The sequence below is a fragment of the Salminus brasiliensis genome, chromosome 9 (genome assembly GCF_030463535.1).
Source record: "Salminus brasiliensis chromosome 9, fSalBra1.hap2, whole genome shotgun sequence".
Taxonomy (NCBI): domain Eukaryota; kingdom Metazoa; phylum Chordata; class Actinopteri; order Characiformes; family Bryconidae; genus Salminus; species Salminus brasiliensis.
The window spans coordinates 29,532,720-29,674,769 of NC_132886.1; the positions used below are offsets into that span (position 1 = coordinate 29,532,720).

The 142,050-nt window shown below is 41.2% G+C and overlaps 4 protein-coding genes across 12 annotated transcripts; 3 read left to right on the plus strand and 1 right to left on the minus strand.

Moving 5' to 3' along the window:
- Positions 1-2,961: 2,961 nt before the first annotated feature.
- On the minus strand, positions 2,962-53,044 carry amph (amphiphysin). 6 transcript variants are annotated; one of them, XM_072688157.1, is made up of 26 exons: positions 52,710-53,044; positions 40,530-40,610; positions 36,347-36,401; positions 36,144-36,238; positions 30,497-30,592; positions 29,236-29,343; positions 28,993-29,078; positions 24,030-24,105; positions 20,376-20,458; positions 19,353-19,491; positions 18,661-18,783; positions 18,460-18,561; positions 18,325-18,348; positions 18,033-18,053; positions 17,528-17,698; positions 15,198-15,230; positions 14,702-14,746; positions 12,723-12,917; positions 12,281-12,334; positions 11,153-11,200; positions 10,856-10,906; positions 9,663-9,704; positions 6,977-7,405; positions 6,508-6,684; positions 4,399-4,500; positions 2,962-4,211 (listed from the first exon to the last, which is right to left on the minus strand). In XM_072688157.1, exons 1-26 carry the CDS (start codon positions 52,776-52,778, stop codon positions 4,107-4,109), a joined length of 2,610 nt encoding a protein of 869 aa, XP_072544258.1. In that variant the 5' UTR covers positions 52,779-53,044; the 3' UTR covers positions 2,962-4,106. The 6 variants fall into 6 exon arrangements, with proteins under 6 accessions (XP_072544258.1, XP_072544260.1, XP_072544259.1 ...); XM_072688159.1 differs by lacking the exon at positions 11,153-11,200; XM_072688158.1 differs by lacking the exon at positions 15,198-15,230 and having other exon boundaries at positions 52,710-53,043.
- A 2,278-nt stretch (positions 53,045-55,322) lies between these two features.
- Positions 55,323-65,650, plus strand: otulinb (OTU deubiquitinase with linear linkage specificity b). 4 transcript variants are annotated; one of them, XM_072688165.1, is made up of 9 exons: positions 55,323-55,405; positions 55,713-55,901; positions 57,795-57,980; positions 58,089-58,159; positions 58,312-58,418; positions 59,113-59,256; positions 59,797-59,919; positions 61,081-61,350; positions 62,276-65,650. In XM_072688165.1, the coding sequence occupies exons 2-9, from the start codon at positions 55,750-55,752 to the stop codon at positions 62,540-62,542; spliced, it is 1,320 nt and encodes a 439-aa protein (XP_072544266.1). In that variant the 5' UTR covers positions 55,323-55,405; positions 55,713-55,749; the 3' UTR covers positions 62,543-65,650. The 4 variants fall into 4 exon arrangements, with proteins under 4 accessions (XP_072544266.1, XP_072544265.1, XP_072544268.1 ...); XM_072688164.1 differs by having other exon boundaries at positions 58,303-58,418; positions 62,276-65,649; XM_072688167.1 differs by lacking the exon at positions 55,713-55,901 and having other exon boundaries at positions 55,341-55,405; positions 57,785-57,980; positions 58,303-58,418; positions 62,276-65,649.
- Positions 65,651-78,544: 12,894 nt separating this feature from the next.
- Positions 78,545-119,401, plus strand: ankhb (ANKH inorganic pyrophosphate transport regulator b). Its single transcript, XM_072688168.1, has 12 exons — positions 78,545-79,071; positions 88,618-88,834; positions 93,504-93,622; positions 94,061-94,144; positions 97,635-97,805; positions 99,057-99,191; positions 101,973-102,065; positions 105,522-105,617; positions 112,373-112,502; positions 114,112-114,235; positions 115,277-115,376; positions 117,735-119,401. The coding sequence occupies exons 1-12, from the start codon at positions 78,976-78,978 to the stop codon at positions 117,870-117,872; spliced, it is 1,503 nt and encodes a 500-aa protein (XP_072544269.1). The 5' UTR covers positions 78,545-78,975; the 3' UTR covers positions 117,873-119,401.
- A 16,070-nt stretch (positions 119,402-135,471) lies between these two features.
- On the plus strand, positions 135,472-138,559 carry mycb (MYC proto-oncogene, bHLH transcription factor b). The gene is made up of 3 exons (XM_072686925.1): positions 135,472-135,838; positions 136,232-136,922; positions 137,584-138,559. The coding sequence occupies exons 2-3, from the start codon at positions 136,241-136,243 to the stop codon at positions 138,084-138,086; spliced, it is 1,185 nt and encodes a 394-aa protein (XP_072543026.1). The 5' UTR covers positions 135,472-135,838; positions 136,232-136,240; the 3' UTR covers positions 138,087-138,559.
- The last annotated feature ends 3,491 nt before the right edge of the window (positions 138,560-142,050 follow it).

Genomic DNA, 142,050 nt, shown 5'->3' on the forward strand with positions numbered 1-142,050 from the left:
GACTGGTTATTTGTGAGGTAATAGATGATGGGACTTCTACTCTGGTATATTTGTGAGGTAATAGATGATGGGACTTCTACTCTGGTATATTTGTGAGGTAATAGATGATGGGACTTCTACTCTGGTATATTTGTGAGGTAATAGATGATGAGACTTCTACTCTGGTACATTTGTGAGGTAATAGATGATGGGACTTCTACTCTGGTATATTTGTGGGGTAATATATGACTGGTTATTTGTGAGGTAATACATGACTGGTTATTTGTGAGGTAACAGATGATGGGACTTCTACTCTGGTATATTTGTGAGGTAATACATGACTGGTTATTTGTGAGGTAATAGATGATGAGACTTCTACTCTGGTATATTTGTGAGGTAATACATGACTGGTTATTTGTGAGGTAATAGATGATGAGACTTCTACTCTGGTATATTTGTGAGGTAATAGATGATGGGACTTCTACTCTGGTATATTTGTGAGGTAATAGATGATGAGACTTCTACTCTGGTACATTTGTGAGGTAATAGATGATGGGACTTCTACTCTGGTATATTTGTGGGGTAATATATGACTGGTTATTTGTGAGGTAATACATGACTGGTTATTTGTGAGGTAACAGATGATGGGACTTCTACTCTGGTATATTTGTGAGGTAATACATGACTGGTTATTTGTGAGGTAATAGATGATGAGACTTCTACTCTGGTATATTTGTGAGGTAATACATGACTGGTTATTTGTGAGGTAATAGATGATGAGACTTCTACTCTGGTATATTTGTGAGGTAATAGATGATGGGACTTCTACTCTGGTATATTTGTGAGGTAATAGATGATGGGACTTCTACTCTGGTATATTTGTGAGGTAATACATGACTGGTTATTTGTGAGGTAATAGATGATGGGACTTCTACTCTGGTATATTTGTGAGGTAATAGATGATGGGACTTCTACTCTGGTATATTTGTGAGGTAATACATGACTGGTTATTTGTGAGGTAATAGATGATGAGACTTCTACTCTGGTATATTTGTGAGGTAATACATGACTGGTTATTTGTGAGGTAATAGATGATGAGACTTCTACTCTGGTATATTTGTGAGGTAATAGATGATGGGACTTCTACTCTGGTATATTTGTGAGGAAATACATGACTGGTTATTTGTGAGGTAATAGATGATGGGACTTCTACTCTGGTATATTTGTGAGGTAATACATGACTGGTTATTTGTGAGGTAACAGATGATGGGACTTCTACTCTGGTATATTTGTGAGGTAATACATGACTGGTTATTTGTGAGGTAACAGATGATGGGACTTCTACTCTGGTATATTTGTGAGGTAATACATGACTGGTTATTTGTGAGGTAATAGATGATGAGACTTCTACTCTGGTATATTTGTGAGGTCTTACATGACTGGTTTATTTGTGAGGTAATAGATGATGGGACGTCTACTCTGGTATATTTGTGAGGTAATACATGACTGGTTTATTTGTGAGGTAATAGATAATGAGACTTCTACTCTGGTATATTTGTGAGGTAATACATGACTGGTTATTTGTGAGGTAATAGATGATGAGACTTCTACTCTGGTATATTTGTGAGGTAATAGATGATGGGACTTCTACTCTGGTATATTTGTGAGGTAATAGATGATGGGACTTCTACTCTGGTATATTTGTGAGGTAATACATGACTGGTTATTTGTGAGGTAATAGATGATGGGACTTCTACTCTGGTATATTTGTGAGGTAATAGATGATGGGACTTCTACTCTGGTATATTTGTGAGGTAATACATGACTGGTTATTTGTGAGGTAATAGATGATGAGACTTCTACTCTGGTATATTTGTGAGGTAATACATGACTGGTTATTTGTGAGGTAATAGATGATGAGACTTCTACTCTGGTATATTTGTGAGGTCTTACATGACTGGTTTATTTGTGAGGTAATAGATGATGGGACGTCTACTCTGGTATATTTGTGAGGTAATACATGACTGGTTTATTTGTGAGGTAATAGATAATGAGACTTCTACTCTGGTATATTTGTGAGGTAATAGATGATGGGACTTCTACTCTGGTATATTTGTGAGGTAATACATGACTGTTTTATTTGTGAGGTAATAGATGATGAGACTTCTACTCTGGTATATTTGTGAGGTAATAGATGATGGGACTTCTCTGGTATATTTGTGAGGTAATAGATGACTGGTTTATTTGTGAGGTAATAGATGATGAGACTTCTACTCTGGTATATTTGTGAATTAATAGATTACTGGTTTATTTGTGAGGTGATAGATGATGAGAATTCTACTCTGGTATATTTGTGAGGTAATAGATTACTGGTTTATTTGTGAGGTAATAGATGATGAGACTTCTACTCTGGTATATTTGTGAGGTAATAGATGATGGGACCTCTACTCTGGTATATTTGTGGGGTAATATATTTCTGGTTTATTTGTGCGGTAATAGATGATGAGACTTCTACTCTGGTATATTTGTGAGGTAATACATGACTGTTGTGAGGTGGAGGATGAGACATCTGTGCTGGTATATTTGATAGGTAATGAATGACTATCAACAGGCCCTCATCTCCATCCTTCCATGTTCCTGAAAAGTGCCAACTCTAAGCTTTATATACAACTGGATTTTGGTCACAGGCTGACTCATGGGACCACTACAGCCAGTAGTAATACCAAGGGCCAGTAGATAACCATAGGCTTAATGATAAACTAAGGGATTTGCTTAAACAGTCTGCTGTAAAATAAAGTGCAACAGCACCCCCGTGGGGCCGCATGCACGCCACTGCACTACCTGTGTCAAGAGTAGAGAACTGCACAGTTTTCCTGATTGTGGCACCCTTCATTTTCACAAGTCAGGGTTTTGAGTTTGTCTACTGTGCCAGCTGATTCATTAGTCTGCTCAAGTGAAGTCTTGTACCTGAAGACCAACATATAACCATATGAAGTATTCTTTATTCACTTTATAGATAAATTAACACGGATATGTACATCACAAAAAATCTCTACAGTGAAGACTAACGATACAAACACAGGAGTGACCTTTACCGCTAAACCAAACAACCAAGACGATGGTTACCTTTGAAACCAAATTACATATATTGCATATTTTGCAGATACCCCCGCCCCAAAACTCTCCCAGTGAGCTTCAGCTTAAAAAATATAAAGTTAAATAAATAGAATTTCTCAACACATAAAATTGCATTCAATATTTTCTTTTTTTCCCGCTGTTGTTATTATTGTTGTTCATACATGTACACAGGATAACTTCTGTCTTTTATCTAACTGGATATACGGAAGTTTCTGTAGTAGGGAACAATGGTTTTTAGTATTGTGCAAAGCTGTATTTGCCAAACGCCACGTCTCTGATTTTTCTTCTTGAAACATTTCACATGCTCAAAACTCAACATACTTAGGACTGAAATCATTTGGCAGGAGCACGGCGAGTCTCGTCGATGTCGTTAATGCCAAATGTTGTCACCACAGCTGTCCACGCCCAGCCATGAAAACTACAGAGAACACTAACAATGATGCAAGGTAACATTTAGGTCTGAAATGTCTCAAAGAAAACATTGAAGTCTCGCGTAACACTTAGAACGGTTAAATAGATCATATCACTACAAATTCTGATAAAATTTGCTGCAGAGCAACAAACTCATTACAATACACTTGGTGCAGAGAAGAAAAGGTAATTCTTTTTTTTTTGTCTTCAAAGGAGAACTCTCATCTTAGTGTTCCTTTAAACAGATAGGGATTACATGTGGAGGTCACCACAGTTCCAACAAAGCACACATCAATTCGCTGCTGCTTACAGGTAAACAAACAAAAACAGAGAGGTCTCGGTTCAAGAGGAAGGTAGACCATACTATCGCATCATGCTCTGTTATTTTCTTTTTAAGCTCTTAGTAAGGGGGTTCGTGTGTCCGCTCGGTTTGTTTGATTTCTGTATTTTCCACTTAGATACGGTTTGCCTTGTTCGCTCCGACTGACAAGGTGTCAGTTGGGGCGGCAGACTCCACATAAGGGGTCTGTCTGTAGCTCTAGGGTGTCGCATGCCCCTCCCCGGCATGCTTGGAGTCTTTAGCCCAGGCGCTGTGTGAAGTTCTCTGGAAACAGTCCTTTCTGAGCAGAGGCGCCACGCTGCAGCCAGTCACTCTCCCGAATGCCAGTGAGCCAGCCAGCATCCTGCAGACACAGGGAGTCAGTATAAGCTAGTTGCTCTAAAGACCCCAAACTAATAGAGTCATGGCACACTTCGCCATGAGTTCACCATAGTAAAATGAAAATTGCTGGTGTTCTTTTAACTGATGCACCTACAGTCTTGCAAATGACAAGCAATGTAGTACAAGACTCAGAAGTGGGATTGGCATACCTGATCTTCCACCAGCTCTGTAGGAATAACAAGAACTATGTCTCCTCTCTTCAACTCAAGCTCATCTGGGTTTGCAGCATCAAAGTCATGCATGGTTTCAACCTGCAAGAAAGGAGCCCAAAGTATGAGTGTATGTATGCATTTTGAAGTTGCCAAATGATCAGTTATATCCCTGTACTGCCTAAAATGTAGAACATCTTTAGTGTCAGGTTTAAGTCAGACAGACTAGTGCTTCTATGATTAGAACGTTTTTAGGTCTGGGTAATCGGGCAATATAACTGCATATCAGAGATGATTGATAAGTAAGCTTTAAAGGTTCTAACTGCCATGTTAGGAAAGAAAAGTAATGTACCAGAAAACTCATGTGTAGCATTCTGAAGTTTCTCCAGCTTCTAGTGGTCTAAAACTACATTCATAAAGGTAAAGGTGCATGTGTTTGTCACTGTACAGTGTGGACTGTACAGTGAAATGTGTCCTCCGCATTTAACCCATCTGGTAGTGAACACACACTCACATGTGTTAGGGGCAGTGAGTACACACACACACCCAGAGCGGTGGGCAGCCAACTCCAGCGCCCGGGGAGCAGAGAGGGTAAAGGGCCTTGCTCAAGGGCCCAACAGTTGCAGCTTGCCAAGCCTGGGAATCGAACCCCCAACCCTGTTATCAATATCCCAGCGCTCTAACCGCTGAGCCACCACTGCCCCCATAGCCACTGAGAGCTCGCTATAATCCAACTGAGAGTCTCCACTTTCCCAACTAAAAGCACTAAAAAGACTTAAAGATTCCAGGGTGGGTCCCATGTTGAAGAAGCCACCAGTGGACAGCAACTATAGGTCATAGGTATCTCCCTTTTCACCCTCAAAAAGTCTTGAAATTTGGCAATTTCTGAATTTTTTTTTTATTTATTAGGAACTAACTCTAGGACAAACTGGTATTCCACAAGGCTCTGTACTTGGTCCTTTTTATCTTTTACCTTTGTACTTGCTCACTAGGTGATACCTTCTCCTGAGTTTTCCTATCACTATGCAGATTACACTTATCAATTATTATTATATTATTATTTTACTTTTGGCCATTAGGCCCTTGCAGATGATTCAGAATGCAGAACTCAAGCTCAAGCAAGTTGGATGGACAATGTTGATGTACAGCCATTTTCAGATCTCTCCAGAGATTCTCTATTGGCTTCAGTTCCGGGCTGTGGCAGGGCCGGGATGTTCACAGAGTTTGAAATAGGGTTATTGTTGTTGTTGTTGTTGTTTTATAACCCCGGCTTGAGATGCTGAGCGCTGTCCTCTATATCCTGACTATTCTTCCAGTCCCAGGCATAAAAAAAATCATCCCCACAACATGATGCTGGCCACCACCGTGTTTGACTGTAGAAATGGTATTAATGAGACTGTGCTCAGTGCCTGGCTTCCTTAAAACACACCATAGGGAACTGTGGTCACATGAGAGTCTGAGAGCCATTTAGTTATTTTTTTAAAAACTTCCAAAACTTCTAAAACTTATTGAGAAATGCTCCCATTTGGACCTTTATTGGTTGAGTTCTGCTGTGGTGGCTGTTCTTCTTCAAGGTTTACCTCTCTGCCAAATAACTCATTCATATATTATTCAAAGTGACCATTAGGTTCTTGATTATCTGTCTGACCAAGGGCATTTGTTCCTGATTGCTAAGTTTGGTCTAGGAAGACAGCTGGAGTCAAAATTCTTTCTTTTGAGAATGATAGAGGTTACTATTCTCTTGGGCACTTTCAGTGCTGCAGGATTTTTGTGTTCCTTCCCAGAACCTGTCGACAGGAAATACTATTATCCTCTTTATCCCTTTGGTCTATTCACATTTTCTGAGTGGATAACAAGGCACTTTTGTCTGTTGATGGGAGTGTCTACTAAATGGCATAAACGTAAAGCATGTGGGGTCATATATAATCGATAACCCTGATTCTTAATGAAGAATTTATTGTGCTAATAGTAGTTCCTTTTGTGAACCACTGATGTCAGAATCCATATCCAGATTTATTTCATGCTGATATGAATGCCAAAACAGGTGTAGCACACTACTAAAGTGTACCTAATAAAAACTCTGTTTGTACATTGTTTCTTTAAACTTACCTTGTACATGAAGCCTGAAGGCATGCCAGAGGAGGGGATGTCTTTGGCTGTTTGGCTGTCCGATGTCACACCATTACCACTAGGCGCTGTTGGAGATGCAATGTCGCAGTCACGGTCATCATCGCCCTCATTGCTGGAGGCAGGCTCAATTACAACAGAAGGAATAGGCATCTTTTCCTGAGGCGGGACAACAGACAAGAGCTCATCACCAGGTAATCTTTCACTAACTGAGAAATACTTACTAAACACATTTCAGTGAAAATCGAAGTCATAAAATCAAGCAAATAAAAACGTAAATATGTTTTTAATAAAAAAAAAAAAAAAACACTGGTTGTATAATTAAAAAATAGACAGTGCCATACACTAACCAGTAGCATATTTTTCATCTTTATGTTAGTCTGGGGTACTAATATAAACAAGGGGGTTCACATTTGATGTCTACCAAGTATGACCTTGGCTGAATATCTACCTCCTTTTCCACACTGTTTGCTGCACCCTCCTTACTGGTTTCATCAACTGGTTTGACCACTACTTTACCAGCCTCATCTTCTGGCTTGGTCTCTACAGTACCAGCCTCATCTTCTGGCTTGGTCTCTACAGTACCAGCCTCATCTTCTGGCTTGGTCTCTACAGTACCAGCCTCATCTTCTGGTTTGGTGTCTACTGTACCAGCCTCATCTTCTGGCTTGGTGTCTACTTTACCAGCCTCATCTTCTGGTTTGGTGTCTACTGTACCAGCCTCATCTTCTGGCTTGGTGTCTACTGTACCAGCCTCATCTTCTGGTTTGGTGTCTACTGTACCAGCCTCATCTTCTGGCTTGGTGTCTACTGTACCAGCCTCATCTTCTGGTTTGGTCTCTACTGTACCGCTCACATCCTCTGGTTTGGTCTCTACGGTCTAAAAGACGCATCCAGGTATGAGAGCCAGCACATGAACAATCACTAACAGCCACTCATTTGGATGGATCGCTGCAGAGCAGCACATGGGAGAGTACTCGGCATGAGTCACAATGAAGGGAGCAGGGATCAGTTTAACTGCTGTGGTTGAAACTGTCCTCTATGAGGAGATGAGTGTCAGTTTAGTGGCAAACTGACTGGAGTTTCACCAACAGGCAAGTCATTTGAGTTGGGAAAGGTTCACTAGGCTTACAATGAAGGGTTCTGGGAGTACAGATGTCATGGTAGTTAGGGTATCTTACTCTTAGGCACAGTGGTCATCTGCTTGGAAGTGTGTTACGCTTTCTGACTGTTGCTGTACTACTGCCAAACATTAACTTCATGATCTACTCTTACTCCTAACCAGATGGTGGCTTGTAGGATCACTCTCTTCTCTTAATTCTTCAGTGAACATCTTACTACACATGCTATCAAGTCATGAATTTATTATTTGTATTTCAGGTGTATTGAAATAAATGTTATTACTTTATTTTTTAATCAGATTGTATCCCAAATAGTTAAGATTCCAAGAAAAGCTGCTCATCTAAGGGTACATGTAAGGCTTGAACAACATCAGCTGAATGACCATGTCCGTCATGAACAACAACAAATGAATAAACTAGCCGCACAAGCTTACATCACAATGATTATCAGATTTGAACAACTCTCAGCTGTTCAAGATTAAGGGAGAAGGTGAAAAAAAGGCCAGATGTAATAATTGCTGGCAGTAACTTCCAATTCCACGAGTATCTAATAGTAAAAGCACAGTATTCCAGTCTGGGTGTTGAATCAGATTATCTGTGTGTTTTGTGCCACTTAATCCTGGAGCACATATGTTTAGTTCATCGGTTCCTCTATTTGGAGTTTTAGATTTTATGTTTCTGTATAGGAAAATATGCTTCAGATTAAGTCCTTTTTCAGCAGACACTTCCTTACACGCCTTATACCTGCACTATGTTACCAAATTCTACTTTGAAACTAATCAACAAAAATGTAACAAAATAATTCTGAAATTCAGAATTCTAAATGTCTAAATCTTAACACTGAATGATAGAGAACAGTTTATTACAATGCCATGAGAATGGGGTCACCATAGACACCAAAAGGGTCATCAGTGTCAGCAAATAATTATCAGATGAATAAGAATCAGAAATTGCCAATTGCTATAGATGGCGTCTCATTAATTGACCTCATTTCTGTCCTAGGTCTTTTTCATTGAACTTGTCCTTGTGGTGTCATGGCTCAAATAATTAGGGTCATATGCACCAAGGATAACTCCCCAAAAAAGAAAATTACATAACCAATATAAAATGAAAAACACAGTGAAAAATATGAAAATATAGAAAGACACGCCACCATACGAATGTGCTTCAGTAAACTCAGAAAACTCATGTGGGTGTTGTGCCCACTGAAAGTTTTAACATAAACTTTAAACAAGGTTTTCTGAGCTATGTTGAACAATGCCACAATCACAGAAAGAATGTTCTATAGTCTCCATCCACAAACATAGCATCCATATACACAAGTTATTCAAATCAAGTATTGCAAAGAAAATAAAAGACACATTTTATATGAAAGAACACCAGTTATAGAAAACATGGGTATTCACATTAGTTGGCTACTATATACTCTGTCTCTAGTCTATTCTGAAGCCGTAAGAAATTAAATTTTTTAGAAAATTCTAGAAACTAGAAACATTTACACCCCGACACACTGTAAAACAGTAACTTATGTAACAAGAAAAGTGTGGGAGAGTGACATTTTATATGGCTCTCTTATATTATGGGTTATAACATAGGGGCTGGAAGGTTGTATCTTGAAATAAAATTAAGAAAAATCCTTTTTTTTTTTTTAATTATTTCAGCAACCATAAATAATTTTTTAAATTCTTTTTCCACTATTTTATGGTTGAATATTTTTTGTATACAAGGTACTTGAACAACTACCACTAGAAAGTCAATCAAAAAAAGTACAGTTGTGAAATGTTTTTTGGTTGCACAAATTAAAATCTATGCAGGGGGTGTGGAATACTTTCCAAAAGTTAATTTATACAAAAAAGGTAGGTTTGACTTCATGCTGAGACAGTGTACAGAGCAGACAACACAGATAAAACATTGACGTTTTCTCAGCATTAATGAAGTGTTCTTTCCTAAACACTGGAATAACACTAGTGATAGTAATAGTAATAATAGTACTGAGATTCAGTGTTAGGTAGTTACCGGAGTCTCTTCAATAGGAGACTCTTTGTCTTCTGCAGAAGCCTACACACAAAAACAATGTGAATTATCATTCCATGCACACAGTCAGCAGGAGCAAAATTAAAGGTGTTGGTATTCTTAAATAACAAATCTCTGTAGTTTAAAAATGTTTCAGATAAAAAATAATTTGTTGAAAATGGCCAAAAACTAAACTACTTCTACATATTGTGTTCATTCTGTACATAACACACTGGCATTCAGCTTTATGGCATGGAATAATTTTATGTTTGTTCTTAATTTTCACCAGTCAAATTCAGGATAGAATAAATATGGTTAATGATTCTCCCTCTCAAAAAAAAACTCTTTATTATGATTATATGAATTATAATAAATTGTTAAAAGGGAAATCTGATTTCAAGTTGAGGATGTTCAAAATATCTACATAAATATTTGAGGTGTAAAACAATTCTGAGTGGTTTGATGTGAAAGGGTGCTGATAAGATGGTGGTGATAAGAACCTCATGATGTCTACAGCGGAAATACAGTGGCATGCAAAGGTTTAGCACCCCTGGTGAAAATTCCTTGCATGCACTGCGCTTTTGAGGTTTATCAACAAAATCCACAGATTTTAGAAGATATCTAGGTCAGGGGACTGTGATGGCCATAGAAAAACCTTCAGCTTAAACTTGATTAAGTCCATTATGTATTTGGGATGTATTTAGGATCATTATCCTGCTGTAGAAGCCATTCTCTTTTTATCTTACAGTGTGAATTTGCTGGTGTTTAAATGAATCCATTCCTCCTTCTACCAGTGAAAACAATGATCGATCCACACCCCTGCTAAACAGTTGGAGAGGTGATCTTTTTATTGCCATAGCAGAATCCATTAGGCCCGAACCACATCATAAAACTATCATAATGTTTTAGGCATTAAGCAAATTATGTGTAACCGTTTTATGTAGCAGCTTCCATGATGTAGGTTTTTGAGGCCATAAGGTTCCTATCACCACCACTGTAAACAGTTCTGACTGTAGGTTTCTTTATAACAGAACATTTCACATCAAACCACTCTTTTGATTTTGCTCAAATATTTATACAGGCATTTTGAAAAATCTTGAAAAAACACTTGAATTGGGTACCAAAAAAAGAGCAAAAGCTTGGAGAATTGCATGTATACAGTAGTGGGGTTGTTGTTAGATTTAGGGAAGTATTACCAAAGCCTCTGTAGGCAGCTCCTCTCCTGCTTCTGCCACTGGAGAAGATTCCTAAATACAGCAAAAAACAGAAACCTCACACTGCTATGTTTCGTATCTACACATTCTCAATAGACAGAATCTGGGCCCTGTTTCGAAAAGGCCTCTAAGTGTTAAGATTTTTAACCAGATTTACAAAAAAACCTCTGTAGGAATGCTCCACAGCACAGAGGATTTGCACAAACCAAGCTCATATGAGGCAGCGCTACATATGACTTGAACTTCTCTTATGCCATTCATGACATAAGCTATATTTACCGGAGCCTCTGGGACTTGCTCTTTCTCTGTGACATCAGTTGGGGTTGTCTACACATAAAAGGAGGTCAAAGACTGATTTGTTTTTCACTGACCCTATATATACACGTTTACACTTATACAGATATGGAGGCACAAGTGTACCTAAGGCAAACTGGGACCAAAATACAACAATGTTAAGCAAATGCACCAGTAAAGTAACTGTCATTACTTAGAAAATGTCGTTTTTCCTAATGGTTTAAGGACGTTTTCACACCAAAGCTTTTTCTGGACTTTTTCTGGTCTGGTTGCTCTGGGAGTTCGGGACGGTTGTTAAAGTGTGAAAGCTTTTTTGAGCCTGGAAGCAGCCCTGGTCCTCCTAAAAGTAGGTGGTTTGGGGTTTACTTCAAAAAGACTCTAGTGTGGTCTGCTGCACGTTTGGAAGCTATCCGCATTTGGGGTTGCGTGACTGGTTTATTTTATCATCAGACTGCTTTGACTTATCGCCTGCATGGCTAAAGAGCCGCTACTACCAGAACATGTCCTTGTTTGCAGGCGTTCCTGCACAGTGAAATGCTCTGACTCCAGAAAGTGCTGTTCGTTGCTGCTTCAGTGTTTGTATCCAAGGAAAATTGATAAACGGATGAACTTAGGTGTTCAAAATTCCGCAAATGATCTGTGGTTTGTATGGACATCTTCTGTGTGACCGCAAACCAGAGATAGCGAGCCCCTTTCCCAAACAAGCCTAGAATCGGCCCTGGGTACAGACTTATGTCTATATATTTAGGAAGTGTGAAAACGCCCTACTAGAACAGAATACCATTTTACAACAGACAATGTGAGATAACACACAAAATAAAGACCAAAAAATGATAAATGAAAAAGCGAGACACATCTCCTTTAAACTGAATTAAATTAAATGAACCAAATTACAAAAAAAAAAAACCAATATATTTCACAGCCATAAAAACATGCAGAAATGAAATGTTGCATATCTGAAATTTTCACTGTCATTCGGGCAGAATGATTCTTAAAAAAAAAAGTGTAACTGGAAGAGTTTTTTTGCTGTAGCTTATCGACTAAAGCAAAGTAATGGGGTTAGAGGGCTCACATAGGCTGTGTGAGGCTGATAAAAGTTAAAAATGCACATACCTCTGTCTGCTCTGCTGTCTCAGTTTCAGCAGCTGCAGGAGACTCCACTGTGCTCTTAATGAGCAGCACACAGAAAAACATCATTAGCTACTGCTCTCAGCACAGCACTGATCAGTATTCCACCAAAGACACACAATAGGGAGCACATTTAAAATGCAAAAAATGTAGTTTATGTCTGACAAAAAGTAAAAAAGCAACAAAACATGAAGATGAACGGGGGATAATACAGCAGCGATGAGGGTAGAACAATGATGCAACCAAAGTAGAAAAAGATGATCACAATGACACAGATGAATTATGATGCTGACGATGAAAGCCAAGATAATGGTGGTGGTGAGAGCATGAAAAAGATAATGATGATGGCGATGATGATGATGATGATAATGATGATGCTGACAAAAATGTAAATCATATCCATGACGATATCACTGCTTTAACTCACAGGAGCTGTCTCTGCAGGTGGGCTGGCAGCAGCAGTAGACTCTGCAGGTTCAGTTGTTGTCTCTGCAGGAGGAGTAGTGACAGGGCCCCCCTCTCCAGCCTCTGCGACTGGGGCAGGGGCCACCTCCCCCTCTGGGGCTGCCTCTGTACTAGCCCCTGCCCCAGCCTCTGCCCCCTCTGGGGCTTCAGCCTCAGGCTTTACATATACACACATGCAGTACAGGAATTAGAAATAGGTATCTGACCACCAATTATTTAGTGATTTGTGCTTTGACTCATTCTGTAGTACATGCTATGTTGCTGGTTTACCCTTGGATAAATATCCTTTTTCTGTAGAATATATAAATACATTGAGACCTCTTGTGCACTTCTGAAGATGTACCTCTCCAAGTTATTGTTATAATGTCTGGTTTTGTTACATGATGTCTGCAATAGTTTCTAATAGATAAATAGATTAAGCCTTAAAGTTAGACTTAAACCAAAATACATCTTTTATAATGTCTTATGATTTCCCATTCATGTTGATTTCCAGAAAGGATCCAATATAATATGCTTTTATTGGCACCGAAACTGATCACGTCAGATATGGGGGTACTTCTCAAAGCAGGATTTCTCAGTTTGGCCAGATAATGGAAAAGGTAAAGGTGAAGAGCTGCAGGACAACTGTATTGGGCAATTGGACAATATTCTCAACTTTTGTAACTGACTCAAGTTTGAGGTACCGTTCATGTACACCCATCTCGTAAATGCGTTATTTCCAACATGACCTAAAGGCAGCATTTGTGTGTGTTTTGCTTTGGTCTGCCATGTGTGCTGTGGCATATGGCTCTGTTCGTCTCCACCCTTGCCCCGCCCAGTCTTTAGTGTTTTTTACCTGTGCTTACTTTGTGGGGCAGTGGTGGCTCAGCGGTTAGAGCGCCAGGATATCGATAACAGGGTTGTGGGTTCGATTCCCGGGCTCGGCAAGCTGCCACTGTTGGGCCCTTGAGCAAGGCCCTTTACCCTCTCTGCTCCCAGGGCGCTGGAGTTGGCTGCCCACCGCTCTGGGTGTGTGTGTGTACTCACTGCCCCTAACACATGTGTGTGTGTGAGTGTGTGTTCACTACCAGATGGGTTAAATGCGGAGGACACATTTCGCTGTACAGTGTACACTGTACAGTGACAAATACGTGCACCTTTTTTAGTCCTGCCCTCTCGTTATCCTCACCAGGTGTCTCAGGTTGTCTGTTCAGTATTTGTACCCCTGTGCTTTGTCTTGCACTTGGAGCCTGTCTCCTTGTCTGCTATGTTACAACTTTGGGCTTTGTTACAAGTTTTCTGGCTAAATTAGGAAGTCCAACTTTGTGAAGTACCCTCCCAGACATGCACTTTCAGAAGCACACACACATTCTCCCACAGAGTTGCAGCATTACATATTTTTCTCAAATAGATGTTTAGGTCAAGACAAACAGGTTTAAATGATGAATTGTATAGTTAAGTATCTACGTTCTTGCCATTATCTCCAGGCATCAAATGGCATGCATATGTGACTGTTAAGGCCATTGAAATAAACAACATGAACAAAAGGAAACTTAAATTAAGAATACCATTGATTAAAAACTTTAATTTAGTTCTGATTATGCTTCTAGAAATGAAGTCTATGTTTAGTAGAAAAAGCAAGGTGCTTTACCAAGGGAACACCTTTAACATGTGGAAATGGGTCCTTATTAACCAGAGTGGATATTAATGGAGCAAAGAACTGGTTGAGTTATTTATACTGTGCCATTTGCCATTTTGTCTAAACAGTGTTGCATATTAAATTTGCATGTATGATGTCACCTGACTATTAGTCCATACATGCTTTTCTGACTTTAAAATAAAAAAAACAATATAATAAGTATAAGAGAATGAATCCTATATATTTTTGTTTTGTGATCACATACTGCTGAGTTTGGGAACACATTTATAGGTTTATTTACATAAAATAACGCAGTAACTCACCGTTTTATTAAAGTCTGCCATAAAAGCTGGTGCTGAAGCATCCGTCTTTGGAAGCGATGGGAGGGAATACGAAAACAAAGCAAGGTTACAACACAAGAAAGTCTTATGACATCTTAAACATGCATCATTGACATTAAGGTTAGTTGTCAAGGTTAGACATGTTCAAAATAGTTTCTAGAGAGAGAAATATTTTGACGGGATCATTCAGGAAAAGGTATTAGTGAGGATCATTTCAGCTTGATAACTTAGACTGTGTTTTATACTGTTCAGTTCAGGTTAACTCTAATAATAATGCCATAATACTTTACAATGTTAATTATTAAGCTTTCATTTTTTTAAAAGCAGAGCAGTTAAACAATAACTGAGTGTTTGTTGGACAATGCAACGATATAATTTAATAGTTAATCTAAATAATTCAGAAACACCTCAACAGCAGTTGGTATGAAGTCCTAGTTGACTCTATATGCTTAATCAACACATCTCATTTCCTAGTTACCTGTGCAAATCCATTAAAAGCTTTGTTGGACACCTAAACCAAATCAAAGAAAGGGTTAGCATGTGGTCCCTCAAAACACTTGCATTGTATGAGTAAAAAAGAGAGTGGAATTGCTATTTGAAATAACAGAACCAGCAAACATTCAATGCAAGCACAGGAGAGAGGGGAGCAGAGGACTAGGGTCTGTAGACTGTGGGGATTCCGGGGTCCAAAAGGATTTGTAGCAGGAAATTGGTGCTTTATCTGCGGGCAGGAAAAGTGGGTGGGGTCTCTCACTGTGGTCTACTCTATGCTACACTACACAGGGGGAGGAATTCAGGTACCTCGTCCTTCTCTGTATCTATTTCTTGGTACAACTTTCCATATCTCCGATTCGCAACCTCATCTTCAGACAGGTCAGAGTTCTCTGGCTCTTTAGGACCGGTTGGGTTTTCTGCAGATGTAGCCTTTGGATTGGGAATGTCGTTTTGAACCGTAAAGGAAGCAAACTGGTCCTGAGCCTGGCCACTTTCACCGGGCCAGCCTGCAATGAAGTCGCCTTGGCCATCAGAGGAGAAGAAGCCACTGCTGCCACTCACCTCCTGCCAGGAACCTTTACTGGAGCTCTCTGGATCAGTATCTTGGGGAGGAAAGGCTGCCCACTGGGCAAACCCATTAGACTGTTCGGCAGAGTCAGTCTCTTCCCTACCTGCTTCCTCAGTGCTTGCAGACTCCCAGCCCCCTGCCCATCCTTGGTTGCTCTCACTGGCAAAAGGATCTTGGGTTGCCTGACTGGAAAAGGGGTCTTGGTTTGTGCTACTGGCAAAAGGGTCTTGGATAGTTTCACTGGCAAAAAGATCCTGGGGAGCCTCACTGACAAAAGGATCTTGGGATGTATCACTGGAAAAGGGGTCTTGGTTTGTGTCACTTGCAAAAAGATCTTGTGTGACCTCACTTGCAAAAGGGTCTTGCGTAGCCTCACTTGCAAACAGGTCTTGTGTAGTCTCATTTGCAAAAGGATCTTGTGTAGTCTCATTTGCAAAAGGGTCTTGTGTGGCCTCACTTGCAAAAGGGTCTTGTGTGGCCTCACTTGCAAAAGGGTCTTGTGTGGCCTCACTTGCAAAAGGGTCTTGTGTGGTTTCACTTGTAAAAGGGTCTTGTGTGGCCTCACTTGCAAAAGGGTCTTGTGTGGTTTCACTTGTAAAAGGGTCTTGAGTGGCCTCAACTGCAAAAGGCTCTTCAATAGCCTCATTTGCAAAAGGGTCTTGGTTACTGTCACTGGCAAAAAGATCTTGGTTAGTCTCACTGGCAAAAAGGTCTGGGGTGACTTCATTAGCAAAAGGATCTCTTGCCCACCCTCCTGCATCTGCTGTTTGGGATACAAATGGATCTGAAGTAAAACCAGCTGTCTGGCCCTCTGTGCTTGAACATGAAGGGCCAAAGAGATCACCCCCCGATGTAACAAATGGGACACTGGCATCTATGTTTGACAGCTCAGAGGCACCTGTCTCTGATTGCCCAAACTGATCTTTTTCTGAGTTGGCAAATGGGTCATTCCCAGTTCCAAATGGATCGCCTCCTGATGAGGCAAAGGGATCATTCCCAAATGGGTCACTCTCTGAAGTGCTGAACGGGTCTGAGCTCAGAGTGGATTCTGAAATAGTTAACAACGAATTGTCTACCTTCTCAAAACCCTGCTTTTCAGGCTCTGTAACTCCAATAGGTTTATCTGGCTCTGTCATATCTGGCTGGTCCCAGTTAACTGAAAATGCATTGCTTCCAGAGTCTACACCAGCTGGGCGTCTCTCTTCTGAGAGGGCTGAAGCTGTATCTGTTACTCCCCAGTCCGCAAAACCATCTTGGACCGCACTGCTACTAGTGACATTCTGATTTGATACTGCATTTGAGCCCTCATTCTCTGCAGCCTCAAGCTCATCATCGGCACTGACCCATCCTCCATTTTGACCTGGTGCATCCCCCCACTCTTCAGCAGTCTCATAATCAGATCCTGACCCATCCACGTCTGCCTGACCTGATAAATACCATTTGGAACCATCTCCCTCATCCTGTTCTGTATACAGTCCCTGTCCACTATCCTCTGTGATCTCTGGTACCTCCTGCCCGAACTCATTTGTGAATATGATTCCTGGCATGGCCGGTTCAGTTCCTCTCTCTTCTAACCCTGCAGTTGTCTCTCCCGTTCCCCACCCTGCCCACTCAGGCTGATCTGTGGCCCAGCCTGCTTCTGTGCCCTTCTGACACTGCTGTTGCTTGGCCTCATCAACCCCCACAGCACAGGGATCACAGTCTGGGTTTGGCTCTGGGTTGTGTTCCGTATCCCAGCTCCTAACCTCGTCTGTGGCTGCTGCTTCTTGGGCCACTGCTCCTGTGGGCCAGCCTTCCGCAGGAGGCCAGCCCTGGCTGTCGGTTGAAGGCTGTACACCTCCTGAATCTTCAGCACTGGCTCCAGCAGCAGAGCCAAAGTCAGCTGTCCAGTTGGCAGTAAAGCCAGCATCAGAAGCCTGGTCAGAGAAGACATTTAGAAAGGGATTACTGTCTAAATAAGCGTTGTCTGTGGCCATTGTACAAACAGATCCTCCAGAGTCTGCCTGGAGACCAATGGAGAGGTTAAGTAGAAGACACATTATTATATACACATAAAAAGGGAATTACAGTTAGTGCAAGAATGTCTACCATTATGTGTATGGCTGTAGAAACTGCTAAGAAAATTGCATTATGACTGCTTTAAGTACCAATAAACAGCAATTAACAGACTGTTACGGCACACAATGATAAGCACTTGCTCATTGCTCTGTGACTCATGCACGTATAGAGCAGCATTCAGTTGTTACTTACAGGTTGGGCCTCAGTATTTGCCTGTAAAACAGGGAAGTCTGTGTCAATCTCTTCCAATAAATTAAGGTACAGAAAAAAAACACACACTGGTTTACATGGACAAATATGTGTCCTTATAGACTCGTATATGTACTGGAATTGCTTGAAATGAGTGTATGAGACTAAGACCAGAGCTTGGTCTTTGTTTCTTTTGGCACCACGAGAGAGGAATTCCAACATGATTTTACTTGTTAAAACACAATTTATTGTAATAAACATGGAATTCAGAATAAAAATGAAAAAGCTCTCTCACCGTCCAAAGATCCCAAGGTAGCGCCTGCGGAAGAGGAAATCAATTAGACATAATTAGAGATCTGCATTATTTGTTAATTATAGACGAAATTCATCAGTTGTTGCCACTGACTGAGTATAAGAGGTAGATAAGTACCTGAGATGCAGGCGATTGGGTTTGACCAATGGGTGTATCACTGTCTGGTTTGAAAGGATCAAAGTCCAAGTCCAGAAGAGATTCTCCAGGCCTCTCATTCGGCTGGAGAAACACAATCAGAGGGAAATGAGCACGGTGCAGCTACAAGAACATTTCACAGGAGCATTCCAAAATATCAAGCCCTTTACAATGTGCAATCACCTGTGGTGAAGTGACACTGATCTCAGGAAAGCCTCCATCAAATAGGTTGATGATTTGCTCCTGTGCCACCTCCCTGGTCGGAGTGACTTTAGGAGGAGGAGGCTTCGGAGGTCCCATCTTCAGCTGAAAATGACATGTCATGGGCATATCCACTTAATAAAAGATCATCCAACTTCTGGCTCATGTATCATTTCTACACTTCTCTATGCATGTTAAGTCTACAATGAAGATCATTAATATCTAAGCGTCCACCTGTTACTGCTACATCTATCAAATGTTGTCTAAGCAACAGATGACTACATTTTAAGGGCTGCAGGCTATAGGGACACTTACATCTTCACTCTGTACCAGGCAGAACAGAAATAAAACAAACATGATTAGGAGAGACTCACTATGCGAATATCAGTGTAAATGGAGAGTTTCGACTAACCTTAAACTAAAATTGTCAATAGAATGATAATGTCATGTAAGATTATTGTAATTTGGCCATGTTCTTATTAAGTATAAAAAAGGCTGCATTTCTTTTAGTTTTACAGAAATAAAAATATCCATTAAAGTTACCATTCTACTTCTAATACATGCAGACTGTTGATGTGTGGTGTTGAGTAAGAATTCTGGGCCCCACATTTGATGTTGTTAGGGTTTTTCTTCAGTGGTTATAAAGGGCACATTAAAGGGGCTCCAAGACCCACCTGTGAAGGTGATTTGGGTCGAGGAGGACCAGGTGAAGTAGGCCTTAGCGTGTGATTGGGACTGGCAGCAGGGCTTTCCTCTGGACTCTCATCTTCAGGAGGCGTCGGAGTCCTGGCCAGGCGCAGGGGGCCCGAGTCACTGCATTAAAAAGTAGTCCACTGTTAACCACAGCTTTTATTATGTGTGAAAGTGCTGACTAAATTGAATTGGAATGTAATTGATTATAATGTACTTGTATGATAAATAATGAATGTAGTTAGTTAGAACATAATTATAAACAATTATAATTAATAATAAACTATGTGCTTTTTGGCCCAAATATAAGCTTGGTGTACTGTTTATATCGTCTATATTCCACCAGATGTCCCTCTGTCAAATATTTTGTTCAATGGATTTTCAAAACCAATTAAATTTATATCAAAATAATCTAACTGGATATAACTGTGGAAAAAGCTGGATTTCATGACACATTTAGACGCTATCTGAAGAACTGTCTCCAGATCAAATCGTTGTGTGGGCAGAGATTTACACCCTTAGATATTGCATAGAATTACATTTTTAATGTTCTCTTTTTTCAGTAGATGACATGTATTTCATTCATCATAGCAGAGAAACAGGCAAAGTATTCTGTATAAAAACATGTTTCACTTAGTGTTCATACATACTATTCAGCCACAGCACAATATACAACTAACCACTTCAACACTATCTGAATTTGCTGCTTGCTTCTGCCACAGTAACACACTGTAAACAAGCAATCTACACTACAGGTCCAGGCTAAAGACCCAAAATTTTCTATGATACACCACCTACCTTCTCTGACCTCTATAGCAGAAAGACAAATAAAGCCATAATATATGAACATTGGGTTTCCATGGAGAAATAGAAAATGTTAAATATTTTGTTTAAAAAAAAGACCCTTCACAACATTTCTTGATCTGTCCAGAAAAATGTAGGTTTAGACAGTTTTATTAAGGAGAGTACACAATCTGTTCAGCTAGATATAGAGCATAAGGACTAACCTGGGTGCTCCTTGGATGGTGAACATTTTGTCTGAGTGCTGCTCGGCGAGTTTGTTCATCACCTCATACAGTTTGTGACAGAGCTAGTGAAACAAATGAGCAACAAAAGGGAAAAGACAATTATGAGGGAATTTCTGGTGTAAACAGGGTCTAAGAGATTCAACCATTTGCAGATTTTACCTTTAACTCATAATTGAGCTCAACTGATCCATTTAGCATTTTTGTGTTCAGTTTATACACTGTATGAGTCATTAATAAATGCATGATGACTTCCAAACTTTTGAACAGTACAGCATTTTCATTTTAGGATGCAAAGCATGTGATCATTGTAACACAACAGTTGTCCAGCAGGAGGCAGCACAGAGCATGTTTGACACTCTTGACAACATCAAAATGGAGGAGCATCAAAATGACTCAGTGTACCCCAGCCCAGATTATACAGGCTATTATCCTGACCACACTGCTCCATCTAAACAAGACTTAAGAGAGTGAACTAGAGTATGAACACATGCACTCTCACCACAAGCACACACACACACACACACACACACACATACATTTAGCCTTAAATCCCCTCTGTCTGCACTGCCATTATGTCTACATGCAGAAAAGCCATAATAGGTATGACAGATACAGAGAGAGAGAGAGAGAGAGAGACACAGATAGAGGGATAGAGGGATGGTTAAAGCTGTGTCTATGCTCTGGCGTCCTGGCAGGCTTTGGCCATGCACTGATGCCCACGGCATGGACGCCCACTGTGCTACTGCTAAAATAAGCACAATAGGCCACACACACTCGCCAGAGCTACATCATGACGAGCAGTGCTAATACTGTGGCTGCCTAAGTGACAGGTGAACTGACCAAAGAGTGTGTTCCGCACAAAAGGGCTTAAATATGCAGATCAGTTTAAAACCTAATGACATGTAATTAACAACAAAGCCTTGAGGTCTTGCATTTCTACACAGTGAGGAAAATGCCAGTAAACCACACTGTTTGTATGATAATTAAAGGGCCCCATTTGCCAAAACCCTTTAAAATAAGAGTCATCAAATCATATATGTGAACACTGTTTATGTTCTGTGCATTGACCATACTGTTCACTCGCTACTCTGTACAGTCCATATAGAGAAACCAAGCTGTAAAACCAGCCGGTTTCGAATTTATTGATTTGTAATTTTACACACAATAACCAACACAACCTACAGAAATTCACAACCACAAATTCATTACTTTATTATTAAGTTATAAAAGAGTGTTTTAGCCCAGACTGCTTTTTGAAGAAAGCACAGTACAGGGTCCATACTGAACCTTTGCCCTACTTATTTTGGCTTAATGAGACACTATTTTATTGAATAGCAATGAAAAAACTGCTACATACATGTCATAATGGACTAATGTGAATATTTTATAATGCACAGAAAATCTAGGATATGAGCCCTTTAATGGTAGACTGAGAGTACCTATGATGTACAGTTCATTACCCACTGATAAAAAAAAAAAACATAATGGCAATGATGTCTTGTCAGATGAATGTCATATATATGGATGGGTCTCTGCCTTTTGACTGTATTAATGTGTAACATACAGCGCGCTAATGGATAATAACACATCCTCTAACGCCCTTTAAAATTCTACACGAGAGGAGCTTAGTTCAGGTCGGTTTCTTGGCTGATGGGAACTAGGCAACCTTAAGAGCAAATGTACTGTTCTGAACTGTGTCCGTTTCCTTTTGTTCATGGAGATATCAGCAGATGGGCAGCATTGTTGGAGAGTTAAATAGGCCATAAATATCTCCTCCAGGCTCACTGATGCCTGCACTGCAATTTAGTTTAACTCGCACATGCCAGAATGCTGGCCTTTCATTTCTAATAGTCAGCTGCAGAAACCAGCTGAGAGGAAGATGACACTGAGCCGGCAGATTCAGGCTCTGAACAGTCTCTGTCTCCAAGGAGAACAGACTCTCAAAGCAAGGCATGTTTTTTTTTTTCACCGCATGAAAGCAGTGCTTGTCAAACATCTGCCTATGAACTCAGCTTTCTTATCTGATATGGTAATGAGCAGGTTTGCACGCTTCTGAGTGGATTATTGGACATGATAATATGGAAATGTAAAGGATTCATAAGTGGCATTTTATGGAAACAGTGCAATTTTAGTTTTCATTCTAAATCCATCAATTACATAGTTTAGTTTGGGTATTTTTTTGTAAAAAGTGGACACATTTTTTAAAAGTAGGTTTTATAGAAATACTGACACTTTTACAACTTCCAAATTAATGTTGCACTGTTAACTGTTTCCACATTCTACAGATCAATTTAATACAACAAAATATATAAATAAAACTGTGTAATAATTTACCTAACCTTGAATTTTGTTTACCACCCTGTTACAATTACTTATTTAGCCATAAAAATAATGCTTTGTCACATTAAGTGTCGTGATAAAGAGTAAGTGACATAGTTTGAGTCTTCACATAGGCTGATCATCTGTGCTTTTTAATACAACACTGATTATTTGTGGTTTCCTTCATCCTTGATCACATCTAGCCTAACATGTCTACCCCAATGTATAATGTTAGAGAACCAAAGTTTTGGGAGATAACGGGAGTCCGGGGCCAAGCTGAACCTGAAATCACATTCCCCTCAGTAACAAGGTGAGGCTGTAATTCTTATTATTTTAAAAATGGGGTATTTTGTGTCAAATTGGGTAAGAATAAGTTGAAAGTGAAAGTGAAATTATAGAGGACTGAGTGAAGTGTGAGCTTATGACTCAATTTGGCACTGATTTCATTGAATGAGTTGTTTTTGCAAAATGGACAAATAGCTGTCAGTTGAGAGTAGGGATAGGGATAGTATGAACAAATGATTACAGGGCACAAAAGTTGCCCTGGCATTTAATGTTTGATTGCCGCCATTTGTCTGCTTTGAAAAATGACTGTGGGTCCTTTACATTTACATATTATATGATATCTAATATTCTATGTAGGAGACTTTACATTCACATGAGTGTAATTACATCACCACCGTGTAACAGAACCATCTCTCAGCCGTTATGGTCATAGCAGTGATCACAGTAGGTCTAGGTTTAGCAGTGAGCTCACCACATAACATGATACCTGTCTGAGAGTCAGATCTAAGTGGGAGTCCCAAAGCTGTACTCTTATATTCCCTACACACTGAGCACAGGATGTGGGCGAAGGAAACCGCAGTTCATTAAAAACCTTTATTCGGAACGTCCTGCAAGGTCATCATCAAACACAAAGCAACAGGCGCTCTTGACTGTGACTGCGAAAGAACATTTTCACTCCCTGTGGTTTGGAACAACCCTTAAAATGACTAAACACCCTGCGCAGTCCACTTCACAGGGAACTACTAGGATTGCACCATTAGTTGCGCTTTACATGTACATCTAGAAAAAGTCTTGAGTATAAAATGTTGCAGCCACTTCATAACTCCACTTATTGCCATTTGAAAACTCAAGGAGCTTCTGCCTTTTTACATTTAGTGAACATATCAAGATGAATGGACCAGCAGACCAGAGGTTTTTGTTTTTTCAAGGTACATTAACAGATGCCAAGGATGTTTTGTCCCTCCCCTGATAAAGTGAGTATTATAGAACTACAACCTTGTCCTATGACAGCATGATAGTGTGACTTACAAAGGAGATTTCCCTGTGGAATTTGGCCTCCAGGCTGCTGACGCTCTTGAAAGTGTTCACATAAAACCCCACTCGACTGTAAAGACAAAAGAACAAGTATATTAGAATACACACAACATGTATGTTTCATTTCACAAAATATAAAAATACAAATGTAAATCAGCATTATGTGAGAATTGCTGTTTCTTGCTCATGGGCTCCCCCCAGCAGTTGGAGAGTGTAATTGACAATCTTCCCCTGCAGTTAATACAAATCCCCCTCTTGGATACACTGTTCACATGTACTGTTGACAATCTAAAGAATCACAATGATCTGACACAGCTAAGTAATGTTACAGGGTTTTACACAAATATGACTATATTATAAGGTCTACGGAGCATTAAGCAGTTCTTTTGAGAGGTTCACGCTCCAACATAGCTACATAGTGGCAATGACAGAGATGCTATTCTTCCCATTAAAATCAGTGGAGCATCAAAACGTTTTTGAAGCTGTTATTTTACACTAAATGCTACATAATGTTGCTGTAATAAAAGTTGACAGACATTGACACTTCTTCTTCAATAAGGAAAAAAGAGGGCTGGCTAATGTGCACTATAAAAGATGAAAAACGTAATGCAAGGAGTTGAAATGGTAATGAAGTAATATACTAATTGTAAACATAATAAGTAAGGTCAGTTGTATTTCCCATTTTGAGAAAAGCTAGCCCAAAAACATCATGTTAAAAAAACGATTTGTGATTGGCTATTTGCACATTAGTCAGCTGGCCTTGTCAAAACAGACAGCTCTTTGCCATATTTAACATCAACCTTAAATCAACACTAAAATGTGTTTCTGATACCAGTAATCCGGTACTCTAGCAGGCAGGGGAAACTAACATTAACCAGAACTATCATGCTTCACATCTCCTTCCCACCACCACCAGCTATTAACAACCGAGAACACTCAGAGCTACCCCCGAGACCCTTCCTACTATGTTTCGCTGGTAAATAGGTCACAGTCTGAAAGATGAATGCCTTATTCATGCTGACTCCAAGGGATGAAACACACCAGACTCTCTGATGACTCGAGACTAGAAGCAACATAGCAAGTTCCCTAATACCAATTTCAGTAAATTCACTATTGGCACCTAGACTGTATAAGCAAGTATAACCTGAGCAGATTCCTAACTGGTTCACTATTTCAAATCCTTGCAGCTCCTTGTACGTTCTCGCTTCAATTCCTAATCATGCGTAACTGTTGCGGTCAGGGAAGCGCTTTTGCTCCCTGAAGGCAAACACGGAGAGGATGAGGAAAAGTTTCTTCCCACAAGCAATTCACACTCTGAACCATGACAGCAACTAGGATTGCCCCACACACACACATTACATCAAATACAGGACATCTCACATCATGTGAGCAAGTAGTAGTCAAAGCCTTTCTCTACTAGTTGACTTTAAATGAAATTATTTTGATTTTATAAATGACAGATTAGTTTAATAGTACTTACTAAATCATTCATAGTAGATACTGAATCATTCACAGTAGTTCCTAAATCATTAAAAGCAGTTACTGATTCATTAATAGTAATTACTGAATCATTCTTAGTAGTTAGCAAATCATTAAAAGTAGTTCCTATATCAGTCATCATAATTACCAAAGCTTTAAAAATCATTCATAGTAGATAGACTGTAATATTCATAGTAGATAGACTGTAATATTCATAGTAGATACTGATTCATACATGAATAATTTATAGTAGTTACCAAATCATTAAAATTTACTGAATCATTCATAGTAGATAATGAATCATATACAGTAGGTACCAAAACATTAATAGTAGTGACCAAATAATTAAAAGAAGCAGTTACTGAATCCCTCACAGTAGATACAGCATCATACATTGTAGTTCCCAAATCATTAAAAGGTAGGTACTAAATCATTTATAGTAGTTACCGAATCACAATAGTTATTGAATCTTATTAATGGTTAGAAAATACAGATACTGAATCCGTCATCATATTTACCAATTAATTAAAAGCAGTTACTGAATCATTCATATTGGTTAACAAATTAATTCATAGTAGATACTGAATCATAAAGAGTAGATACTTATACACAGTAGTTACCAAATCCTTAAAAGTAGTTACAGAATGATTCATAGTAGTTTCCTAATCATAATATCCGGAGTTTAGGGGTTAGAAAATGAGACTGTGAAGCTTACAGTGGAGAGTGTTAATACTCCACCCCGCCCCGTTCTCTCCAGGTCTAAGCAGGACTGAGCAGGGCTAGAGGCACTGTAAGGCCACACATGATTGGACAGATTATGTAAGCAGACTGCTGCTCCTTTAGTGAGCACCCAGACGTGATCAGCTCTGCACTGTACTCGACATACATCTAACGAAACCCTGCGCTTACCACAGCTCATTTTACTAAGAAGCATGCAAAACCTGCAGTGCATGATGTGAAAATGTGTCACCATGAAGACAATTAATACTTTTCATTAAAACGGACTAAAAAATGGGATAAACAAAAAAATATATAAATACCATCCACCTTCCATTTCACAAGACCAACTAAGTCTTGAATTTGAAAGATGATGAACAACATGAATAACACCAACCATATATTAAACATTATCACTTAAAATACATGCCTCACTATAAATCGTACACATATATATATATATATATATATATATATATATATATATATATATAGTATATCGTACACACAAACATTCATACATATATATATATATATATATATATATATATATATATATATATATATATATATATATACACACAATTAGACCTATGTAATGTTTAATAAGAGCTCTGCAGAATCAGAATCAATTACAAAACATCAAACTGAATCTTCTTCTATATTATCTCTGCCTTAATCCAAACAGTTTCTGGTCAGTTTTACGCAAGATAACTAATCCAGCAATTTTCAAGTCATAAAATAAGCCATATCTACCATTATGAGAGACGGATGGACCGCTTCAGCACTGCTACACACCATTACCACATGCCTCTCAGCACATACATCACACATACGAATACCAAACCACTACAACAATCACACTCCTACTACAGCAGACTGATGTTAACATCACAGCCCAGTCTACATCAGCATATCTCAGCAGCATACCTGTCCTCCGTTATTGTGATGCTGTCGTGAGTGTGCAGCTGCCATGTCACACAGCTGACTGCGCGACTCTACGACTGTAGGGAGTTATTCTCACTGTACTGCACTCCGGGGAGAACAGCAGGCCAAATGAATTCAATAGTATTGATAGAGGCAGCAGGCTGACAGACTGTTATATTGTCACGTCCGTGTCATACCCAGCATGGGAATGGCCTGGGGTGCAGTGGAGTGTACTGAAAATACACTTATGTAACAGTCAGGCAGCTGATGACTGACTGAGCCTTTTTAATGTAAATATTTCACTGCAGTAAAAAAGAGGTTTAACAATGGGTTAAGATGTGCAAATGCAAATCATTGTCTGCTGATGTGTGCCATACGGATCCTCACACACCACACATTTGAGCTTTGTCTCTGTGGCAGGCAGTGGAGATAACATTCAGTGTGGTTGTGTCTTTCGTTGCGGCTTAATTAAAACTTTTTATCTTTTGTTGTATGGGATGATGGGAGAGATTAAGTATTAATGACAATGCAGCAAAAGCAGAAATAAATCAACCCATTTTCATGCAGTATGCTGAATTATGATGTAGTTGTTCCAACTGAATATTATCACAAACAATATTTAACACAAAAAATCATTTAACACTTTAAAAAGTACGTGGGTGTAGGCACCTGCTCATTTGTTGATTCTTCTGTTAAGGGTATTAAAAAGAGTTTATCCTGCTTTTGTTGGAGTAACTGTCTCTACTGTCCAGGGGACATGGCTTTCTACTAGATTCTGTATTTGACTGAATTTAATAGCAAAAAGTCAGGATGATGGATGATCACCACCGCACCTCACCCCCAACTCCCAAACTCATCAAAAAAGTACTGGATGGAGCACCAACCATCATTCCAGAGAACACTGTTCCACTGCTCCACAGCTCAATGCTGGGGACTTTATAACCCTCTATTCCACTCTTGGCATTAGGCATGGTGCCAATAGGTTTATGTTTATCTGCTCCATCTCCAGCGCTATCTATTTATCTATTCTGTTGCTACTATGTCTCTACAGGGACTTGACAAGCTGTGTGTGTGCATTTGCCCATCTGTGTCAGCAGATAGTAGCTGAATGCATTCATTTGGACATATAGTCTACAAATGTAAACAAAACATGCTATTCTTTTCAACTAACTAATAAACTGCTTGTCAATGAATAATGTAGAAAACCTGCTCTACAAACATTTCTGTTGAGGAAAAAATATCATGACTTATGCCACTTACAACAGTCCCAAACTGCACCCTCTTACACTAAACAGCATACAAACAATAGTGCTCCACCCTCAGCAGTTAATATTCCTAAGGGTAGTAGGTAAAGTATGGAGCATACGGTTTAGGATGCAACAAAACAAACACAAACAGCATGGAGGAGAGATGGACTGGACTGAGGGGGAGATGAGTTTTTTTAATGGGAATGTTGGGATTGGCTGAGATACAAGGGGTTTTATTCCATTTCTAAACCCTGATCAAAAGTTGTAGTGAGCTGACGCTGAAGAGTTAAGTCTAATTAAGACCATCTCTCAAATGTGAAGCTTCAAATTTTACCACCAGGTTCTGTTCAAAGACTCCCAAAGACAACAATTATGTTGCTCAATAATAGGGTTTTTGTAAGATTCATTAAAAGCAGGGGGTTGTTTTATTACTAGTACACAGTCTGCAAAGCAATTATCTCCTTGAGGGACAATAACAACCGAATGAATTTATAACAATTATGATCAGTATACAATCAAAGCCATCCCAACTGAGCAAATATTCGTTTAAAGTCCCATTTTCACTCATGAAAAAAAAGATGACTCACCTGTCCCACAGAGTGGGCAGCTCATCTTGCAGATCTATGTTCAGATCATCAAACACCCTCTGGGCCTTTTTCAAGTCTTCCTCTGCCTGTGTGAAAAAATAAATGGAAAATCAGGTCCTCATTTTGCAGCTCCAGTAGATCTTATACTCTAAATCTTCATTCACTCTCAAGTGAAGCAGACGATACAAGACGAGTAAACGGTACAACAACCCGCAAAACTGTAGAAAGCATGTTCTCCGGTACCTTAGCAATCTTCTTATCGTTTCTCACAGTGGAAGTCTGCAGGGTCTCGAGGTGGTGCCTTGCACTGTCATAGTCAATTAACTTTCTGCTTCTCTTTGCCACACGTATCTAAAAGGAGTGAAAGAACACTATTAGACCTCTGACATGCAATTCAAGTTGGCCTTTTCTAAGCAGTAGATTCCTCATTGGTCACATTCTACTGTACTGTACTGTACTATATTGTCCTATATTAAATTGTACTATACTATACTGTACTATACAGCACTTTACTGTACTGTCCTATATATATTATACTATATTGAATTGTACTACACTACACTATACTGTCCTGTCCTATATTAAATAGTACTAAACTATGCTACACTATTATTATTATTATTACTACTATGTACTTTAGACAGTATGCATGGGACGTCACCAGTGGTGGGAGTCACTGTGGGCACAGACACTAAGTGGCAAAAAGACAAACTGAGTGGTGTCGTTCAGCGTTTCGCATGAATGCAGCTAAAACACAAAACCGGGAAACAGCTGTTGTGCGATTGACTGTACAAACAGATTCATCAGGAATTCGGAGCTATCCTTTTGCAGACTGCTGAAAGCAAATGGATTTGCTGCAATTTGGCAGAAACAACTGTAATCCAGGCACTGAAACGTGTGGGATGTCATTGAGTGGTGAAGACAACCACTAACAACGGGTGAAAAAAAAAACAAGCCCACTGTAGTTGTAAAATTAGCTACATGCTAAGCTCACTTAAATAAAAGCCAACAAACCTGGATGAACCAGTCTACTAAATCAGCCTGAAAACGGTCAAAACACCCCTAAGACCATTCACTCATCACTTTACTCTCAGATATGAGGCTGAACGTTCCTGAATACACATCACTGGACCATTGCTTCTTTAATAATGTGGATGAATTGCTGTCATGTCCAACAGCCTTTAAGCAGATAATTGCTTTATTCCCAGTTAGGCTGATTCCTTTATTAAAGCAGCAGTGCTGCAAGATGTTTTGCCACTCAATCTGAGTAATGGGGGCGTATTCCTGCAGGAAACATTAAGTCAATGCATAGTATCTATACTATATTGTACTATACTGCACTCTACTGTACAGTCCTATACTGTATAATACCCATACTATCTGGTACTGTACTGTCCTATGCTATAGCATGCTATACTACACTGTAATATACTGTACTATAGCATTCTATACATATGTTTTGACTAATGAAAAAACATACATGGAAAACCATAGAAAACATTACCTTGATATCTGGGAACTGAGCCAAATACGTGTCCAGTGCAATGATCGTGGAGTCCACCAGCTTCTGATGGAAGTCTTCCCATAATTGATCACAGTTCTAGAGATGAGAAAGAAGAATGCTGTTTCTGAGTGTGAACCATTTAAATGAGCACAGATGGAATTATACAAAAAAACAGGGGCTGTATCACCTTTAAGTAATGTTTGGAGGGGGATCACACCTCCCACCCTCTCATAAGTAATTCCCTATCTACACATCCAGAGCTTTCTCTTTTCACAGTGTGTTGTGATTGCTGTTAACTACTATGGCCTAAACTGAGAGGATACTTGTTTTAATGCATATTTAAGTCTGTATTTATCATCACGTTTGCGTTCCTAGGTCAAAAGACTAATACAAAATGCAGTTCATGAAGTCGGCATGCTATTCCTTTACTGCAACAGACTGAGGTAGTGTCGATTTCTAATGTTCAGGAATGATCAGGAGGTTTAAAAGTAAGGTGAACTAAGCAGACTGCTTGTGAAAATGTGAAAAAGTTCAGGCCTACTCCAGGCTGTAGCTTCCCTGTGGATTAAAACACTAAAGACTTTAAATGCACCTTCTTAATGCTAAAGCAGTGTTCACACTTTCACTGCAAAGGGTTTTTCCCTTATAATGGAGCTGCTGTTTTCTGCTGAGCTTGAACGTGCAGCAAATGACAGAGCACTCTTAAAAATAAAGGGGCTTCAAATAGTTTTGAGGGATAATACTTTGAGGGATGCCACAGAAACGTCTAAGGGGCTAAAGTACCTTCACATGATGTAAAGGTTTTTTGCCAATTTAACTATTCGTCACACTCCACACTCAAAGAACGCTTCGTAGCACCTGTCCCTGTAGAACGTCCTAACGTGGCGTAGACTGCTGCTTCAGGTTTTTAAGAATTCTACATCAGTTTTCACAAAAGCTAAGTTATCATCATGCTCTGATGACTTTCCCAGACGTATTAAGGTGCTCTCTGGCGAGGCTGAGAAATAAAGTTTACACCCTTAACACCAAGGCATTCTTCCACACTGTATTTAAAAATTAAACACTATATTTCTTTCCATGGTCGGTCCATTTAGGAGCATTAAACCAGCTGTGGCAGAGTATAATAGACTACCCAGGCTTTGTCTGCCCTCATCACGATGGAACAATGCTATGTGTCATATAGCACTGAACTGTATCTCCAAGTACTATGTTGCCGTATTGTGATCTGTGTGGGTAGTGTGTAAGCTTTGGGCATTACATCTTAGCCTGAGGATATAGTGTTGGACTGGAACACTATAGTGTATATATTAGCATGTAGGCTTATATAGAAGCGTTTGTTTGAATTCTTGTTGTTTAATGTAATGTTGGATGCTTTAATAACCTAATAAATATGATGATAATTTATCATTTTTGTTATCAATTACAACACGTCACATGATGCTTTGGATAACTACACCATTCATTAGACCTGGTTAGTCCTTGTTCTAGTTATCTGGGTTACGGGCAGCACAGTATGTAAAATGTTGAACCTTAACAAAAAATGTAATAGTTTATGACTATTTTTTTAAATGTAATACTTACAAAATTTAATATAACAGTATTTTATTTTTGCCAAATTGTCCACCCCATTTAACACTAATATTTTATAATTCTGTAATAATTGACATTATTATAACACTAGTATAAAGCTAATATTTTCCACTAATTTTACAATATAAACATATACTCACTTGAGACACTACTGTATCATATCAAATTATGAATTTTGTGACCTGTGACCCCATGAGTCATTCTTTTGCGCATGTATTCCTTTCCTCCTAGGTGTTTAGTACAACAGAAAAGAACTGGCCTCTTTCACAAAGCTTTTTTCTAAACGTTTTCTAAACTCGTGATGCTGGATGTATGACTCACAAAGCAGCAACATTAACATTTAATTACTCTTCCATTGCATCAGCAAGAGCTGTTGTACGTAAAACTCTGAATGCAGCATCCAATCTGCTCCTCCTCCGAGGCTTGAAAGCAAACACTACAGACCCAAATAACAGAAAGGAGCATCCGTTGGGTAAATGAAAGCAGAATACTCGGAGGTGAGTGCTTTAGTCATATCTGAAACACCAGCTCACAAGAGGACACGTTTCAACAGACGCTATTAATAGCTGTCTGCTTCCATCAACATCATCTGGGAGGGTTAACAGACAGAGGGAGAGATGGCATAGTTAGATTTTTCCAAGGTTTAGCACTGCATTGTCCTTTTTCCTACTGTTTATTTTTATTCCATAATTACAGATTTGTACAGGCATTCAAACGATCGGTCATATAAAGGACATATATGGTACTTTCTCACTGGACACTGCAGTATGATGTGGAGTTTCCTCCTAGCCGGTATATTCCAGCATGCATTAAGGCTGGCCAGTATGTAGGTACACAAAGCGCAGAAAGACATTTAGAGCTACGTAACTTAAAAGCACATCAGCCTGGATGCTTAGCGAGTGTAGGTTAGCATACACACACACTCACTGCGCAAGGTTTTCATGCCTGCCTAATTTTAAAATAAACAAGGAAACCACTAATTGCAATTCTGTTGACATCCACACTGAGTAAGTTATGGGGGAGAGGGCCAGATCTTGGGCTCCTGTGGGTAGCACTGGCTTCTTTTCAACTGTGCAGGAATGGTAACCACGTCACTGGCTTTTCCACATAGACACGGTTCGACACGGAACGCTTACAAACCTAATAAGTACAAGAATAGCTGTTCCATTTTAGCACTCTTCAAGCGCACTGATCATTAGTATGGCAACAAGTACACTTAAGTTACTGTAATAGAATGAAGTTTAGCATGCTTAAGCCATATACGGGTCTCATTCAACATTCAACGGCCTGGTTACTGGACTTATCCAACATCGTTCCTGCAACGTTAGCACGGCCTGGTTACTGGACTTGTCCAACATCGTTCCTGCAACGTTAGCACGGCCTGGTTACTGGACTTGTCCAACATCGTTCCTGCAACGTTAGCACGGCCTGGTTACTGGACTTGTCCAACATCGCTCCCGCAGCGTTAGCACGGCCTGGTTACTGGACTTGGCCAACATCGTTCCTGCAACGTTAGCACGGCCTGGTTACTGGACTTGTCCAACATCTTTCCTGCAACATTAGCATGGCCTGGTTACTGGACTTATCCAACATCAGTACCGAAACGTTAGCACAGCCTGGTTACTGGACTTATCCAACATCAGTACCGAAACGTTAGCACGGCCTGGTTACTGGACTTATCCAACATCGCTCCCGCAATGTTAGCACGGCCTGGTTAATTAACTTGTCCAACATCGCTCCCGCAACGTTAGCACGGCCTGGTTACTGGACTTATCCAACATCAGTACCGAAACGTTAGCACGGCCTGGTTACTGGACATCGTTTCTGCGGCACTAGCACAGATGTTGGAACTAGCATCAGTAAGTTAGCTAGTTTTCTTTTTTTTTTTAGTCCTGATTTAGTGCATTTAATGCTTTACTCTCTTCAGTGTGATGAAAAAATACAACTACTCCATATTGCACTTTTATCCTGTCCTTGGAACCAGCTTACTGAAGCTGCAGGCTATAATACGTTCTATTAACTTCCCACTATGTGGCTGGACTGAACCAAGCAGTGTGATGAAACCCCTCTGCAGCTTTTCTGAGCACATCCCTGTCAATGGTGCTTGCCTTTCTTATACTACAGCATCTTTTATGGCTCAGTGACCAAACCCGCTGTTCTTTGAAAGGCACATCATTAATGCCTTGGCTCAGACAGAGGGTACAAATCGCACTGTCCTCTATTGACCGGAGAAACGCTGCCAAACCTGCCTGGTCTTCCCTGAAATGTTCTGTTTTTGGCTAAAAATCAACACTTAAGATGTTTTCTGCCTTTTTCTAGAAGGTTTTAGAACAACCCTAGTTATTCCAGCGTTTAATTGACATTTAATCACTTCGCAAAATTCACAAAATCGCAAAATTTCCTGAAACGGTACAAAGTCCAGTGACCTTAAATGATAGCAAGGTAAGCAATAAAAAGGTTTACAAACCCTTTGTCTGTATAAATGTTGTGTTGGAACAGACTATGCTATGGCGCTGTCTATCGCAGTATTTAGACTACACTGGACGTGTGGACTGCTGTCATCATGTCTACGAAACGATACTTAACAAAGAAACAAAGACAGACCATTATAACTCAAACTAACTAAAAGTTCAGATCTTCAGAAATAAAGCCTGAGTATGGAGAGTACAGTTTCCTACAATATTAAAAGGCTTTTGGAAACTGCAGAAAACTGAAGAGGAAGAGGTTTGCCAGGGCCATGCAACACTGGCAGTGGACTACTGAAAAAATTAGGGGTCTCCAAAACGTCTGACTCAGTGTAGATCTCGCGTTATGTTAAAAACAAGCAAGCTATTTTGTCTCAGAGGATGACTCTGTGCACACACCGCTTGGACGGGGGGAATTCAATAGCACCTCACCTAGATCTCTCGACAGCTATTTCTGAGGCGTGTTTGAAATGCAAAGCCCAAGGGCCTCCCTCGAGCCGTTCACAGGCAGGTCTATCGTGGCCCAGTAAATTGACACCCATATCTGAGATGCGGCTGACTAGTTAGCAGAGCCCTTTGTCAGGAACACAGTCAGTTCTCTCCAACACTTCCTGTTGTGCAACCACAGATGGCAAATGGTCATGCTCTATATGACACATTGCTTTAAAGGGCAGAACCTGACAGTGTATTTAATATACATCAATCATCATAAAGTGTTCTGTCAGTATCTGGCACCAAGAAGTTAGCCGCAGATCCTTAAAGTCCTGTAAGTTGTGAAGTTGGGCCTCTATGGATCACATCCTCAGTCCTGAGCGCCTATGACAGGGTTGCCGGTTCCCCGGTTGTTCTTTCTTAACCTGACCACTAGGGATCGCCCCACAAGACCAGCTGATTTGAAGATGTCATTACATCTAGATGTCATCACAATTTGACACTTTCCAAAGCAGCTCTGGTCTTTACACTATCAACACATTGACTTAACACACTGATTAAGAGCTTACTGTTCACTTGACGCTCATTCTCATACAGCTCCACATCCATAAAACCTTTGCTACATCTATAGGTTTTATACACAAACTGAATTTTCCTAGCTTATACTGAAATACAGAGGTTTGTAGTATTGTGTAAACAGTGTGAAAAGCCTCAAATATGTGCTATTCACTCCCCAGTTCAGGGAGTCAATATGTCAATACATATTGCAGTCAATATGTAGAAACTAAACAAAAGCAAAAACAACCTGATTTTAATTAAATAATGAAGTAATGTAACCTGTAGCTGAATTGAAAGGGTTTTCTCTTAAACATACAATGTACTTTTTGAGTGTAGATGCCATTATCTTATGATCTACACAATACTCAACATAGGGACTAAGGATTGATTTGAGATTCAGACAGGAGCATCTATCAGAGTAGTATACAGCACAAGAGCAGCTGCTCCAGCCTGCATTATTTTCCTGCATTATTAATGGCTTACCTTTGACAGTAGTCAAACTGGTAAAATGATTTGTGTATGTTACAAATACTAACAAGTGTTAAAAGCCATTTCTATATGCAGGCTTCTGTGCTCTTGCAAACAAATGCAATTGCACTAACCTTCCCAATGGACATAACGTCATCCTTGCCATGCCAGTCGGGTTCATAGACTTCATGCAGTGATTCTGTCAGGTTCATGGAGGCCTGCTGCATTCCTGCAGTATTAACACAGAGACAATTCGGTTAAGCACTTCCACCCATCACTCCAGCATAATCAACTGCTTGTGTATGCTTGCATGTGTGTATGTGACAGGATGAGTCACCTTTCACAGCTGCTATATAAGCCTTCATCTCCCTCTGTAGCCTGGCACCCTCTGTCTGTGGAAACAAAAAGAAAATTACCCTCGAACACAAAGCACCCGCAGATCAATACTTACACATGACCTGTCAACCACTGGGCAGAGACCACGCTACTCATCAAACCTGCAGCTGACAGACCATTCTGTTTTATCGATAAGCATCAGAAGTTACAGTGAATTACATTCGCAGCTATGGATTTAATAACGGTTTCCTGAAGAGAGTAATATTAGGATTTTAGTCTGTTTTTTTATCCATCAAAATAACATTAGCATTCGTGTTTATGATAACATGGCCTCAGGTGAGTCCAAGCTGTGGGCTGAATGGGTCTGATATGGAAGTGCTTGCTTGTCAGCATAATCGCTGCAACTGTGGGCAGTAGTGAATGATCGCTGTCCATGGTGCTGAACTGTTGACTCCACTGACAAGTAGTCTATAATTGTCATTTCAGTCCTTTCAGCATTAGAAGCTGGAAAGCAGGAAAGATCAGCCTTCAGCAGCTGTTTCTGTCCTAGGGAAAACTGTGTTGGTGCTACATGCTAAATGTGGTGCTGTTTATTGGAAATGCACTGAAGACCTGTGTCAGTGGAAGTTTGCCAAGTGAAAACTGCTACATTTACATTTATGGCATATTTTTATACAAGCAATTTAACAAGTTACAAGCAAAACACAATTCCTGAAGCAGATATGACTAAACTATGCAAAGCCTGTGGAGGAGGAAAAATACAAGTGTGAACACAGTGAAAACTTTTAATAGACAGGACAGAGAATAATCTGGATGCGTATCTTCCATGTGTGCTGAGAGGGACCATTTCTGGCTTTGTAGGCCAGTGTCAGGATTTTATATCTGTGTATATGTGTACTGCTACAGGAAGCCAAAGAAGGGTATGCAGCAAGGAGTGACAGCTAAACTTGAAGGCTGGAAAGCTGAAGAGGAGTCGAGCTGCTGCATTCTGGATCAGCTGCAGGGGCCTGGTGGCATGCATAGGAAGACCAGCCAGAAGTGAGTTGCAGTAGTCAGGTCTCGAGATGACAAGAGACTGAACAAACACCTGGGTGGCCTTCCTGGAGAGAAATGCTTGAATTTGCTGAATGCTGTGGAGGAGAAATCTGCATGACAGCGTCAGGCCTGCAGCATCAGCCGTGAAGGTTAACTGGTCATCAACAACTACACCAAGGCTACGTGCTTCAGCAGATGGAGTGATCTTATTGAAGCAAATTGAGAGTTCACTGGGAGGATGACACTTAAATTGTTAGCTCTAACATTACCAGGGGTTAATCTAGACTACTGGACCTATTCTTCTTCTTATTATTATTATTATTAGTGGTTCAGGCTACAAATGTCATATCTTTGTTAAGGATTTCTGTAGCCCTCGTATGGAATTCTAGTAGTATATTAGCAATAAGCTAATGCAAGGCACTAAAACAAAAAATAATAATAATAATTTGGCCATTTGATATTAAAAATAATCCTTCAAAGCTTGTAAAAAACATTGCATGTTGGATCTGATATAAATATATATATATTTATCCTGTATTGTAGCAGTTTAACACTGACTAGTTCAGTTAAGACTGTAACAATTGGCAGAATCTATGTTAAGCTAAGCTAAGTGAAGCTACCAATCCTACTCACAGTCACTGATGTATCTAGGACCTCCAGAGGTCCAATAGTGACACTTCTTGAACGACACTGGTCCCATTCACCAGTATTTAAAATGTGATTGGCTGATTCCTGTGTCTCTATTCCTGTGTTTCTATTTATGTTGGTCATTAATCTGAGCTTTTTTAGCTTCATCTATCAGATACCACTGACACAAAATCTGTTTATCATTTGCCCAACTGAACCTTTTTCAATGAAAAAAGAGACTTACTGTAATACTTTCAGAGTTTAAATACAGTGTCGTTATATACTGAATAAAAAAAATCCTAAAAGGCAAATCACAGAAGGCCTTGCAAGTCCTAAGGGTTCTCCACTAACTATATAAGCATGCATCAGTCTCCGGTTTGTATTTTGCATGTGTTTTTATATAATAATGTAAAAAATAACCTTACTACAGCAGCATTTAACTAAGAAACCGTCACCTAGTTTTTCGTAGTACACTGTAGGTGTAGGTGTTAACATAACAGCTCCTGCCCCTGAAAAGTGTTCACTCTATGCCAAAAACATGTGTAACATATAGCACACAACAGATTTGTGCACTATGTAAGAAGCAAGGGGTCTTTTGAGATGTAGCTGGGATTGATACTACTTCAGGCAGATCAACCCTGGTAATCTGGTAATCACTGAGAAATTCCTTAAATTTGTTGACGAGTTTTAATGAAGGAAGAGTTTATCATGTTAGCTAATATTTCTGCCTAGTTCATCAGCCTGGTCAGCCCTAATATAAACTAAACCATGTTTAAAATTTAATGTCAAGCAATGGGCAGCACAATAGTCCAGGAACAGTACAATGGTTTAGTGATTTGGTGTAATAATATATCATTTATTTGGTGGTAAAAGGTTTGTGAGTAGTCAGTCTTTTCTCTACATCTACTGTACATCAGTGTGTCTCGGCCTAACTCTGCATCTTCTTCAGCTTCTAAAAGTGTGGGTGGCAACTGCTTCACTGGGGAGATTTTACGGGCATTAGTGAGAGCCGGGCGGGTGCACTATCTGGTGCGTGGGACGTGTTTTTGGCTGTGTTAGGGATCCTCCTCCTGCAGCAGCAGCAGTAGCAGTAGCAGTGACAGACACTGACTCAGCAGCTTTAGGCTCGGACTCCTCCATGCTGCCTTTTTACAGAAAGCAGCAGTGGCGGGGACTGCAGAGAGATGAGGAACAATGCACTCTGAAGGACAGTGATTCACAGAGGAGAACGGGAGGAGAGCAGGAGAGGAGAGGAGAGCAGAGGAGACTTTTTCGCACTAAGCCCTGGCGGGCTGGTGCATAAAGCACTCTAATCAGGATTAGTGAGGACAGGTGGAGAAGGCGGGATTAGACTGCTGCTTTTTCTCCACCATTACACACGCCATCATCAAGAAACACACTTTCTCTTCACTTCTTCTGCTGCTTTTCCTCCTTCCATTTCTCAGCTGTATTAACATGCGTACAGTACCTACAATTTACATAACCTTACACAATAAAAAAACACCATGTCAGCCTCTCAATAATCCAATGTAAGAGTTCTAGCTGAATGTGAATAGTATGAGCTGAGGCAATAGTATGATCAAGACTAATGCAATACACACATTTCTTGAGGTGGGAAACTGTAAAGCCAAAGTCACAATATGCTTCTTTCTGGGAATTTTCACAAGCAAAATTACATAATTGTTTTAAGGGGATTTCATGTCTGCGACTTCATGTTTGGTTATGCTGACTTTTGAAGGGGTGGCCTAGCTCTAAAGGTCCAAAAAAGAGGCCATGTCTACTGCACTAGCCATCACCCACTTCTCCAAACATGGCAGTTATACATACAGTTATATACTAAAACTCAATGTGCCACACTGTACTGTAGCAAGTCATTATCCGATGTAATTATGCTCACTTCAGAGTTTTTTCTGTGTTGTAGCTGAGTTAGCTAACATGCTAATTGCTAAGTTAGTTTATCGGCTAAGCAGAGCTAAACACTGAGTAAACCTAAACCACCCCGTCACCCCAACCATGACTGTTATACATAGTTTCATTCTAAAGCTCAGCATGTGGTCTGCTAATAGCTAAGTTGGCTTCAAGCTAAGCGCAGCTCTGCAGAGATCCTGTGACTGGGTGTTTGTGTTTTACTGTTTATGGTTGGCAAGTTAGCATGTTAACAGCACTTAAATAGGGGGATATTGTGGTGCTCAGACATTGTGGCATTTTTTTTTTTTTTCTACATTAATACCCTGATTTCTCTTGAAATATTTTTGCAGTTATTTGATTTAGCAATATTAGAGGAACCACTGCAGGGCATCCAACAACAAAGGAGACATAATAGCTCTGTTCTACTGAGGCCTTCTAGCTCTAAACAGAAGTTTTCCCAGATGTGAATTTCAAGTCAAACGCCATCCACTGCGGCCTTATGTGGTTTACGGTGCAGTGCCGGGGGTCATTGAGCGCCTGATGTGCGGTGGCCCTAAAGTATCAAAGGGGTTATAAGTATATGATTAGACTGTTTGTCTTTATGTAAACTATACCTCCTGTTGCTTGAAGTTCTGCACACACTGTTCAAACTGCTCATCTTTCGTCTCATCAGCCTTCCCCAACTTCTGCAGCACCTGGAAGAAGAGCAAAGAGAGCATCAATCACTGCACTAATAAAGGCTTTAATGTTGTGTCATGTCCCTGTCACCTCCAATCAATCTAACACTGTGCAGAACATCTGACACCCCAAACTATCACCACCACCACCACCATGGAGCAAACCAGGACAAACAAACACATTTAAGCAACTCTGCTGAAAATTCACACTGCAGATTTTCAGATCACTGTGATCTGGTGTCTGTTAGAGAGGTCTACAGAGAGGAGGCAAACGAGTCGCTGGAGGAAAAACAAAAAGCAAATGGCACCAAGCCACTGACCTGTAGAGTCAATCCTCTTAGAAAGTGTGCTTTAGTGCCTTCGCCCAGATTGGCTCTCCAGACAATAATACACAACAGACACTTGAAAGGTTAAAGAATAGCAGAGCTGTGAAATCTACACTTCGACCCATACTTAACTGACTGTTTCATACTAATCATAATAAATGTAATCTCTACAGAACAGCTCATTTGTTTGTACATATTACACAAACAGGCCACATAACATCACCACATTAACCCTGGAAAGTGCAGGCACCAGTAACCAAAATAAATGGCATATATACGTTAAGCACAAATTACTGATGAGTCTGGATGTGTTAACTGAACAATACTGAACGTTAAATTCACAATACGAGAACATTACTGTCCATACAGCGTGTCATGTGCATATGTCTGTATTTAATTGTATTTTCATTGAAGAAAGACATATTTGTGTGTAGCACATACTTGCCCTAGAGTTTGCCTTAGAAGGAAACACTGTGTGTACTAAAGACAGACTGATCAGTGGTTTTGGGGCTGATACCAATGGCATTTCCTTGAACTTTTGGAGGTTCTTCAATTTGAGACTGTGGTGGAATCTCTTAAGGTGCTTTGAGGAACCTTCAGGAAAAGGTGTTCAGATGGGAAAAAAGGTCCTTGATGGTTCCTCAAAGCACCTTATAAGAGGTTCCTCCAGTTTTAAATTGAAGAAGCCCTTAAAGTGTCTCATACTTTTAACAGTGTACTTTTGCTCATGGTTAAATGTGGTCTGCACTGTTTGCTGTCACTGTTTTGTGTGGTTCGTAGTGTTTTCTAGCCCTGCTGTTGTGACACCCACAACACTGTGTTGAAAAATGTACTGTCAGTGTGGTAAGTCATCCAGTTAGTGTTGTTAAAAGTCTTTACTCTGCCTCTGCCACAAGGTATGTTAGTTTTAAACTCTCTATAAATATACGAGTTAAATACAGAAAGCACATGGAGTGGAGTTCAACACTGGCTGTAATAGGTTTCTGCAACTGCTCCATAGCTCCATTTAGCAGTGAAACAAATGAATTGCTGCGTCCTGTGGTTGAAGAGCTACGTAAGTAATACTTAACTCGCAAATATGATCTGATCGGCTCTCAGGATCAGCTAATAAAACACCGGTTGATCTCTGATCACCTGTTTTGGCTGACAATCGGCTGTATTGTATTGCAGATCGATTTTTCCATCTGTAGTATTTACCTTGGCTGTTGTGTCCATATGTTATGTAACAGTCTTGACTTTACATACATTTATGTCCAGAATGAAAATACACTCAGCTCATTACCAAAAGCATTTTAAGGCTAAATGCATCGGATACTCTAGGAGAATACGGAAGTGAGGCTAAAAAGGCTAAAAGTTAAAATTAGACTAAATCCTAAAGACTAAAGTCTAAATGGATTACCATACCAGAAATGTATAACATTTACACCAATCAGCCATAACATTCAAAGCACAACAGGTAAAGTAAATAACATTAATTATCTGTTTACAATGCCACCTGAACATAATGTCAAAATGGTCAAGTGTAAGGATCTGAGCTACCTTTACAAGAGCCAAATTGTGATGGGTAGACGACTAGATAAGAGCATCTCCAAAACATCAGGCAGGTCTTGTGGGGTGTTCCCAGTATGCAGTGGTCAGTACCTACCAAAAGTGCTCCAAGGAAGGACAACTGGTGACCGAAGCGAAACCTTCTGATGAGCCAGACTGGTCTATCCAATCTCACTGAAGAGCTACTGAAGCATAAACTGCTGAAAAAGTGAATGCTGGCTATGTCCTGAGGAGATGCCTCAAAAGGTCAGAGCTGTTTTGCGAGCATGATGGACACCTACACAATATCAGGCAAGTGGTTTTAATCCTATGGCTGATCAGTGCATTCGTAAGGGGTTGAAAATGCAGTAACATTAATTAAGTCCAGGCATTTTTGCGCAATAACCCAGCGTCGCCTATATTAGGAATGCAACAATATTGGAATTCTGAGACGGGCTACTGAAGCACTCAGCTACCCTACAGAAACACATAGCTAACATCCTCACATCACACAGTATGAGTGTGATGTTTTGGCTAGTTTTGTTACAAGACTAGGCCAAATTCGGTCTTATTTTCCCTCCAATATCTAATACAGCATTTTCTGCTGATATTGCCCCATTCTGGTTTCCAATATATTCATAACCCCTCTATCACCAGGATCTTGGCCATTCACAGTCAGTCAATGCAGGTCTCAAACCTGTACCGACCTACTGTAGAATCACTTGTGTCAGCTTACACATCTTTCAGGCGACATGTGGATCACATCCCCCTGCACTAGTAAATGGCCCAGCATTAAAACGCTGTCTGTTGACTGATGTTGCGACGTGTGAAGACATACACTCCAGCTCAATACTAACCCATTCACACACACCATCTGACTCAGTGGAGCACGCTGAATTCATATCAGAGGAGTGCGCCAATGGATGGTACTGTAGCTGAGATCATACACCCTCTGGGAAGCATGACACACACACAAACACCAAAGGGAGGCGGAAATCGGGCTTTCCAGTCTGTCATATCCCTCAGCCAAAAAGATGACCCTAGTCACATGACCATCCCCCTAGCCTCCCACTGTGACTAACGCATGAAAATGGCTGCCACGAGGAAGACAACTGCTGCCTTGCTTCGCAGCAAATGATGCAGAGCCTTTTTCGCAGATCCTTTTTGCATCAGTGGGCTGCTCTGCTTACAAGGCATTTATAAATGCCCCTCAATTGAACTCTAAAATATGCTAACAGTGTCCTCAGAGTGCTATAATGAGTAAATCAGAGTTGCACAATGTATTACGTTTATGTACACTGATTATTACACTCGTACAGTACAAGGCGGAACAAGGATGAGAGCAGAAAGCTGGGGTCAGCCATTTACTTTCAGTGACGGTTCTTTATCTCTCAGCTCGTCCAGAAAAAGGTGTCCTTTAGATGTGGCTTAAAGTGTGACTTACACATCCTGACTGTAGTGGGAGCCCAGGAGAAAGAAATGCCAATTTTCCGTAGATTTCATTTAATACAATTATTGCTTATAATTATTGGAAAATGGCTACAGCAGAAAAGACTGCACCTAATTATAGGACGTTAAAAATAGAAAAACCCCTGTCATGAATTTGGTTCTCCAGTAGAGAGTCAAATGGACGAGGCTGTCCAAAACAAGGGTACCAATAAACCAGTTTGTTATTTTGATTTCCAAAAAAACATATAATAATAATATGTATAAGAATAATAGGACCGCTAGCTATTACAGCGTTGAATAACATCTGTGTCATTATCATCATCATTATAAATGAATAAATAAAGTCATTTCAGAAGCTACACCGTTGTGGGATTAAATGGTAATTATATTTGCATTAGGGAAAATGTAAGCTATAGAGTAAGGCTGTAAAGCTCACATGTTCCATTTCATAACGGCATTTGGATTACTTTAATATCCAGGGATGTAACATTTATTTCAGTAGAGTCAGAAACGCAGTGCTAATGCAGAGACGTTGTGCAGTAGGCCACATAAAGATATAGAGGCCCTTCGATCCATTAGGATATGCTCAGATGCCTGAACTGGATTTCAATACGCAGTCGTGTCAGTGCATTATGGTATCTTGTCCCATGTGTTGCAGCCCTGGCCTTGCCTGTTAGGAACACACATGCTTAAATCTCACACCATAGCCAGAGAACAGTCTGCACACAGCTAAACTTACCTAGTGCCAAAATTAACACCTCCACTCTTAAATCCGAATCACACTAGGTAGTTACACCGCTCTCCTGTAAACATGGTAGGTGTAAATTTAACGCTGCTGATCTTGCTATGCGACAGCTCCCACACACAAAAAGCTGGAGACCAAAAAGGAAATGAACCTTGCAGCTCACAGCGTCTTTGTCCTCAATCAGGGCTGGTTAGGATATGTGTAATGTAGAGTAATGTTTGATAATTGTCATGAGAACTGCACTACTGTTGTAAGAAGACGTGTTGTAATTTGTTCAGTAGAAGGTATTTGAAGATGCTCTTGTGAAGATAAATGAGTAATTTTTGCAACTATGCACAGGAGAGAGATAATACTATGCTATACTATGAGATGATAACACTAAGGGTGCTTTCACACCTACCACAATAGTAGATGTGAAAGATGCCTGAACTATGGTCAAAATTAGGTCCAACTAAAAAGGTGGTCTTGGTCCGGATCACGGTCCAGTTTGTTTTGAGATGGTTTGGACCTTTGGACTAATTACAGGAAGTTGCAAAGGATTGCCGGCTACAATATAACTGCAAAGCATGATTGTTTGGCGAATTTGAGCTAGTTACGAGTGTCATGCCTGAAGTTGGAGATGGTGCTGCTAGTATAAATACCATAAAATTAGCAAGAAAGTTATAACAAAATTAATCTGTTAATTAATTCTATCCAGGAAGGCTGCCTGCCGAACTGACAACACGTTGACGTCAGATGCACGTCATTCTACAAACCACTCAGACTCAAGTAAATGAAGATTACTGGACCAAAAGTAGACAATGTAACAAAGAGACGAACCTTGGTTCAGATCTTGGTTTTCACACCTGAAAAGTATGAGACAGAAGTTGAATGAGCTCAACCTCCAGGGTATTACTGCAATTATACCCCAATTCTTGTTTTGATACACAATATATCTAATATAACTGACTGGCGATAAAGTTTACTTACAAAATTTCAGTTACTGTGAATGGTAAAGTAAGTGGAGGATAACTTTTACCAAGGTCTCAGATCTGCATTAGCTTTTTAAGGCTATGTTCACAATCATCAACAAGAAAGGTCAGATGATGCAATTTTCTAATTAGGGCTGCACGATAAAACTGACATTGCAATATATTTTTTTCTGCAATATTATAAAATACAGGATTGTTCTCCAGATTTCACCAGAAGTCTGTTATCCAACATGACCTTATATTAATAGTGCATTCTGTGTGCCCAATATTAGAGTAAAATAAAAGATATAGTCCATATATGATCTGCTTCTGGCCGATACGTCATGTAAAATGAGAACAGAGCAAATAATCATTTTGTTAAGTTAAAAAGTTATATATACTGAGCAGCCCTAATTTTAATGGAAGAGTTATACAACGAAAACATTTACCTGCACCCTCACCACAAAATTCAGCATCAGACATTTTAAAAGGAACATCTAAGCAAGTCTTACTCATTTCAGAAACAAGTCCTGTGATCTGATGAAGCTAAAATACAACACTTTAGCTGCAATGATAATTTGGCTGAAATATGATCATCATTATACAATAGTATTGGAATATAATCTAACCTTGTAATATTACAGTCTAGTCCAGTTGGGAATGGTAATTATATCAGCAGTGGGGAAAAGGTAAGCAATAGACTAAGATTAAGATTTATTGTGATGATAATGCATAAACAGTCACTCGTTTAAGTGCACATCCTGTAAGTGCCACCACATACTCAATATCCAGTGTATGGCATATTTAGCATGCGTGTACAGTGAAGTCACATCAATAAGCCGCACAATCAGGATCTGAATAAAGTCTCGCACACACACACACACACACACGCTCTCAAGCAAGCAACAGGAATAACACAGCTAGAGCTGCAGGCTAGCAGTCGTATTCCATCTGTGTATCTTGCTCTTTCACTCACTGTCACACATGTTCCTGCAGGGGACGTGAGGAGCATCAATAGATAGTTAAGTCATTATCTCAGCAGGCAAAAGATAATATTCCAAACAGATTATGCACTATTATTGTTCTACACATAAATTATTTAATACATATACATGTACCTCACTGCTAGAAAGAAATACAAAACAAATGTACGCACTGTGATAAAAATGAGAAAAAGATGCTTTAAAAAACGATAAGACCAAAAAACAGTTTTGGCGATTATTATTTTTGTTGTCCAGATAGCTCTAGACTAGGTAGTCCTAGGTCTTTGTTACTGTGATAACATGCTTTTCTGAGCATTTCATTGATATGTTCATTTGGTACAATGTTCTTGGGCCTCACTCTATCTACTTACTATACCACTTACGTTTTTATTTTAACCTTATTCTTTTTATTTTTTTTGTACTGTAAATGATGCAGTAATTGGTATGAGACATATATGTAAGTATATGACCTTTATGGCTTTAAAAATTGAATAACGCTGACCAATAACATGTTTTATTACAGAGAGAATCATTATTTGTAGTTTCTACTAGAGCATTTCTATTGCCTATTCCTAGCCCTAATTTCTACATTTAAAATTAGAAGATACATTAATATGTACATATTGGCATCCACAGATGGGTACAAATTTGAAGTGAGTGAGTGTGCGTGAATGAGTAACAAGCCAGGATCACGAGGGGCCTGCGCATCTAAAATAAAATGGGCGAAGCACTTTCGAAATGTATATAGAAAGATGAAAAGAAGCAGAGAAGATTCTCCCCCTTTCACATGCAATGCGCCCAACACCAAACTGCCGTCGATGCAACAGCACTGGGCAATCGGGCTCAGAGGAAAGTGCTGTGTACCCAGCTCTGATGCATCAGCCGGCACGCGCCAATGTCGGCCAGCGTTGCACTGGAGTGATGTTCCACCCTAGAAGGAGCAATGCCAATTGTCCTCTCTTAGGGTCCCCTTGCTGCCGATGAATCAGAATCAGAATCAGAATCAGAATCTCTTTATTTCACCAAGTATGTTACACATACAAGGAATTTGTCTTGGTGAGAGCAACATGTATGACAAGTAACAAAAACACAGAACACAGATTATTTACAGTATTAAACTAAAGGAAAATTACACTAAACAATAAATAGGGTAGGGGACAAATTAAAAAAGTAGGCTAGCAGCATGACCGGGTTTCGAACCAGCGATCCTCTGGTCTCAGTGACAGTGCCTTCTTCCACTAGATCAGTGCCTAGGAAAAGTTTCCTTTATGAAAAAAAGTTCTGGAGATACAATTTAGGTTTTTGAGAGACAGCAATGTACAAGTTTGGGACTAACATTTTTATCATCATGTGCTTATTAGGCTAAAAGATTGTATTTTTATAATGCTGAATGCTCTACTATCCTGAAAATGGAATACGGCAAATGTTCAGTGTTATTATGTTGAATGTGAATGACTGTGTGGGTTGTGGGTTCGATACCTGGGTTCGGCATGCTGCCACAGTTGGGCCCTTAAGCAAGGCCCTAAACCTCTCTGCTCCCTGAATGCCACAGCAATGGCTCCAGGCACATGTGCTTACTCAAACACTGCATGTGTTTGATCACTAGTGTGTGTTTGTGTTTACTGCATCGATGGGTTAAAGTCAGAGACCCAATTCCATCTGTGTCCAAAACAAATGGTGTCTTGAATTGAACTACACATTCTAAAGCTAGATAATAGTGTGCCACACAGTGAAAACACATCAGCATGTACACAGTATTAGCAGTTTGCTAATTAGTCAGCATTAGTCTTAAATCCAATGCAAAACTAAAGAAGCAAACTTTTAAGGTGAAGTACTTCACGGCTTTCCACATGGCAGCCTGGCATTAAGCTCACTCCTAACTGCCTGGAGACACCATGCAGCACAGGCAGGCAGCCTATGAAATATTAACAATGCTTGGGCCCCAAAACCAGACAGTGGCCACTGCCGAGTCTTTCTGTTTCATCTACACCCCGAAACAGCTTCACTTTTCACCACAGAAATGATTCCAAAAGAGTGATATTAGGACGTGGTTGCTCTTTACTTTAGGTGAGAATGGGAATAAGACGGTTTGTCAGTATGTACCCCAGGGAATAGTGGCGTAATGAAGAGTTAATTATGCATGTTGTCTCGTGTTCTGCGAGAGGCACGTATCCGCCATGTAAACGCAATGAGGCAGTCTAAAGCCTGAGCCAATTTTCATGCGTTTCTGCTATAATTAGCAGATTGACATTACTAGTGACTCATTATTATTCAGAGCATCTTAAATGCGGCTGTTCTCCAAAATGCAGCGGCAGCGCTGCAGTAACATTCAGACAGTTACGGTCTTCGGTGTAACTTAACTGTGAGGGTTTTCTGTTGAATGGGCTGTATTTTGTCACCAGTGGAGGTCGGAATGGGGAGATCTCTTACAGCTCTTATCATATTATCTGTCATGGTGCAAGCTCTCACATTCCACAGAGCTTAAACTGCACCCCTGCACTTAAACGCATCAACTTGGGTGAATGTCACAATGTGATATTTAAAGGTAAATACCATGGACTAACATAAGTGTTTTGATGTAGAATGTAATGAATAACTACATTTTGGGAGGAGGAACAAGTCTGAAGCCCCTCCTCTCTAATGTAACGCCCTATAACGACAAGTCTGCGCAACTCTCTACCACCCGTCACCTCCCTTTTAACCCTATCATCTATCACCTTTGGCCTGTAGATGCCACCCGAAGTTCAGCCCAAAACGCCACACAGTTCTCCCTCGGCTCTAATAGTGTTCTCCCAAATCATCATAAGTTTAAGGCATGGTCCAAACTAGCAAATATCTGCATATTCAGCAGTTCAGCATTCAGCCAACAGCCGTTTAGCCCCACCTATCCATGCTTAAGTTTTCTGGACTGCTTTTCTATTGAGGCACAATACAAGGCCGCCAACCACAAATACGGGTCTTAAAGGCACAGTAATAAAAACAAACAGTGGGTTTAATTCTCAGAGATAAACAGTGGTGGGAGGTTGGTAAAACCTGTTAAAACAGACTGTGGACTTTAGTAAAGAACAGAAAAATGTCAAATACAGGCCTTTAAGGGTTTGCAAAATACTGTAATTAGTTAATAATCACTCTAGCAATTGAAAGGGTGTGTTTATAATGTGAACTGAGGCAGCTGTTCAATATTCTGTGTAGAATTAGACAAGTATTTGGACACCTGCTTATGCTTTTTTTGTACAAAATCAAGGATATTAAAAAGGTTTTATCCTGCTATTTTGTTGTGGCATAACTGGCTCTACTAAAGTTTGAAGCATTGCTGTGAGGATTCGACTGTATTCAGCGACAAGAGTGACAAGAGTGTGTCAGGATGTAGGATGACCACCAAACCTATCTCACCCCCAACTCATTCCAAAAGTACTGGACGGAGCACCATCGTTCCAGAGGGAACAGTTCCACTGCTCCACAGCTCAATGCTGGTGGGCTTTATTCCCATACCCTTCTAGCCCATGCTTGTCATTAGGCATAGTGCCAACAGGTTCATGCTTATCTGCTCCAGAGAGTCCTGTTCAATTAGTACTTCTTTACAGGGACTAGACAAGCACCTATGTGTGTGCATTTACATATCTGAGTCTGCAATGTGTGCAACCCTTCAATATACTGAAAATGTGTTAGTTAACCCTTGATGTGAGTTGATAAAGGACTGGCCTGCATTATTATGACCAAAATGGTTTATGCTGCCCATGACGTGGATGCACTGATTCATCCAAACACCTAAAGAGCACCTGTGACTGGTCAGGATGCTCACAGCACACAATAAATGTATAAAATGTCAGCATAGACAATGTTGTGATAACAATTAAAAGTCCCACAGCCTACATTTTTTCTTGTATTTTTTTTTCTCTGAGGTCCATTTTGTGTTTGTGTTGCCAAAATTAGCTGGTTTTACATTTTTACATGGACATTTGCCAATCTTTCTTTACCCCTTTGATTATTATTATTATTATTTTATTATTATTGCATTAAACTGAACCGGCTGTTTTTGTTAGTTTGCCTTTAAGATTACTCTCCATAAGCAATCTCTATTGGCTGCTCAATACCATCCCTAATTTAAAAGCTGTCCAGGCTAAAACGCTTTAGAACTTCAGCTTGAACTGGTAGGACTAACCTGCTTTAGACCGAATGTAGATATGTGGATGTGGATGCATGTAAATATGTGACATCACAAAAACACATGAAAAAATTGACTGTTTTTGCAGCTTAGGCTCCATACAGTTTGGACTGGAGAGCAAAGGATCAATGGATGATATTTAGAAATTTGAACAATATTTGCATGCAACATCAAATATGTAGGCAGTTTTCTAAGATATTAGTTCTTAGGAACAATTATTAGACATCCACATTCACCAATTTGATGGAATTGGGCCTCTGCCTTTAACCAATCCTTAGTAATGAACACACACATGCACACTAGAGAGCAAACACACACAGTGATACAGGGAGCACACATGTTCAGAGGGGTGTGCAGCGGCATTCATTGCGGCACCCGGGGAGCAGAGAGGGTTAAGAGCCTTGATCGAGGGCCCAACGGTGGCAGCTTGGCGAACCCACAACCCCTGCTCTGACCACTAAGCTATCACTGCCTTTGTCTAAATACTGTTAAATGCTGTCATTCAGAATAGAAAGATCAGGAGACTATATCTCTGGGGTAAACTACACACTACTGAACTGCTCAATACCTGTGTGACTGCAACATATGACAACTAATACTGTTTATTATTGATTGCAATATTGTCAAATCAGCTCCTGTGTGTGATGTAATGACGGTGAAAGTGCTCAAACAGACAGATTAATTCACGTCTTAGATAAAGCCTCCCTGCGTTCTAGGTCAATGTTGCGAGTGTGGCATTAATCTTACGCGCTCTAATAAAACCATCACCACCCCTGTGGTGCAGAATGAACTCAGACGACTGCATGTGTCGGTCTACAGTACACAAGACGTACAGTGAGCTCGTCACTTTGCTTCGCCTTGCTGGACCCGGCACTCGGTCTGGTCTGCTAGGGAGGACCGTGGATATTAAAAGAAAAGCAATCCTCTTACATGACGCTCTGCCCATGTGGGGGGACACCAGCTCTGCCTGTCGGTTCTTATAACCTGAGCTGGAAAAATACAAGACTGCGACCAAACTGTAGGACACAAAAAAAAAGGTGACTGCACGCAAAATGTGGTAGACCTAGACGATTTCCTTTGCTATTCGTAGGCCGTTGAAAATAGAGGTCTTAGGGGTATTTTTACATCCACGGCGAGACAAGCCAGGCCCAGGCATTTACAAATGGATGACAAACCCCCGTGAGCAACCACTACCACTGCATAGGAGAGGGGATCCCCTCCTCCTCCCCTTCCTCTGACCTTGCAGGAGGAATCCAGCTCCAAAGCAGAGCTTTCAGCATCGAGCTGGTGGCGAGGAGCGGCATTAATAAATGAGAGCTTCTGGCTTGGATTGCAGCTGCCTTGCTGGGTCCACTAGCCCTGTTTACCGTGTCAATTCACCCCTTCACATGTTCCAGTCTACCAGTCATACAGCTGTAGCAGCTACGTAGGCGCCCTGCAATCATACTGGGGTCAGCTATTTGGCCCCAGGAGAGCCTGCATACCCTAAAATGAACATATAGACCTAGTTTAGTGCGATATTAGTCTTAATACGGTCCCAGATGGAGGGAATTCTGGCATGCAGCACCTTTGCTATGCTCTGTTTTTTTGGGGGGTTTTAATGGCAGTGAAGACAGCAGGCTGACGCTGCATCTGTCATAAGATGTGAAGGCAGTATTTGATTAGGGAATGCCGAAGCATACCATGACTTATTAAAAAAGGGAAATATGGCGCAGTCTATAATGAAAAACGCTCAAAAACTGCATTTATTCTTGTTATTTACGGGTTTATCTAGCTTTTCTATGCCCCTCGACCATAAGCTGTTACCTGCTCCGCCTCAACCTTCCCAGAGCATCTTCTCTCAGAGCCCTGGCTGCTCTTCTGCTCTTCTCCCTCGGAGAGCATTAAAGGTGGATTTCCTCCCCTCTTATACCAATTCAAGGCGAGTAAACCCCGCTTATGAAGCGTTTCAAAACACGTCGACGCTTCTTACCTTCTCTTGAGCCCGACTGAGCCTCTTCTGGACGTTTTTGGCGAATATGCCCGTCTTTATTTCAGCCATGGCTGCTGGTACTGAGGCGAGCCGAGCCGAGCGTTTTCAGCACCTACATGGAGGAGCGGTGGGGGGAGGAGCCTCTCTTAAAGCGACAGGACCCGGATGCAACATACGATGCGAACGGCGTCGTGTTTCGTTGAATAACGACGCGCTAAAGGCTCGAAATACGGCCTTAAGTGAAGCGCTTCATCGCTGAACATCAGGGAGCGCAGTCAAATCTCTTCACTGGGGCTCCTGACAGCCTCGGCTCGTTGCACCCTTCAGTGCTGAGTTGGGCTCGGCTCAGGCTCGCAGCTGCCAGTGACTCACTCTCTCAGAGCTCCCGCTACCCTGGCAGCTCTGAGGCGTTAGAGCCAGGCTGCCACAGTGAGCTGTAAATAGGCCACGGAGCACGACAAGAGGCGTTCAGATGGGCAATGTCTGAAGTGAAATAGACCACAATGCAGGTCCAATCTGTGCTGATAGGGTGTGTAGAGTCTAGGAGTGACGAGTGTGAGGTGATAGAGCAAACCCCCTTTATCATCATTGATGGGCATCAGGGGGATGGGACAGCAAGGCCCCAGAGGTGTTCCAATAACAGCGCATAAAAAGTAAATGATCCAAACCCCCCTGATTTCTTTCTCTTCTTATTAATATACAACATCATATTTCCATGTTATATGTGTTTATGCTTTTGGTGTAAAACCTAAAGGTAAAGGTGCATGTATTTGTCCTCCGCATTTAACCCATCTGTGGTGAACACACTCACACACACATTAGTGAACTAGGGGCAGTGAGTACACACACACCCAGACAAGTGGGCAGCCAACTCCAGCACCTGGGGAGCAGAGAGGGTAAAGGGCCTTGCTCAAGGGCCCAACAGTGGCAGCTTGCCAAGCCCAGGAATCGAACCCACAACCCTGTTGTTATTGATAGCCCAGCACCCTAACCGCTGAGCCACCACTGCCCCAGCCTGTATGTCTTACAACAAACTATCACATTATCCATCTTTTTTCCAAGCCAAACCAAATAGTAAAAACAAGCATAGCCCTACATGCATTAAACACACTACATACTCCATACTTTACATTTGATTGGCTCAATAACCTATGAGTTGCTAATAACATCAAGAACAGGCAGCATTTCTCCACCCAGCTAACATGTCCATGTGGGGCCTGTATGAGTGGCCCAACTGGGGACCAGAACCTCTGGTTCCAAGTTGGGCCCACATATAGATGCCCACCAGGGTCTGTGATGGGACCAGGAGGGGTTAAACATGGGTTGGGATGGGTAGGCCAGGAGGTAAAGCTGAGTCCAGCTCTCAGGCCTACTGATTCACAGGTGTATTTTCTGGTCATCACTTCTATAAACCGAATATTGATTAAAATAATGTATAGGCTACTGTAACTGTATATTTGCTGTAGCACTTGTGTAGTATGTGTGCAACTTTACTCTGGAAGTTTTTCCTGTGAAGCTCTTTCAAGTTAAAAGTAACAGTCACTAAAATTAGCGTTGAAAAATCAACGCAAACTGAAAGAGTAACTTTACCAGTGGTTTTCTTTCTTTCCCTCTATCCTTCTGGCAGAATCCTGCGGGCTAGTGGAGAGAACCTGAATTACACAACCCGAGGGAGCTGTCTAAAGAGTGTCTATTTTTATCTAGACTAGTTTAAATTGTGACACAGTCAAACATTATCTAACAGTGAACAAACACGGTGAGCACACACTCACAGAAACTGACAGGGACTAGAAATAATAACCTGGCTGCTAGGACAAGTACTGGAACCCGAAAACCGCTGGAAAGCTCAAGACAATGCCCTGAGCCGTGTGGAAGTAACGGAAAGGCAGCAGGTGGGAATGGGAAACGTCTGCATTACTGCATCAAGTAAAGAGGACTTACACAGCCAATACACGACGAGGCTGAAAGACACGAAGAGACACGGAAAAGCTGCAAAAGTGGAAACTAATCCAGAGAGTGGGAAAACTTACTCACTGGAAACAGTAATGAGGTACCCATATGGGAAAAATACATACACACGTGTATTTTCTTTTTTTTATTTTTATTTTATATTTTTACATACATTTAAAACACGTTGCATTACGTTCCAAAACACATTTCACACACTAAAATGAATTTTATTGTTTATTTTAAAATATTTATTTTAATTTATGGGGCGAAATGAAACACGGATATGTTGCCAACGTGGCAAAAAAAATACGTTTTAAAATGTTTATATTTAAAATATATTTAATATTTTAAATAGATGAATTCGTCAATTTAGTATATCTGCCCAAAATATGTTAAAATACATTTAACAAATACATTTTGGTAATTTGTATACAATTGGAAAAATATATTTTTTATAATTTTTATATTATTATTATAGATTTTTTACCTTCACATGGGTAATAATTCTAAAAATAATAAGTTTTGCACGAGCTGCTGAGCTCCTGACAGTTAATAAAAATGATCATCTAATTCTCCCTGACAAAAAAAAAACAAAACAAACCGACTTAAATGACGAAGCGTCGCATGAGCAGCGGCCTTTTGGAGAACTACAATTCCCAGCATGCTCCACTATCAGGAAGCTGTTTTCTCTGGGAAGATTAGCAGCTAGCCGTTTTTGCAGATTGGTTTGCGGGGTCGGTAAACAGGTAAATAAACATTTGAGGAAGTAAATATACACCTATACATATTGCGAACAGGCTTAGCTATACTGCTACACCACGAGCCTTTTCAGTCTTTTGGCCAGTATCTTATAAACTGTTAGCGAGCTAGCTAGCTAGGTTAGCTGGCAAGCTGAAGCTGGTCACTAACTCCTGGCTTGACCAGCTGCGGAAGTTAAGTTAGTGGTATATGAGTCCAAAAACCAGAAGAGCCGCATGTTTGCTGTGGGAAGGTTATTTACTGCTTTCACTGACTGCGTTATCATGTCTATGTTTCTGCTGGTCTCGCTTGCAGTCCCTCCAGGTGTGTGGAAGATGCAGGAGGGGCTTGCATGACCATTCTCACAATGCAGCCTGCTAAAGTAGGTCGAAAAGCACAAGATCCCCCTTCCAAGCCAAAAGACAAAGCCAAAACCACCAGGGTAGACCAGGGTCCTGATTCTAGTGGTCAGAGTCAGAGCAAAAAATCCAGAAAGGTTCAAGGGTAAGTGTACACTCGCTTCACTAGGGGTGCACTGATATTGGAGTTGTGGGATGATGCCAATATCTGATATTTTCGTGTGTGTCACTGGCGATGCAAGATGTGGTAACTTTCGGAACACCTTGTGCCAAGCATCTAGACTTTTCTCTGTCCTGACACCAAGCTGGTGGAACGGCTGGTGTCTGGACAGCAGAATCAGGGGTCAGCCGAAGACCCACCTCTATGGAGAGCACTGCAAGCAACGTTAGGTTTACCTTTGCTAACTGCACTATGTAACTCTGGTGAAACAGGCAGGCAAATTAGTATCACAGCTATTAACGCTCATCGCACCTGTTCTTCTCCACAGGTTTTTGCACATTTTAGTCTAGACATTCAGGTTCTAGGAACTGTGTAAATTCTTTACTGCTTTCTGGAAGCATTGTAGCTGACCAGTACCTAGAATCCAGGGTCTGTCAACACTAGCTTTGCATGTTCTAAAGAATGACTAAGCACTTTTGTAAACCTGACTGCCAGACATGTCTCGACGGTGCACTCAAAACATTTGACAGACTTTGTGAAGGAGGTGGATCATTTGGACTGAGAGAGACAGGATGCTCGTTTCCACAAATTGCCCGCCGTCTAGGCCGCTCCGACCAAGAGCCTGTGGTTCTCAATCCAAAATAAGTGCAATTCTGAAGCAATGAGACTTAATGAGAAATGCTAACATATGAGAATGCTTGGATTCCGGTACAATTAATGTTCTGGAATGGAATCCTCTCTTGCTGGACAGACAAGTGACCCCCAGACGGTCCATGTTTTAGGTCATGTGTCGCGAGTTGGGTTAAAGCAAAAATTTCAGACTGATCGTGTCAACAAATAGTACCTTAAAATACACTATATTTCTAAATGTTAATTAAGTTGCAGCCGTTTACTCTCTCTCCATTCCCCCTTCTCTCTTATACACTCTCTCTTTCTGCTCTCCTATTCTCTTATTCTTTTTGCTTATTCCTCTTTTGCGGTCTATTTTTCACTGCCTCTTTTACTGTATTCTACTCTCTCTCTCTCTTTATATACTCTTATTGAAGGTAATTAAAATTTTGGATTTCAGCATGCAGTTATATGTCTGGCAGACATGTAAATGATTACAGATGTGGTCTGATAAGACTCTGGGTCTTGGGCCACAAGAGGGCGTAAAAGTGCTTCCCCCGCTGTCCTATAAAAAGGTTCTCAGAGGCTGCTTTTGGGTAGTGTACCTCTTTGTGCCTTTACAGCGCACAAGACATTGTGCCCAGTTAACAGACTTTAAGAGGCAGCGCATCATTGGACTGAAAGAAGCAGAATGGTCATTTTCACAAATTGATCGCCATCTAGGCTGTTCTGACCAGGCTCCCTGTGTCCTTTCTTTTGCAGTGGTTAATTTATTTTTTAAGTACCTTTAAGTTGCACCCATGTTCTGACACAGATACACAGTCTTGAGCTGTAGAGAAGTACTGCCAATAAAAAAGACTTTCTGCAGCAGATAAATTATAGGGGTATGAAGCCCCCGAGCACCGAGCTGTGGAGCAGTGGAACTGTGTTCTCTGAAATGATGGGGCTCCATCCAGTGTGGTCGGAATGACGTAGAGTGGTGATGCTTGAACATCCTGAGCTCACTAACACTCCTGTCGCTGAATTGAATTTTTGAATAGCCTTGATTTCTGAAGAAAACGAATGAATAAACAGGCATCCCACAAATGTTGTCCATTTGTCAAATCTAATTACCTGTGTGATGCATGTAGATATTTTGTAGCATATATCTGCCAGTACTGATAACATTCCGGTATCCTTGTGCATCCCTGGTTTGAACACTGTATCATTATGGTATGTGTATAGACTCAAATTATGCTCATCATGCTGAGTTCACCTAGTCTTCCCTAGACAAACTCTGGAGAATCCTGGCCAAACGCTACAAGCAGCTGGTAACCTGAATCCCAGACAGACTAAAAATGGCGAAGCCACAGAGATGACCTCCGATATGCAGGCCGAAGCCACGCGTTCGAGCCAGGAACATCAGCTTCCCCGGCAGCGTCCGGCAGGGATATCAGTTGCTGAGGATGAAAACAGGTACTGCGCTGCCTGAAACATTTGTGAAATTGACAAGGATGCCCTCAGCGTTGTGTTCTTCACATACCGTACAGTTTAACCACCTTCTGTTTTACCATTCTGTCACAGTGATGTGGACCTATACAGAACAGCGGAGGAAATAGAACAGGAACGGCAGGAAAAGCACCAGTCATATACAGGTACTTAAAAAGACACAACATATATCATGCTCAAGACCAGGAACTATGGATCTTGGAATTTGGTTCACCATAGCCTTTGTCTTTTATTTTGCTGCAGTGCTATTGGATAATTGCTATCTCACATATGTATAAATTATACTTAGCTTTCTTAGTGCCTGATTCTGAGGACCAAAACAGTGTGGCAGCTCCTGAGTGTCTGCTCACCTACAGCCAGAGAGAATGGAAGGGCAACACCTCCAAAAGCCGTCTCATCAAAAAGGTACGATGTCTTTTGCAGGCTTTAGGTTCTGTACATTGTCGGTCAGAAAGAATTGCTCAGATGTACAAATGCTACTCACTGATAGTTAGTTGTTGAGATGTATTTGGGGTGATCTAGCTCTTCTTTTTTGCTGGACAAATTAAAAAAAAAGTGAGTTGATCTGATCTGGGATGTGGACTAAGAAGGTCAGGTGAGGACATGGACAACACAGTCACCAGATTCAAACACCTTTGAGAACTGGCGGATAATTTGGAGAAGAAAAAAATATGAAAACCCAACAATTGTAGTTCTTATCGACTGCCAGTGCATAGCTGTGTCCCATTTGAGAGGCTTTGTTTAAATACTGATTGCGGTAAACAAGGCTGTTCCATTTCAAAGGCAGAGAATATGTATCCCTATTTTCCATGGCAACGAAGGGTCCGACGAGACATCCTGAGATTCGTTACATTGCTAGGTCACAGGAGCGGCATTTTGTGAAGCATCGGTAGGAGCTGGAACAGTGGTTCTGTGACGAACAGGAAATCCACCCTAGAGCGGACTGTCTCGTTTAATTTCAGCCTCTGCAGTCTATGTAGCCTCCGTAGGCTATGCCTTGGCACGTCCTTCGAAGGATGCAGCCCCTAAATTGGGACACAACTTATGGTTCTTTGACAGTCTGTATCTGAGCACAATATTCACATGTCATTGCTTTTAGGGCTATGAAGCAATAGGTGAGAAGTTTGAGAGTCTGCGCAGAGTGAGAGGGGACAACTACTGTGCTCTGAGGGCAACCCTCTTCCAGATCCTCAGCCAATCCCAGAAGCTCCCATCCTGGCTCAAGGATTCTGAAGTTCTTCAGGTTGTATCCCATCGCTTAAATTTCAATAACCAAAAACCTCACTGTTTATTCATGCAGTCCAGTAAATGTCAGCATAATGCAGTTAATTTTAGGCTGATATTTTTGAAATACATTAAAACCATACTTTTCTGAATTTACATGGAGTGGAATGTGGACTTGTTTCATATTTTACCTGTTAAATATAACCCTGCCGTGTGTTAGGCTGTACTTTAGCCTGACTAGCTTTCACTGGGGTATTCACTTGCTTTTAAATGGTGCAAATTACTACAGACACCAAGAGGGAAATTAATTCTGTGACTTTTCAGTGACTGAAAAACACTCTAGGCTGAATCTCAAAAACATTGTCAGAATAATTGTAATGCTGTCTCTAAAAAAAATACTAAAAAGATGACAAAGTATGTTGTACCTAAATTTGTTTAACAACCTAAGAAGTCTGTGTTATGTTTCACCCCATGTTAGAGCCTGCTCTATATGTATGTGTTTGTTGTTACTACAATTATGCAGGACAATATGTGCATCTCTCTCTTTTTTTGTATACAGTGGCCAGAACAAATGCAGTCTGTGGAGGAGTTTGTGGATCAGTGGAGGTTTCCACCTGCCAGCAAAGCTGGAGGAAGAGCGGTGGAGCGGCTGGAAGGCTGTCTAAATCTCCTGAGAACGAGGGTAAATGTCATCTACTTCTCATTTAAGCTGATTGAAATGTTGGTAACACTTTATTTTACAGTTATCTTCAGTTATATTTGTGTTATTATGCATCAGAATTCCACAACTTGTAACATTTTGTGTTGTTATGTTTTGTAATTCCACTATTTGGTACATTTGTGCAATTATACATTGGTTTCGACAACTTCACACATTTGTGTAATTTTGTTTTTGGAATTTCACAACTTATGTAATTACACAGCTTGTTCTGTAATTACATTCCATCTTGTTTCATGTGTGTAATTACATTCCCGCTCTTGTCCGCTTGTCATTTAAACAGATTGGAAGACTAATGGAACTCTCCTGTAAATATAAGTAATTCACACCATGTCCACTAGGTGGCGAGTGACTGTGAAATAGGTGCAGGTCACCACTGTTAAAACCACATACACTTTGGTGAAAAAGGAGTGCATGCTGTGGGATTTCCTCCTAGTTTAGCAAGTGTTTGAAGAATCAGGAAATCCCTTGTTTAGAGAGTCTGGCCCACATTTTTGTAATGTCTCTGGGGAAAAGTCTTCTACTCCGGCTGAGGTGGTTCTCATAATTCCAGTCTTCAGTGTTGCAGCAGTGTGGGTTCAGCCTTTAAAACACAAATGAAACAAGTTCTGGAAGTCTGATGTGTAGTTACACAAATGTAATAGGTCTTATTTTCATATTCGGAGCAATGTTATCACTGATTATTAAGCAATTATTTAATTCTGATTGTTTTTATCATTCCAAATAGTCTACCATTAATTATATAAATAAAATCACATTTAACTTCAGTTTGCATTTTGTTCAGGCAGTCTGCACTACTGTCTTTCTCTATTTTGTTTCTATGAAGGATGTTGCATTTTTCCACACCTTTTTATTAAATGTAAATGTCAGTGTTTTTCTTATTGTTATTTTAATATCTAAATAGTCATTTTATTTGCAGCATTCCGCTCCCTGTTCCAGTTATTATTAAAAAATAATGAATATGCCATTACATCTGTTATTGTGTGAATAACTGTGCTTTTCAGTGTTTGTCAGTTTTAAAGATTAAGATTATTAGGATCTTTACAGGTTTTTTTAGACCAAGAAAGGAAGTCTTCAATATCTGACGCCTCCAGAGGGACTAATTTTCCTTTCGTTTTATTTCAGTGGCAGGAGGCGGTGCAGTGTGTGACTCCCGCCGAGAGGGAATGCGTGTGCCAGCAAGTGTTTGTGGGTCAAAGTGAAGAATATGAGCTGCTGGAAGCTCTGAAGTTCCTGATGCTGAAAACGGCCGTCCAGCTTCACTCAGACCTGGAGAAGGGCTCACAAGTCCCTGAGTTCTGCTGGCTGCTCTTCGCCCGAGACACCTCCAAATGCCCAAAGAGCTTCCTCACCAATCATCTCGGACATGTGGGATTCAGCGGAGGACTGGAACAGGTGAGGACTCCAGATAAACTTCAAAACAGAAAAGATCTTTACCACCAGGATGGTATTAGTAATATTAAGGGGGGGATTACAAAATTGGGAAATGCAGTTTTGAGTGCTTTTTAAAGAGGACCAATCAGAACAGCTTATTTTAGGGTGTACTTACACAAGGCGATCCACACCACGCCTGAGCTCATTCCCCCTCAATGCCTGGATCTGTCTTTAGATACACAACAAACCACATAAGACAAACCACGTTCTCTCCGCTTATTGGTCATGCCTGTCTGGGGCGGGAACAAGAAAGTAAATACAGGAACAATGTCCGGTGTTCTGGACTAGTGCATATTTCTCTGCAGTTTAACATGAAGCAACCGCAGAGATGACATCTGTTCTTAGCTGTAGTAGTACTGATTATCTGGGCTGTACACCAGGTTTACACCTGGCTATGAGGAAAACACCTGATAAGTCGATCATGTTCTCACCACGAACGAATCACAAATGGTTTGGGACCGAACCGAGACCACCTCTACTTGATGCAGTTGTTTTGGTCCACACCCAAGTGCGATTACTGTATTCACACCTGCCCAAGGAATCACACCAGGGGTCAAAACAATTTACCAGTACAATTTCACCTGACTAAAAGGTGTGAAAATGCCTAAATATTCCATTTCCCAGAATTCTTTCCTTGGTGAAAAAAAAAATCCCTTCACAGCATCGAAGCTCGCCTGTGACTAGTAATGACCTGTCTAGATTTATTTTATAGAATATTAATCACATTACAAAGGTGGGTGGAGTCCTGCCGGAGTTCTCTCATTGCCACAGCATGGGGTGCTTTCCTGGGCCGAGAATCAAGCCTCAGGCACATGCAGTACAGTGGCCTGGGCTGTGTTGAGTGAAGACAAGGAAGATTGAGTCTGTTTTTTTCTGCCTCATGCAGGTGGAGATGTTCCTGCTTGGGTACTCGCTGCAACAGACAATCCAGGTCTATCGCCTCTACAAGACCGACACTGAAGAGTTCATCACCTACTACCCAGATGACCACAAAGCAGACTGGCCTTACCTCAGCCTGGTCACAGAAGATGACCGGCATTACAATGTACCTGTGCCCAAACAACCATCCTCTAAATTTGACGAGTCAGGCAGGCCTAGATGGAACATCCCCTCTGGCGGCCAGACCCAGGAGAGACGTGTTGCACATCAGTAGAAAAAGCTGGATACAATCATGCATGTCCTCAGGAGCTGTTTTTTTTCTGTTGTTTTATGTTTAGTGCTGTTCCAGTGGGATTAGTGTTTTAAATATATATGTATATATTTATTTTTTATTTGACAGGTTTTATGGTTTTCGGTCAGCTTGTTTGTTTATTTAATTGCAATTACAGCTGATGGTTTGTTTATCTGCACTTTCTGGCATAGTTCTAATGGTGTAGAATGGCTCACAAGACAAACACACAGTTCTAAGATAATCAAAACTGTTTCATTTAAAGTATATTTATATGGAAGAAGAATGAAACTTAAGTGTAGAATTCAGTTGGGAATTCCACAGTTTGCTCTACAGCTGTATTATCAAATCATTAAACTGTAAACAAGTCATTTAGAGTGGTTGAGTGTGAAATGGTGCATTGTAGAGACACTTGTTAGAGCTGTGATGTCACAACTTTTAGTTACAATTAGGTTAATGTGATTTACTATTTAAAACCAACTCTAATATACGTGTTTTATGACTTTGAGTGCTGTCACGCAAATCTAAAACCCTTGTATCTCATTTTTTGTTGTTTTTCTTACTTTTTAATGTAAATTAGGGAAATAACTGATATTTCATTTTAATGCATAAAAAATACAAGATTTTCACCAGAAGTCTCCATGACTCAAGGATCCAACTTGTCATGATCTTAATGTGTATTCTTAAAAAGTGCAAATTTTCCCTTTACGTCAAGCAACAAAAATAGTTTAATTTAATTAGCATTTAAATCAATTTGCCTGCAATGTGACATATCCTGCCCACGTCGTGATGAAGATGCTTAAACCATATCTTGCCATATACAGTATTGCGCAGCCCTGTAAATTTGGCAGTTGTTCTTTACATTGTTGCTAAATTTCATTAATAATGAACCAATAGAAATACTCCAAAAAGACTTGGAATAACAGCATTGACTCTCGCATTGACTTCCATTGAAAGTTAAGGTTATTTTCTTTTCCTGTAAAGTTACCATTTTGGCTATACAAGGTCTTTGCGCAACAATGTGTAATGCTGATAGAATACTAGTAAATCTGGAGAAAAAATGACTATTTGGCCATCTCACACGCTTCATGAATTTTTATAAGATAGGTTTTACACCAAAACTGTTGTAAAACCATGTCTCAGCCATCAGTCACCACATCGTAACTTTTTAATGTAATGACTTGGATCTCGCTTATAGAGACATTAAAGCAGCACTATGGAGATTGCCGTTTCTTGCTCCTGGGCTCCCCCTACAGTCAGGAAGGGTAACTTGTGCTTTGAGCCACCATTAATGGACACATTTTTCTGGACAAGCTGAGGGATGCAGAACCAGCATCTGAAAGGTAAAACAGCATGTGGACTGTGGAGGCAGTCCACAAAGTGTAAAGTGTTAATACAGGATTTTACACAAATATGAGCCCGAGCCCAGATTAGCAACAGTAGAGACGCTATTCTTCTCATTACAGGTCAGTTGAGCATCAACATGATTTTGAGGCTGTCATTTTAAGGTAAAAATGCTACATAGTGTTGTCCTAAACTCCACCATTTCACACCAGACCACTCTGAATGACTGTTTACATCTTAATGGCTTGATTATACAGCTATGTAAACCAAAAGAAAAAAATCTTAGGAGACTTAGGACTGTTGGAAAGCCTTTGCTGGTGTATGTAATGGGCAGTGACTCAAAGTGAAATTATGATTTTTGTATTTCAGTTGTGCAAATCAGGAATTAATGTGTGGAATATAATTGTAACTGCTGAGCTTGTTATGTGTGTGCATGTCTTGGTCTACAAAAATCCCACAGGCTTTAAAACTACATATGTGTTTAGTGAAGATCTGGTCCTGACAAATCTCAGCAGCCACAGTTGATAACCTAGTAAATATTGTTTTCCCCACATTTTTTTTTAAATGCATGAACTGAAACATATTTAACGATTTACATTCGTGAAGAAGCTGTATTATACATACAGCATTCCCCAGGCAGTGAATCTGCAGTGTTCCCATTACAGGTATGTTATGGCAAGCCCTGTCCACTGGAGGGTGTGTGTGTGTGTGTGTGTGTGTGTGTGTGTGTGTTTACAGAAGAACTGAGAGCCGGTCAGCACTGACAATCAGAATTACAAAAGTGAACATCCAAACGAGGGGAAAGTGAAAATTCATATTTTGTATTTAGGGTTTATTACTGTATAAAAATGTTGGTAGCCTCCAAGGTATAAAGGTCTAAAGGTCAGAGAGGTCAACAATGTATTCGGTTATTAAACTGCATTCAGTTTGAGGGCTATCTTGAGTATTTTTTCAACAACTGAGTTTCACTGCTGTAGTGGTGTTTGTTCATTTGTACAAACCCAGTATGAATAGAAAAGGCCATTACGTATCAGAGGAAACCGAAACTAGAATTTGTCTTGCCTGTTGTCCGACTGGATACATTTTACTGAGTTAGCTGTATCCTTCAACAGACTTTAGAGCAGTAATGTAGAGGGGAAAAAAAGTCAAAGGAACATGCTTTGTTCAACCTCAAATCAGCCAAGACATGTTTGGCTTCTGAAGCTTGCTTCTTTAATTTAGACCAGGAGATGCTAAGCTAACATCGCTAGCAGGTGCTGGACTTGGACTGTCACCAATCTCATCCCAATAAATATTTTTAGGAACATTTACAGCTACAATTTTAGTGAAACAAGTAGATTTTAACAAGCAGCGCAAATATGTTTTTATGATGTCTGTATTACGTACCACTTTCCAGAAAATTGTGATATTCATTAAAGCCCGGTATAGTATAACTATAGTCACCCAGCATAGGCCGATTCCACTTGCCCTAATACCGTTTCTCCATCTTGGCAATGTCTTGATGAAACCTTTCACCATGTTCGTCACTCACGGCACTGATGTTGTCTGGGAAGAAGTGGGAATGAAGAAAATGTATCTTTAGTGACGTGTCTCACTTCATCGATTTGTATGCCTGAAACAGACTTTGAACCTATTGGACATAGTCAGGTGCTTTACTGTTGCCTAGAAAGTTACAAACGACATTCTTAAAGGCTGCCCAAGCAACACGTGACCATAAAAGTGGCTATCCTTCAACACATCGCTGATTTGTGGACCAATGTAAACATCCTTTTTTCATGTTGGCCTCACTTCTGCCGCAAATAAACATCTACCGCAAATAAGCAAAGGCCTCACTTTGCTTGGTCATTGCCTTAACAAAGTTTTTCGTTAGCCCAAGTTTCATGTGCAAATCTTCTTTGGATCCAACGATGGGTCACGTGCAACCTTCTCTTGCCCTGGAACCACTTACTGTCGAACTAAAAAAAAAAAACTATGTTTCAAAATGTTTGTAAAACAAAGTTGCCTGTTCCTCAAAAAATGATGTTATATGATGTAAAAATGTCAAGGTCGTTTCTGTGATCAGCATCAAAAAGTGGAAAAATATGTAAAAGAAACAAAAACCTTGTAGATCAAATAATCAAAAGAAACATGGTTCCTTAAATAAGTTCCTTAAGTATGATGATCGTTACAATGTGTTGCAGCTGGAACCAGCCTGGACGCAGGTCTCGCACTGATAGCCTTCTTGTGATGAGGATATTAATGACTGCACTCTACAGTGAACAGTGAAGTCCTGTTGTGTAATTTCGCTTAATTAACATAGGCCTGTTTTGTATTTCTGACATGATCAGCCATGATAGACCCTCATTACAGTAGCAGCATGCCATCATGGTGGAAAGATACAGATGAACTTTACTTAAGTTTAAGTCAGTGTGTGGTCTGATGGCTAATAAGGGGAACTGGGCCCTGTACGAAGACAAATTTAGTGATATAAATTTATACTGAAAAATACAATATAAAAAAGGGAAACATCTCATTTGTAACAGATATTTTGGACTTCTACACAAAATAAAAGTATGTGGATAAAAGTACAAGTATTTTATTACAGTTTCAACAGTACAAACCATGCAAAATAATATTTAAGCCCAGTAGCAAAATAGTATTTGTCACACCTGCATGTAATGAGTTTAATATATGAAGTTGTTCCACCAACTGGACTAATCCAAGTTACAAGAATTTCCCATGGTGATTCATCACCACTGGCAGTACACAGTATTCTAAGACTAGTTCACACTGTACTTCACACTGTACATGACAAAATGGAACATGCAGAAATGCATTTGCATAATATTTAAATATTTGCATAATTCACTTCACATACAGATGCAGTGACTAATGCAAATATACTGAAAAGACATCTAGGGGACAGAAGTAGCTACCTGCAAAGTCAGCCTGGTCATAGGCCTTGCCCCTGATCAGAGGTTAGTAGAGTTGAGGTAAAAATCTAATTTGACTACAAAAATGTAGCAACTGAGAAATAGAGCTGCAGTGGATTTTTATTTTTAATAAATAGAAATTGAAAAAAATAGAACAAATGAAAATCCAACATTGATTTTGAACCATTGCTTCAACAGAATTATTTTAAAAAGTAAACTCATTAAACAGGCCTGAACAAAAATGATGGTACACCTGAAAATAATGTGACCAAAGGGACATGTGAAATCAAGGTGTGTCCACTAATTAGCATCACAGGTGTCTACAATCTTGTAATCAGTCAGTGGGCCTATATATAGGGCTACAGGTAGTCACTGTGCTGTGTGGTGACATGGTGTGTACCACACTCCACACATGGACTAGAGGAAGCGAAGGAGAGAGTTGTCTCAGGAAATTAGAAAGAAAATTATAGACAAGCATGTTAAAGGTAAAGGTTATAAGACCATCTCCAAGCAGCTTGATGTTCCAGTGACTACAGTTGCACATATTATTCAGAAATGTAAGATCCATGGGACTGTAACTAACCTCCCTGGACGTGGCCACAGGAGGAAAATTGATGACAAATCAAAGAGACGGATAATACAAATGGTAACAAAAGAGCCCAGAAAACCTTCTAAAGAGATTAAAGGTGAACTTCAAGCTCAAGAAACATCAGTGTCAGATCGCACCATCCGTTGTTGTTTGAGCCAAAGTGGACTTCATGGGAGATGACCAAGGAGGACACCATTGTTGAAAACAAATCATAAAAAAGCCAGACTGGAATTTGCCAAACTACATGTTGACAAGCCCCAAAGCTTCTGGGAGAATGTCCTAAGGAACTTTTTGTCAAGGCACATCAGCTCTATGTTCACAGACGGAAAAATGAAGCATATTAAGAAAAGAACACTGTCCCTACTGTGAAACATGGAGGAGGCTCTGAGCAGTTTTAGTAATGATCAGATACTCTGAGCAGTTTTAGTAATGATCACTTACTCTGAGCAGTTTTAGTAATGATCAGTTACTCTGAGCAGTTTTAGTAATGATCAGTTACTCTGATCAGTTTTAGTAATGATCAGTTACTCTGAGCAGTTTTAGTAATGATCAGTTACTCTGATCAGTTTTAGTAATAATCAGTTACTCTGAGCAGTTTTAGTAGTGATCAGTTACTCTGAGCAGTTTTAATAATGATCAGTTACTCTGAGCAGTTTTAGTAGTGATCAGTGACTCTGAGCAGTTTTAGTAGTGATCAGTTACTCTGAGCAGTTTTAGTAATGATCAGTTACTCTGAGCAGTTTTAGTAGTGATCAGTTACTCTGAGCAGTTTTAGTAATGATCAGTTACTCTGAGCAGTTTTAGTAGTAATCAGTTACTCTGAGCAGTTTTAGTAGTGATCAGTTACTCTGAGCAGTTTTAGTAATGATCAGTTACTCTGATCAGTTTTAGTAATGATCAGTTACTCTGATCAGTTTTAGTAATTATCAGTTACTCTGAGCAGTTTTAGTAGTGATCAGTTACTCTGATCAGTTTTAGTAATGATCAGTTACTCTGAGCAGTTTTAGTAATGCTCAGTTACTCTGAACAGTTTTAATAATGATCAGTTACTCTGAGCAGTTTTGGTAGTGATCAGTTACTCTGAGCAGTTTTAGTAATGATCAGTTACTCTGAGCAGTTTTAGTAATGATCAGTTACTCTGAGCAGATTTACTCTGAGCAGTTTTAGTAGTGATCAGTTACTCTGAGCAGTTTTAGTAATGATCAGTTACTCTGAGCAGTTTTATTAATGATCAGTTACTCTGAGCAGTTTTAATAATGATCAGTTACTCTGAGCAGTTTTAGTAATGATCAGTTACTCTGAGCAGTTTTAGTAGTGATCAGTTACTCTGAGCAGTTTTAGTAATGATCAGTTACTCTGAGCAGTTTTAGTAGTGATCAGTTACTCTGAGCAGTTTTAGTAATGCTCAGTTACTCTGAACAGTTTTAGTAATGATCAGTTACTCTGAGCAGTTTTGGTAGTGATCAGTTACTCTGAGCAGTTTTAGTAATGATCAGTTACTCTGAGCAGTTTTAGTAATGGTCAGTTACTCTGAGCAGTTTTAGTAGTGATCAGTTACTCCGAGCAGTTTTAGTAATGATCAGTTACTCTAGGCAGATTTACTCTGATCAGTTTTAGTAATGATCAGTTACTCTGAGCAGTTTTAGTAGTGATCAGTGACTCTGAGCAGTTTTAGTAGTGATCAGTTACTCTGAGCAGTTTTAGTAATGATCAGTTACTCTGAGCAGTTTTAGTAATGATCAGTTACTCTGAGCAGTTTTAGTAGTAATCAGTTACTCTGAGCAGTTTTAGTAATGGTCAGTTACTCTGAGCAGATTTACTCTGAGCAGTTTTAGTAGTGATCAGTTACTCTGAGCAGTTTTAGTAATGATCAGTTACTCTGAGCAGTTTTAGTAGTGATCAGTTACTCCGAGCAGTTTTAGTAATGATCAGTTACTCTGAGCAGTTTTAGTAATGATCAGTTACTCTGAGCAGTTTTAGTAGTGATCATTTACTCTGAGCAGTTTTAGTAGTGATCAGTTACTCTGAGCAGTTTTAGTAGTGATCAGTTACTCTGAGCAGTTTTAATAATGATCAGTTACTCTGAGCAGTTTTAGTAGTGATCAGTGACTCTGAGCAGTTTTAGTAGTGATCAGTTACTCTGAGTAGTTTTAGTAGTGATCAGTTACTCTGAGCAGTTTTAGTAATGATCAGTTACTCTGAGCAGTTTTAGTAGTGATCAGTTACTCCGAGCAGTTTTAGTAATGATCAGTTACTCTAGGCAGATTTACTCTGAGCAGTTTTAGTAGTGATCAGTTACTCTGAGCAGTTTTAGTAATGATCAGTTACTCCGAGCAGTTTTAGTAGTGATCAGTTACTCCGAGCAGTTTTAGTAATGATCAGTTACTCTGAGGAGATTTACTCTGAGCAGTTTTAGTAGTGATCAGTTACTCTGAGCAGTTTTAATAATGATCAGTTACTCTGAGCAGTTTTAGTAGTGATCAGTGACTCTGAGCAGTTTTAGTAGTGATCAGTTACTCTGAGCAGTTTTAGTAGTGATCAGTTACTCTGAGCAGTTTTAGTAATGATCAGTTACTCTGAGCAGTTTTAGTAATGATCAGTTACTCTGAGCAGTTTTAGTAGTGATCAGTTACTCTGAGCAGTTTTAGTAGTGATCAGTTACTCTGAGCAGTTTTAGTAGTGATCAGTTACTCCGAGCAGTTTTAGTAGTGATCAGTTACTCCGAGCAGTTTTAGTAGTGATCAGTTACTCCGAGCAGTTTTAGTAGTGATCAGTTACTCCGAGCAGTTTTAGTAATGATCAGTTACTCTGAGCAGTTTTAGTAATGATCAGTTACTCTGAACAGTTTTAGTAATGATCAGTTACTCTGAGCAGTTTTGGTAGTGATCAGTTACTCTGAGCAGTTTTAGTAATGATCAGTTACTCTGAGCAGTTTTAGTAATGGTCAGTTACTCTGAGCAGTTTTAGTAGTGATCAGTTACTCCGAGCAGTTTTAGTAATGATCAGTTACTCTAGGCAGATTTACTCTGAGCAGTTTTAGTAGTGATCAGTTACTCTGAGCAGTTTTAGTAATGATCAGTTACTCTGAGCAGTTTTAGTAGTAATCAGTTACTCTGAGCAGTTTTAGTAATGGTCAGTTACTCTGAGCAGATTTACTCTGAGCAGTTTTAGTAGTGATCAGTTACTCTGAGCAGTTTTAGTAATGATCAGTTACTCTGAGCAGTTTTAGTAGTGATCAGTTACTCCGAGCAGTTTTAGTAATGATCAGTTACTCTGAGCAGTTTTAGTAATGATCAGTTACTCTGAGCAGTTTTAGTAGTGATCATTTACTCTGAGCAGTTTTAGTAGTGATCAGTTACTCTGAGCAGTTTTAGTAGTGATCAGTTACTCTGAGCAGTTTTAATAATGATCAGTTACTCTGAGCAGTTTTAGTAGTGATCAGTGACTCTGAGCAGTTTTAGTAGTGATCAGTTACTCTGAGTAGTTTTAGTAGTGATCAGTTACTCTGAGCAGTTTTAGTAATGATCAGTTACTCTGAGCAGTTTTAGTAGTGATCAGTTACTCCGAGCAGTTTTAGTAATGATCAGTTACTCTAGGCAGATTTACTCTGAGCAGTTTTAGTAGTGATCAGTTACTCTGAGCAGTTTTAGTAATGATCAGTTACTCCGAGCAGTTTTAGTAGTGATCAGTTACTCCGAGCAGTTTTAGTAATGATCAGTTACTCTGAGGAGATTTACTCTGAGCAGTTTTAGTAGTGATCAGTTACTCTGAGCAGTTTTAATAATGATCAGTTACTCTGAGCAGTTTTAGTAGTGATCAGTGACTCTGAGCAGTTTTAGTAGTGATCAGTTACTCTGAGCAGTTTTAGTAGTGATCAGTTACTCTGAGCAGTTTTAGTAATGATCAGTTACTCTGAGCAGTTTTAGTAATGATCAGTTACTCTGAGCAGTTTTAGTAGTGATCAGTTACTCTGAGCAGTTTTAGTAGTGATCAGTTACTCTGAGCAGTTTTAGTAGTGATCAGTTACTCCGAGCAGTTTTAGTAGTGATCAGTTACTCCGAGCAGTTTTAGTAGTGATCAGTTACTCCGAGCAGTTTTAGTAGTGATCAGTTACTCCGAGCAGTTTTAGTAATGATCAGTTACTCTGAGCAGTTTTAGTAATGATCAGTTACTCTGAGCAGTTTTAGTAATGCTCAGTTACTCTGAACAGTTTTAATAATGATCAGTTACTCTGAGCAGTTTTGGTAGTGATCAGTTACTCTGAGCAGTTTTAGTAATGATCAGTTACTCTGAGCAGTTTTAGTAATGATCAGTTACTCTGAGGAGATTTACTCTGAGCAGTTTTAGTAGTGATCAGTTACTCTGAGCAGTTTTAGTAATGATCAGTTACTCTGAGCAGTTTTAGTAGTGATCAGTTACTCCGAGCAGTTTTAGTAATGATCAGTTACTCTGAACAGTTTTAGTAATGATCAGTTACTCTGAGCAGTTTTAGTAGTGATCAGTTACTCTGAGCAGTTTTAGTAGTGATCAGTTACTCTGAACAGTTTTAGTAATGATCAGTTACTCTGAACAGTTTTAGTAATGATCAGTTACTCTGAGCAGATTTAGTAATGATCAGTTACTCTGAACAGTTTTAGTAGTGATCAGTTACTCTGAGCAGTTTTAGTAATGCTCAGTTACTCTGAACAGTTTTAATAATGATCAGTTACTCTGAGCAGTTTTGGTAGTGATCAGTTACTCTGAGCAGTTTTAGTAATGATCAGTTACTCTGAGCAGTTTTAGTAATGATCAGTTACTCTGAGGAGATTTACTCTGAGCAGTTTTAGTAGTGATCAGTTACTCTGAGCAGTTTTAGTAATGATCAGTTACTCCGAGCAGTTTTAGTAGTGATCAGTTACTCCGAGCAGTTTTAGTAATGATCAGTTACTCTGAGCAGTTTTAGTAATGATCAGTTACTCTGAACAGTTTTAGTAATGATCAGTTACTCTGAGCAGATTTAGTAATGATCAGTTACTCTGAACAGTTTTAGTAGTGATCAGTTACTCTGAACAGTTTTAGTAATGATCAGTTACTCTGAACAGTTTTAGTAGTGATCAGTTACTCTGAACAGTTTTAGTAGTGATCAGTTACTCTGAGCAGTTTTAGTAGTGATCAGTTACTCTGGGCAGTTTTAGTAATGATCAGTTACTCTGAGCAGTTTTAGTAGTGATCAGTGACTCTGAGCAGTTTTAGTAGTGATCAGTTACTCTGAGCAGTTTTAGTAGTGATCAGTGACTCTGAGCAGTTTTAGTAGTGATCAGTTACTCTGAGCAGTTTTAGTAGTGATCAGTTACTCAGCAGTTTTAGTAGTGATCAGTTACTCTGAGCAGTTTTAGTAGTGATCAGTTACTCTGGGCAGTTTTAGTAATGATCAGTTACTCTGAGCAGTTTTAGTAGTGATCAGTTACTCTGAGCAGTTTTAGTAATGATCAGTTACTCTGAGCAGTTTTAGTAGTGATCAGTGACTCTGAGCAGTTTTAGTAGTGATCAGTTACTCTGAGCAGTTTTAGTAATGATCAGTTACTCTGAGCAGTTTTAGTAATGATCAGTTACTCTGAGCAGTTTTAGTAATGATCAGTTACTCTAAACAGTTTTAGTAATGATCAGTTACTCTGAGCAGTTTTAGTAATGATCAGTTACTCTGAGCAGTTTTAGTAGTGATCAGTTACTCTGAGCAGTTTTAGTAATGATCAGTTACTCTGAGCAGTTTTAGTAGTGATCATTTACTCTGAGCAGTTTTAGTAGTGATCAGTTACTCTGAGCAGTTTTAGTAGTGATCAGTTACTCTGAGCAGTTTTAGTAGTGATCAGTTACTCTGAGCAGTTTTAATAATGCTCAGTTACTCTGAGCAGTTTTAGTAGTGATCAGTTACTCTGAGCAGTTTTAGTAATGATCAGTTACTCTGAGCAGTTTTAGTAGTGATCAGTTACTCTGAGCAGTTTTAGTAATGCTCAGTTACTCTGAACAGTTTTAATAATGATCAGTTACTCTGAGCAGTTTTGGTAGTGATCAGTTACTCTGAGCAGTTTTAGTAATGATCAGTTACTCTGAGCAGTTTTAGTAATGATCAGTTACTCTAGGCAGATTTACTCTGAGCAGTTTTAGTAGTGATCAGTTACTCTGAGCAGTTTTATTAATGATCAGTTACTCTGAGCAGTTTTAGTAATGATCAGTTACTCTGAGCAGTTTTAGTAGTGATCAGTTACTCTGAGCAGTTTTAGTAATGATCAGTTACTCTGAGCAGTTTTAGTAGTAATCAGTTACTCTGAGCAGTTTTAGTAGTGATCAGTTACTCTGAGCAGTTTTAGTAATGATCAGTTACTCTGATCAGTTTTAGTAATGATCAGTTACTCTGATCAGTTTTAGTAATGATCAGTTACTCTGAGCAGTTTTAGTAGTGATCAGTTACTCTGATCAGTTTTAGTAATGATCAGTTACTCTGAGCAGTTTTAGTAATGCTCAGTTACTCTGAACAGTTTTAATAATGATCAGTTACTCTGAGCAGTTTTGGTAGTGATCAGTTACTCTGAGCAGTTTTAGTAATGATCAGTTACTCTGAGCAGTTTTAGTAATGATCAGTTACTCTGAGCAGATTTACTCTGAGCAGTTTTAGTAGTGATCAGTTACTCTGAGCAGTTTTAGTAATGATCAGTTACTCTGAGCAGTTTTATTAATGATCAGTTACTCTGAGCAGTTTTAATAATGATCAGTTACTCTGAGCAGTTTTAGTAATGATCAGTTACTCTGAGCAGTTTTAGTAGTGATCAGTTACTCTGAGCAGTTTTAGTAATGATCAGTTACTCTGAGCAGTTTTAGTAGTGATCAGTTACTCTGAGCAGTTTTAGTAATGCTCAGTTACTCTGAACAGTTTTAGTAATGATCAGTTACTCTGAGCAGTTTTGGTAGTGATCAGTTACTCTGAGCAGTTTTAGTAATGATCAGTTACTCTGAGCAGTTTTAGTAATGGTCAGTTACTCTGAGCAGTTTTAGTAGTGATCAGTTACTCCGAGCAGTTTTAGTAATGATCAGTTACTCTAGGCAGATTTACTCTGAGCAGTTTTAGTAGTGATCAGTTACTCTGAGCAGTTTTAGTAATGATCAGTTACTCTGAGCAGTTTTAGTAGTAATCAGTTACTCTGAGCAGTTTTAGTAATGGTCAGTTACTCTGAGCAGATTTACTCTGAGCAGTTTTAGTAGTGATCAGTTACTCTGAGCAGTTTTAGTAATGATCAGTTACTCTGAGCAGTTTTAGTAGTGATCAGTTACTCCGAGCAGTTTTAGTAATGATCAGTTACTCTGAGCAGTTTTAGTAATGATCAGTTACTCTGAGCAGTTTTAGTAGTGATCATTTACTCTGAGCAGTTTTAGTAGTGATCAGTTACTCTGAGCAGTTTTAGTAGTGATCAGTTACTCTGAGCAGTTTTAATAATGATCAGTTACTCTGAGCAGTTTTAGTAGTGATCAGTGACTCTGAGCAGTTTTAGTAGTGATCAGTTACTCTGAGTAGTTTTAGTAGTGATCAGTTACTCTGAGCAGTTTTAGTAATGATCAGTTACTCTGAGCAGTTTTAGTAGTGATCAGTTACTCCGAGCAGTTTTAGTAATGATCAGTTACTCTAGGCAGATTTACTCTGAGCAGTTTTAGTAGTGATCAGTTACTCTGAGCAGTTTTAGTAATGATCAGTTACTCCGAGCAGTTTTAGTAGTGATCAGTTACTCCGAGCAGTTTTAGTAATGATCAGTTACTCTGAGGAGATTTACTCTGAGCAGTTTTAGTAGTGATCAGTTACTCTGAGCAGTTTTAATAATGATCAGTTACTCTGAGCAGTTTTAGTAGTGATCAGTGACTCTGAGCAGTTTTAGTAGTGATCAGTTACTCTGAGCAGTTTTAGTAGTGATCAGTTACTCTGAGCAGTTTTAGTAATGATCAGTTACTCTGAGCAGTTTTAGTAATGATCAGTTACTCTGAGCAGTTTTAGTAGTGATCAGTTACTCTGAGCAGTTTTAGTAGTGATCAGTTACTCCTAGCAGTTTTAGTAGTGATCAGTTACTCCGAGCAGTTTTAGTAGTGATCAGTTACTCCGAGCAGTTTTAGTAGTGATCAGTTACTCCGAGCAGTTTTAGTAATGATCAGTTACTCTGAGCAGTTTTAGTAATGATCAGTTACTCTGAGCAGTTTTAGTAATGCTCAGTTACTCTGAACAGTTTTAATAATGATCAGTTACTCTGAGCAGTTTTGGTAGTGATCAGTTACTCTGAGCAGTTTTAGTAATGATCAGTTACTCTGAGGAGATTTACTCTGAGCAGTTTTAGTAGTGATCAGTTACTCTGAGCAGTTTTAGTAATGATCAGTTACTCTGAGCAGTTTTAGTAGTGATCAGTTACTCCGAGCAGTTTTAGTAATGATCAGTTACTCTGAGCAGTTTTAGTAATGATCAGTTACTCTGAGCAGTTTTAGTAGTGATCAGTTACTCTGAACAGTTTTAGTAATGATCAGTTACTCTGAGCAGATTTAGTAATGATCAGTTACTCTGAACAGTTTTAGTAGTGATCAGTTACTCTGAGCAGTTTTAGTAATGCTCAGTTACTCTGAACAGTTTTAATAATGATCAGTTACTCTGAGCAGTTTTGGTAGTGATCAGTTACTCTGAGCAGTTTTAGCAATGATCAGTTACTCTGAGCAGTTTTAGTAATGATCAGTTACTCTGAGCAGTTTTAGTAATGATCAGTTACTCTGAGGAGATTTACTCTGAGCAGTTTTAGTAGTGATCAGTTACTCTGAGCAGTTTTAGTAATGATCAGTTACTCTGAGCAGTTTTAGTAGTGATCAGTTACTCCGAGCAGTTTTAGTAATGATCAGTTACTCTGAGCAGTTTTAGTAATGATCAGTTACTCTGAGCAGTTTTAGTAGTGATCAGTTACTCTGAACAGTTTTAGTAATGATCAGTTACTCTGAACAGTTTTAGTAATGATCAGTTACTCTGAGCAGATTTAGTAATGATCAGTTACTCTGAACAGTTTTAGTAGTGATCAGTTACTCTGAGCAGTTTTAGTAATGCTCAGTTACTCTGAACAGTTTTAGTAATGATCAGTTACTCTGAGGAGATTTACTCTGAGCAGTTTTAGTAGTGATCAGTTACTCTGAGCAGTTTTAGTAATGATCAGTTACTCCGAGCAGTTTTAGTAGTGATCAGTTACTCCGAGCAGTTTTAGTAATGATCAGTTACTCTGAGCAGTTTTAGTAATGATCAGTTACTCTGAGCAGTTTTAGTAGTGATCAGTTACTCTGAGCAGTTTTAGTAGTGATCAGTTACTCTGAACAGTTTTAGTAATGATCAGTTACTCTGAACAGTTTTAGTAATGATCAGTTACTCTGAGCAGATTTAGTAATGATCAGTTACTCTGAACAGTTTTAGTAGTGATCAGTTACTCTGAACAGTTTTAGTAATGATCAGTTACTCTGAACAGTTTTAGTAGTGATCAGTTACTCTGAACAGTTTTAGTAGTGATCAGTTACTCTGAGCAGTTTTAGTAGTGATCAGTTACTCTGGGCAGTTTTAGTAATGATCAGTTACTCTGAGCAGTTTTAGTAGTGATCAGTGACTCTGAGCAGTTTTAGTAGTGATCAGTTACTCTGAGCAGTTTTAGTAGTGATCAGTGACTCTGAGCAGTTTTAGTAGTGATCAGTTACTCTGAGCAGTTTTAGTAGTGATCAGTTACTCAGCAGTTTTAGTAGTGATCAGTTACTCTGAGCAGTTTTAGTAATGATCAGTTACTCTGAGCAGTTTTAGTAGTGATCAGTTACTCTGGGCAGTTTTAGTAATGATCAGTTACTCTGAGCAGTTTTAGTAGTGATCAGTTACTCTGAGCAGTTTTAGTAGTAATCAGTTACTCTGAGCAGTTTTAGTAGTAATCAGTTACTCTGAGCAGTTTTAGTAATGGTCAGTTACTCTGAGCAGATTTACTCTGAGCAGTTTTAGTAATGATCAGTTACTCTGAGCAGTTTTAGTAGTGATCAGTGACTCTGAGCAGTTTTAGTAGTGATCAGTTACTCTGAGCAGTTTTAGTAATGATCAGTTACTCTGAGCAGTTTTAGTAATGATCAGTTACTCTGAGCAGTTTTAGTAATGATCAGTTACTCTAAACAGTTTTAGTAATGATCAGTTACTCTGAGCAGTTTTAGTAATGATCAGTTACTCTGAGCAGTTTTAGTAATGATCAGTTACTCTGAGCAGTTTTAGTAGTGATCAGTTACTCTGAGCAGTTTTAGTAATGATCAGTTACTCTGAGCAGTTTTAGTAATGATCAGTTACTCTGAGCAGTTTTAGTAATGATCAGTTACTCTAAACAGTTTTAGTAATGATCAGTTACTCTGAGCAGTTTTAGTAATGATCAGTTACTCTGAGCAGTTTTAGTAATGATCAGTTACTCTGAGCAGTTTTAGTAGTGATCAGTTACTCTGAGCAGTTTTAGTAATGATCAGTTACTCTGAGCAGTTTTAGTAATGATCAGTTACTCTGAGCAGTTTTAGTAGTGATCAGTTACTCTGAACAGTTTTAGTAATGATCAGTTACTCTGAGCAGTTTTAGTAATGATCAGTTACTCTGAGCAGTTTTAGTAATGATCAGTTACTCTGAGCAGTTTTAGTAGTGATCAGTTACTCTGAGCAGTTTTAGTAATGATCAGTTACTCTGAGCAGTTTTAGTAGTGATCAGTTACTCTGAGCAGTTTTAGTAATGATCAGTTACTCTGAGCAGTTTTAGTAATGATCAGTTACTCTGAGCAGTTTTAGTAGTGATCAGTTACTCTGAGCAGTTTTAGTAATGATCAGTTACTCTGAGCAGTTTTAGTAGTGATCAGTTACTCTGAACAGTTTTAGTAATGATCAGTTACTCTGAGCAGTTTTAATAATGATCAGTTACTCTGAGCAGTTTTAGTAGTGATCAGTGACTCTGAGCAGTTTTAGTAGTGATCAGTTACTCTGAGCAGTTTTAATAATGATCAGTTACTCTGACAGCGTTGTCCATAGCAACGGTGCACGCGCTCCTTCTCCATGACGTCAACATGTGGGCGTGGTTTCCCCCCACGTGTCGCGAGGGCAGAGCGGAGGGGGGCGCAGGTTTAAAGGCGGAGGATCCGCACGCGAGGACGATCTACCGCAGCACGGCAGCCTCGCGACTAATCTTTAAAAAAAAAAAAAAACGGTAACGGTTTTAACCCGCAGCGGCTCTCGTGCGTCTGTTTACGTGTTTGTCGTTTTGTGTTTCTTCGCTCCGCCGATGGGCGAACAATGGAGAAACCGTCCGCGGAAATTTCTGGCCGCCCTCCTCTCTCCCCATCATTGTTTATGATGCTGCTGCTGTTGTGTAGGAGGGCAGGGACGGAGCCCATCTCGTTGGATTCCTGCTAGAAAACAAGCCGCTCACACACACAGACACACACACTCACACTCACGCTGACTGAGAGCTCACCGGGACAGCCTGGCTTCTTCTCCTGGCGGGCAGCAGATGTTCGCAGGTCTCTTCTCCCGGCGACATGGTGACGTTCCCGGCTCTCGCCCATTACTGGCCTCTCATCCGATTCCTGGTCCCTCTGGCCATCACCAACATCGCCATCGACCTCGGCGAACAGGCGAGTGATCCTTCTCCTCACACACACACACACACACACACACACACACACACACACGCAGACACACGCAGACACACACACACACGCAGACACACACACGGCCGCTGCTGTTTTATAATGACCGGGCCTCCAGCTCAACACCGCGGCTACAGCTAGCCTATATGCTACCGGATTTCCCTCACTGAGGCACTGCAGCAAACCGCAAACCTCCCTCAGGACCCCCCCCGTGTAGCCCACCGGAGCGCTATGGCGGGTCTCAGGCAGCCTCACAGGAATGATCTAGCTAGCTAACGTTGCCTACCGGAGCCTTTATTCAGAGAGGAGGGCAAATCTCGCTCTGTGGACCTCCGGGAGCATCCCAAACATGGGCAGATGGCCCGAGTGTGAACGTCAACAGCTGGTCATACAGGGCAGCAGCAGCAGCAGCAGCAGCCCGGGCTGCTGTATTCAGCCCTGAACAATACAGAGCCAGATCTGAGGCAGATGAATGTGCACTTTTGGGTGGGCTGATTTTTTTGGGGGGGAAATGGCTCGTAACCTCGGGGTGAACTGCGCTTGTTTTTGTTTACAGTCAACGGGAATGAGGGAAATAAGGCCTGGTTGGTGGGCTACAATGGCCCACCTCTTTGTCAGGCTGGCTTTCTTTAAAAGACACTGTAGGTGCTGATACACCTCATATCAGCCCAATGTCATGATCTACTACAAGCTCACTGTTAATGTGATCGCACGGCTGTCTACCTAATACAGTGACCTACACCTGGACCCAGAGGACCGCTTTAGAGGGGGGCTCCTCTGACCTTTCTGAATTTTTTCATGATACAGCCGATGAAACGTAAACACGGTCACCAGAGCGGTTCAATATAACATAGAGAAAATATTTATCATAGAGAAAATGACTGACCCAGATTTCTTCACAGTGGTGCTGATGGGAAGCAGGGGGTTGGATGTCTACAACGCAGATATACCCATTTTATTTACTTCTATTTATTTACTGGGGATAAGTTGGAATGCTTTTGTTGCTGAAAGCAATCAAATCCTCACAGCAATACTGAGATGCAAAATGTAGTAGAAAGCCTTCTTTTAGAGACAGTTACTCCAACAAAAGCAGGATAACCCCTTTTTAATACCCTTGATTTCAGAAGAAACCTTGAATGAGCAGGTGTCCCAATACTTTGTAATATGAACAATATAGGATGTTAACATCAGCCTACATCAGTGTATCTTTTAATATCTTCTCAGTCAAAAAGGGATATTATATTGTGTAATTATTTTAGGCAGGTTTCTTAGACCAAACATCTCCTTGCATTGCCCTTAAATTGAGCTTTGGATTATACATTTATTATAGAAAAAATTACTGACCCAGATTTCTTCACAGTGGTGCTGATAGGAACCAGGGGGTTGGATGTCTACAACACTAGACAGGTGGTCCAAGAGTTTACATCTGAATTATTTAATCATGCAGAAGTGTTGAAAATTTGGTGATATTCCCCCTTTAATGTTATTATACTATATACGATTAACTGGATTAATCTTGATGATAAAAAATATTATGATATAGAAACAATTTTGAAGTTACTACAGTCAGTCTTTAAGAACATTGTGAAAAGTAAAAACTAGCAGTGAAATCCAGTCATGCGAAAAAAATATATATTTATAAGGATTGAAATAAAAAAAACAATTAAAAAACAATATATAAAATTGTATAAAAGTTACATCTAAAATATATTTTATTATCTCTGTATATATTTTGTACACATAAATGTCCAATAAAAAACATGTAACTTCATTTTTGTCCGTTTTTAGTTTTCTCAATGGTTTGAACCCTGTAACTGTTCTGTACACTGGGTAAATAATTCTGGATGAATCGACCAATCAAAATGCTCTAAATAATGTGGAATAAACTTTAATTTCACATTGACTCCTATTCAAGGTTACCAATGTTTTTGCCTTCTCCTGTAAAGTCACCATTTTGGAGATGCAGGTTTTCATTAGACATATACACACACATGGATTCCTATAACAGGTATATGTATACAAGGAATAGTGTTATATATAGAAAGTGGAAATTAGGAAGTGTGCAATGTAAACATGTAATGTAATATAGTGGGGAGGGATTAGCACGGTTGGTGATGGTAAATATTTACACTATTTCGTCTGATTGAACAAAGGATGTTGTTGTTAATTATGTCTAACGTACATCTAGACTGAAGCGTGTCCCCCCCATATCGCACCTGCACGGTTTAGTAAAAGGTGAATACAGTACATAGGGTTTGCCGTCTTTCCATCTGAGCCTCGTTACAGAAAACAGCTATTAGTTTGGCAAGGCCGGAGGCTTATTTGGAGTGGAAGATGAATCATCTTGGAATTGGTATTTTTAACTAGCTCTTGCCTCACACATTGCACCGGATGCCATAATCCATCAGCGGTCACAGGGATGTGTTTATCAGACAGCGGGACTTGGTCTCCCACCGGGGAAATGCTTCACTGGACATCCACCTACTCGCTGTCTTAATTGCACTGTTCCTGGGTGCAGTTAAACATACTGACCAAAAAAAGACATAGGTGTCCGCAATTTGGTTACTTTCTCAACAGACGAGTGAAGTGGCCTGTTGTGAAATTGGGATGGGGTGGTTTGTTAGGGACTGTTACAGAAGGGTGAATTCACTTTGAGCATTTCATTTACGTGCATGCAGACAGTCTGTTGCCGTTACTAGAGGTTTATTTAAGCTTTTTTTTTTTAACTCTTAAAGATGTGATAGTTCTCAGGTGTATGGAACACTTGCCTCGATGACATTACTATTATTTATTTTGTGTATATATTAGTAATTTATCTACGTTTTGCATCTGAGTGTCTTGCTATCCCTTTTCTGTTGTGACACTGAGAATTTCCCTACTGTGGGACTAATGAAGGATTATCTTATCTTATCTTATCTTTTACATATTTACATTAAGAAATGGCTCTTTAAGGAGTAGTTTGATGGAAACATCAGATTGACTTGGTTTATCACTCTTTTACAATTACAATTGGAGATGGTAGGCTAATGTTGCTAACAAACACTGGATGCAGACTGTCACCAACCCGCTCAAAGTAGAGTTTGTTTTATTGCTAACAGCAATATTAGCTGTTATCATCTCCTATTGTCAACTAAAGAAGCAAACATTAGATATCAAGCATGCCCTGGCTAATTAATCACATCAGCTTTGCAACCAGGGGTTTAGATTTGGCTAATACGTGATTATGGTGTTTACTGAACTCCAGAAGAGTCTACTACTACTATTAATAACTATCTTTATATATGACAGGATATAATATTACTACACAGCTAACATACACACAGCTTGTCTAGTCCCTGCATAGATGTCTTGCCAATATAACAGGACTTTCTGGAGCAGATAAACATGAACCTATTGGCTCCATGAATGAATAATGCCTGGCGAGGGCTAGAGGGGTATAAAGCCACCCAGCATTGAGCTGTGGAGCAGTGGAGGGACTGTGTTCTCTGGAATGAGGGTGCTCCATCCAGTACTTTTAAGATGAATTGGGGAGTTTTTGATGAGCTGGAGTGGTGTTCAACCAACATCCTGACCTCACAAATGCTTCGTCACTGAATGCAATCAAATCCTCACAGCGATGCTCCAACAAAAGCAGGATACGCTCTTTTCTGAAGAAACCATGAATAAGGAAGTGTCCCAATACTATGTAATATGAAATACTGGATGTTGACCTCAGCCTACAATATTACAGCCTGTAATATACTGTCAGTCCAAAGGGGATATTACTAATTATTGTATAATTATCTTAGACAGTGCAAGAAAATATTTTAAAAACCAAGTGTCCCATTGCATTGCCCTTAAACTGAGCCTTGTATAATAAACTTTTAAGAGGACTTGTACAATATCCTGTACAATATCCTGTACAATATTTTTTCCTTTCCTTAAAGAACCGTTAAACCAGATGAAGAACCATTTAAGCATTCAGGTTGTCATTATTCAATATAGAACAATTACCTTTACCTGCTTCTGCTCCAAAGCTTAGTGCTCATCTCAACCAAATACCGTAGCTTTAATGAAGTGGAGCCCAAGTCATACATTTTTCTGTAAAAGTCATTCATTTGCAGTAACAGAATTTGAATTCTAAATTGTACAAGCCACATTTTTTCCTGCAATTTGCCCAATTCCCACCCAGGATCTAAGACCATCACACAGTGCTACCAGCAAAGGCAGGGTCTTCAGTGGAGAACTGAATGTGTTTGAATGAGAACACTAATTGTTGCCTGATGACAGACACCCATGTTAGCCAAGCCAGTGTCATGAAAGAGGGTGATGAAGGGCCATCCTACTCACTCAGAGAGAGTGAGGCCAGTTGGGCTCTCAGGGACTGGTAGCCAGCTAGTTTGACAGCTAGCTGTGGCATCACTGGGGATCGAGGATGAAGCCCATGCTTAAGCGAAAATGAAGCTTGCAAGGATTGTGCCAAGTCAGACCCACCTTTGTGAGCTTATAAGAGCTTCTAAAGTGTTGGCTGTCGTGTATTACCACCCCATTACTGCCAGTGACACTATGTGCATTTCCATGATTATTGCACGCTGTCAGGTACTGCCTCTTCGACCAATCAAATGCTTTGCTGCGTGGTGTGTTTGTGCACGAATGAGATGGATCATCTAGTATTTGCATGGCAGGGCAACCAAGCATCCACACAATGTCTGTGGTCATTCATTTTCTTTGCAATTATGTCATTTTGTTCTGCGAAACCAGGCTAACATCATGTCTACAACTGGACACCAAGGCCTTTAGACGGCTGCGCCACTTTTTATTTTGTGTGCTTCTGTAGACCAACAACGCCATAAACAGAAGGGTTCTATATAGTACTGCCAGGTGTGTCCATATTGATCATAGTGGAACCCTTTTTGTCGTTATATAGAATCATTTTTTTAAAGCTCTGTAGAGAACCATGTTCAAAAGCTTGGTTTTCCACCAATGCAAAAAAAACCCTTTAACCTCCAAATGGTTCCTTGATTTGGTTGTATATAGAATCAGTGCCTGTACTAAACTAGAACCCCTTTTTAAAGAGTGTGTGGGGGGCCTAGACAAATAAAACAAGAACCTGATCTGCTTCTGAGCTGCAGAAAATCAGCAGGAAGGAGAGATGTGTGGAGAAGCTCTGGTGAAGTCTGGCCGCCCCCACTAACAGACATCTATTATCTTTCTGCACACTGATGTACGGCGCTGGAGATGAATTGGTAGCTTACCAAAGAAAACGTGCACACAAACACACACACACACATTGTGAGGGAGGGAAAGCGAGAGCGTGTGTGTGTGACCGAGCAACAGAAGAATATGGAAGATAAGGGGTGACGAGAGCTGAGGCTTTAGATGAATTATTGAACCTCGACACTCATTTCCGTTCCTCTCGGGTTTGCCTTGTTGGAGCTTGTTGCATCAGATGAATTCCCTCTGTGATCTCTTTACCACCTCCTGTATTCCCTACATTCGATCCAGGTCTTTTTAAAACAACAGAAGTCACCACTTCATTTAATGTCACAGCTAATACACATATTTATTATTAGAAACTTATTAGAAACTTATTAGAAACGGCCACCATCCAGACTCATTGGATCAGGAACATCTGCCTACCACCTAGGTGCACTTTGCAGGTTTACAATTGCTGACCGTAGTCTGTAACCACAGGACCACTGCTGAGCAGATATTACTGGGGTGGTGGGCCATTCTCAGCACAGCAGGAGGGGAATGATATGAGAGTGATATGGGAGTGTGTGTTCTGTTGGTGTGATGGTATCAGGCGGAGCACATGGGTACTTGGGTACCGTGTTAAGTTGGAATACTGATCCACACATCTCTCTTACCTGCTGATTCTTATGAAAACACCAGCTGAACATTAAGGTTTTGATATCAGAAAATAAACAGTGGTGTCAAGTCGTGTGTAAACAGGACTGCAGAACGTGATAAATTAGCTGATTTTTGTATGACATTATTTTACACTTTGCTGTTATGATGAATGAGGGCCTTATTTTGAATGTTGTTGCTTGACTGAGAAAGCAGAGGTAGCATGGCTGGCTTTGGGATAGCTTTTTTGCTAACTAGGCTAGCTAGCTGGTATTATCAGAAGAGTGGTATTGGGTCCATAAAGAGTGGAAGTATATTTCTCTAAATTAGCATATTGGAACATTTTAGAATGGGTGTAAAGGAACAGTTGCTCATGTATCTGTTAGCTGTTCGCTCACCCAGCAGCTAGCTCATCCAACTGATTTCCCATATTTGTATAATAAAATAAATCTAAAACTATATTGCATTGCATGCTGCAAAATTTTGTGCCTCATAGAAACGAAGAAAGTAGGCCTACCACCCTAAGAAGTATGGGGGAGATTGTTTGGGGGGCCAGTTGGCTTGCTTTCCCTAGAAGCATTTCTATTGGTCCATTCATTATGACATTTTCATACATTATATACATACATAAAGAACAACTGACCAATTCAAATTATGTAAAAAAGTGAAAATCGAGATACAAATTGTATTTTTTTTTTACTTTGGAGACAAATGGACAAATGGAAAATTAAAAAAAATCGACTCCAGCATCCTCAGTCCTGGGCCTGACAGGGACTCTTTGCTTTGTGGGCATGCATGTATGTGCAGAAGTGAAGGTTGCTGTGTGCTTCCTGACTTGGAGCTGAATGTGGTACCTTGAAGGAAGGACGTTGGAGGGACACGAGGTCTCGAGGGCTTTGTGGAATCCACAATCTCACTTTCCCTCAACTAGGTCACCTTTGTCAGCAAACAGACAGCAAGGCGTAAGACAGCAGAATTAGACCGCAGTAAGGCTGCAGCTCTGACTGTAAATAAAGACTGAAGGGACCAAATGAAGACATGGTCATTAAGGTCTCGGTTAGCTCAACCTCATCACTCTTTAACCCATTCATTCCCATTCATCCCTCCCCAAGTGTATTATTCTTATGATTATTAATTCCTGTAAAATATGATTTGACGAAGCTGTGTGAATTATTTCACTAAACCAGAGTTGAATTAAGGTTCAGAAACAGGGTTGGGACTTAAACACTGGAATTGACTGAGCTAAGTTTGAGCATAGCAGATAAAATAGCATTAGCCATTACCAGCTCTGGTGTAGTACATTTCCTTTTTATTCAGGTTACATTTTAGTCAAGGAACAACTATCGCAAGATTTTTACCAATGTATCTAACAGTTTAGCATGACCATGTCGCTCGCTAACTAAGCAAGCATGCACAAGTTACTCAGGGGCAGTGGCTTAGAGCTCCGGGAAAGCTGCTGCAGTTGGGCCCTAGAGCAAGGCACTTCACCCTCTGCTCCCCGGGCACCACAGCAATGACTGCCCACCGCTCCGACCATGTCTGTGTTTGATCACTAGTGTATATGTATGTGTTCACTGCACGGATGGGTTAAAGGCAGAGGCCAAATTCCAGCTGTGTCCAATATTGTGAATATGGTTGCCTGGTTGAAGTTGTAAAGTTCGGCAAAAGATGAATTCAAATGCAGTTTGATAAATAATAAACAATAAACCTGCCGCACTGTCTGTTTTTTGTGGTTAGGCAACCGAGGAGCGGAAAGAGCTGACCAGCCTGCTAACAAACCAAAAGTTTTATCATTCTCCGCTAAATCAGCAGTTGGGTTTTCAGCTTCTTTCAAGTGGTGTCAGGTTTATTGAGTAAAACGAGTTTCCCACCAGGAAGCACCACATGAACACCTTCTGAAGTCGGACTCGTACATTTTCAGCGCAGCACGAACTGTCCAAGCTATTTCTTACATGGCCGAACAGTTCATCAGATGTAAAATATTGGTGTACAATTAGTTTTAAACAAAATCTACAATCAATGCATATTTTTTGTAGAAAAAAATTTATATAAATATATAAATGCTCAACAGTCTCCTGCCCTTACGACATGAACACAAACAAGTGGGGTCAATGAGTTTCACTTTGGAGAAACCTACCACGTGACAAAGCAACAGGGCAGCATGTACAGCCTTAACCCCTTAAGGCTTATTACACACTAAGGCATATTACTCAGCAACTTCTGTACAAACTGGTGGGGCTCGTCTGTGGTAATAGAAGTTTGTAATAACACTTTTGGCCCAACGGTGGTCCATAGGCTTTTTAAGGAGTTATTATATATTATCATAGTATATCTAGTAAGATAAACTACCTCACAATAACGTCTTCTGGGGTAGTCAGACGATAGCGGGTGCTCCTGGGTGAGTTCAAATGAAATGGGTTTAAGTGGCATTCTTGTGCAATATCTGTAAAGGATGAACTGGTTTGGCCGTTTAACTCCTTTTAAGGCCTTTCTGACACCGGTTTCTGTACATTTATGATATTAATGAGTGCAAACAGCCAATGAACTGCTAAGCTCACCAGTTAGTCAAACACTCAGTAACCGGAATGCTGGTGTCTCACTTCCCTTAATCTGTCTGGAGGGTTGCATTGCTTTTCTCTGTACACTTAGATTTGAGAGACTAGAAAAATCAGTTTTTGTTGAGCCATTTTGGTCTGGCATTTTTTTTGCTTAGTCATTTTTTAGTAGAACAGGAGGAGACGTGGTCAGGCACCTCTTAAACTGGCTCTGGAATGATCTCGAACAGACACCAACCCAGCACCGTGGAAATAACCCAAGGAAAAGGATCCAGTAGGTTCAACCCAAGATTGGTTAGAAAAAAGAACCCAGCATTTATTACAGTGTGTGAATAAGCTAAATATAATCTCCAGAAGCTATGTTTATTTTCCCTAAGATAGTGGGAAATGGCGTGATGCAGGATGTCTAATTACAGCCTAAAAGGAGTCATGGCGTTGAGTAAAAGGAGAAGTCTCCAGACAGTGGTGGAACAAGCATGTCTTCTATGCATCAGCATTTTCCATCAGCTGAGACATTTGAACTATGTCCACTTCAACTTTGTACACATTTGACAGGGATGGACTTTTCAACACAGTACAACCGAACATATGCTGCAGCTGTTAGCCAGGGTGCCAATCCTTTAAGAGAGGTGGTTGACGCCAGATCTGTTGACGCTGATTAGCAAAGTTCCCAGGTGGTCCTCTTTGGAAAAGTACACAGGCATTAGTTCTCAAAGCTATTATTTTACTCAGAACAATGTCGCTCATCAAAGGCCGAGTTAAATGGGGGTTAAATGGGGGTTATGATTTTTGTTTCTCGAGCACACTGATTGTCAAGCTTTCGGTAACGAGATCACGTTGCACTGGGTCAGTGAGAATCGTTTAGGAATCTAAGGATTAGGCCACGGCATGAATGACGATTACTGTTAATGGACACCTAGGTAGGGCTTCATCGTCTGGGCACAGAGCTGTCTTTGTGTAAAACTGAAAGCCTCAAAGAATGATGTTTATTTCTTTTAACCTTTAATAGATCGCTGTGCCGCAAAATTGAGATCCTGCTTAGAATGAATGAAGTGGTCTGGTTTTCCTAAGTAAACAAAACATAGATCGATCTCCAGGTTTGTGGTATTGATCGATGGGTCTGTGCTCTTCCTTTTGTTCTTCGCAGGCTTTGAACAGAGGGATCGCCACCGTCAAAGAGGATGCCGTGGAGATGCTGGCCAGTTATGGCTTGGCCTATTCCCTGATGAAGTTCTTCACTGGACCTATGAGCGACTTCAAGAATGTGGGGCTGGTGTTCGTCAACAGCAAGCGCGACCGGACCAAGGCAGTGCTCTGCATGGTTGCAGCTGGAACTATAGCCATCATTTTCCACACTCTGATAGGTCAGTCTCTCTTTTTTTTCCTTTCTCTGACCTTCTGTCTATCTGTCTACCCCCTCCTTTTATTTGGGTCATTTTTTTGCAGTTTAAACACCCACATTTCACATGAATAGTGTTCAATTAACCCAGAGAAAGTATTTTATATATAGTGATCGGGTCCGGACATTATAGGTCCAGACGTGTAACATACAGCCGGATATGTTCAGCGTCAGGTGTGTTCTGACAACAGGAAATGTTCTGTGTAGTTAAGGTGCAGCACGTGCAGGAGGTACGGCATGACCCGCTGTGGTATTCTCTGGAAAATAACCTGCTCTGTTAACACATGGGCTCACTCTGACGTTGCCCGTACTTTGATCCACACATTTGCCTTCACACACAGCATCTCTGGGTAATTACCAGAAAGGTTCTGCATGTATGAAAGGGGCTTAAATCAGGTGAGCTGCTGCTGGAACTAAACAAGTCCAAGTTCACAGAAAAGTCAGCCCCCAAAACTTCCAATCGACAGATCTGTGACTTTACTGACAGTCACATTCGGACACATTTGTGGATATTTGTGCATATTTATATTTATTCTAATCTTATAATGCATTTCACAGGCAAACACACAATATTTGTATATTTTTAATTTGAGACAACTGGGCTCCGAGTGGTCTGCCACTGTGATCTGAGGATCACTGGTTCGCAATTCAGGTCATGCTGCTTGCCATCAGCAGCCGGAGTCCAAGGGAGCACAACTGGCCTTGCTCTCTCTTTCCCTCTGTTTCCCTGGTGTGATGTTGCCTAGCATAGGTGTCTGTTAGATGTGTTGGAGCTGGGGAGCTCTGACTGCCTAGCAATGCTGCATCAGTGGCAGTGGCTCCAGGTGCGTCAGAGAAAATGCACTAGTCTTCACCCTCCTAGTTTTGGGGGCATTTCTAGTGATAGGGGAATTTACATAAATGGGGATTGGGTATTTGGTCTTTCAACATAGACAGAGAAAAACAGGGAAAACTAAGCTTAATGTGCTCATTGCAAACCATGTCTTTATACTTGTTTTTGTTAATAATCCAATAATAATAATAACAGTCTCTGCTCAGATTAATATTTTGAGAACATTTTTATGACATAAAATGTCTAAGACATACAGCAATACAGCAAAATCCTAACATCATGACACTTAAATACATTTTTACTATATACAATACATTGTTTTTCTAAGGTTTCAAGGAGAAATTAAAACCACAATGTTTTCACATTTAATTAAAACAACACTTCATGGTTTGGAACATTAAGTTGGTCAGTATGTTCACCCCAAAATTTGGAGGTTTTAGGTTTTACCTTCACATCATCTTGTATGCTGTTAGTACAGTAGAGTTGATCCGTACATGATTTTAGGGTTCATTTAGTTATATATAGTTGTATATGATTTAACACACTACCAGCTGACTCGCTTAACGATAACTCGCAAACCTATGCAAGCTGCAAATGTACAGTGGCATGCAAAATGTTGGGCACAAATGGTCAAAATATGTGTTACTGTGAATAGCTAAGCAAGTAAAAGATGACCTGCTTTCCAAAAAGCTAAAAGTTACAGAGCACCCATTTCTTTCATATTTTAAGTTTTCATCTTTTACAGTTTCAAAATAACAGAAAGGGCAAAGGGCTCAGAACAAAGGATTAGGCAGCCTACGCGATCAGTTCTAATGAACACCACAGTTTCTAAATGCTTTTAGCAGCCATTTCTTGTTTGGGGGATTTTTGCCCCCTCTACCTTGTAAAAGGGTACTAGTTCTATAAAATTCTTGGGTCGTCGTGCTGCTCTGCTCTTTTGAAGTTTTCACTGACCTCACCTTGACCTCCACTTTGTTACTGTTAACTGACATTTCTTAATTCCCTTACAAACTGAGAATAGCGCTACCTAAAAATGCTGTGCTATTTTCTTACAGCCTTCTCCGGCTTCGTGGGCATCAGTTATTTTAATGGTCAGAGTGCTGGGCATCCACTTATTGTTGGGAGATTGTTGAAAAAAGGTTCACTTGTTGTTTTTTTTATAAATTTGCATCACATGGCCTTTCCTAATGATGGCTGTAAACAAGCCATGGCCATAAGGAGCTAATTAAGGTGTAAGACCTTGGTAAAAGTCATCTGAGAGCAAATCCCTGTTGGGATACCCAAACTTTAGCATAGTGCTTCTTTCCTTTTTTACTCTACAATTATATTGTGCACTAATCTTGCTTAAAATGTTGAAAATAGATACTATTTTATTCAAATTTGATCTAATTGACTACACTAAAAATGAACAAATAATAAGATGCATTTCAGTATTTGGATTTTCATATATTTATATAGCAACATGCTTCTTTACCCCACCCACTAATCAGTAAAGGGATCCCAATTTTGTTCCCTTTCCTACAAATGTATTTGCTGTGGACAGAGAACTTTTTGACCCTCCCAGTGTGAATCATTTTGACCGCAGCAGTTGCGCCAGATGTGCTCAGACTTGTAATTTTCCTCTGTACACAAACCCAAGTGATAATGACTGCACAGGAACACCGCGTTCGGCTTATGGTCCCATCCGCCGTGTTGGCGCTAGGAGCTTTGCTGCCGGTTGCTATACACATGCTCAGTGTGTTCCTCTTGCATGGATGGGTCCCTGCCAAGCTGTTGTCACTTTCACATAAATAGACACCGGCATGGAGAAATGGCGTCATCTACACACTGTCATTACACGGTCATTAAGCAGTTTGTGCAAAATGCTACTGTCCTCCTACTTGGTGCACCAAAACGATCTCCGCGGTTTCGCCCCGCTTGACCAAATTGCAGAAAAGTTGTTGCAGCCGAGGTCAAAAATAGGTCGTGTTTTTACAAGGCTTAGGATGGCAACTCTCTCAAAATATGAGATGATGTTGATGATGATAGGATGAGAGCCCACGTTGTTAGAACTTGGCAGAATGCCTTCAGCTTTGCGTCCACATCCTCACCACATCTAGCCAAGGTTGTTTTCACCTTGTAGCATGTGGTTGAGACGCTCTGGGCATCACTGCTGTGCTTATACCGCAAAGCGAGATACAGTTTAACAATAAATGTGTGGATGTTCCCTGTATAAGTTACAAATCCTAGGTCCTGTCAACTGTATGAAAGACTTCAGTGAATCAATAAGTGAAACGTCTGTCAGTATGTGAGGCCGTTGAGCTTTAAATTAACTAGGACTAAAAACCTTCGACCTCAGTGATTTGATTTAGTGACGGTGCCTTCAGAAAGCTGTGCGTTATGTTATTTTGCTATGACTCGTCATGCCTTTATGATAATGCTAATTTATGCAAACCCTTTTATATGATTCAAGTCATATGTTAGCACTATGCTAGCAAATAAAAAGCAGACATAGCATTTTTGGCTGTTCTAGATAAAATAGAACACTTAAAGCCTGTGAGAGACATGAACACATGATGGATCTGAAGCATCTAACAGATATTTACATGCATTTTACTTTGTATATAGCAGTTTAACAGTGACCCTTTCAGTAAAGCTGAACCTAGAAATTCAGATGACACTTTGGGTATTGTCTGATTGTCTGATTTCTCTGGTATTTCTCTGTTATTGGCTATATCTGTTGGTAATTAACCTGACATGTTAGGCCCTCAGTTCTACTACTAAAATCTCTTAACAGTGGGCTAGCTCACTTGGCTTTATCTACTCTACAGAGAAAAAATAGATGGAAAAAGGCTTATATGGAATAGAAATATGACATAAATGAAGATGAAATACAGTGAAACCAGACTGCAAAAACAAGCTGTCTGGCTGTTTTTTGAGCTGAAAGATGTTAAAAGAACTGTACAGGGCTAGGATCGTAAATCAGTAATACACTAAAAAAAAGGCTGCCTTGTCAATTTTAAGTAATGTGATCTACTGTGGCTCTCTGTGGTCTCGATATGGCTTCGACTTGCACCTTCACATCCTATGTCTTCGCTATCTGTGTCCGTCGTTTTAGGTTAAAAGATGTCTGCAGAGTTTTGTGATTGTGGTATGTTAGCTATATGCTAACAAAAAAAAACATGTTTTGCTGTTCTAGATAAAATGGAACATTTCAAAGCCTGTAAAAGACCATGCATGATTGATCTGAAGCATCTAAAATATATTCACATGTGTTTTACTTTGTAAGTAGCAGTTTCAGTGACCCCTTCAGTAAAGTTCCTGCCACTGTTTTCCTGGTTACGCATATTTGTACTTTGTTTTAAAGTACCTAGAAATTCAGATGACACTTTGGCTATTGAAACATGATTGGCTGATTTTAATGACACTTAAAAACAATTCTAAAGCAGCGGCTGCAGGAAAATGTATGTAGCAGATACCCAGAAAGGCCCAGGGTTTCCCATTGGTGCTTATTCTACTGTACTGGATATAGTTAGTTATTTTATAGTCTAAAGTAACTTTTTAATACAGTTAACTTCGATGTTTTACTCAAAATATAAGTATATAATATAAAAGTATTGATGGTGAACTCTTTATATAATAAATATAACTTTTTAATATAATAAATAGAACAAAATAAATTTGAACAATCCAGAGTTTGTGCAGTTAAATTCACCTTTGAAGCATGTTTATTTTATTACATTTATTTTTGAATATTTAACTTTTTTTACATTCCTAACTGTAAAACCATTGCTTTTGCTGTCCCCTTTCTCCCCTGACTCAGCCTACACAGACCTGGGCTACTACATCATCAACAAGCTGCACCATGTGGACGAGTCCGTGGGCAATAAGACCAGGAAGGCTTTCCTCTACCTGGCTGCGTTTCCCCTGCTGGACGCCATGGTGAGCCACATCTCTGATCAAACACGTTGAATGCTACTATCTCTGATCTGTCCTCTCCAATAGCGGTCAGAGCTGGCTAGGCTGTCGGGGACAGATGGAGCGCGTACTGTATGTGCGTTTGTGAGCGTGTGTGCGTACGTCTGTGTGCGCAGGCCTGTGTGGTTGTACATTATGCAGCCAATGCCAGTCCTCAGCGCCTGTTCAAATCTGGAAGACTATCAGTCTTCCTCTGGGGAGGAAACTCAATCCGCACTGAGAGCCATTTGGTGTCGCTTCCGAACGGCACAGTGCGTCCATAAGGCCATGGTACAGTAGGTCAGGATTACTCCTCGGTAATACATCTACAAGATCCTGTTTGATGGCCAGTGTAATTGCCCTTGACTTGTGAACCATTTTATCTGAGCTTATGTGTGTGTGTGTGTGTGTGTGTGTTCCCAGGCATGGACCCATGCTGGAATCCTATTAAAGCACAAGCACAGCTTTCTTGTTGGCTGTGCCTCTATCTCTGATGTCATAGCGCAGGTAAGGCACATGTCTGCATAAGTACATCTGAACATATGAAGTGTTTATCTAATCTCCTACATGCTGAGCCTTGCCAGCAAAGCCTGCATTTATGTAATGAAGACAGGGCCACTGTTCACACTTTCTGTGGCTGAATATATATATATATATATATATATATATATATATATATATATATATGTGTGTAATAGGGGTGGGAATCATGATTACTTGGATTATGATTCAAAGAGCTGCAATTCCATGATAAAACAATTGTCGATGCCTCTTTTTTTTCTGTACAGGATTTCTTTTCTCTCGCTGTGTGACTCTGCTAGGTACTTTTAAAGCAAAGTATTCACAACACATCCATAATGATTTATTTTATTAATAAAACAAATGGAAGAGATGTGGCAAGTCAACTGGTAGGTTGCTAAGGAGCTAGCTAATGAAAACTAAGTAATATGTCTTACCCTTGCTAAAAGCCTTGACAACTTGAGCACTCACTGAGAGACCAGGTTTAGCATTTGGACATAGCATTTCACATGTAGGAATTCACCCAGTTCAGCAGCAGCAGCAGCAACCATGTTAGATGTGTTATCAGTAACAACAACTGAATCTTTCTTGGTGATCTGCCGTCCCTCTGCTACAGCCTTTAACAGCTCCGCCATATCTGCACCCGTGTGGCTCTCCCCTCATTCACTGCTCTTGTCTGGAGCACATGAGATGCTAGCTGGCACTCATCTGTGATAAAATATACAGTTACAATGACAAGATTCCATGGTAATGGATGACCACACATCACGTGTTACAGATATCTTACCCGTGTCCATCAGTGATCTATGACTTCGATTTTGGTCTCATTGTAGAGTGTGGGGATCACTCTGTCAGTCAAATATCTTTGGGCTGGGACGCTGCTGTGTCTGAGCTCCAGAGTGCGCAACAGTGCGAAAGTCCTGGTTTTCAGCGACTGAATACAGATGCAAATAAATAAAAATTTGTAATTTGCTTCGTTGTAATTCGCTCACTTTTTGAGTTGGGAGGAGGCTTTGACATCACTTGCTTGATGGTCCTTTGGTTGGCAGCAACGGACAGCACCTGGTTATAGTTGCTTCCATACACTAGCTTATAATGCAGAGAGCTCTCAGTCATTTTTCTTGCTTATTCATCTTGTGTCTCTGTTATGCACACGCCCGGCTCCGCTTCTGTAGTTCAGAGTTTGGCCTTTTGCGCTCTGTCAGCATTACGTTATCAATGAACATTTTTTTTTAATATTTGTGAATCGATTCAGAGTTGCTGATTGTAAAGATCTCTGTCTTTATTACTGGAGGATTTTTGAGTTTATTTTTAAGATAAGATAAGAGATAAGATAGTCCTTTATTAGTCCCGCAGTGGGGAAATTCACAGTGTAACAGCAGAAAGGGATAGCAGGACACTCAGTTACAAAAATTTAGATAAATAAATAATTTACACTATATACACACAATATAGATAAGAATTAAAAAAGCAATAAACAATATTATTTACAGCAAAAGACTCTTAATTGCACATGGGGGTGGGATATTGCACATAGTATTCCCTGAACATGAACATGTGTGTGTAGTTAAGTGTGTGTGTATGTGGTCCGCTGGGAGCAGTGCTGGTTGTGTAGTCTGACGGCAGCAGGAAGGAAGGACCTGCGATACCGCTCCTTCACACACTTGGGGTGAAGCAGCCTGTCGCTAAAGGAGCTGCCCAGTGCTGCCAGAGTCTCATGCATGGGGTGGGAGCTGTTCTCCAGCATGGATGCCAGCTTGGTTGTCATCCTCCTGTCTCCCACCACCTGCACTGGGTCTAAGAAGCACCCCAGGACAGAGCCGGCCCTCTTTATGAGTTTGTCCAGTCTCTTCTTATCTGCCGTCGAGATGCTACTGCCCCAGCAGACCACTCCATAAAAGATGGCAGATGCCACCACTGTGTCGAAGAACGTCCTCAGGAGCGCTCCCTGCACTCCAAAGGACCTCAATCTCCTCAGCAGGTAGAGTCTGCTCTGGCCTTTCTTGTAGAGAGCTGCAGTGTTGACTGACCAGTCCAGTTTGTTGTTCAGATGAACACCCAGGTATTTATAAGAGTCCACACTCTCGATGTTCATACCGCGGATGTTCACTGATGGAGGGGGGTGTCTGCACCTGCGGAAATCCACCACCAGTTCTTTGGTTTTTCCAGCGTTTATCTGCAGATGGTTCTGCAGACACCAGTCCACAAAGTCCTGAATAAGTTCTCTGTACTCGCTGTCCTCCTCATTGGATATGAGGCAGACGATCGCTGAGTCATCAGAGAACTTCTGGAGGTGACAGGTCGGTGAGCTGTACATGAAGTCAGCAGTGTACAGGGTGAAGAGGAACGGTGCCAAGACCGTTCCTTGAGGGGCTCCTGTGCTGCTGACCACCAAGTCAGAGACACAGTCCCGTGCCCTCACATACTGTGGTCGGTTGGTGAGGTAGTCCAGTATCCAGTTCGACAGGTGACTGTCCACTCCACAATGTCCCAACTTGTCCTTTAGAAGCCCTGGCTGTATGGTGTTAAAAGCACTGGAGAAATCGGAGAAGGTGATCCTCACAGTGCTGCCGGGCTTCTCCAGGTGAGAAAGAGCTCTGTGTAGAAGATAGATGACAGCATCATCCACCCCGACACCAGGCTGGTAGGCGAACTGAAGAGGGTCCATGGATGGGCTCACCAGAGGGCGGATGTGGTTGAGGACCAGCCTCTCCAGTGACTTCATCAGATGGGAAGTCAGTGCCACCGGCCTGTAGCTGTTTAGGTCCTTTGGGTGCTGTGTTTTGGGCACAGGTACCACACAAGATGTTTTCCACAGCTGTGGTACTCTTCCCAGTTTCAGGCTCAGGTTGAACATATGCTCAACTACCCTGCACAGCTGATCAGCGCAGGACTTGAGGAGCCTGGCACTGATTCCATCAGGACCTGTAGCTTTCTTAGGCTTGATCTTCCTCAGCTCATTTCTCACCTGGGTTGTTGTGAAGGACAGGTTGGAGCAGGGGGGCTGGGTGCTGGAATGTGTGAATGGGTGGTTGATGCTGCCAGACGATGAGCCATTAGGGGATGATGATGGTGATGATTGTGAGCCAGAAGTTCTGAGAGAAGAAGAAGAATGGGTTTTCTTTCAGTCATGAATGAATCGTGCAGGAATTATTATATTATTAATGAATAATTACCACACTTTTTTCCTCCCTGATCTTCAAGTGTCTGACCAATAGGAACTCTGCCTAACACACCATCTCTATAGTCACCTTTGAATTGTGATATTTACAATTCAGATTTTTTAGGCAGTGCTTTGTGTCAGATGCCGTAAGCTTGAATTTACTGGCATTAGCATGTAAAATGGTTTTACTGTAATGTACTATAAATATGAAATACAGATATGTATTGTATATATATGACAGAAATCTCTCTAATCTCTCTAATCTCTAAATCTCTCTCTCTCTCTCTCTCTCTCTCTCTGTCTCTCTCTCTGTAGATTGTTTTTGTGGCTATCTTGCTGCACAGTCATCTGGAGTGTGTGGAACCTCTGTTGATTCCCATCCTGTCTCTCTACATGGGAGCTCTGGTGCGTTTCACCATCGTGGGTCTGGGCTACTATCGAAACATTCATGACAACATCCCAGACTCCAGTGGCCCTGAGGTGGGGGTATGTATCGCTTCACCTTATTAATACTCCCACTGTTCCATGTAAAGGGACCACGTTCTACAGGAGTTCAGGGTGTTCTTCCTGTGTTCGTGTGAGATCCACATCTTAGGTGTAAGGTGAATGGGGGGGGGGTGTGATAGCATGTGATGGACTGGTATACCCCTGGTGGTACCCTATGGTGGTATTACCTGCCTTGCTGTTACAGGTTAGGCTGCAGATCTACCGTCACCAAGATCAGGAAGACGTTGATAACAAGATGAAGAAATTGTCATAATTTGCCTTTGTCTTATTTACATTTGTTTCTAAAGGGAACTAATTCATTTAGAAATCTAACGAAACGTGATTTGTCCAGACGTTTGTGTACGTATTAGGGGTGCAACACTATATATAATCTAGTGATATTATGATTCGAATAATCTATTGATTATTGAAATGAATAATCCATAAACCTAACCTGGATTATGAGTCCCTCAGTTACCGAATAACTCTTATGTAGCTTTCAGGCAGGCAGGCAGGCAAGACTTGACAGCGAGCCATCCAAATGACCAAAGAACGTCAAACTAACTGAGGCTCAGATCACACTCATTTAGAGGATAAAACCTCATATTTGAGAGCCCAAAGTCGAGTGAATGGTCTTAGAAGTGTTTTCTACTGTTTTCAGGCACATTTCACGCAGTGGGCTTGTTTTTCCTCCCACCGGTTTCAGTGCCTGGATTCCAGTTGTTTCTGCAAATTGCAGCAAGCCATTCGTTTTCCTTCTCTTGAGATTGGGCCATTCTGTAAAAGGATCTCTCAGAATTCCTGCTGAATCTGTTTATACGGTCAATTGCACAACAGCTCTTTCTCGTTTTTGTGTTTTAGCGGCACTAATGTTAAACGCTAACGCTGCCACTGCGTGTCTCAAACTCAGTCTGCACATTTTTTGTGCTTTGCGTAATCACTAACGCACCTGATTAAGATCCCTGACTGGAACAGTTGTTTTAGAGCAGGAGAAATAACACAAACATGCTGAGCTCGTGGACTAAATGAGCAGGCATGGGATCCACTGCAGCAGCACCTGATCAGAGATTGTAGAGAGTCATTAAAGAGCTTGACGCAAATGTACACCAGCAGTTACTGTGTTGGTCTTGGAAAGAGGAAGCCTGAATCAAATGATGCAAATTGGTTATTTTATGTGGCATGTTCTTTAACCTGTTGTTCCATTCTTGTGCTGAATCACCGAGTGTGTGTGTGTGTGTGTGTTGGCTTTAGGGTGATGCCACTATCAAAAAGATGCTGAATTTCTGGTGGCCCCTGGCCCTCATCCTGGCTACGCAGCGCATCAGCCGACCCATCGTCAACCTGTTTGTGTCCCGTGACCTGAAGGGAAGCTCTTCCGCCACTGAGGTCAGTGAATTCCACCACACTAACCACAGCTCCGCAAACATTACACAGCACTCCTCACGACTGCGCTTCTGCATGATCTCAGTAAATCAGTTCGATAAATATTCATTTATCGTGAAGCCTCACAGTGTTAATACCTAACACAGTGCCCTTACACAACCCCTCGCTTCTCTGTTTATTTGCCTCCGATATTTTTATGGTCAACAGCTCTTGTAAATGTTTGAACATTACACACCCAAGATCATCTCTCTTGTGTTCAGGGCTGAGAGTATGCTGAACCTGTGCTAAAGCTCTGCTGTGACGATCACAGAGACAGATTTTCTGATTATCACGCTCCGATTTGTTTACATAACCGAACTGAGCTGTACTGCAGTGTTTCATGCAGAGGCAGCATGTGCTTAAAGCTGTTGTTCAGTGTAAAATCAAATCAACACACTTTTCCCCCTTAGTCCAAACATACTTGCTCAGCCAAGGCGTGTTTGCTGCTTTAGTTTTACACTGGAGCTTCAAGGCTAGCGCTGCTTAACCCTCTAGACCCCACAGCGGCCTCTCTGCATTTCACTGAGGAGATTTTCCATTTTAGATATATTGATATATTCTACTTTTATATTTTTATGGAACATTTATAGCTGAGAAAGGCTGAGATATACTGTTCAGGCAGCCTGTTTAGCAGATGAAGAAGTAAAGGATCCTGGCAAGATTTCTGCTGACCTATGCCCTATTTGGACAGGGTTATTTTTTACATGGGCAAAGTGGAGGAATGTAATTATTACTGGTGTATTTCAGTGAGCATAGTCTCGTCTGAATCTGCCAGGTCAGTCGTTTTTACACATCAGTAAAGATTCCAGCACCTTTTTCCTTCTGTAAACCGACTGAAGGTTATATTAGTCCCATGCTGATTTGCATGTTGGTAGTTATTCTATATTCTACTTCCTGTGGGAAAGGTTTTCTCAAATTTAGAGCTGCTCGAGCAGATGTTTAGTCGTATATGTGTAGCAGGGTGAAAGTAAATGAAACCTGTAACCTTCAGCACAAATCAGGCAGGATGTACAAGTCTGTGGCATATGTGGAAAACCAAGTGTTGTACAAAGCAACATTCCAGACCTGAACATTTTCCAAAGCACTTCTGAGAGGAGTCATGCTCCTGGTAGCTGTAGTAAAAGTTTAGTCTCCTGCACTTCCTAGACGTTTTTTTTCTTTTGGTGCAATATTTATATATACATTTATACTGAGATTTCTTATACCATAAGAATCAGGCATGAGCATCCCTTCAGAATAGTGCTCAAGACAGCACTCATGATACCGAAGTTAGTTAGAAATCTTTCTTTAGTGATGTGTTGTCATTTTATTTTAGCTGGTTTGCTGACCAGGTTCATTTTCTGCCACCAGTGAATCGGTATTAATAACTGAATTTGATATTTCAGTGTGTTATTCAGTTAATCTTTGGTCATACAGTGTCAGAAACAAGATAAGCAGGTCTGTTTGGGATTATTTAGGCCAGTGTGTTTGACCAGTTTTCTGTTTTAGTCCGGGTTTTCACCATCTATGCTCATTTGTTTCCATTCATCATGTGTGTTTGAGGACATGTGCTCTGTGTTAATGTTCTGTCCGTCCTATCTATCTCCGCCCTCACCCCGCCTACTCCTTAGTGTTTTCAGCTGTTCCATGTCTCTGTCCCTGCCAGGTATTTCTCATTTCGTCTGTGATATATAGAGTCCTGTGTTTGTGTTGGTCGTTTCTGATGTCGTCTAATGAATTTTCTTCCCCATTGTCTTTGTTTCTGTGAGATCAACTCAGCCTTGTACTGTCTGCATGCATATCACTGGTCCGTCTGTGTCTACATAGTTCCCTTGCGTTTACGCCTAGTTTCCCTTTCGCAATTGGTGACAGTTTAACACTGTTGCTAACTGCTGTCTATATGCCTCCATTACTTACTGCAAAAGTTTATTAATCATAAACTAAAATTTGAACGTTTAATGTGAGCACTTGTACTCATGTCTAAAAACAGCTGATAGGAAAAGAGAAACCGAGATGATGACTTGTGAGCATGGAAACTACCAGCATAGTTGGTTAGCTTGTGTACGTTAGCCTGGTCCAGTTTTCTGTTCATAAATAAAGTGACCTGCCCTGAAATGGCAGAACTAGCTACCATTAAGTAGAGAGAAAAGTTGGCCTACTGACCTGTTTTCCAGGTTTACATCAGTCATGAATGCGCTAAAGTCTGCTTTCTCACCTGCTAGTATGTTAGTAAGTTTGTTTGCTTGTTTATTTGATGTTTTCCAGGTCAGAACATTATTTTCTTGCATCATGGATCTGTGGTCATTATTGGCTGATCTGACCTGCTGTATCTCCTATTCAGCGTGTCGTTTCGTTTACACACAGTCTTCGACACACCTAGAAAAGAAAATTTGTGCAAATTTGCTTTCTGCAGAATGGCTTTGAACTGTGCGCGCAGCCTAGCCAAGTACCATTTATGCATTTATGACTGCCAGATTATGAGGCTTGATTGCGACTTTGTTCCAGGTTATAAGGCTTTCGATTTTGCGCCTGCAATAATCACACGACCTTAATGACCCGATGCAAGCTACTGTGCCAGATGGCTGCCATGTGCATGTTTATTTCCAAATTTTGTAATGGCTCTCAAGGGAGGTTCCTCTGGCCATGCAGGTCTAAATGAGCTGAAATGCTGATATTCAGTTAATAAAGTGCCTTTTACCTCTCACCTTTTGTGCCAACATATTTCACATCAGATGTGTTGAGATGTTTGTATTTATTTCTTTTTAGGCAGTCGCGGTGCTGACAGCTACGTACCCTGTAGGTCACATGCCATACGGGTGGCTAACTGAACTCCGGGCAGTCTACCCTGCGTTTGACAAGGTAAAGCTCAATTTGTTAGGGTGTTACATGTTTTATTCAGCTTCTGAAAGAAGCCAGGGGAGGGTACAAAGTACAAGACGCAGTGTAGTCTGTAAACCCCCAGGGTTTTGTACTTGCAGAGTAGGTAAGGGTGGCCAACATGACAGTTGTTCAACCACATGCAATATTTCCCCACACATAGGCTACAGATGAGCATACCCCGCTTATATGGAGATAGGTGTCTTCGTGCCACTACAACAACACCCTCTACAAGACCTCTAAAGGTGTTAGCATCAGATCCTTTAACTCCTGTCAGTTGCAAGTTGGCATGAATCTAATATGGTTTCAGTGCATCCCACAGATGAATGGGGCATGTCCCATAACTATCAATAAGCATTTCTGAGACTTGTGCCACAGTAACCTTTCTGTCGGTTCTGCCCATGTGGCATAGCTATTTGTTGTCTTCATACATCAAAGAGTTTTGGGTGCCCAACACACCGTGTCATGGGGTTTTGATTTGTCCCTGTTTAGGACCACTGTCTGTAGTTACTAGTTACCCACCATAAGCTTTGTCATTTTGGAGATGCTCCAACCCCTGGCCAAAACAGTTTGGTCCTTCTCAGAGTCACTCAGGCCCTCAAGTCTGACCATTTCTCCTGAATCTAACATGTCAACTACGAGAACAAGTTATATATATATCCCAGATATATACACGTTATATATGTCCTAGACCTTGATATGGCTGTTGGTGCAGCGGTATTCCCATCAGCTGTGAGTGGTCTTACTGTTTTTTGCTTATTTGTGTATATTTTATTTTATATCGTCTTGAATAAACAAGTGCGCACAGTGTCATTGATGCAAAGTGTTTATATGTTTATGTCTCAGCGAGGTCAAAAGAGTTCACTCTGCACTCTTTGGGATCCAACGAACAATCCTTCTGAGTAGGTGGAGAAATTTGTTTTAGCAAGAGCATACACCACACAGCGCTCCGGTTTACCATAAAACCCAGTCAGGGCTGTGTGTAAAGTATAATTTCCCAGCCTCCACCTCTGCAGTAGACCTGCTTCTTTTGTTGGCACCAGCATGTCTATGACGCTCCCCTGCCATTTGACAGTGTGTAATGTTTACAGGTAAACAGAAAGGAGGAGAGTCCAACAGGGTGGAACAGAGGCCTGAGGGCCTACTACCCCTTCACACTGTGAACGTACACTGATCTCTGTGCGACAGCACTGGATCGCTGACTTAGTGGTGCTCCTTCTACAACAACGTGTACACACAGTGAGTCAGCACATGGCAGAGTAATGAGGAGGGAGGAATTTGAGGAATACACTGGAAGGGGTCACAGCCTACACTCCACTTTTAACCCCAGCAATGAAATGTAATTTAGTGTTTTTCCGTAAATGAAAAAGCCTTTGTGTCTTAAAATTGAACATTTTACTTTACTCACACAGCTTGCTGCAGGTTAGGAGTTGCATTAAACATTCATTTCCATGCAGCAGTTTCACCAGACAGTTCAAAATAAGTCTAGCAGAGTCAGATTTTGAAATCATGGTATCAAGCAATGTTGTTTTCTTTCAAAATTATAAAGCTGTAGAATCTAAAAGTAGGCAGACTTCAGACTTCTGAAGCACTCCACAACCACGATACAGCAAACGTCACAACATGCAGTGTGAGTGTATGCTGTTTCAGACTAGATTTGTTTCAGGATTGGCTCAGAGATGCTCTTCTTTTTCCTCTGATATCCGATCCTGCATTTTCGTCTAATATCGGCCCAAAACAGATCAGCCATCTCTACCATCTACCAGCAAGATTATCAGCTAATGTGTTCAATCATTTTTCTCAGCAACCATGTTCACATAAGCATTAGCACAGCATGGTTGTGAGGATTTGGTTGCGTTCAGCAACAAGAGCATTACAGAGACCAGGATGTTGGATAATCACCACCTCACCCCTGCTGGGGGGCTTCATCCCCCTCTTGTCTACACCTGGCATTAGGCATGGTGCCAATAGGTTCATGTTCATCTGCTCCAGAGGATCCTATTTTGTTGGCAGTACATCTCTATAGGAACTAGACAAGCTGTGTGTATGCATTTGCACATCTCTGTCAGCGACAGGTGTCACTTAAAGAAGCTAAATGCATTCATTAGAAGGGGTGTCCACAAACATTTGTCCATATAGTGTAACTAATTACTAGCAGTTTACTAAGAATTGTTTTTAATTTCTTCTTGAGAAAAGTACATTCGGGATGTGTGTTTAAACTGCTGAACTGTTCCCAGCTCTGCTCTTATAATGACTGATCCCATTGTTGTCGTAAACAAATTAAATTTATGAAAAGAAATAAATAAAAATAAATAAATACATCTATCAAAGAAATAAATTTGTGTTCTTGTAAATGAAACAGATCTTTGTGTAAGTTGCATAAGTGGATTTTAAGCTGAACATTCTTCTCAAGAGTGGTTAGTGAATGAGGTCCAGTGTTACTCACAAACCATCCATCAACCAGGACAATTGCTTTTGTGCCTTTTAGCTCAATAAAAATCTGCCCACTAGAGGAGTTCTTGTGTATGCGTATGTGTATGCATGTGTTAATGTTGCTCACTGTTCAGTGGATCAGCGTGTAGAATTCAACATTGTTTGCTTCTGTATTTTCTTTCAATGTATAAAACAAGGATGACGCCGCCCTTATTGTTGGATGCACTGTGCTAGTTTCTGAGCAAATGCACCAACTCGTTCAGAACACTGTTTGTGATTGGCTGGTGCTTACTGTTGGTTGCTTTAATGGGAACAGTGATGAAAAATTATGTTATAAAATAACAAAATAAATTGAAAGGTTTTCACGTGTCTTTGACAAGTCTTCGCAGCCCTCCACTACCCTGTCTCCCCCTTTAACTCATCTCTCATTCCTGGCTTGGGGACTGGCTTCCCACCACAAGCAGAAGCCGCCTGAACTTCAGCCCAAAGTTTCCAGAGTTCTCTTTAATCTCCTCCCAAATCATCACATGCTGATGGCATGGGCTGAACCTGGAATGTGAAATATAGTCCTAGTCATGTGATTGCTGGTCAAAAAGGTTAAGCCGTAAGCTTTCAGAAAGGTTGGATGGCATAAAAGAGACATTTTAAAGAAATATAAAGAAATTATATTTAAATTCAGTCAGGAGGACTCCCTTCTCAACCGTCTAAGAGACTGTCCTGTGCTTGATCTTTCTATCCATAATGTGTGTATTGGAATCAGTTCATCCGTAATGATACTGTTTGATGTGATCACATGGTGTGTTATTAGCGATTTGATTGGATGTTTCCTGAAGGGTATCTCACAAAATTGTTTTGGTTGCAACTGTCATAGCAGAGAATCCTTTCAAGTGAATTGCAGAAGGGCTGTAGTCTTCAAGTCTTTCAATGATGTTATACGTGTCTAGAGTTGCTGTTTTCTTTCTAGTGATGTTGTTATTTTAATTCCTCTAATTGTTTGCTTTCCAGAACAACCCAAGCAACAAGCTGGTTAGCACTGGCACGACGGTTACCAAGTCCCACATCAAGCGATTCACGTTTGTTTGTCTGGCTCTATCCATCACAGTAAGTAAGCTCCCCCATCCCCACCTTCACCCTTATGCTTACCTTCACCCTTATGCTTACCCTTACCCTCATCGTTCTGTCTATGAAGGGATGATCTCATCTGCTCAAAGGAAGCAAACCCCTTTAGCTGTATAGCATTAGCACCATTCTCTCTGACTCGTCATGTTTTCCTTGCAACATTGGCTCTTTATTTTTTCTCGTCTGTTTGCGTTTAATAGGGGTTTGGTAACGGGAAAGACTGAAGGAGATCACTGCTTTCTCCTGATGTTTTTACTCCATGCAGTGGCTTTGCTTGTGATCTATGAAGCTTTCATAATCTTAAGTGAAGAGACAGAAACTACGACTAATTCAAGGGCCTTATTGACAGCTCAAGGGTCACAGTCTTCTGGTGTTCAGAACATATAGAAGATCCACTTATTTAGCATACACAGCATTGTGGTTGTCTTTCTTTAGCCTCAACGGCAGACTAACAAGTAAACATAACGTATCATGTTAATGATGTTTCCGCATTCATAGTGTGTTATCCTCAACATACACATGTAGTGCAGAACAGGGGAGTACCACCTGGGTCAGTCATGGGCCAGCTCTTTTAGTTTTCTCAAGTCTAAGTACTTTAACTAGCAGATCAGTCACAAAGACTTGTCTAAGCAGTAAGGAGAGGTCTTGCTCTCTCAAGGGTGGGTTGATGGTACTACTTCCCCACATCACTCCTAGTGTAATGTTGGCCAGCATAGGCTGCTGTTGTATCAAAACTGGGGAGCCGCACATTCCTCTGAGCATGCACAGTGGTGAAAACAAAGGATCGAAGCTGGATCAGGCCTAAAATCACGGATACCTGATGCCTTAAAAAGGCTGAAACATAATAAATGCTGCCTACTCAGACAGGATTCTGATTCGAGGGTTAGTAATCTAGCCTTCTACTTCTATGGGTGAAAATGCTAATGGCTAATGACGGCATAGCTAAATGCTCATATCCAGCAGCGAGCTGTCGATTATTGTTGCCTTTGTGATTTGATTGCATAGACCTTAATCACCACACTTTCTTCTGAGATGACGTGGACAGCAATGCAGTCAGCTAGATACCTCCACTTTTGGACACAACCATTATCTGCCCTGATCAGGACATTCCCTACGTAAATAGAGGTGCGGTGAGTTTTGAGTATGTGATCGTTTACACCTGGCGTTCATGCCTGCTGTGCATTTTTGGTGTAAACACCCCCAAGACACATTGGGGCCCAGAGACCAGAGTTGATGGTACTACTTCCCCACATCACTCCTAGTGTGATGTTGGCCAGCATAAGCTGCTGTTGTATCAAAACTGGGGAGCCGCACTTTCCTCTGAGCATGCTGGCTACCTAACGAAGCTGCTAGTCTTCACCTTTCTAGTGTTGAGAGCACTGCTTGTGTTCGCATGAACAGGGATTGGGGGGTTGGGTAACTGGCCTTCCAAATAAGGGAGAAAATGGGCTAAAAATTTTAAATAAATTATTAAAAAAAATACAATAATGTATTTTTAACCCAGATGAAAGAGCTTTCATTTCTCTATCATTACTACATTACTGCATACTACTTTCATTTCTCTTTGGGACTGCTGGCCATGGAAGTCTGTGGTTTCAGATCCATCTCAGTCCACCTCAGAACTTGGTCTTAGTGAACTGATCTTAGTTCATCCTGACTGTGTTTATACCTAAACTTGTATAAAATATAACCTCATTACCAAAAATCACGTTGAAGATCATAAAAGGATTATCTGCTTGGTTTCTGTGTGTGTGAGAGACAGACAGACAGACGGAATCAAAAATACATGCATCTTATGCCAATTCTCGGAGCAGAGATGTGGCCAGATTGAGGCCTGTGAGCACACTTTTATGGGTGGAGCAGAGTATTCTGACTGCCAGCCCAAGAGCTTTTAGAGTCAAACTAAATGATTCATCACAGCTCTCTGCCTCAGAAGTTGTCATACTCCTAGGATTCTCTCTCTGACCTAGTTAAAACACTGGATGCTGCTGGCCTGGTCCAGTGCTGTATCAATTCTCTCCCTCTCTTTCTCTCTCCCTTAATTATGGCAAACGAATTGAGTCAAATAGTGTAGATTCTAACCTCTATACCATGTTTCATTTTTATTTGGATTTTATGGAGTATTATTTTTTTATTTTGTTTATATACAGCTCAGGAAAAAGTGAAGAGACAACATACATTTTTTTCAGACATTTGCATCTCTATGTGTCTGGCAGCCAGTTTATTCCAGGCATTTCATCAAACAAAGCTGAGTTACCTGAATTTGCAATCTATGAATGGCATAAAGTCACCCAACAGCAATGTGAAAGACTAGTGGAGAGCCTGCCAAGACATGAAATCTGTGATTGGCAGTCAAGCTTATTTCACCATAGTGATATTTTAATACTCTTCAAGTTCAAATATTAGTACTGTGTTGTTTAAATTATTATAATCATTGCTTTGCATTATTTGAGCAGATGTTTTTGAGCAGTTCTCATTACTGCAAATAAATGCTCTAAATAGCAATATTGTGTTTGGAATTTATGGGAAATGTTGTCTATGGTTTATGAAATACAACATAAATTTCCCTAAACACATTAAAACAGAGAAATTGATAATATAGGGTGGTATCTTTTTTTCTGGAGAGATTTTTGCCATCAAACCGTTGTTTGGTTGTATTTTTTTGTGTATGTAATAGTATTGTATAGTGTGTTTAAAATATATATATATATATATATATATATATATATATATATATATATATATATATATATATATATATATATATTATTAAAACAAATATATATATATATATATATATATATATATATATATTTGTTTTAATAATATATATATATATATAATATACTATATTCCAGTCTGACCATAACCTTCCCTGGCCTTTCGGCTCCCAGTTCATTTAAAACACTGCACGTTGTGTGTATGTAGTGGTTAACACTGTGGACTGGTGTCTGTTGTTGTTTATCAACTACTGATGTGAAATAACTGTTGGATAGTGGGTGAATGTGCTGTGATTTGGGTGTTGCGTGATGTGACCTCAAATCAGTATCATGATTAATTGAACATTTGACCTTGATTATGATGAATGAACGGCTATTTAAGCTGCTAGAGCTGCTCAGTTGGTTTGGCGTTTGCATTCTCTTCCATGTTACCTCCATGTAGACATTGTGGGAGTGAATTTAAACCGCCACGGTCAAAAAAACAGGAAAACCGTGAAGAAGAAGCAAGACTACACCGGTTTTGTTGTCTCCTGAAACACCCCTCACTGCAGCAGGCTGTGAATAATGTCCTCTAATGGCACATACAAGACGCTACAAGGCTCTTTACTATTACACAGTGGTGAAAACAAAGGATCGAAGCTGGATCAGGCCTAAAATCACTGATACCTGATGCCTTAAAAAGGCTGAAACATAAAACATGCTGCCTACTCAGACAGGATTCTAAGGCAGGAAGTTACCCAGTCATGTCTGATTTGAGGGTTAGTAATCTAGTAATCTAGCCTTCTACTTCTATGGGTGAAAATGCTAATGGCTAATGACAACACAGCTAAATGCTCATATCCAGCTGCGAGCTGTCGATTATTGTTGCCTTTGTGATTTGATTGCATAGACCTTAATCACCACACTTTCTTCTGAGAAGTCAGCTAGATACCTCCACTTTTGGACACAACCATTATCTGCCCTGATCAGGACATTCCCTACGTAAATAGGGAATAGAGGTGCGGTTTAGTTTCCCGACTTGAGTCTTGAGTTTTGAGTATGTGATCGTTTACACCTGGCGTTCACACCTGCCGTGCATTTTTGCACACAAGACACATTGGGGCCCAGAGACCAAGTGTAAACGGATGCAGCTAGGCAAACTGAAGTACAGAGTCCGGGAGCTTCAGCTAAGCCTGCAGGGTGATTAGCATCAGATAGGAGCAGAGCTTAGAGGGACTTGGCAATGTTCTGACATGTCCCAGAGTAGACACAGAAGGGCTGGCTGAGAAAAGTCTGAACTTAAACCAATAGGGGGACGAGACACTATCTGCATTCCAAAGCCTAGGCCGAAGTCGAGGCAGGCTGCATTTCTCGGCCGCTACTTCATAGAAGGTTGTTCCAAAGTGAAGAACCCTTCATATACAGCCCAGAAATGCAGCCTACGTTCGTGGAGGACACAGCTAATGTATCCTACCCATTGCTGTTACCCACAGTTCTGTTGACAAACCAAGTGAGGAAAAATAAAAAAACAGCACCACAAATATGGTGGGAAACGAAGCTTCTGGAGCAGAGTTTGTTTAAAATGTTAGTTTTTATAAGTATAATTAATTTAAGTGAAGAATTTAAATAGCAAGTTTCACGCCACAGTTGCAAGAGGCGGGACCTGTTTCATTTGTGTGACCAATTGGCTTTCGGATGGAGTTTTCATAGGACGTTTCTATTGATGACCCACCCTACTGTGACAGCTTCATGTAAAAATGTCTAAAAAATCTGCCTTTTGCTCATGTATTTTATTAAAAACAACGCAAAATAGACATTTTTTTTATCCCACAGGACAGTGTACTCTACAGCTACATATTCTAGGTTTGGCATAACTCAGGAGGAACCGCAGCCAAGGCTCTATGCGCCACAGTAGCTTTGCATTTAGTGCAGTGCAGAGCATAATGGTGTCAACTGGCTCCACAAGTCTGAACTTGTCTATTGAGCTCCACACCTGGGCTCTTCATCTATGTAAGGGATTTGTACACCCCCCACCCCACCCCCTTTTTTTGTTTTATAATGTGAACAACGGAACCTCCTGCTGTTGGAGATATAAACAGTCTAGAGAACAGCTAATGCAGCTTTAATGGCTGTGAGGGCAAAAACAGGAAGGAGCTTTTGTTGTGTGCCACGCAGTGATGGATACTTGCTTCCAGATGTGCGCTGGGGTGGCATGTAAACAAGCACACCAGGGCACTGACAGCAGTACACTCTTTTAATAAGAGGTTCCTAAAGGATTCTTGATTTGGATGTACGGTTCTCGACCAAAAACAAACCAAAGCAACTTTAATTAGTGCAGTTTTTCAATTCTTTCCAACGCATCGTTGTCTGTGTGTGCAGGTCCACATTGGCCATGGTAGATAGATCAGCAGGTGGAAGTGTTTTTCTGCCACTATATAAGTGCTAAAACTATCGCGGTCAACGTTACCGCGTTTACGCACACAATCAATCTTCAAACTTAAAGCGCTTACCTTGCCATTCCTCCCGTAGGTCTCTACAGAGCCTAGTGCTGTATTAGTGGTTTTATTTAGCGATGTAAACACAGCGTCTGTATTTATGCTGAAATATGAATTCATTTGAATTAATAACTCTCATTCTCTTACCCCTCCCTCATTTCTCTCTTTCTCACACACACAGCTGCTCCTCTCTTAGCTCGTATCTTAATCCAGCCCAATGACAGATCATCTATTTATATAGTTTAAACTACACTGAGATACTATAGGAAAAAAAATTCTTTACTATAGTAAAGTAAAAGATTATAGTAAGTATAGTATAGTAAAAGATAGACCGTTTATTAGACATAATATACTACACATTTATTTGTCCTCCTGACCAAAAATAAAAGGACATGCGAGCTAGCATTTTCACTTGTGATTTAATTCTATTGTTGTGATTAACGGCATTCGACTTTTTAATAGATTGACACCACTAATTAAAATTGTGGTAAAACCTCCTGTGGATAAAAATGTATTTACTGTCAGGTAAGGATTACACCAGTCCCTGCTGGAAGTTCCTCTCCACTGTATCCAACTATTCCACTAACTTTGTGCTTCATGTCCAAGCACTACTCTGAGACCTCACCGTTTCAGGCGACTGTAGGGCGTCTTTGCATGCCTGGTTAAACAGATCTAAGGAAACACTGGGACACTTTGACTGACCAGGAAAATCAGCCAACCCTAGTTCCTAATATAAACAAAAAAACAGGTGTAATGGTGAAACAGGCTAACACAAATTCTAGCATTTAGTTTTGTGAAAGAGCAGCCTAATATGGCCTAAATGTAGAGGCTGGTGAAATCCTTACCTGACTGGCCAGGCTCTGTTATTAAGGCAAGGAGACACGTGGCATAAGAAGTATTTGTGGACAAATTGCTAAAGTTGCATGTGACTAACTTTTTGCCTGGTGAGCTAATCACATAAATGGCATATTCAGTAAGGAATTTAACTGTTAAACTGCAGAAATAGCTGTTTAATGAGCCTTTGCACTGAAACTACTGCAGTGCATCCAACAATACGGGAAGCATCGCAGTTCTTTTGTATGGAAGCAGAAACGCAATGGTACACAGACAGTGCACACTGTGGCCAGTTTGATCATGCGTGTGCTTTGGCTCTGTGCTCTGATGGCAGATTTAAACTAAAAACAACTTAAAAGTACCTTGTCAAAAGTACCTTGGCTCAGGGACTTTTTCTAGCTTTTAGTGTCCTATTTTTCCTCATTGCACTGGTGGAATACTGTAGCATTCCTCTTTTCCTCTAGGATGTAGCCTGTTTTATCCTTATGCAGCATGACTCAGGAGTGGAAAGTCATGCTGTACTTAGTCAGAGGAAACGGTCTGAACAATGAAGACAATAAAAGAATGATTCATTATCCACTAAATGCCTGTGTGTACATTGTGAGAATTTGTCTCTGTGTTATGCAACACTTTGGATAATGATGGCAAAATCAGGAACACCTGCTGAAGGGCCTGTTGCCTATTCACAAATTTCTTTGTGCTTCCCCAGCTTTGTTTCGTGGTTTTCTGGACGCCACACGTCTCTGAGCGGATCCTGGTGGACATCATAGGAGTGGACCACGCCTTTGCTGAGCTCTGTGTTGCCCCATTGCGAATCTTCTCTTTCTTCCCTATTCCAGGTGAAACCTCCACTTCTCCATGAACACTGTTCCAGGAAAAGACAAATACACTGTCTGTCATATATATACAGTGGGGAGAAAAAGTATTTAGTCAGTCACCAATTGTGGCCTGTAATTGACATCATAGGTTGACCTCAACTATGAGAGACAAAATGAGAAAAAAAAAATCTGAAAATCACATTGTCTGATTTTTAAAGAATTTATTTGCAAATAATGGTGGAAAATAAGTATTTGGTCACCTACAAACAAGCAAGATTTCTGGCTGTCACAGACCTGTAACTTCTTCTTTAAGAGGCTTCTCTGTCCTCCACTCATTACCTGTATTAATGGCACCTGTTTGAACTCGTTAACAGTATAAAAGACACCTGCCCACAACCTCAAACAGTCACACTCCAAACTCCACTATGGTGAAGACCAAAGAGCTGTCGAAGGACACCAGAAACAAAATTGTAGACCTGCACCAGGCTGGGAAGACTGAATCTGCAATAGGCAAGCAGCTTGGTGTGAAAAAAATCTACTATGGGAGCAATAATCAGAAAATGGGAGACCTACAAGACTGTGGGGTCAAAATGATCACAAGAACGGTGTATCAGAATATTATGACCATCCCTGGTTTGAAATGAACTCCACCCGGGACGTCACAGATGCCACATGACAGGGTTTACTGCAAGTATAAATAAGCGATCACACCTGTCAGTTGTAGCAAAACACTCGTCATGGGAAAATCAGCCACTAGACCCTTATGATTCAATTAAAATTCTGTAAAAAAAATAAATAAATAAACAAAATACATTTTTGTATTTTTGCCTTCAGCACATTACAAACATTGCAATTTGGCCACTCCTGCTTTACATAAACCTGTATAATCTTTAACATGTTAAGCTATTTACAACTCACTAAGCACAGAGGCTTATTTCTGTTGAAAATGCTTTAAAAACTAGGTGTCCCCAAATGTTTAATAGGCACAGTACCCCTAACGAAGCTCTTGGCCTTGCCACAGAAGATCACTGAGAATTTGCATTTGTTCAATGGGTGATCTCTGAGTGGTTGTGTAACTTCACACAGATGATCCTGCTCCTGATGGCCAAAACGGTCATGAGTCATGGTTCTGTTACGTAATCAGGAGGAGCTATAAGGGTTGACTTTGGCTACCTTTAGAGGAGCTGTCCTGTCAGGTGAAGTGGAGGTCAACGGTTACGCTCACGCTTCTGAAGCACTGTTATAAAAACAGGGTTTTTGGATGGATTCCAGTGAACAAAACAGACAGAGAGAGAAATTAAACATGGCCAGAAGAGGGCAGGGGGCGGAGGGGTCTCCAAAGGTTTGTTAAGACCTGCTCATCCAATGTTACTTGCAAAATCAAGGGTCTCGTCTAAAGTCTAAAGTTTTTTACATACAGCTCAAGGAGCATTAGTGTGTTGAGGTACTCGGGTGAGGTGTCCAATGACCAGTTCTGGCCCTCCAACATTCCCACTGTTCCAGAGGGTCCGTTCAGGGAGTTTTTTTTAGAAAGCAGTGTGCGTCTATCAGGGCTGTCATGTGATCGAACTCGCTTTGATGGTGCAACCCGGTGTAACCTGCTTTTTACTGTTGCTGTCTATGTGAAAAGTGACTGTGCGTGCTCACCTGACCGGCTGGCTCATGACCCTAAAGAAGACCTTTGTCCTGGCGCCCAGCTCTGTACTGCGGATCATCGTCCTCATCACCAGCCTCATAGTGCTGCCATACATGGGGTGAGTGGGCGCCTCCTACAGCTGATGTGTGTGCATGACTATTGTATAAAATGATGTGTCTGGAATTATGGATGATACGTTTGAGCCGTTGTTTTAAAGGGTAAACACTGCATTGATTCAATGAGTTTAATAGGTAATGAGGTCCCTGGCGGGGGGGGGAGTCTGAATCTGACCTCAGCCAGGCTTTGTGCTGTATTCCAAAGCCACTTTGTGAGGCTGTTGTTTACACAGTTCCAACACTGGAACTGTGGGTTTTGTCCTACATTCAACCACTGCAGTTCAAACAGTGCACATAAGCGTTTGACGATGAACAGGCTGTTAGTCAAACATTCTCTGAAACCGCCTGTTTAGACAGAACATGTTGACAGTGGTCCAGTACGTAATGGCCTGCCAATCATACAAGGGAACATTTGAGATAAGGACCATTTTAGCTGTCCACTCACCGTCCAGTTTATTAGAAACAGCTGAGATGAGGACAAATTTAGTTGTGCACTTTACAAGCTCCACACTATTAGCTTTATAGGTGTACAGTTACAGTTACATCTGTTGCTCCATCTGTTGTTCATTACTAACCTTCCACCAGTGTGTGTGTGTGTGGTGCCTTGAGCATATTGCCTCTTCAGTGTACCCACTAGCTTGAGAGTGGGTCCATCACCACATAATGTCCTGCCAAGAGCATATTTGTGGTCAGAAACTCACCACTGATGAAGAGCTAGAAGATGACTAAGGAAAATGGTCAGAAACTTGCCACAGATGGGCTACAGTCTCCTAACTGTGCACCAGCAAGGCAGGGGGTTCTAATAGTGGCCAGCAAGTGCATAGTACTTCATTTCAGGAAATTCCTATCTTCGAGGTTCTTATCTAAGACTCATTATGTCTCCTTAAAGAGCAGATGGGTGCAGTTTGGGTCACTAATCATAGTGTTACCAACACCAGGAGATAAGGAAGAGTGTTTGTGTGTTTTATGATGTTATGCATGATTTGCCTTTGGCTCCCTGGAGCTTTAGTGCTGTAAGTAACTCAAGGCTTTTTACACTTCAGAGTGCATGGAGCCACTCTGGGGGTTGGGTCTCTGTTGGCTGGCTTCCTTGGAGAGTCCACAATGGTAGCGATTGCAGCCTGCTATGTCTACCGGAAACAGGTGAGAAACCGAAGCCAGTTCTAAATACTGTTTCATCTCCGTCCGACCAGTTTATGTCCGATTGGTCAGATTTGTTTCCTGCAACTAAGCCGGCCTACCCATAATTACAGGTTTGTGGCATGGCCTCTCAAAGTAGGAATTGAAGTGACCAAACGATGACTCGTAAAATAACCACAAAATCCGTTCCATTAAACTGCAAAGGAAGAGGGAAGCCACAGTGTTCTTATTCACATTCGGTATAGCGCGCTAACATCACTGAAGCTGAGAGGCTATTTTAGGAGCATTTGGGGTATGTTCAGTTCAGATTTCTTGCTCTGACCCATATCGTTCTGCTTTGACTACAACAACGTGGCTGCATGGGTTTATGACCCTGGATCTGATCTGAATCTAAAAGCACCTAAAACCTGATAATGCTGCCAACCATCACAACCACATTTCTAGCCAACTGAAGGCACCTCCCATATGAAAGTCTATTATATGGCCATGTACGTACATATATTGTAAAGCATTGGATAGATGGTTTAAAATGAATGTGCATATACACTATATGGACAGAAGTATTGGGACACCTGGTCATTCATTATTTCTCCTGAAATTAAGGGTAGTAAATACTGTCCAGAGAAGGCTTTATACTTTCTACAGTACTTTGAAACATTGCTGTGAGGATTTTTTTCATGATGCATTCATCGACAAGAGCCTGAGTGATTTCAGGTTTTTGGATAAACAACACTGCACCTTATCATGAGCAACCCCTCAACTCGTCCCAAAAGTATTTGACTGAGCGCCATGGAGCATCATTCCAGAGAACACTGTTCCACTGCTCCTCTGCTCAATGCTCAAGCCTTTATACCCTATTAGCTCATGTCTAGCATTAGACATAGTGCCAACGGATTTATGTTTATCCTGCTCCAAAGAGGCAAGTAGCTGATTGCATTTAGTAGAATGGGTCTCCACAAACATTTGGACATATAGTGAATATCAGATTTCCATAGAAGTACCTGAAGTACAGTAGCTACACAGGAACAGAGATATGCAACATTGAGTCGGCAGCAATTTAGAAAAATGTGAATTTAGCTTTTTTCAGTGAGGTATACAGGTACCTGCACTGCACACTAGAAGTGTGCTCAATGAGATTTGTAGATTTGCCTGCAGGTTTTGTTTGGTTTGCATAATAACTGATGAATGGGATCAAAGGAGCAGCTCCCCGTTGTGGGTTTGGCGTTATGGCAGTAAAAAGGAGAGCACATAGGGTGCTGTATCAGAATGACTGGAACTGGCTCAGACTTAACACAGCCAATACCTAGTCCAATAAAACATGCCTGAATTGGCCTTGAACCTAATTCGCTGGATCAGACCTGAATCAGATCGTACTGAATCACTATGTATTGAATCATTCATTTTACTGAATCACTTTTGTATCAAGATGTGTGTTGTATCGTAGTATATGCCTCTGCAAATTCACACCAATGCAAATCAGTGTGAACACACCTCTGTCCTGTTTATCTGATTAGCCCCTGCTGATGTTCTATCCTGGGTAATGACAACAGAAGCCTGCGCCGCAAAGTGTGATGTTACAGACAAAAAAAGGGAATTGTGATGACTGACTTATTATGAACATGTGGAGTCACGTTTGCTGTGTACTTTATTTTGGGAGCACTTATAGAAGTGGCTCAAATAAAGACTTTTGTGTTCATACAGGAAAAAGCTGATTTCTCAGATTTATGCAAAAACTAAAAACTGGGCTGTGAATTTGAGCCACTTAAACTCTGTAATGTTTAGGTTGTTTTAAGTACAGGATTAGTTTTACATGGGGAGGTGGGGCAATCACACTTCGCTGTGTGTGCATTATATCGCTGCTGTGTGTCGTCATTCCCCAGTGTGGTCAGCAGCAGCATACTCTGATGATAAAATGTGCTGATTCAGGTTCTTTCAGGGCAGAGGTGTGTTCACACTAATGACAGAGCACTCGTTTGTGTTTGGGTCACTTGGAAAGAACGAAGCAGAACGACTGGACCAGTTAGACCTTAGTGGTAAACTGTAGTTTATAGGCTGATTAGATTGCTTACAAGTGCACCTGATCCAGCTCGTAGAATTCTATATAGGCTTATTTCTGTGGTTAGCTGCTGAAATCCTTACTAAAATGATACATAAAGCACACCTTATATTTGGTTATAAATGGCCAATGACTGTTTTGGTAGCCATCTGGCAGAATTCTGGCTGGATATATGACCACTTCTTGGAATAAAAATGGACAAAACAAAAAACCACACCCTCTGTCATTTCATCACGCCCCCAGTTCACAGCCTGTTTGGTGATCGCTGGTCTCCCTGAGCTTGATGCGATATTTGTCTCCTCCAGAACAAAAAGAAAGACTGCGACGGAGAGGTGGCCATCGAAGGCGAGGACTCGGCCCCCATGAACGAGGTCCGATCTGGCCGGATGGACGACATCGTGGAGCTGCGAGAAGAGAACGACGATGAGGAGGAGGAAGAGTGAGCAGCGGGCGTTTATGGGATGTCCGTGACGAGAGCACAGGAATGCTTTCCTGTGCGTCCCTGCTGGTTCTGAAAGAATTCCACGTGGACGTTCTTGGGGGTGAAGAACCAGGGAATCGTCTTGCTTTACCAGGGCAGTTTTAATTGCTTACTGCCCCCTACCCCCCTCCTTCCTCTGCTGCCGCTGCTCTTTCACCCCTACACCCACCCCCCACCCCCCGCCAGAGCGACAGAGAGCCCTTTGCAGTGTGTGCGCACAGAGAAGACTTGACAGAAGGCGCTTTAGTTAGAAAAGCGCAAAGACAGCAAGAGCGCAGGTGTCTGTCTTTGTGTCGAATATCATTGCCGAAAAATTCTAAACACAACTGTACACACATAGAAAGCCACCTAATTGTCTTCCAGCTGTCATCAGGAACCTCCGGGTGCAAGACAGTGAAGATGATCGATTTGTACCAAAGCAACTGTCGCACGCTAACTGCTTCTTTTAACTCTAATCCTCTGAACTCTACTGTGCTGCCGTCCTTACACTTAACGAACCTTAATGAGATAAAAACAAACAAGAAGACAGAAAGCAAATACTAAAATGCAGTGACTTAGAATCTGCTTGGAATGTACATATCTTTCATTGTTGTTGTTTTTGTTTGTTTTTGTTTTTTGACCTTGAATTTACTGCAGAAAGAGAAGAGAGGACTTTACAATGTTCTGAGAGCAGGAACCTCTCAACCCAAATGTTGCTGCACAGCTGCCAAAGGACCAGTGAAGTCTTTTATCAGAGAAATGTTCAAAAAGAGAGTCAATATATATAAATATATATATTACACAGATTTTTATCAGATTTGAGTGTGAATTAGATTCATAATAATAATAATAATATTAATAATAATAATAATAATATGACTAGATGCAAACAAAAAAAAGAGGCCTCAGAGTGATTAAAGTTGGTTGGAGTTGGTGGGCCATTTTTAGAGGCACTATTTTTTTAACATGCTACGTCCTAGGTGTATGAAATCTAGTCAGTTTTCTTTGTATGGGTGACGTTGTGAAGTCTGTGAACGCTGGGGAAGGGATTGCTGATAATATTGGTGTGTGTTTTCATGATCATGTCTGTTGCAGTATTTTTAAGAAGAAAAAAAACAGAAGTTATTTAATTTGGGCATTTCTTTTGTATCTCAGGATGTATATTACCGAGAACGATGCATATAAAGAGTATCTTAAAGTCCAGTTGCTGATCCTTCTTCTATCCTGTAGTACGAGTTTCTCAACCACACTGCACAAGTATTTATGATGTCTACAGAATCTGTTCGTTTTGACTTAGCGTGTGGTGGAGAAGTCTGGCAGAAGTCTGGTCAAGCTCTTTTATTTAATTTTTTTTTTTTTGTACTAAACGTTGCTGCTTGATCCAGAGCAGCGGAGACACACAGTGAAAGTGTAAGTTCGGACCCTCTTTTTTTTTTTTTTTTTTTAACTGTTTAATAAAGGCAAGGACGGCTTTATTCTACAGTGATTAAAGGGTGACCATGTGGTTCGAAATGTTGCCTTCTGTCTGTTGTTTGTGTTTTCTCCATCAGGGTTTTCAATGACACGTCAAAAGGAATATCTCCCAAATTCCGAATGTCCCAACATTTAGGTTTTGCGAGACGAGACCACCACAATCACCATAAGTGTTGGAGGCAGATGGAATTTGGCCTGCACCTTTAACCCATCTGTGCTGTGAACACGCATACATACACACTAGTGATCAAACCCACACAGTGACCATGAGCGCTGCGGTGCTCGGGGAGCAGAGAGGGTGAAGGGTCTTGCTCAAGGGCTCAACAGTGGCAGCTTGCCCTGCCCTCAATAGCCCGGTGCTCTAACCGCTGAGCCCCCACTGCCCCGGTAAGATTTGAACTGGGGACCTCTTGATGCAGAGTATGTTGATGTCTGATTGTTCGTTGTGGAGAAACTTGACTCGGATATTCTTTCCAGTGATGGAGATGCTAGCCAGAGGTCTCAGTGTAAATCTCACTATTTTATTCATTAGCCAGGACCAGTGGTGAACCGAGGCATGCCTACAGAGTGTGTATATGTAATGTTGATGATGGTGAAACAGTGGTTAATGAGGTGAGAGTAATTCAGATTTCTTTAGGGACTATTTGGTCTCCTAAAGTACCTTTTAGGTCAAAATCATCGCAAAACTATTGTACTACAGAGTCCCCAGCATCAGAAGTCTGATTCCGGTCACCAGCACTGTAAACAGGGTACAACCGTACGTGTACTTTTTTGCACGATCATTCAGGTACATCTTGCTTCCACAAAATGTTTATGAGCAGATCAGCAGATACTAAATAAGAACTAATTACCCTCCAAGTGTAGCTAACTGTAACAGACTGAAGGGCTAGTTCTTACAGCAGCACAACAATCTGGTGCACTGGTCTCAAGGGGTCTGTTTAAACCTGACGTTAACATGCGTATCCAAATAGTCTGGATCTACTGTGTGACCAGATGAGATCGGATTTCATTTTACCTTCCTGTGTAAAAAAACAAAACAAAAAACTCTGTAAACAACAGGTTTCGCATCAAATCTGTCCTGCTCTGGAAGACTGTGAACAGTTCAGAGGAACAGTGGGCGTTCTACTAGACCCTGGAACAATAGACGGTTCTTGCCTTCCCGTAACAACGCTACGAGGGAGCAGGAGTAATAGCGATTAGATTTTAGCCACATGCTGTGACACTCCGCAGTTGTGTTGCAATTCTAACTGGTGTTTGGGTTGTACTGGGAGGAGTGTTGGTTGTACTGGGAGGGGTTTTGGTTGTTGGGTGATCTCCGAGAGATGGATGCATTTACGCTGCTGTAATGTGGCTAAAATGCGTATTGGACCTCCTCCTGAAGTGGTTTGAGTGATTGGGTCGTGGGTGTGTTTACACTGGCATTTTAATGTGGCTTAGTCTTATCCAGATATAATCCTAATACTCAAGACGCATGAAGTGACCAGGTGTAAACACGGTCAAGGAATTCAATTGCGTTCTATGTAGTTTGAGAAAAATAAGCTTCTCAACCTCAGTACATAAAAATATCTCCTGCCCCAGAGCAGGACAGCAGGCAGGAGGGTAGTGGAGAGCCAGATCAGACGGAACCAGGATGGAACAGTTGGAACCAAGCATCTCAATACATGTGAAAGAGCCAAAAAACAAAAAGGAGGGAAAAACCCAAGGGGTTTAGAGGAGTGCAGAACAGTTCTATTTATTGGATCTTATCACTATATATTGTGATAGGATCCAATAAATGTACTTGTATCAGCAGCAGGCAGACAGCAGGGGGAGGCTCAGCACATATGGGAGAGAAAAGAAAAGAGAAAATTATGATGTGTTTAGGAGTTTGAATACGCTGATGTTTTGCCTGTGCAGGAAAATGTGTTGGTACATCAGCAAGGATAACCATTGATGGATTATCCGAAAGCTTGAGCAAAAAGGTAGGTTTTTAATCTAGATTTAAACACTAAGAGTGTGTCTGAGTCCCGAACACCATTAGGAGGTTTTATTGGGGAGCTTTAGAAGAGAAAGCTCTTCCTCCAGCATTGATTCTCCTAAAGTGAGGAACTCGCAGAAGGCCAGCGTCCTGCAAGCGAAGTGTACATGATGGGTTTTTATGGTTTAAGAAGTTCCCCAAGATATTGTGGGGCCACACCATGTAGTAAGGTATAAGTCAGAAGAAGTGTTTTATAATCAGTGCGGAATTGAACTGGAAACCAGTGCTGGGACGAGAGAATGGGACTAATATGGTCAAATTTCAGAGCCCCAGTGAGCTCTCTAGCAGCTGCATTCTGAACTAGCTGGAGCTTTTTAATGATTTCCATGAACTTTCAACCAAAAGGGCATTACAGTAATCCAATCCTGAAGTTATGAATGCATGCACCAGCTTCTCTGCGTCATGTATGGAGAGTACATTACGCAGTTTGGCAATATTACGTAGGTGGAAGAAGGCTGTTTTAACTATGTAACAGATGTGTGCATCAAACCAGAGGACAGAGTCAAAAACAACTGCTAGGTTTTTTACAGTGCTACTGGGTATGACTGAGAAATGGCATTAGGCATGGTGCCCAGGTTTGTGTTTATCTGCTCCAGAGAGTCCTCTCAGGCAATACTTCTATTTTAGAAGTGGTGTCCACAAACATTTTTGATAATAACAGTATTCAAGGTGAAAGCTGGAGAAACATCTGTCTGAATACAGTCACAGTTAACAGTCCTCTCCGTCCTGTTTAACAACATACAAGGTTAGTTCTGTTAGATTGGTGTATGGAGGATATTTTGCCCAGCCCTCATTTCAAAATCTTTCAGTGAAGTCATGAGAGGCTGTGAATTACGGTGATTCTCTCACAGCTGAGGTTAAGGGGTGTTATTAAGCACAACAGTAAACTAGAGTTGTACACTGCCTTAATATGTGTCCCATTCTCCCCTATATCAAAGCATGGCTTCCTGTTTGAATACCATAGACAGCGTACAGTTACATGCACTCATCATGGACATCCATCTCATATTAGGTCTTCAATTATTTTTTTAACTGTTCTTTTCCTGGGGCAGAATGAGTTACACCATACACCAACCTATTAATACCTCCTCCTCGTTTCTATCAGCTCCACTTACCATACAGGGGCACTCTGTAGTTATATAATTCCGGTTTGTAGTCTATCTGTTTCTCTGCATACTCTGTTAGCCCCCCGTTCACCCTGTCCTTCAGTGGTCAGGGACCCACAGGACCATTACTGAGCAGCTATTATTTGGTATTTGGGTGACACTGACATAGTGGTGGTGTGTCAGTAGTGTGTGTTGTGCTGGTCTGAGTGGTGGATCACACACAGCAGTGCTGCTGGAGTTTTTAAACACCTCAGCATCACTGCTGGGCTGAGAATAGTCCACCAACCAGAAATATCCAGCCAACTGTTGTAATTGTAACACAACTACTACTTACTCTGTGGTGGTCATGTGGGTCATCCTGACCACTGAAGAACAGGGTGAAAGGGGGCTAACAAAGTATGTAGAGAAACAGATGGACTGCAGTCAGGAATTACAGAACTGCAGAGTGCTCCTATATGGTAAGTGGAGCTGATAGAATGGACAATGAGTGTGGTATTATTGTTATGGCTGTTTGTTGTATATCTTTTTTCATTTTTAAGGTCAAGTAAGTACATGTTATTGGGACGTGTACCATTTTGCAAAGATCTAGAAGACATGTAGTGAGCTGGAAGCTGCTGGACCACCAGTGTCCCAGTCTACAGTCAAACAAGATTAACTTTGCCATGGACTGAGAGGCCGCCGCCAAGAACACCTTCAAGCTTGACCAAGAATGGCAGCTGACCACATGAACAAAGAAAAGATGTTCTCTTGGAAGAACGTGATATGGTTAGAAGAGACAAAGATGTTTGGAGGAGTATGGGTGAAGCAACTGTTAAGCATGGTGGTGGTAGCAACACATGGTTGGGCAGTTTGGCTGCCAGCAGAACTGGTATATTACACAATGTGGGTGGAATAAAATAAATTCAGCATAACCTCAGACCATCAGCTAGTTTTAACTAGAACCCTTTGAGGCAATGACCCCAAAACACTTTAAAGGTGGCTGTGGAATGGAAAAAGCAGGCTAACGCTAAGGTTTTGGAATGACCTTTCCAAAGCTGTGACCTTAACCCTATGGAAAATATGTGGACTGTGCTTGAACGTCTGGTCAGTGCCAGGAAACCAACCTACTTATTTAGACTCTTCCAAATCTGCCTAAAAGATTGTTGATGGGTGCCGGAATTGTCTGGTCAAGGTGCAACTTAATAAGAGGCCTTCATCCAAATATGAGATGAGCTGGACGAGCTGAAGATGGGGGTGAGGATGCCTACATGTGGGTACCTAAAATTTGGGAAACCGAGGACAGGATGTACAGAGGGTTTAACCCACTGCCCACTGTTACAGCACATTCGGTACAGTACAGTACAACCTACAGCACTTGCAGTTGCCTCAAAGAGGCTAGAAACTCCACTTCCAATCAGCCCGCAGTGGATAATATTAATGACCACTGAGGCAAGACTTGATGAAAAGTAGGTTCCACGGTTGTCATTAAAGTGCTGCAGGAACTGATTACACAGGCAGATGGAAATTATACAGTGCCAGACCCTACCTGTGTGAGGAATGTTCAAGCGTACAGTTCCCCATCTCTGGATGTCAAATCCCTCACTATTAAAGAGCCACTCTTCAAAAGGGCCAATGCAGTTCTACTGTAGCCTCTAAAGTGAGATTTCCCCCGTTAAGGGATTCAAAATACACCTTCTGCTGATGTGTCTTGAAGGTTGGAGGACATTTTGAACAACTACTGCTTCTCATCTCATCTGTAGCCTCAGATTCCCTTATTTCCATGGCACAATTCCCAATACAAAAACACTGTGAAATGGGAAATGGACAAGGCTGGATATGAGCCAACATCACAAGTAAGCTAACTGTACGCCACAATGCTCCTTTAACCCTCCAGATTCAACTCCAAAGGCTGTGCAAGCATTCCAGTGATGAAATGGCGCCCCCCACTGCGAGACTTCAGCACTGCAATAACATCTGCCCGTGCTGACCACAGGGGCCTGTGAAATGTGCCAGTCGTGACCACCTCCGCCTGGTAACACAGACACTCTTAGATCTGACACCGTGCCAGAAGCCCCATTCTAGCCAAGCTCTGGGCTATCACCCAAAGGTCACGCTCCTTCTAGGCCTCATGTCGTGGAATGGATCGGTTTGCCCGGCATTCTCCATTGTCCTTTAGCCGACCCGCTGATCTAAACCCGGGAGTTCAGCCGGACGCGAGTTTGCCATGCTTGTAGATTGTGCGATCACCATCATCACCAGGCATGGGTAGAGTAGCTTAACCCTGTAAACAGCCTTCTATTACCAGAGAATGGCCGCACCAGTTTGTACAGAAGTCCCTGTAGTTACTGAGTAATAGACCTTAGTGTGTAATACGCCTTCCTGTGTTGAAAGGGTTCAACACATTTACTCCAGTTGACCCAATGACCAAAAAAGTATATTAAATAAATGCTGATGACTATACTGTAAATGGTCCTTTCTTCACAAATAGTGTAAAATGAAAGTATTAACATTTAACAATACAGGTACAGGAGCCAGAATTTAGAGTTTCAATATAGGCGTTCACTGTTGGGCTTGGTGTATGTACCTTTTGGAGTTGTAAATATAATGAGTCCACACTGCATTGTAACATTGGGGGACCATACTTTGGGTATCTGTTGTGGTTAAGGGCTTGGGCGCTCAAGTAGGCCTAAATATTAGGACCATAGGAGTGTGTGTTTGTATGTGTGCGGTGTGCGGTGTGTGCCATGGATGGGTTACAATCAGTTGATCAATGGCTAATTCTAATTCTAAAACTTTCATACAGTACATGTATGAAGTAAATATGAGGAAATATGCTAATTAATGGCATTTGGGGCTTTAGTAGGATCCTGCGTCCAACCTTACCATTTTCTTTTTATATTTGTGGCACTGTCAGCTGGTCAGTGTCTGGGTGTCTATTATTATTATAAATTAGAATTATTGTTAATTATTATTATTATTATTATAACAATAACAGTAATACGAGTTTGTCATATTTATAGTATCTTTTGCCATTTTCTTTTCTTCTGTGGAATCTTTTTCTTTATAAAATATTAATAAATAATAAGAATCTGTATGTTCAGGTTTTGTCAGTAGGAGTGAAGCAAACGGAGTGTAATAGAAAATGGTGAGAAGCGCTGTGCTGGAAAAGGCCAGTAAACGACCTCCGGGGGAAACAGCTGCCTTACAGGCTTTCGGACCAATCAGAACACGGCAGAGGCGGGACCTTTATCAAGGTGTGGCCGCAATCCGCCCCTGATTGGTTGGTTGTAGAGCTATGGTCTGTCCTACGAGTCGCCAAATGACGTCATATCGAACTAATTTGCATAATGAAGAATGACGTCGTGGGAGAGAAAAGAGAAGTTCTGTTGCGTAAATGACATAAATCAGCATACTAGCAAATGGTATGTGGGATTGGGATGTTGGGACTGCTACTCGACGCTCAACCCTCCTTCTTTATCCCGGCTTGAGATCGACTGAGACTGTGTAAGCTAGTTAGCTAAATGCAGTGGTTTATTTTCGTGTCTTTCTGAAGAGTCATTTATATCTAGCGCAGTTCATTTGCAGGGTGGACGTGGAGCGGTGTGGGTCTGCTCTGACTGTGAGACTGAGCGCTGGGAGTGTTGTGGGACGGGGACAGTAACTGCAGAACATGTGTGTTCACCTTCCGTGTCTCTTCAAAAAATCTCCAATAACACCTGAAAAAGGGGCTGGATTTGTCACGTTTTTAAAAAAATTCGCTAAATATAGCGACAGAGTCGCTTCTAGTTGGCAACACTGGAAGTGACGGAGGATGACAGGATACCTTGTGTGAGAATATTTGGTTTTATGCCATAAAGATGTGGATGTTTGCAAGAAGCGATCGGTTAAATTTGTTTGTGCGCTGAAAAAATGAAAAAAAGAGAAAAGAATATGGGTGAAGGAGTGGGTTGGGATGGGAGGCCTAACCCTGTTCTGCAGAGGGAGTAAATAAATATATATTTTTGTAATGAACGTAGGTATTATGGTTGAGTGTATGCCAATGTGCTCTGATAGAAACTATATTATGCCCCTGCACCACACACACACACACACACACACACACACACACACACACATAGATGCATAATAAGGCTGGATTATGGGAGTCCTTTCGCTTCTTCCTCGTCTTTCCACTCTCCTTGCGTTCTCATTGGCTGGAGGGTGACACTGCGCTCACTGCAAGTCATAACCTGGTCTTGACACTTTTCACACTACACGATTTCAACTTACCGACAGGTCCAGAAATTTAACATGATATATGTTTTTTTTCAGCTTGGTGAATGATCAGCGAGCCGTCCGGGTCACGTCTTCGAACAATTCACACATAGCCTTCTAGAGCAGATTTTTGAGCCCCGAGCGAACACTGATTAGCCTCTGAGCTAGTGTTTTTTCGGTGACTTCCAAAACCTGTCGGTGAGCAGAAAAGTAGCTAAAATCGTGTAGTGTGAACTTGGTGTAAGGGACTTCGTCCCAGCGTCATCACCTACATGGCAGAATTGGTTGAAGGACGCGTGTACATTCACCGGGTCGCTTTTCACGTATAAAATGAACGAACAGATCCATTTCTTTACCACTTTCCTGCTAATACTATGGTAATTATAACAGCTGCACCAACAATAGGCACAGTACTCAAAACTAGCAAGTTCACCAAAATGAACGTGCTTGTCGTGCAGCCGATAGATAAAAAGGAAAACATGGGAAGCAATCCTGCAAGTATTGCCTCTGTATCATTTTTGCTGCTTTTCCGGATATTTTTCCTCTTCTGTGGTCGGATGGGTGACGATAGCCCACCTCGACTTCCTGTAATTGGTCCCAAAGTCTGAACCATTGGAGACCACCTCTTTTGGTTGAACCAAATTTTGATCCTTTGGTTCGGGCCATGGTTCAGGCACCTTTCACACCTACTGCTGTCTGCTCTCAGCTCTAAAGAAGAAACATGAAACATGAAAACCCAAATATTCTTAAATAAAGCTCAAATGTGGGTCCATTTGCCTGAACGAAGGACTACTTCAGTAGCTAACCCTTAGACGAAATCGAGGTTTTTTAATCGAAATTGAGGTAATTGAAGATGTGACTAAAACTAAAGCTGAGGAGTTTTGACATGAAGAATATGTAAGTATCCTCTCAGTGTGCGTGTGTGTGTGTGTATGTGTTATAAAGTTGCACTGTTTTGACTTCTGCCATGTTTGGTTGGGAGGACCACCATCCTGAGTGCTAGTCTAAGCACACACACTGGTTCTAATACAAGACAAAATAATGGCTATAAAACGAGCCATGGTAATATATCATACCTGTCTTACCCTTGTTTGATCCTGGCCTCTGTTTGCACATGGCTCTGTTTGTGTTTTGTCCTCCCTTGACTCCACCCTAGCTCCTCCCTGTCATTAGTGTTTCCACCTGTGCCTCCTTTGTAGCCCTGCCCTCTGGTTATTCTAACAGGTGTTCCTCATGGTATCTCGTGCTTTAATACCCCTGTATTTGCTGTGTTTGTCTTGCGTTAATGATGATTATGATGTTGGCAGTTGGTTGAGGTTTCTTTAGCTGTGGTCTCTTGTTAGTGTAGTTATCATGGGCAAATACACATTTGTTGGCTCTCTAAGCTCTGTTCTGGACACCATTGAATGGTTAAATAAACTGGGGCTCCAGTAGGAGCGGTCCAGTAGACTAAGATGCCCGCACAATGATCTGAGGATTGCTGGTTCGAATCCCAGGTCACGCTGCTTTGCCATCAGCAGTCGAGGTCTGAGAGAGCACAGTTGGCCTTTCTTTCTCAGGGGTGGGTTGATTGCACTTTCTCCCCACATCACTCCTAGTGTGATGTTGGTCAGCACAGGCATTTGTTAGCTGTTGTATCGGCGCTGGGGATCTGACATAATATTCCTTATGTCATTTTATTCGCTCTGAGTGTGCTAATAAAATGACATATATATGAAAATAGCAGGCCATATGGCTCGTGACTGGGTGAAGCCAGCAGCCACCATAGTAGCAATGCCGTGCAAGGCCAGCAGTCGCCGCAATAGCAATGCAGTGAGTGCTGGGAGAGGCTGCCGGGCAGCGCACTGCTAATACCACTGCTAATATCACTAAGGTCTTTATACCTCTTCCTTTCACAATAATATTTCAAGCATATTTTAAGTTGGGACCCAACTTCAGCTTACCTATGATTACTTAAGATCTCCTCTTTGCAGCACATATACTTGTCAACTTTGTGGCAAAATGCAGTCCTCAGAAAATGTCTTGTGTAGGCAAACAAAAGGCAGTCCTTGCGCATGCGCGTTTCGGCAAAGTCCGTCAGTCACTGTCAGTCAGTCAGTCAGTAAGCAAAATTGCCTCCTCTAGGACGGCCTGCTTGGCAGTCCATCAAAGAGAAAACACTGGTGAGAAAATGGATAAAGACACGAGGATCAATGAATCAGTGAGTTTTGCGTCCTTCAGCAGTTCACACATAGCAAGCGAGCCAGTGCTGAGGGAACACTGATTTGCCCTATCTGCAGCTTTGGTGTATAATCAATCAGACACAAATACAACAGGTTAATATATGTGTAACAATCACAGAACACACAATTTCAGACGTAAGACATTCTGTGAGGATCTGATTGCATTCAGCGATATTCAGCGACCTCATAAGTTAGTGAGGATCAGGATGTTGAATGATCACCACCCCACCTTACCTCCAACTCATCCCAAAAGTACTGGATAGAGGACCATCATCATTCCAGAGAACACAGTTCCACTGCTCCACAGCTCAATGCTGGGGGGGCTTTATACTTCTCTAGCCCCACGCCTGGCATTAGGCATGGTTAATATTTGTTAATATGTTCTTAATAAGTCCTCCTCCATTCGCAATACTGCCCTATATGGTGTGCATTTGCACATCTGTGTCAGTAGTGGGTGCAGCTTAAAATAGCTGAATGCATTTGTTAGAAGAGTTGTCCACAAACATTTGGACATATAGAGAATGTAATTGCCTTCTTGGTGATCTAATTGAGTCCAATGGGTTTTAGGGTTTGGCTCAGATTCAGTTAAGACACATTGGTAATGCTGGACACTTTGGTTATGTTACTCCTAACACTATAAAGGCGTGGTAATGTGAATTTAGAATGGGAGTCACGTTGGGCATTTGGGCCATTTTGGTGATACAGTTGAGTCCCATGAGTTTTAGGGTTAGCTCAGCTCCAGTTGAGACACTGTCGGCCTGTCTCAAAACCTAGTGAGCTTTCTACATAGACAGCATTTTATATCATAGAAAGCATTTCCCTGAAAAGTAGTCTCTCAATTCTTAGATACCTTAAAAATTCTTCCCACCGAGATACCTCATTCTGAGTGAATATTAAAGCAGTATCAGCTTTCTCAACCACTACGGAGGACCGAGACAGTGTGTCAAGCGGAGCTGCAGTGCATAAGATAAATGTATGTTATTCTTATTCTCCTTGATATTTTATTTGTTCTATCGTCATAATGGCATTATAATATCATTGTACTTTGATGTACTACAATTTAGGTCAGTCATTGACCATTTTTCATAACATGATTCATTCTTTTAAATATTAGCATGTATGATGGTGGGTTTTGAAGCCTCAGGCTAGAGTTTATATAGGCAGCTGCTAACAAAACCAGTATATATTTTGATTGCCTGAAGTTATGTTTATCTTGAAGTTTTGTGATTATTATGGTTACATGTGCCTTCTTGTTTCTTGGTAGCTATTTGGTACTCTCATGCATGAATATGTTCCACTCTTACAGTACCACGATCAACGAATGAAGCCTTTATAAAGGCAAGAATAGAGAGACAGGCTGAGAATATTCGCTTGGAGGTAAGCTTGTAACTTAAGTTGAATGTTGACCAGTTCTGTAGTTATGTATAACCCGTTATAGGCCTCCAGCAATAAAGTCAAGTCAGTACTCTTAGTGGAGCTCACAGTACCATGAAAGGAGGGTCTGGAGACAGTTCATGAAAACTGGCAAATATGCAGACCTGCTTGCTGAGTGTAGAGAAGGGGGATTGCAGACAAAACTCTACCCGGTAGAGGTGGGAGCCAGAGTATTTGTGGGAGGCTCAACAACACGCCTGTTCAACAAGACCTCGGGTTAGAAGGAAGAAGACTTCACAAGGCAACCAGGGAGGTGGCAGAGGAGGCAGAGAAAGAAAGCTTCTGGCTATGGCTGAGAAGACAGGAAAATGCATGGGGAACAGATAGCTGCTGAAAAAGGCTTAGCTGCAGGGGGTGGCAGGAAGACATTGCCCCACTACCAGGAGATGTTCAGGGTAAGGGGTGAAACATCAAAGATCGGTGGTCCCCGACTGATGACCCTGCAGCTAAGATAACTGGCACTGGTGGAGGTGCGACATGCTTCGAGCTGAGCAGGAACAAGACCTACCTGTATAATTAAAATGACAGCTAATGAAATGTGAACTGATCACAACAGTAAATCAAGGAGTATGTCAGGGAAAGAGCATGAATATAGTTTTTAGGACAGACTCGCTTGTGCAGTAAGTATGGAGTTAGTACCTGTATATTCAATTCAAATTTATATTATTTCTATTGCACTTGTTACAACAAATGTTGTCACAAAGCAGTTTTACCGAGATCCGGGTCCAGGCCTTTTTTGAGCAAGCTAGTGGCAACAGTGGCAAGGACAAACTCCCTCGGGTCGAGAGGAAGAAACATTGAAAGGAACCAAGACTCAAAAGGGAAACCCATCCTCCTCGGATAATAATAGCGGATAATAATAAAAAGCAAAACAGTTGTACAGAAACAACCCTAGTTTACAGCCCACACAGCCTATATTGGAGTAAACAGGGTACTAAGCTACACTTACGACATACTTAGCAGTTACAAGAAAAGTACAGGGTAAAAAGCTCACGCAGCTTATATTACAGCCCAGCTAACAAGCTACGTCCTATTAATAAGCAATGTTCTGATATGGACGTTCGCTGTACGCCTGCTGTACGTTTTTGAGTGTCACACCATTCTGGGCCGGTTTACACCTGCCATTAAATCACGTGTTGTATCTGGGTGGTATCTGAATCTACTTTGACCTGATTCTGTTTACACTTGTCATTATGATGAGTCTCCAGCGTGACCAGATGACCGATTTTACTCTCCTACGTAAAAAGCCCACCAACATGCTTTATTTCCTGTATATTTCTCATCACAACTGTCCTGCTTCTGAAGACTGTGAACAGCATAGAGAGGGTCTACAACATGATGGAACTATAGATAGTTTCTCACATTCTCAAAACTGACCAAGTGTCAGAAGATATGAGGGACCGTTTAAAATGCAAGAGAATGTTAATAATTGGTCATAAACTGGTCATTGCACAATGATGCAGAAATGAGAGTCAGGGGACATTAAGCAACGTACATAGAGGGTCCTGTGTTGGTTATAACATGACATTGGTTATAACATAACATGACACACTCATTCTCTCATGGTGAGAAGGCAGACCTTCAGCAATGTATGGCAATAGTTGTTGTAGATGCAAATACATGTAGACCAATAGTGGCAGAATGTGTGACGACTGTAGAAAGTCTGTAGACTGTAGAATTAAATCACTGCAGAATCCCAGACATTTTTACACAAAACTCCCCACACTACATTTTTCACAAACCAAAAAGAGGTCCAGGAAAAGGAGGACATATGGTGGAGTTTTTGAATTGGTCTTTTTTTTACAGCTGTTTTACTTGTTCTACGTGGGCTTTGCTTTTTAAACAGCATCCTGCTCCTATATTTTAGGATAAATCAATGTAACTGGTCATTTTCGACCAATGTAAGGGCAGCTGACATATTCAAAGGAAATGGACAGTATGTTTTTCATTCTCTCACTCTCCAGCTTTCTCTCTGTGTTGAAGAGGGCATAGATGTGCTTGTGCCAGAGGATCTGCAGTGTGGATGTTATTAGACCTAGGATTTATATTTAGCCTCAGAACCACCTGAACTGGCCAGGAACTTGCCAGGAATAGGCTATAAAAATGACTGACCCCTCTCCTTTACTCCAGAGTGAAGGTCACAGTCTGGTGTTCGGTAGAGTTTGTTCAGAGTGAGGGTCATGGCTCTAGGTTTGCCCTTCTGCCCACTTGGCCCTGGGACAAAAACTTTTAATAGACACCTCATAGTGCCAATTCACACAACTCTCGTTCCCGCTCCCTCTCTCTCTTTCGTGCACACGCTCTCTTTCTCACCCCAGTGGCCCCTGTCATGCCTAAACATGGATCCCTTTCACTGTGTTCCAGAGAACTTGGAGTACTACTTACTTCTGACAGCTAGGCCACAGGTCGTTGACCCTTCAGCTTCTGAGAAGAACCCTGGAGAGAGAGTCAGCTATGCCCCTATTTTTCCAGTCGTAAATCAGACTTGTCGTAAAGAGGCTCCATAGGCTGTCATTTGACTGCAACTAAACTCCAGGACTGAAATTGCATACTCCTGTTCTGTAGGGTTAGAAAATGCAGCGAAATAAATAAAATGCAGATATTTTAGTGTAGTCCAAACATTCACCTAAACATTCTGCTCTTCTGGGGTTCAGTATATACATCATCTAATACCAGTTTGAAATATCGGCCAAATCTTAACATCTGTCCAATGACTTCACCCCCGTTGGCAGAAATCACAGCTTGCAATCACATTTCAGTCTCAATGAGAAAGAGCTCTTGTTTTGGGGGTTTTTCCACTCTTCTTTGTAGAAGGCCTCTTGTTCTGAGCTACTTTCAGTTATTTTGTGTGCACCGCTTTTGTTTTCGAAAATCATCTAGCAGTGTTGAATTGAAAAGGTGGCAGGTTGCAGCACTGCACAGTAGAATAGTGCACCACCCTCCTGATTCAGCTAAACCTTCATGCCATCATTGCATTGGAGTGATGTGGGGAGAATGTGCCATCTACCCACCCTCGAGAGAGCAGGGCCAATTGTGCTCTCTCGAGGCCCCGGCTGCCAATTACTAGCAGCATGAACGGACTCAAACTTATTCCACTGGACGACACGGGCCGGTCAACCAACATTCTCTGAGGAAAGCACAGGAAAGCACCCAGCTCTGATGCATTGACTAGCAGACGCCTGTGCCGACCAGCTTCACGCTTAAGAGATGTGGGAAAAGAGAGCAGGCCACACGGAGAGGGCAAGGCCAGATGTGCTCTCTCAGGCTCCGGCTGCTGATGGACACAGACAGCGTGACCTGGGTTTATAAAAAGCGAGTGGGTCACAGTGGTGTTAGTAGAAGGTTTGTGGAGATTTGATTCAGCTGACAGTTCTTATTATTATTGCTGATATAACTTGTTGATCAAGGCCTGAGGCGTCTGTGTTGATTTGTGTATTGAGGTTTATGGAAATCTTGTGTTTTGTGTGTGCTTAGCCACAGAGACAGTGTTTACTACTACTCAATTTTATAAATGACAAGATGTGTAATTTGGCCATGGGTGCCCATACTACTGTATAATAATGCAAGACGGGAATCTTCTTATGAATGAATAAGAAGAGCTGCGTTGTATTTCGACCTAAAAAGGGTACCTGCAGTCTCCATTCCAGTCATTCCAGAAAGGATCTACAGTGGGTAGATTACACCCTTGCCTATTTACACATTGCCACTATTATAGTAATAACAACCCTGGTTTAAATGCATCCATGTGATAAAAGAGGCCTGCTGATACAATGCCTGATACATCTATCCTGAAAATAATAGGAAGAGTAATGGACATAGTGCTGACTGGTTCAGAAAGACAGAAATAAGCAGTTTAATTTAAGCTACAAGAGGAGATGCCCCTTCATGTTATCCTACTTCAAATCTGTGAATCTCAGAAATCCACTTTTAGGAGACATCTTCTATACTCACTTTTGACCAAGCATTTAAAAACTAATCTCTTTATTAGTTTTGTGTCTGTCTTTATCACAGTTGTAAAACATTTTGAGCTGAAACCTAAATTAAAAATGCTCTATAATCAGAGCTTATTGTCATGATTATTTTCATGTGTCTTTTTTACTGCCTGATGCCATGTTATAATAATGATGAATAATAATTTTCCGTCTTTGTGAGTCTTGAAACGACTTGAGGACAACACACTGAGACCCATCCCCCATCCTCCTGTGGTCAACATCAGACAAACAGTAACTTATCATACAGAGAAAAGATCCACCAACTTTAAAAGTCTGCCCAAAATATCTGGTAGTGTGTCTGAATAAGATATACTGTATGTTAGCTCCCAACTAAAAGGGCTCACATCTGGGGGAACTGTTTTTAAAGGATTTAATGCAGTTTGTGAAATCAGCCCATTTGAAATGACCATTTTATCATGTCCCGAAATCCAACACACACATTTGCATATTATCACCAGCTGTCCTTTACATGTTGGATAAATAGCTCCTAAATGACTTTAAAGTACATTAGACCAGGGCTTAATGACTACTCCCCGTGTTACCCGATGCGTCCACTAGAGGGCGACCCTCACCACTGTTTAAGGAGCTCCTCTCGCCGTGAGCTGAGCTCCTCACCTACTGCCCTTCAACCCAGATGATGGGACGGTGCTGCCGCCCTTCTTCAGGCTTCTGCTGCCCTCATGTCATATCAGACATCAAACAGCCTGTCTTAAACAGCAGTGGAGGAATGAACGAGATCTACGTCTAAGACTTCGGCTGTGATGACTGGTGCAGTGACAGGACTCATCATTATTTAGTGGCACCCCGATCGCAGGTGTGTAATAATAGTTTACTGTGGATGGTTAATAATAGTGTGAGCGATGTGAGGACTGCACTGCGGCTGCGTGTTTGTGGATATCCCGCGTTCCCGCTTGTTTGAACGTCACCGCTCCGCGTTTCAGCGCTCTGTTAGGGAGCGTTGTGATAGTAACGCTGTCACTGAGTTACCACCGACCGCTGACTCCGCCCCAACCCCCCCTTGCCGCTTCACCACACGAGCGTAAGTGCGCAAGATAATATAGTCCCCACTTTTACGCGCTTTCGGCAGACGCGGGCGAGTCTACAAATAGCAGGGGCTGTCTAGTGAAGTTCAGTGTTTTATTTGTCGTCTTGGAAAGCGCAGAGGGATCACGACGGTGCTTCCTTTGCTTTACTACGCAACTACCATTTGGCGGGAAACGGCACAGTGCTGGCGCATTAATACCTAGGGTTAAAAAAAACCCACGAAAATCCGTAGTATTAAAACGCAGTGCTGGAAAATCCTGCAGTAAATGAAATCACGGCCGCGATCAGCATCGAGCTGTGCTGTTGGAGGGCGTTCAGTAAAAGCCGGTGCGGCGGACACCCACTCTCGGATTACTTTCACTTGACAGGGCGACTGTTTGAGCCCCTCTGAGCCGCCTCAGCTTCTTTGGGTCCGGTGCTGATCTACGGTGAGTGTCTTCACAGAGACTCCTCCGCCTCTTCACCTTCACACCGCATTTGACAGCAGTTTGTTTACTTTTCACTCATTACAGCGGATTAGTTCCTGAGTGTCATTATTAATTCAGTCATTTCATATATATTTATTTATTTTTAATAATAACTAATAGTAATCAACAGCTGTCAGCTCATTTCCCTGACAGTTAAAGGCAAATGAACTCCTCTTGCTGTATTAATTAGAGATACCTAGTTCCTGTCCCGCCTTGAGGCGCTGTGCCCTGAGGCTGCTCTGAGGTGCCCTAGCCCCTGTGTGTGTGTGTGTGTGTGTATGATGGAGGTGTTAACCGTGCCCTGTTGTTGCTGTGTCTCTCTCTCTCTCTCTCTCTCTCTCTCTCTCTCTCCAGGTTGTCAGCATGCCGCTGAGCTCAGGCATGGCGAGCTGCAAGAACTACGACTACGACTACGACTCCTACCAGCCCTACTTCTACTACGACAACGAGGACGAGGGCTTCTACAGCCAGCAGCACGGCCAGCCGCAGCCCCCCGCTCCCAGTGAGGACATCTGGAAGAAGTTCGAGCTGCTGCCCACCCCTCCGCTCTCCCCCAGCCGGCGGCCGTCACTCGGCGGCGGCGGCGGCAGCAGCAGCCCTTTCCCGTCCACCGCGGACCAGCTGGAGATGGTCACGGAGTTTCTCGGGGACGACGTGGTGAACCACAGCTTCATCTGCGACGCGGACTACTCCCAGTCCTTCCTCAAGTCCATGATCATCCAGGACTGCATGTGGAGCGGCTTTTCCGCCGCGGCTAAGCTGGAGAAGGCGGTGTCCGAGCGGCTTGCCACGCTGCAGGCTGCACGGAGGGACTCTTCGAGGAGCGGGTCGACCGGGGACGCCAGCCCGGGGCGGCTGGGTTCCAACCTCGGCTACCTGCAGGACATGAACGCGTCTGCCACGGACTGTATAGACCCCTCTGTAGTGTTTCCCTACTCGCTGAGTGACTGTTCAAAGCTGGGCAGGTCGCCGACGCCGAGTTTGCCGTTGGACACTCCTCCAAACAGCGGGAGCAGCAGCAGCAGCAGCAGCGACAGCGACACCGGTGAGTCGGGCGGCTATGCTAAGCTAACTGTCTGTGGGCGACCGCAACGCAGCCAGCGGGTTTACCTCACACCAGCGAACGGGTTTAGGACGGAATTGACACGGGTTAGTCCCGGTTTAGCGGCGGATTCTCGTTACTTGGCGCTTGGTTGTACGGTTTTAATAAGAGAGGGGTGAGTGGGCTTGTGTGTAATGCGCTGGGTAACGTATTTAACCGCCGGTGAAGGCTGTTAGCCGTGGACCCTTGGGGACGGTGGAATGCTAGCTAGCTTGTGGACTCCCTGCTCATGTTAGGGGGCTGGAGGTCGAGGACAGGGGGCTTATCTGCCTCTTCAGGAGACTTTAGCCAAACACACTTTTTTATTTTAGGGTCTTTGGGGGTACACAGCTCGTTAAAGCGGCTCGCTGTAATAAGTAAGACCAGCTCTGTCAGTGTCTGGGGGTCGGAAGTGCCGTTTCGGGCTGGGCTGGGCTGGGCTGGGCTGGGCCGGGCTGGGTGGGCCGGGCTGGGCTGGGCTGGGCTGGGCCGGGCTGGGCCGGGCTGGGTGGGCCGGGCTGGGCCGGGCTGGGCTGGGCGCAGCGGCGCTGGAGTGGGTGGGTCTGCTGTGAGCGCACGTGTCTTCACGTTTGACGTGTTTTTGTTTGTGTTGTTTTCCACCCAGACGATGAAGACGAGGATGAGGAGGAGATCGACGTGGTGACCGTGGAGAAGAGGAAATCCGCGAAGAAGTCCGACCCCGTGGTTTTGAAGCGCTGTCACGTGAACATCCAGCAGCACAACTACGCGGCGCAGCCGAGCCGAGGGGTCGAGCAGCCCGCCGTCAAGAGGCTGCGCTTCGAGGGGGGCAGGGGGTCGCTCCGGCAGTCCGCTCACAGCCACAGCCACAAGGCGTCCGACTCGGAGGACAACGACAAGCGGCGGACTCACAACGTGCTGGAGCGCCAGAGGAGGAACGAGCTGAAGCTGAGCTTCTTCGCGCTGCGAGACGAGATCCCGGACGTGGCGAACAACGAGCGGGCTGCCAAGGTGGTGATCCTGAAGAAGGCCACGGAGCACATCGCCAGCGTCCAGGCCGAGGAGCGGCGGCTCCTCTCGGTCAAAGAGCAGCTCAGGAGGAGGTGTGAACACTTAAAACACAGACTGGAGCAGCTGAGCAGCTCCTGAGCCGCCGCTGCTGCTGCTGCTGCTGCTGCTGCTGCTTCCCCTCACGGACATGAACTCCCACTGGGGTTTTTTTGTTTGTTTGTTTGTTTTTTTAAAAAAGCCTTTCGGAAAGGTGTTGCAATGGATGCCCATGACCATGATGACTATGATGATGATGATGATGATGATGCCCCCAGGAGTGAAGGACACTCTGTGGGCGGGGGTGGTCCACGGTGGTCGGCAGTGCATCACTGTTGCAGTCGGACTTTGATTTGTACCCTTGCAGCTGCCTCGGTTGGAGGCAGCTGAGGCTATAGATTTATTTGTATTTAATTTTATTTTTAGTATCGCCGCCACGGTCAGCAACCTGTTTACTGTCAGTCTTAACTTAATGTTTTGTTTTTGTAAATTTTGTACATATTTGCTCAGATGTATTGAAGACACTGTTGATTTGAATCATAAAAGCGTTTCTTTATAAATGGTGTTTGACTACATTTCATGGCTCGCTTGGTGTTTATCCCGTACCTGCTTCTTTGGGTTTGAGGTCCGAGTCTAGATTGCGGTCCTTGACCTCAAGGTTGTGGTGAGCGACGGGGCAAACATGGTCTTACGATGGGCCCGCTCAGATGAGTCTTCATGATTCTCCAATAGTGCCATGTTGTCCCAAGTCCCAAATCCAGTGAAGTCTTACAACATGGTCCTTCAGTGCTCTAGAGTACTGCGCCCAAAGACCCTTATTGTGCCACCATACCTTTTTAAGACCACTGCAACTTTAGGCAGGTACTGTGAATCGCACTGCATGCGCGTGTCTGTCGTTTTGCTTTGACTGTTTTGGCACTGTGTTTTTTAAAAAAGGACTGGCACAGTGCCCTGCTTTCCTTGGGCCAAAAGACTGTGCTCTGTTAATAGTTAACCCAAATCCTTCCTAGTAAAGGTAAAGAGGTTCTGCACAGTTGTATGCAAACGTTTGGGCACCCTGGTCAAATGTATGCTCTGATTTTCCAAGCAACTAAGTTTGCATTGTTTACAGGGGACACTTCTGGGCATGGTCACTGTATTTTCCTTAATGTAAGACTATCAAATTTACTGTGATTTCTGTGATTTGTGGAGCTGATGTGCATATTTAAGCTGTGATAATTCAACTTTATTATTATCAAGTGAAGAGCTTTTTAATAATGTATTTTCACTTAACCTTTATATAAACTTTTATAACTGATTCTTCCAGATTATGTAGGCCTTCTATAATTCTTTAAAAATATTCTATTTAATGCAAATAAAGGGGTCCACTGATACAAGTCAAAAGCTCTGTTTGCTAAAAGCATCTGAGAGTTTTGTCTTGTCTTGCTTCCTTGGCCTTCTTGGAAGTTGACTTGAATGGTTTCTTAACTTTTAATATGGCTTTAGTCAGAGCTCAGAGCTCATATTGATGACATGCTTGGCATGGCATATTACCATGGGTGGGTATCGAAATTGAGCCAATATCAACAAAAATGCTGGATTGGATGCCAGAGAAACATAGAATGAATTCGGTCCAATCTGGTTAGACCTAGCCTGAAAGATTACACATTCTCGCTGTGTGATGAAAAAGCAAATAGCTGAGCTGTTGAGTATTCTGAGCATGATGGTCTTCATTTAGATGTCGAATAGGTCACAGTAATGCTGTAGACATCGACACTGTCAGGGTTTTGGGCCCCATAACTCTTAACAATTCTGCCCAAATACTCAATTAAAACATATTTGGGAGGCCACTGTCAGTCACAGGCCTTTAGAATCGTCCCATATTACGGTGCCCATGGCTGTAGACTGGTGATAGCCTTACACAAATGACCAGAACAACTTTTAAAAAGACATTTGGCTTCTTAAATGGTCCTTGCCTGGCTACAGTGTACTTCAACTGGTGGAAAACCCTGTGAATAGGATTCCATATAGAAGCTTTTAGAAGAACCCAGTTCTGTACTGTGTAGATTGTTTAGTGTGCAGATAAAGTAAGAGGTTCCTCTTATTGCCTATCCTGCAGTAGAACAATCAATCGTGAAGGCTCATCTTCTTCTGAAGGCCCCACACTGAGTCGCCCATAGGGAACAGTAGTGCTGCCTGCGCTTTCATTTCCACCAGTGCTGCATCTTTTCATGGTTCTTCAGATGGATATCATTTGTGTCTGGCTTATCCCCTTGATTTGGATTTCTGTATCAGAGGAAATCTCTCAGAACAGCTAGATACACTATATGTCCAAATGTTTATGGACACGCCTTCAAATGAATGCATTCAGCTACTTTATGTTGCACCCATTGCTGATATAGATGTGAAAATGACAATAGAAGCAGATGAAACCTGTTGGCACCATGCCGAATGCCAGGCGTGGCCGAGAGGGGCACTGAGCTGTGGAGCAGTGGAACTGTGTTCTCCGGAATGAGGGATGGTGCTCCCTTCAATACTTTTAGGATGAAATGGGGAGTCAGAGATGAGGTGGGATGGTGATCATCCAACATCCTGACCTCACTAATGTTTTTGTCGCTGAATGCAGTCAAATCCTCACAGCAGTGTTCCAGAATCTAGTAGAAAGACTTTCCTGCACAGTAGAGACAGTTACTCCAGCAAAAGCAGGATAAACTAGGAATGAGTAGGTGTCCCAATACTTTTGTCCATATAAAACAGCCCAAGTTTTGATGATGTGAGAGAGTCTAAGAGTCTACGGCATCAGCTTTTAACAGAAGAGAAAATGTTCTGTGAGTCACAAAGTGTAAAGAAGTGTGTGTGTGTGTGTGTGTGTGTGTGTGTGTTACACACATACTCCCATTCACACCTCTGGATACCACACTGCAAGTTCCTGAATCTGCATAAACTGCCCTCTTGTTTCAGTCTTCACTGCTCCATCTTCTGGCAATCAGACCCTTGCTATGGTTCTCTCATCTGGTGGACACGTCACGGGTCACCACAATGGCTTAGTAACAGGTGTGTAGTGCATTGGCCTTGATTTCCAGGACGGAAGCGCCACAGCAGCAGAAACGGGATGGAAATATGAGAAATAGGAAGACATCCGTGAGCTGGTTGAAGAGCTGTGTTGGTGCAGAGCTTAATTCCTTCCTTCTTCACACCTGCTTCTCACATCCTGTACCCGATTGCATGGTGGAATCCCAGCCTCAATTCAAGTCAGAAATAGAGTTCTGCAACAGGACACGTGGTACAGAGGAGCTGAACACGCACTGCTCCACACATATTGAATGTGGTCACTGTTGCTGTGAAATCACAGCATGTACTTTTAACTGTGTGCTCTTGTCCAAAAATCAATACCCTATTACATGTGAGCATTATTGCAGCATGGCAGGTTGCTGTGTCCTTAAGTGAACCATATTATTAGCTGTGGTCCATTCAGTAGCTCTGCTTGTCTAATTAATGGTTCTGGTTATTTGTATCTGTTTGGCTGAAAGGTTTATGACCTGAGATTTACCGCTGTGAAAGATGTGTTTAAATGAAACCTTTTATGCCTCCTCTCGAGTGGTGCAGCTATCTAAGCGTTATAGCCACATTATTGGGCGACCCTCTTTTACATATCTACTTAACTACTTAACCCTCTTCTACATATCCCTCCCAAACTACTTAATTCTTCTGTAACTACTTAACCCTCTTCTACATATCCCTCCCAAACTACTTAATTCTTCCAAAACTACTTAACCCTCTTCTACATATCCCTTTTAAACTTAATTCTTCCATAACTACTTAACCCTCTTCTACATATCCCTCCCAAACTTAATTCTTCCATAACTACTTAACCCTCTCTTACATATCCCTCCCAAACTTAATTCTTCCTTAACCACTTAACCCTCTTTTACATATCCCTCCCAAACTACTTAATTCTTCCAAATCTACTTAACCCTCTTTTACATATCCCTCCCAAACTACTTAATTCTTCTTTAACTACTTAACCCTCTTCTACATGTCCCTCCCAAACTACTTAATTCTTCCATAACTACTTAACCCTCTTTTA

Coding starts and splice junctions, on each gene's coding strand:
- amph (XM_072688157.1), bottom strand. CDS start 52,778: ATGGCTGAAATAAAGACGGGCATATTCGCCAAAAACGTCCAGAAGAGG. Junction 36,402..40,529: donor AGAACTTCAAGCAACAGGAG/GTATAGTTTACA, acceptor TTGTTTCCACAG/ACAGAGGGTGCCAGGCTACA. Junction 30,593..36,143: donor ACGTTATGTCCATTGGGAAG/GTTAGTGCAATT, acceptor TCTCATCTCTAG/AACTGTGATCAATTATGGGA.
- otulinb (XM_072688164.1), top strand. CDS start 55,750: ATGACCATTCTCACAATGCAGCCTGCTAAAGTAGGTCGAAAAGCACAA. Junction 55,902..57,794: donor AAATCCAGAAAGGTTCAAGG/GTAAGTGTACAC, acceptor AGTCTTCCCTAG/ACAAACTCTGGAGAATCCTG. Junction 58,419..59,112: donor AAAGCCGTCTCATCAAAAAG/GTACGATGTCTT, acceptor CATTGCTTTTAG/GGCTATGAAGCAATAGGTGA.
- mycb (XM_072686925.1), top strand. CDS start 136,241: ATGCCGCTGAGCTCAGGCATGGCGAGCTGCAAGAACTACGACTACGAC. Junction 136,923..137,583: donor CAGCAGCGACAGCGACACCG/GTGAGTCGGGCG, acceptor TTTTCCACCCAG/ACGATGAAGACGAGGATGAG.
- ankhb (XM_072688168.1), top strand. CDS start 78,976: ATGGTGACGTTCCCGGCTCTCGCCCATTACTGGCCTCTCATCCGATTC. Junction 99,192..101,972: donor GAAGCTCTTCCGCCACTGAG/GTCAGTGAATTC, acceptor ATTTCTTTTTAG/GCAGTCGCGGTGCTGACAGC. Junction 115,377..117,734: donor GCTATGTCTACCGGAAACAG/GTGAGAAACCGA, acceptor TGTCTCCTCCAG/AACAAAAAGAAAGACTGCGA.